General features: G+C 36.1%; 4 protein-coding genes across 4 annotated transcripts in view; 2 read left to right on the top strand and 2 right to left on the bottom strand.

Moving 5' to 3' along the window:
* The window catches only part of LOC145694542 (uncharacterized), a 21,553-nt gene extending 10,875 nt beyond the window's left edge, over window positions 1–10,678 (bottom strand). Inside the window, exon 1 of the mRNA XM_081770858.1 lies at window positions 10,520–10,678. Coding sequence (XP_081626984.1) covers window positions 10,520–10,634 — 115 coding nt within the window. The 5' untranslated portion in view covers window positions 10,635–10,678. The remainder of the gene's footprint in view (window positions 1–10,519) is intronic.
* Window positions 10,679–74,146: 63,468 nt separating this feature from the next.
* LOC145694539 (glycolipid transfer protein-like) lies at window positions 74,147–98,522 on the top strand. Its single transcript, XM_081770854.1, has 5 exons — window positions 74,147–74,488; window positions 78,052–78,107; window positions 82,898–83,016; window positions 85,840–85,990; window positions 90,526–98,522. The coding sequence occupies exons 1-5, from the start codon at window positions 74,341–74,343 to the stop codon at window positions 90,706–90,708; spliced, it is 657 nt and encodes a 218-aa protein (XP_081626980.1). The 5' UTR covers window positions 74,147–74,340; the 3' UTR covers window positions 90,709–98,522.
* Window positions 98,523–101,997: 3,475 nt separating this feature from the next.
* Window positions 101,998–121,542, bottom strand: LOC145694540 (transmembrane protein 17B-like). The gene is made up of 4 exons (XM_081770855.1): window positions 121,273–121,542; window positions 116,274–116,377; window positions 105,184–105,297; window positions 101,998–103,211 (listed from the first exon to the last, which is right to left on the bottom strand). The coding sequence occupies exons 1-4, from the start codon at window positions 121,370–121,372 to the stop codon at window positions 102,921–102,923; spliced, it is 609 nt and encodes a 202-aa protein (XP_081626981.1). The 5' UTR covers window positions 121,373–121,542; the 3' UTR covers window positions 101,998–102,920.
* A 139-nt stretch (window positions 121,543–121,681) lies between these two features.
* Window positions 121,682–143,758, top strand: mRpL16 (mitochondrial ribosomal protein L16). The gene is made up of 6 exons (XM_081770853.1): window positions 121,682–121,847; window positions 126,973–127,035; window positions 133,300–133,457; window positions 135,942–136,073; window positions 141,512–141,622; window positions 143,462–143,758. Exons 1-6 carry the CDS (start codon window positions 121,766–121,768, stop codon window positions 143,675–143,677), a joined length of 762 nt encoding a protein of 253 aa, XP_081626979.1. The 5' UTR covers window positions 121,682–121,765; the 3' UTR covers window positions 143,678–143,758.
* The last annotated feature ends 421 nt before the right edge of the window (window positions 143,759–144,179 follow it).

The following is a 144,179-nucleotide window of genomic DNA, read 5'->3' as shown; positions in this document are numbered from 1 at the left end:
CAAGGGGACTTCTCGGACACCTTGTATACATAAGCTATAATAAATTTATCTTTAAAGCAACCAATCATTACAATTTATACATAGATTATACGAGGTACATGTTAAAAAAGTTTATTGGTTATTGAGAAGAAGAAAACTTTTATTGTTGTTTCTATACAAGTACAGTTGAAAAGATCTTTTGTAAACCTGACCAGCAGACAGTTTCTCGTTTCTAGTAGATTGTAAGTGTCGTTGCCAACTCATATCTTAAAACATTCATACAACTTTGTTTATCATCGTATTGTCTCTGAGCAGTACGGCTTTATAAAGGGTAAATTAACTGAAATAAATTTAAATATTTTTCTTAGTTTTGTTACTCCTGTGGTTTCTAGTAAAAGGCAAGTAGACACTGTCTACTTTGATTTCTCTAAGGTTTTTGATACGATTTCTCATTAAGTTCTTCTAGAAAAACTTTTTTTAAAGATATCCATAATTCTTTAATACTTTGGTTTGCCTCTTATCTCTTTAATGATAAATTTGTGGGTCGGTATATGGGTTGTAAATCACCTATGTATAGCATTTCTTCTGGTGTCCCACAAGGATCTAATTTGGGTCCTTTGTTATTTATTATGTGTGTAAATGACATCGGTAATATTATTTTAATAGCATTTTCCTTTTATATTCTGATGATCTTAAGATTTTTTGTAGTATTCAAAACCATCAGGATCATTTAATACTACAGAAAGATATCAATTCAATCTATGAATGGTCTAAAAATAACTTATTACCTGTGAATATGAATAAAACTAAAATAGTGTTATATTCGAGGAAAACCAATATATCTCTTTATCAGTATGAAATTGATTATAAAATGAATTGGTTTCAATTACTGAAAATCTTGATATTGTTATGGATGATAAATTATTGTTTAATAACCATGTTGACAATATTTTGTCAATCACAGGCACTTACGTTAGGTCTCATTAAACGAGTTGCAAGAGTCTTTAAGATATTTCAAACTGTAAAGTTCTATATTCTGCTTATGCTAGATCCCTCTTAGAGTATGCTGCTTTCACATAGAATAGGAATTTGATCTAGGTCTGTAACCAAATGGTTTAGCTCATCGAATATTAATGAAGAAAATTTTAACTTTTTAAGTGAACCTTGTATAAAAGCACTCTTAAGAATTTTTCTCTCAGCAAACAGACGAATATGCATATGTGTGTGTGCGTCCCGTCTGCGACGGAAGTCTTAGTGGATCCTCTCGTCTCTCCAAATAAGGTGCTAAAATTCAGCACAGGGAGCAAACTTCGTCTCCAAAAATTCCTGCCTATAGGTTGTCAAAGTTATTTTTAGCTCCGCCATTAACAGTTTGCATTGCAAGCCTCTCTGTTGGGTAGAAACGCAGAGAGGCGGGGAGAAAAGCCAAGTCAGTTTGACAATTGTTTCTGGTGCGATAAAAGCTTGTAACCTCGCAGTATGTAAAAAATTATGTGAATTTACAAAAGCACAATCAAAACAAAATAAAATGATATTTAGATACGCTAGCATAATTTAGTGTAACGCAAAATATCGTTAGTGCAACATATTATTCAAAATAACAGAAAATGTAAAGCAACGCAGTCCAAAGCCTTCGGACAATTCGCAAAAGTTAAATCCAAAGGAGTCAAAAAGGAAGATAAGATGGAGAGTAAGGGAATTCATCCCCCAAACCTTAAGGACATCCCTCTGGGACCGCCAAAGATTATCTTTCCTCAGCATCAAAATGAGTGAGAATTGAAAGTGCAAAGTAATAAAAAACACACGATGTAATGAAGTTCAACCGGTAACCCGCGATTTCCGCGTCTTCCGAACTTAGAGTGAAGATATTTGGGCCAAGTGTCAAATTGCATTATCATACCCATTATTTAAATTAAAGTGCCAAAGTGTAATTTATCTTTATTAGTGAAGTTTCAGTGTTATTGATTAAAATCAAGAAAATATAATTACACGTATTCTTTCATCATAATTTATCAAAAATATCATTATGATTTAAATTCGTATGTTAGAGTTTAAGATAATTTATTTTTCTTTCCAGCATAAATAATTAATGCCCATGCAACGTAATAATTTTTGCATTATTAAATTGTATTGGCATTGGAGATACAATTGAAATCAGTCTTTATGTCAGTTTCCCAGAATGTTCTGACCCTGACCCTGAACCGTGTTGTCCAGTGGTTATATGGTCGGCTTTGGTAGAAAGTCCGAACTGCTATTGAAGTCTAAAGGAGACGTCCAAAACATAGAGGATCGAATCCCAAACTATCATGAATGCCTAAGCCCTCCTAGGGAACTGCAGGACACGAACCCAAGACACTCATAGATCTCCCAAAGTATTGAAGCTATTCAAATTTCGTTCTTGGCTTGGCTTCGATTTAAATTTAAATTTAATACTTTAACCAATGATACTATTCTTCTGAAACTCAGTTTAATTTCCCTCGCTGAAAGAAGAAATATAAAAGAGATCAAATTTATTCACAGTTTAATTCATAGTCAGATTGATCTAATTGATCTAATTGATTTATTGTACACTAGAACTTCATCATATAACCCTAGAAATTATCGATTTTTATAATATATCTTTAATTTGGTTGGGACTTCAATATACAAAAGTATTCAAACTGTAAGTTTTCGAGAATTAGTCCTAGAAGCGACAATCCTATTAGCGACAGGAACTGTTATCTGTCTTATGAGCGACCGATTCAATTACATTGAGATGATGGAAGATATGATTTCCTCTCGCAAAAACATGTTTGCCTCTGGCGTTATTAGCGTCTGAACATCCTTGCTATGAAAAATGTACGTGCCAGTGTTAGTGTTCATCAAATATATTTTCCTTCTACTGTAAGTGCAAATAAAACTCGTCTTGTTACATTTGACATAAAACATATCAAATAACTTAACGAGACAAGGATATTTCCATAAAAGAAAGTATATTCCTATGTAATTAATTATTGAAAATGCAATTGTAATATCCGCTTTCTTCAAAAGCTCTGCATTCTGTACTTAATTAAATTCAAATCTACTTACTCACTAAGCAAAGCAATATCGTATTTTATTTTGGAAAACCTTCTGCAACTTTTGAACACGTGAACGCCATGACGAATACGTTGTCAGTCCCATGCCTGGATAAAGTGTGAGGAGCAGTAAGGAAAAATATACATCATATTCTTTAAGAGGCCTCATCACTGCGAAATTAAAATACCGCTAATTTTGCATTAATTATGTGATATCTTCAAACAGATAAAAGATAATCGAAAAGTGGAACAAGACCTCCCTAGACAATATTATTTTGCGTGAGATACCGTTATCATGACTCATTTATCTGTTTTCGATTTCCAGCCATATTGAAAATGGGCATTTATTTTCGCGTTTCTAAATAACTCCAAACGGAAAGCTACTAGGTGACTCGTGATAACAGTACCTCATGCAAAATAACATCGTCTAGGGAGGTCTTGATCCACTTTTCGATCATCGTTTATCTATTTGAAGATATCATATAATTAATGTAAAATTAGCGGTATTTTAATTTCGCAGTGATAGGGACTCTTAATAGTTTGTTATTAATATTTGCATCCAATGCTTATTAAAGAAACTCTTTATATTAAAGAACTATTAAAGAACTAAAGATTGAATGTAAGGGTAAGGTTATATCTGATAATTATGATTAAGTAAGAAGAATTTAAAAAATGGAAGGAAGACTAATGAACTGTATGTTTATATCTTATTAATTGTTAAGGGTGTTTGTTAACAAATTAAGTCCAGATATTGTTTATTGTAAAGATATGTAGGGGTCTAAAGTAAGGGAGAGGATTGAGGCTTTTCCTATAGGCATCTCAATGATTAATTATTTAATTGTTAATTGCTAAGGATGTATGTTTCTTGTAATTGTGAAACGGCCGGAAGAAATGAGACTTCTAGAAACGTAAATTTTTTATAGTACATTTTGTTAAGTTATAAATCATACTAGCGTGAACAAGTTAAAGAAGAGGGAACCTTATCTTCTTCCATTATCTTAGTATGAACGAATCCGTGACTCATAGACCAGTTAACAGATCGAATCGGTCGCTCATAGGACAGTTAACAGGAACAGTTAACAGTTCCTGTCGCACATAAGACTGTCGCAAGTAGGACGACACCAGTTTTCAATACTTAATATTTTTAATAAACAATTTTCTGAAAATTGAAAATTAATATTCAAAAGTATTAGTAATGAATAAGTCTTTTTTTAGGGCAATTCTATCTTTTCATAGTATATTGTGTTTTCATTACCGGAAGATATGTGTTGTTGTTATTTTATTGTTATTCTATAATTGTTATCTTAATTGTGTGTGTTTTTAAAAGTAAATCACTGAAGGTACAATGAATGATACGCTTGAGGCACGGAGCGTCACGGAGCAACAAGCTTGGGGGAAATCAGCGAAAGAGATTAAGGAAGTGTATAGGAATGAAACCACATCGTATGAGATTGTATCTAAGTGGAAACGGCAATTCCGAACTGGATTCATTGCTACTAAGAACGCCTCTGGATTTGGAAGAGCATCTTTCACTGATGATGCCACCTTGACGGAGAAAGTTGAAAGACAAGAGGGTAACCATTGAAAATGTTACTCTCCAATAGGTATGAGATTTGCTTGAAATATCATTCACAACCAGTTGAATCTTTAGAAAGTGTTAGCACGGTGGGTGCCACGACTGATCACAGCTTTCCGGAGGAGAAATCGCAAGGACACTGCAAGAGAAACATTTCATCTCTGTGAGGTGGATGAAGAGGACTTTTTCGGAAGACTAGTGACAAAGGATGAAAGTTGGATCTATATGACCCAGAAACAAAGGGAATGGGCAAACAATAGAAACACCTCTCCTCCACGCCCTAAAAAGGCGCGAGTGCAGAAGTCTCCTGCCAAGGTGATACTTCCCGTTTCTGAAATTGTGAAGGGGTCATCAGGACGGATTACCTATCATAGAGACAAACTATTAGTAGTACTTATTATTCTTATCCCCTGACTAAGTTACTAGAGGAATTGAAGAAGAAACGTCTTGGATTGGTCACAAAAGGGGTGCTGCTATTGCCAAACAATGCACTAGTTCATTCCAGCCATGCATCTATGATGAAAGCAGTTTAATTAGGATATGAAATATTGCCCCACCTCCATACTCACCAAACCTAGCACCAAGTAACTTCTTTCTCTACCCAGAAATGAAAGGTCCACTCAGACCACGCTATTTTGACAGCAGGTGTGACTTCACTTCTGAGGTTGGACTGCAGTTTTCAAGTCAAACTGCAGACTTACAAAACGGGCTTACGGAAAGTGAAGAACCGCATGGTGACTACGTAGAGAAGAAATCATGGTGTCAAGAGTTCTTTAGATTAGATTTGTTCTAGGTGATTGCACGAACTTTTTGATATTCACTCGTATTTTTCGTGATTGATCTACTCCTCTATCTTTTTTTCTTAATTTGAACTGATTAATTGAAAGCTTTTGATTGTATGTTATTTTTCTCAATAACAATTAATGAATAAAAAATTATAAACAATTGTTGTAAAGTTAAATCTGTATGTCAAAACATTACATTTCTTCATTTTTGATGGACAATTTTATGCAAGTACAGTATACCGTATAGTTAAAATTTACATAACATTCGGGTTTTATAAATTATTACTTTATGGTCCTTCTCGCATGTTTTAAGTTTTGTACAATATATTTTTTGACCTGTTTACTCATGTATAATTTTTTTTATGTGACTTTAAGATTTTGGCTATAGTGTTACTTTCATCAATAAATCAATAAACCAATTTTTTTAATTATTATTGTTATTATTAATTCGGGTTTAGGAAATGGGATTCTGAATTATCTCAATCTCACTCTAATGTTGAAGTTTGTACGATAGACTCCAGCTATGGGCAAACTACCACCCATGGACGAGATAGTTCTCCCGAAAGGTTCTATCTAGCCATGACATGACTCCTAATCCAAAATTCAAATCAGGTTATGAGACATTTTAGAAATGCACTCACAATTTCATTTGGACTAAACTTTAATCTAGGGACACACGTGACAAGATTTATGGCTGTCTCGATTCGAAAATGTGCTGTAAAAGTGATGTCTCGACTCGAAAAATATGTATTTTTCTATTGGAAGAGCCGTGTTTCGACTCGAATTTTGTCAGGAAAATCCTGTCTCGACTCGTCTCGTGCGCATCCCTACTTTAATCTTTATACACCGGGCAGGAATTTTAACGAAATCGTAGACTCTCACGTTGGGGTCCCAGTTGACCCCCTAATTATCACAGGATATCACGCCCTATTCGTAGAAGAAGAAACAAAAATTGTTTAAAAATATGAAAAAAGTAGAATTTTCCTAGCAACCCTTACAGTTACTCTACGCTGACAAAATGAACCTAATGTGTAGGCAATACACTTGTTACAATAATATATATATATATATATATATATATATATATATATATATATATATATATATATATATATATATATATATATATATATATATATATATATATATATATATATAATATAGCCATTGCTTTAATACAAAACGAGATAAAAACTCAGAACAAAATTGCTATAAAAACGCCCTGTATATCATTTTCGAAGGGCTGTTGCTGACCTTCACGTTGTCGGCCCTGGTGACTTCCTTCCATCGTAGTACCATGTTATATGCACACCATTTTTTTTTTTCATTATTTTTCGTAGAAAATACAGCAACAAGAATTATGCTTCTCTACTGTAATGGTCTCTCCTTTTCCTCTTCGTATCAAAATCTGAGACTTAATCTCAAGAGACGTTTAATATATGTTTGCTAATTGTCTAGGATAATTAGCTAAACAAAATTAACTTAATCACAATACCCAAGGTTCAGGGAATTTAATATAAATTAGGCTTTTCCAATTAGACCAAATTTTATTCAGGAAACAAAAAAAAAATCTCTAGTTGAATTAAAGGTTCCTTAATTAATAAGATTGAGTTCTCTAATTGTTCAGTTGCCTGTAAAAAAAATAGATTCACCTCTTAGAACTAGAGATCATCCCCTACTTAATGCCTTAAATTCTGCTTGTTTCAGTCCAGAAGCATTCCATCCAAGAATAACTAAAATTTTCTTTAAAAGAGGTTCTGAACATGCGTTCTCGTACAAGACATCATAAACTTCGCAATCTCTAAAGACAGACCCAACATTCAGAGCACTGTCAGGCCTAAAATCCCTAAATTAGGTATTGCCCTTAATCGGACAAACCCTCAGGAAAATAAACTAGCTATTAATCATTAATCAGGAAAAAAGGGAAAATAGGGAAATTTCCTTCACCTAGGAATATAGCACCTTCATTCAAGGCTCGATAATAGGAAACAATCTCAAACCCCACAGCCTGTCAACCCATTACGTGAGGAATCAGCTGTGTAAAATTTTCTAATCCAGCTAGTCAAACACAACTAACTGTTAAAAAAAAAAAAACTTATTCAGCTCCAGTTGCCATAGCAACGGCCTTCCCCAAAATTCAATCAAAACTCATGTAACAGCCCGAAACGGACGTTGCCTCCAAAGAATCTAATAATTCCTACTAAATTTCATGTCCCACAAATTTCCTAGCCAGGGATCGAACACATATCCTTAATCTAAACCCCAAGGACATGCAACCAGAATCCAAATATCCCGATTCGTATTCCTTTAATACAATTCTAAAATTGTGGTCCTACGCCACAGCCATCTTCTGGGCTGTAACCTCGCTACTGACTTTAAAAAATGTTGCGAAAAAAAAAAACCGAGACCTCAGGAGCACGAAGACTACTTCTGAAAGAAAATTCCGTTTCAACTGCTTGAAAGAATGAAAGAATCTGCCATCCCTCTGCTATTACCCTTCTCTCCTATGTGTGATTTTACAACCCCCCCCCTATCCGCAACAACGGAAGAGCTGCCGTTCTGCTTAGCGCTGTTTCAAACTAAACTAGCTAGCTACCAAAAGGAAAACTTCAGCCTAGTTGGAATTAATTTTATCTAAAGCTGTAAACGATAATTTTCAGATTAACATATATATATATATATATATATATATATATATATATATATATATATATATATATATATATATATATATATATATATATATATATATACATTCAACAATATACAAAATGATCAAACAGAAAATATATATGTATATTTATATAAATGATTAATAAGTATTTACCATATTTTACCATGTTTTTACCAGCGCTGGTGCTAACTACTAATTATATATGTATTAATAAAACCAAAGAAAATAATATGAATATTAAAATACTTTATAATATATGTATTTAATAGATATATACAAAAAGTAGCAATGAGCCTGAAAGTGCTCATTGCACGACCAATTCAGTGAAAAGATATTTTGCCTTATATGGAATCGTCCAGAAAATAAACGTAAATTACGTAAAAAAAAAAACTGAGACTCAAAAAATTGGCCATCTTTGCCCCTCCCCTATTCCCTCCATATAAGCAACAAGTACTTTTGCAGGATATTTTCGTATAGTGGACTATTTCATTGATTCACATAAAAATTTTACGACTGTACCCCCAGGGGGAATGGCGCCCTCAAAAAACCTGATACAAAAAAGCATGAACTTTACCCTCCCCCTTTCCGACGTGGTACCCCCACATTCATAAAATGCATGTCGATGGCAAGCTCCATCTTTCAGAAACACATTGATATCAAAATCATCTTCCTAACTTAGTTAGGGACTAAGCTATTGAAGTTTAAAGCCTTGACGCAACAGTTGTAGTGATGGGTAAATTCCCGGGAAGATATTTTCCGGAAATATTCCCTGGGAAAATTCCCGGGAAGATTCCCAAAATGGGAATATTCCGGGAATTTATGTACAAACACAAAGAAAATTGAATTATATTACTATATTATGATTTCAAAGGTAAATTCGTTTCTTATCACCGTATATTATTATTGCTGTTATGTCCAAAGGATTCTTCAAAATGTATATTCGGAACGGCACTATGTTATTTTATTAATATTTTATTATATTTAGAGAATACGCATAAATGCATGTTTACTTACAATATGTTCTATGCAAGTAAATATGTGGAAAAAATGGTATAGTAAGTCCACATACTTTTACACCGCTAAACAGTTTAAATGTATATGTAAGTGGATTTTCTAAACTTGACTCTACTATTGATATTATAAACATATAAAATTTTTATATGTTATAAACAAATTAGGTTGGGTAACTGTCAGAAGATATATGTCTCACCATGTCTCAGAAGACACATTTGCGCATACATATTTATGTTCACAATATTTGCAAGATACTGATCTAATTTTATAACTTATCACGTAACATTGAAACACACGACCTTCCTTCCAATCTATTTCTCGAAATTTCATGCGTTAATTCACATGTAAGAGAAGTCCGAGCACCTTTTCAGAAATTTGAATCAGAGCCAGGAGACAGACTGACGTCTATTACTAACGGTGGTTTGGGGTGTATTGATAGTACTTCATATCTACTTCTACATAATTTCTACATTACTTTAAAAACTGGTTCCTTTTCATCATTTTTAAATTAGTACTTTGCTACTTTTAGTGCAAATGGAAATGGAACTTAAAATATCATTTTATTAGTTATTTAAAGTACTGTCAAAGAATTTTATTTTTTAAATCTCCAAATTATTTAAAACCTAGAAGTAAATAATAATAAATGGAAATGGTTCTTTTAATTTGGAAGATAAAGTAAAAAAAAAAATGGAAATAAATTCCTTGTCGGGATGCCAGGGAAAAACCCAGGAATATTCCCATTTTTTATTTTCCTTCCCACCGGGAATTCGTCGCGAATTCTGTCGAAGAATTTGAAGCTTAAAATATATAAAACGATAATCATGCCTGTTGTTCTATATGGTTGTGAAACATGGTCGCTTACTCTGAGGGAAGAACATAGACTGAAAGTATTTGAGAACAGGATCCTGAGAAGAATATTCGGACCCAAGAGGAACGAGAATGGGGAATGGCGGAAACTTCATAACGAGGAACTACATAGTTTATACGGTTTACCCAACATTGTTAGGGTCGTTAAGTCTAGGAGGCTTAGGTGGGCAGGTCATGTAGCTAGAATGGAAGAAAGTAGAAACGCTTTCAAAGTCTTGACTGGTAGACCCATAAGAAAACGACCATTAGGAAGACCTAGGCGCAGATGGGAGGACAATATTAAGATGGATCTCGCAGAGATAGGAATGCAAAGTAGAAACTGGATGCAATTAGCTAAGGATAGAAGTCAGTGGAGAGCTTTTGTGAACGCGGCACTGAACCTCCGGGTTCCATAGGCCATAGAGTTAGTTAGTTAGTTCCCACCGGGAATATTCCCACTGCCCATCACTAAGTAGTTGCGTTCTTCGGTGTTTAAAGGATAATGCACCAACTTTGCAGAGCTATGCGGTTGCATTATCAAAGAGCAGTTAAGATACTGTGCTATATGCTAAGAGATTACTATACTTACAGCGAGACTTTCTTGCTCGAGAGGATGTTACTCTTTTATCATTGGTCTCCTCCGAAGCAGCTGCTACACAGACCAAGACCAGAAGCAAAACGAGAGATTTTTTCTTCCAAAACATTTTTGTTGGTTTGTTTCCACTTGACAGGTGCTTTTCTTATTTTTATATATATATATATATCCAGTAAAGTATTGTTTGCCTCCAATTAAGATAAACATAAATTGTATTCAGTTGTGTTATCATCAAACAAATTCCAAAGACAATATTCCAGTTGCTAGTAGGTGCCAACGTTTATTCCTGTTTGTGTTTTGATATTCGAGCCAATTACGACAAATTATGACGTTTCTCTAATGAGCTGATGAGATATCCAAAACTGATAATTGGTTACGATATGTATAATCTAGCATCCTGGAACATTTTAAAAGAATAACCAAACAAGATAAAATAAGACGAGCTTTGTATTCTTTTTTGAAATGCATTCAAACGAATCTTTATATCTATAATGAAAAAGAACTAAGAAATGAACTTTTAATGATAACATAAACAACCATTAAAGTAACTCAGATAAAGAAAGCAGAAAAAATATCTAAAATATTAGTAGACTATAATGTTAAACCTGTTTAAGTTATCATATAGAATATTTATACACTTTAAACCCAAAATTCACTTAAAATGTATTGGTACACGTGTCTTGCCGTGCCCATCTCATATTAGATAATATTCAGTAGTAATATAGATATAACACGCATTTTTTGCATGCGAAGCGGAGAGAATGGCGCCTAAGGATCAGCAAATGATAGAGTAAATGGCCTCCAGTGCAATTTAGGTCTGTCCAACTGAAAGTAAATAGCGTTTAGCATTCCTAAGGTGTAGCATTCCGGGGTGTAACTAAACGTCGTTTACAACGCTTGGGAGGTGATTCCTCTCACGAAAATAAGCAAAAAGTTTATGTGACATTTTCTTAAATTCGGCGTCATTTCCGAGTTACAAGTTGTCGCAAATTACGGCAAAACGACGTGTGATGCCTCATTGCGGGCAAAGGAAAGGTGCAACAGCAAGCGGGTCTACACAGTTTAGAGAAAGTAATGCCTGAATAACATAATGGTGTCAGAAGCAAGGCGCGACACAAAGAGTTCCTTTTCTGCATCCATTTTCCGAATGTCAGTCTGTCACATAAGAAAGTCCCCTTTGAGAAATTCCGTCACACACACACACACACACACACACACACACACACACACACACACACACACACACACACACACACACACACACACACACACACACACACACGTATATATATACAGTAAAACCTCTCTAAAGCGGACACTCTTTAGTACGGACACGGACAATCTTTTCTGTCTTTTATAGGTATTATTTACCTCCGTACTACGGACACTTTCTCTAGAAAGAATTTGAAAAGTACTGTAAAAATATATCTTTAGTAATTCATACACGTGTCACCAAGGAAATATTGTGACAATATTTTGCCTCCTCAACTGTCTGCTCAGTAACCCACACGAAGCTTCTCTGTTTAACAACACTCTCATGTTTTTTGCTTGCATTCCACTCCCACCCAAACTGTTTTCGACACAAAAGTGATTGGCAGTTGCCCGAATTTTAGGATGACACATTATTCTACTGTCCCGCTGGAATCTCTAACCAAGCAGAAGAAATGTTCGTTATTTTTTGCCTGCGGGTACGCATATTGTCTCAAAAAAGACACTAATGGAGTGCAATTAACCCACAAATTAAAGCGACATACTGAAAACCTAGTAAGTAGTGATAAATGTAAAGAGCAGAGAACTATAACATCTTATTTGCATGTTGTGCCTCGATGGCGCAAGATAATGCAGATACAATAACATTTTGGTAATATTCGTGAATACATACAAAAATATTTTTTTCTAATTGCACATTACCTTATATACTAATTTACGCAAGAAAATATTGAAACCTCTTTAAGGCGGACACCTCTCTATAGCGGACAATTTTTGATTCCCCACGGCTGTGCGCTTTAGAGAGGTTTCACTGTATATATATATATATATATATATATATATATATATATATATATATATATATATATATATATATATATATATATATTCGATTTCGATTTCGAGGAGTATTCGATACACGAGGGTGGATCAAAAAAGGGAATGAAGCTGAGAAAAAATATATATTAACAAGAGAGGGAAAATACAAACGGGAAAAAAGTGGCATATGTGCCGAATATATTTCCACATAATTACCAAATAAATTCAGCCATTTATCAGAACGGATGACCACTTCCCTAACTCGGCTTGGTGGAAATCACATCCCTGCCTATTCGGGCAGTTCTCAGCAGCTGCTTTCATATTCCAGTCTGAAGCGAACTTTGTTTCAGAGAGATGCTCCTTCAATGCCGGAAAAGGAAAAAAAATGAAATGAAATCTTTGAGCTTTACGTCCCACGGTTATGCCGGTTAGGCTAAAGGAGACGGGGATGATGAGTAATGAATGAAATGGTGGAATGAAGAAAGTTTGAGGAAACGGGAGAACCCCGAGAAAACCCGCGCACACGGTGTTTGTCCACCACAAAGTTAACTTGGCAGGGGCTATGGACCCCAAGCACCAGAGGTGAACGCTCTACCACTGAGCCACCGCGGCCCCACCCGGAAAAAGGAAATAGTCACTGGGAGCAAAATCTGAATAAAGGGTTAATGGAAAAGGTAGGACCTATTCTTGGTAAACTAAATCGATTAAAAAGAAAAAAACAAACATCGAAAACCCGTATCAGTTTTGCTCTATGGGGATCAGTATTGAAACCAGAAGTAGTAGTAACTTTCAACCATTTCCTCTTTTGATAGAGTGTTGCGGGTTGTGATGGTAAATATCTTCCTGAGATCCTGAATCAATTGTCACTATCTATTACCATTATTGTTTTATGGTGATAAATGTCAAAACCGGAATTCGTTAGTTCGAACCACTTCCGGTTTGAATAAAGAGTTAACGAAGATGATGGAACCTATTCTTTGGACAATTAATCGCTTGCAAGAAACCACATCTCGATATCTTTTTGCTCTTTGGCAATCAGCATTGAAATCAGAAGTAATAGTAAATTTGAACCACTTCCGGTTTTTTGATAGTGTTGCAGATAGTTATGGTGTGTTACCTTCAGACGCTGAATCTTTTGCGAAAAAAAACACTTTTCGCTATCTACTACAGTTCGCATTCTATAGTGAAATACGTTGAAATCAGAATTGTGTAATTTAAACCACTGTTGGTTTGAATACAGGGTTAACGGAGGAGAAGGAATATATTCTTAGAACGCTGAATCGATTGCAAGGAACAGCTTCTAGATCAGTACCGCATTTTTCATTACGCCGACTAGGCCAGTACCTAGAGCGCAAAATTTTTGAAGGGCGCAAAATTAAAAAATTGAGTAATATTTTTTTAAGATTATTTCGTGTGAAAAAGTAAAAAAAATCAAGAGCAAATAGAAAACTTTTACATTAGATAGAACTGCTGTGCACTTCGAATCTATGCGAATCTCAGTGGTAGAGCGTTCACATGAGGTCCTGGGTTCAAACCCTGCTCCCGCCAAGTGAACTTTGTGGTGGACAAACATCGTGTGCGTTGGTTTTCTCGGGGTTCTCCCACTTCCTTCATTCCACCATTTCATTCATTTCTCATAATCACCGTCTCCTTTAGCCTAACCGGCATAGCGTGGGACGTAAAACTCAAATATTTCATTTCTTTTCTTTTCTTTCTTTCTTTCTTTTTTTCTTTTCTTTTCTTTTCTTTTCTTTTTTTTTTGAAAACGAAGAGGTTAGCTGAAAACTGTGGAGTATGTAAGTTCTCAGTTACGGCAAGTGAGCTACCAATAATGGCAGAATACTTACGATGATTATATGCATTGGTCGAATTGGAGGTAGTAAATTAAGATGCAAAAAATCATACCAGACGTAAAGATTTAAAATAAGCTCTACCACACAAAGTTTTGTTCAAATGTACACTCGTTCATTTATTCCTCTCACTCTGTATCTCTTTTCCTTCTTCTACTGAACGCTCCTTTAAGTACACTTATTAAAATGTATTTACATTATAATTTTGCTATATTTGAAAACGTAATCTTAGATACCTCAGCAATGTTATCTAGCTGATATAAACATTTTTGCAGATTGTGCGAAGCAATGATAAATTTAAAGAAAGAGCATGTTAATTTTGATAAAACAGGACAACGAAGTGCGAAAACTTGTTTAATTACAGGGAGCCCACGGTTTGCGAAATATTCGGTTTACGAACAAGTTTTTCCCCCCAACAATTTCCCCCTTAGCTTACGAATGATGTATCGCGATACGAACGCACACATACATAAAATTCCACGCGCCTAGTAGTGCTTTTGTGCATCTGACATTATCTGTCAAAGTTCTATATTCAAAAACTCCTTTTTTCCACTTTTTTTAAAGTCCTCATATTGACTTAAATCTAGCCTTACTTATCTATATATTAAAATGCTAGGTTTATATGTTTGTCTCCGAAGAAAAGTTTATATGTTTGTCTCCAATTCTTCCAACAAAGAGATCTCGAAAACCGTAAGTGCTAGAAACGTGCCATTTTCACTCTTGGATTCCAAATTTTGTGCAGATTGTCCAGTTCTAATTGAAGATTTAAGAAAACGTGACCGTTATTTCTTTATTACATTTTTAGGGGCAGGATTGAAGTGTTGAAATTAAAAAAAGATCATATCCTACGAGTTATACATTCCAACGCCACATAGTTGTATACATGGGTTGTATATCTCTCAGGTGTTTGTTTCATGGCCAAATGATAATAAAAATAAAGGATAACCATTTCTTCAGTGTAAGATGAATCTTTATTGTTCGGAGTGTTTTGCCCAATAAACACCATATTTCACTGACATTATAGTTAATTGTCTATGTAATGTATTTGATTGCGTGCAAGAAGAAAGAAAACACTGATCATACATTAATTAGAAGCTCCAACCAGAAGTTGACTTAAATCTTGCAAACGGTGCGAGATATTGAAAAATCATCAAAAAATCTCCCCTTTGTGGTACTCCTTGCCGATTTTTATCAAGACGTCTTTCACTTATGTCTGTAAAGGGACATGTACAGATGTTGTGAGGAATGACAAGGAGATTCATGCTCATATGTGAGTGATGCGCTGTGTAGCTGGCGCAGGTTCAGCTAGTTTGTCTTTTAAAAGGATAATACTAATATCATGTTTCTGTGGCTAGAACGGATTCCTTGTATTTACTTTTTTTTTTTTTTTTAAGATTTAGGAAGAGCGTTATGAACGAATTAAGTTCGTAATCTGTGGGTCCACTGCACTTTCCAAGAAGTATGTCTAAGACATGTCCATACATATACGAACATGCTGATAAATATTTTATTTCTAACTCGATCACTGCATTTACTAATAGAACACTAACGGTTATTCATTCTACTTTTGTACTTACCCTATTGGACGACCTGCTTTTGTATCCCTCCATGGCACATGTAACTAATTTTATATGTAGTGTTTTCCAGTTCTCTCAGAACTCAGTAATGTTTAAGTGCAGTTGGAGATGTAATAATTATTAGAATTGCATAACACATTGTGTTTCGTAAAAGGATTTGAAAGTGTTTGATCCTGTATCATTTCATTTTACGACTATTTGATAATCTTCGGCGTGACTTAATGTCACGAATGTCACGACAACAGCATTGCAATCTGTTGAGAGTCATTTGATCATCTTCAGCAATGTTAAGTGTTTTCCAATACACATATGACACGACATAACTCCTGTATAAGCATGTACAGAAGCATATATAAAACTCATGTATATTCTTCTGTATTTTAAAGTCGTCAACAATTTGATAATAATCAATCATTAATTCTCGATAAATAATTGTTTCAATGAACCTCAGAGTAGAGTCCAAGTAGAAAAATTCTTGTCCATGAGTTTTCACGTCGAGAATGGTCTGAAATAATTAAATACGTTGCGGCCATTGTCATTCAACTTTGTTCTGGAGAACGCTATAAGAAAAATCAAAGACAGCAACCAGGGCCTATTCACCAGGTTATGGCGTATGCTGATGATGTAAATTTAATAGGGGATGATAGGAGAACAATAGAAAGAAATGCAGAGATCTTATTAAACGCTTGCAGGGACATGGGTTTAGAAGTAAATGCAGAGAAAACTAAATACATGGAAGTGCGTCGGGACCGTAATACAGCAAATTATGGATGCGTTAAAATATTAAATACTTTTGATAAAGTGGATATTTTCAAATATCTAGGATCAATATTAACAGAGGAAAATCATATTCACGAAGAAATTAAATGACAACTAAAAGCAGGGAATTCATGTTATTCTTCAGTTCAAAATCTTTTGTTGTCCCGAATTCTGTCGAAGAATTTCAAGCTTAAAATAAATAAAACAATAATTATGTATGTTGTGTTGTATGGTTGCGAAAGATGATCGCTTACTCTAAAGGAAGAACGTAAACTGAAAGTATGACCCTGGCCCAAAATCTCTGAGATGAATATTCGGACCCAAGAGGAAAGGGAATGGGAAATGGAGGAAACTTCATAACGATGAACTAAATAGAATGAACTGAACCGTGTACTAAACATTGTTAGAGCTATCAAGTCTAGGAGACTCAGGTAGACCAGTCATGTAGCCAGTATGTAAGAAAATAGAAATACCTTCAAAGTTCGGGAAATCCAATCGGGAAATAACCATTAGGAAGACCTAGGTGCAGATGAAAGAACAATATTAAGATGGATCTCATAGAAATAGGAATTAAAGTAGAAACTAGATCCAATTGTCTAAGGATAGACGTCAATTGAGAGCTTTCGTGAACGCGGCATTCAACCTCTTGGTCCCCTAGGCTATAAAGGTAATTAGTGTTAATACTGAGGCAAAAACTTAAGCACAGATTAGCAAAGTTAGATAAACTGGGCTTGCTGGGCGTAATATTTTTTTTTACATGTTTTAAAGTGAAATAAAATTGAAAATTAATGTATTATCTATAGCAATAAAAAATGCATGTTTTTTGCGGGATAGCATATTTGGCCCTTGTAGCGATGGAAGATATGAGAAAATCAATTCATTCGTTTAACTGACCTGATTAAAACTTGTAAAGCTCTGAATCTTCGTAAAATAGCAAAATATATTACTTTTGCACATTCTTTTGCAATTTACGCAACACATACAAATATTGTAACAAACAGGGAAAAGAAAAAAACTGTTGTGTTTTAAGTTCCACATAGTCGAAACATAACAACTACTTGAATGTTTGAAGTTTATCGCAGAACTGCAGCAAGCGACTATTTGCATAGTAACTATCGTTTTTACCTGCTAACCAAATAGTCTATGTTTGAACTTCATCAAATACTCTTTTCTTTTTTTCAAAGGAATTACTATAAAATGTAGTATTACACTAGTTCTGATTTCATCCTATTAGATTTTTTCTTACTTTTTCTTTCCTGCTAACATAATAATATAAGGCAACCAGTATGATTTTACATCAAAACGAAGGGTGTTCTCGATTTTTTTTTTTATCATGAATAAAATATTAAAATAAGTTTTACATTTGAAACTACACGTAACTGACATGAACGTAGGGAGGTTCTGCCATTTGAATCAACCAGCATTTGTGTGTTTGTCTGTCCGTCTGTCTGTTTTACTATAACTCTCGTAAAACTTATTCAATTTTAATGATTCTTGGTACGTATCTTCCTCTATATTTCCAAAACATTATTGTTTGGTGTTACAAGGATCTATCATGAATAAGGGAGTAAAAGGGAATTGAATTTTCAAATGTTGCAAATTTTGACATATGGAAAACCAATTATTGGTAAGAATTACGTATGTAAAACTTATTTGCTTCTTGGTAAAACGTAGTGGATACTTTCATGAGGATATCCTAATCATACTTAATGGTTACAATTGCAAACGGCGAAGGATAAGTTGGTAAAAAGGAGTTAGTTCCCTCAAATTTCAAAGTTTCATTATCCAAGTAGTATGATATTAAGAAAATAATTTTCTCTAATAACTTTCACAAAAATGAATTGATTTTGATGCAGTATGGCGTATACTTTTTTTTAGGCTCCCAAATCATCTCAGTGCAAGTCTGTCAAGAATTTAAAGGTGAATTCCGAAGGAAAAGAAAGTGTTCCACGATACTTTTCGTCAATACATATATATTTGATTCTGTAGCAACATAGCACACATTTCCTTTGAGATTTTCAATCATTTCTCTTGAACGCAGTCAAAGTCTGTAAAATATAAGGAATGGATTTACTTAAGTGATCAAAAAACGTGTTCCACGATAACTTCCATAAACAAATATTCATTATTTGCGGATGATTTTTGTGTCTGTATATGAATTTTCTCAAGAACACTCGTAAAAATTATCAAATTTTGATTAAGTTTTTTTTCATGCTTCTTAATTACGCCTCTTTCTTGAAGTTGAAATAATCAACTGGCATCAACTAGGATGGATCACGGGTGTCAATCCCACCAGAGACACCAGGGACGTATCCCCCTTTATAAAACGGTTTTCGTCCCTCCTAATATTTCAAGTATGTTAGGTTAACTATGACCCAGAAGATGCTTAACCATGTAGTAGTTTGCGGCGTCCACAAAACATTGTTAGACAAAATGGATATAAAAAAAGTAACAAAAAATGTAGGAAAAAGGTAGTCAGTTTTTGGTGCTATGAAGTGGAAGTGTAATAAATTATAAAGCAACATATTGTTTTTGTTTAGACAGCAAATTTTGCCTAGTTAAATAATAATTTTCAACTATTTTTAACTATATATTGAGCTTCATTTTCATTGGTTGTAGGCTTGTAGCCTAAAGCCTGATTTCAGTTCTTATTAGTCCTGAGTATTCACTTCACACTACCATTTATCATTATTTGTTTTTGACGTACGTATTTGGTATCATTTAAGTTTAATTAAAATTGTAAAACAAGGTTGAATTTTACTGTTTGAATAAACGAACTGTAAAGTGTTTTTTTTTTAAGAAATAAGTTTTCCAAGAAGATAAACTATCAAAGGTAAAAATAAAACAAAAAATATTCAGCTTAGCTCTTTTCTAAGATTTTGGTGGTCCTAAGAAGGACCTTTGGTTTTGGTGGTGTTTTTTCTATTTTTGAAAGTTCTTCAAGAACTCCATCAGTTCTTCTATTGATTCCCTCCTTGGCTTCCTTTGTGCGGTGTTTTTAATCCCTCCCTGTGCATTTCAATTCCTCTTCTGGTGTTCGTTTATCTGCTCTTCATCTTTTTGAGGCCACTTTTTTGCTCTCGGGACAACCTCTTTTGTTTCTTGTGGTCCGAAACGGGGTTTCCACTCTTCTAGGGCAAATTCCCATTCTTTTAGTTTGACTCTAGTTGCTTGTAGTGTTCTATTACTTCCTTGTTTATTTCACTTTCAGCTTTTTTCAGTATGCTTTGGATGTTTTCTTCGAAATTGATTGGTACTTTGGCGTGTTCTATCAAGTTTAAGTCTGCTTTTGAAGCCTTATTAGGTGTTGGATCCCCTTTTGTGTTCGGGCTCAGAGCGCTGCACAAGATGTATTTTGTATACAAGCTTACGTAGCGTTTTGAAACACTCTTGCCTTTCCCCACTCAGCCTGTGGTTGGTCCGAGAGGTTCCGGGTTGGTTCCCCACAGCTTGTGGGGAGTCTAGTCGCTTGCTGGGTCCTGGAGTGCTGCTCCTATCTTCTTTCAGTGTATGGTCCCGGTTTTCTCCCTCCAGATGGATGTCTTCGAGAGTATCGTTTCACTTTGGTAGATCCATGACGAGTTCGTCTACCATTAAGATGTCTGCTTGTTCTTCTGCCATTTCTGCTGGGTGTATCTTCTGCTTTAGGTTCTTCTGAATTCCACACTATTACGAGCTCGCACTAAGAAGTACGGTTTTGAACGGGCTTGTAGTTAGTACAGAGGTTTGAGTGTGAAGGTTATGTGTTTGTAATGGAAAGTACAGTTGTGTTTTCTCTAGGTGTGTTGACTGCTACAATTTGCGTTGTCCCAGGATAGTAGGGCTCCAACTATTGCGACAAACTTGTCTCTTCAGCCAGGGCTTCTTGCGATGTTAACTCCTCGCAATCTTCCTGTGAAGTGACAGGTTGAAACAGAAACAGAAACAGAAGTTAGAAAAAAGGACGCCCGTCAGGAAAGCATCCTGACAGAGAGTAAGGCATTAACCATCTATCTACATGCCTCTCCTCACATGCAATTAGTACACTAAAGTATCTGTCGGGTGCAAGTGTATGAAGCGGTTTCTATCTTTTACGAAAAGACACTCGCGAGTCTGTGAATGTGTAAGATAGAAAGAAAAGTAAACAAGAAGATAGGAAAGCGAGAGAAAAGATTTATTGATTTGATAGAGGCATAAAAAAACTGGAAACCAGGAAAAAACCCAGTGTCAGTTGTGCTCCAAGCTTAAGTATTTACATCGTAAAACCACAATTGAAGGGTGGGTAAAATCCATGTAATATGTCTGTAATAATAAATTATCTGTTAAATATTTAAGAAACCTCTCTGATTATGTTTAAATATACAAATCTGTGTTGTCTGTATTGGGAGGTGTTTTGTTAGTGGGAATATATGTTATTTTTAACATGCAATCTATCCATCTCGTAATCCATTGTCTGTGCTTGAGTCGTCAAAGGTTTGCAGTTGCAGCTACTTCCTCCCCTGGTTTTTTCCTCCGCTGCTACTACTGCGTGTATGTTGAGGATATACTTCTAGGATGCTCTGACTGTTTGTTGTGTTTGGTACAGCTATTTTCTACTTGATTTTTTGTGCATATGTTATGTTCGTGATATGGCGTCCTATAGTGGCTGTTAGAGCCTTTATTGTTTTCCCCAAAACTTTCTTGGTGGCAATTTGTACTGCTCTCAACATTCTATGGCGATCCTTCTGTGGTGTGGAAATTGTTAAGACGGTAGTAAGCCATATTATTATATGGTTGGTTGCTGCTTCGATTACATCCTTGATGTTTTTTTTTTCGATGTGTTTGGTTGTTGTTGGTTCATCTCTGGGTGGATTTCTTGTTGATTTTTGCTGTGTTGGCTCTGAAAAGGGCCTGAAGAGTTGTTTGATTGGGTATCTGTTTCAAAGGTGATGTTTCTGATTCTCTGTTGATTGATGGCCTTTTGTATGGATGGACATTTGCTGCTTCCAGTTCTGTGGTTACTGGTTTTGCATGTTGCACAAAAGTTTTTGTTTATGGGCTCCCCACAATCTTCTTAATATGTGTTGACCAGTAGCAGTCACGTTGGGCAGCACACTGAAGGCGACAATGCCCGTATTGTTAGCAATTGAAGCACGGCATCGGTCTTGGTTGTAGTTTCGAATTCTCTGCTTTGTAGTGGTTGTCCTGTTTTCAGTCCATAGGATGTTAGGCGGTTCAGATGATCTGTATTCCTCGATAATAATCTTAACATTGGTGCTGGTCCTCTTGCTGTCTGGATGCGAATGATATTGGTGAACTGGATGTATTCTTTTTAAGGGTTGCTTTAATTTCGCAGATATCTATTGAGGTAGGCACACCATTGATTACGCATGTGTAGATCGTGCCACGTCTTCGTTTTCTTCTTTCTTCTGTTTGTGAGGTTTCAATATAGTTTTCTGTCTTCTTTCCTCTTCTGTTACTTCTTTTCACGACCTGGAAGTCATCCTCTTCCTTGTGGCTGCTTAGTGTGTTCTCATCTGGTGGATTTGCTTCGTGACCCTCATAAGAGCCAGACTTCTCACTTGTGTGTGGTTTCTTCACCTGCATGTTTGTGTGGCCCTCATAAGAGAGGAGCATGTTTCTTTTACCTGTGTGCGTTCAGCTTTCTCTGCCTGTGCGGGAACGTTTAGTTTTGGATTCGACGAATGGGCACTTTCTCTGGGTTTGCTTTCATTATGCTTCTCCAGGATTTTAGCCTAAGAGCCGAAGTCTGCGTCATGAAAAATCTATTGAAATATGTCTCTTGAGACTTCTGATTTGAAGTACATTCTGCATGTGGCGTCTTCTACTTGTATTACATGGAACTCTTCTCTGTGTATTCTCAGATTAACGACTTTGTTGAGATAGGCAACAGTGGATCCTGAGAAGGCCTTCTCTATCGTAACTGGGGCAACTTTCTGGAATGAGTCTGCTGGCTGGGTTTCTTCAGTGACTGTGACTACCTCGATGTAGTCGTCTGCATTCTCACTCACTGCCGGTCGTCTTGTTCACGTCTTCTTCCTTGGTCTGCGCATGGCTCTGAAAAGGACCGGTCTTCTAATTTGAGTCTTGCAGGATTAGGTTTCTCTAATTTATATGTAATATGCGACTCTAATGCTGCCCAAAGAGATAGTATTGCGTTCCCGTCAGTCGACTGTCGCTAAAGGCTGTAAAACCTATTTGGCCAGAGCGATAGGGGGCCCAGCCGAAGGAAAAAAATGCCTATTTCTCCAGGAAGCGTAATGACTTGTGACAGAACTGTATTTTGAATAACAGTTTTTCTTTATGCAAAGGAAATAGAATCCTTTGTTTTTCACTGTAATTCCTCATTAACACCGCAAGGTCTTCACGAAATGCCTATCTTCTTGCTTTGTGCTTCTGTTCGTTGAAGATATTCTCTTCTGTCTTCAAATGATGCTCGGTCAACTCAGCTCCTTTCCTGCACATTAGCTTTCTAAATGTGACGTTCCTGAAGCAGAAACAGAAAAAATACAAATAAGGACGCCCCTTGGAAAAGCCCACGCCCTGGATAGTGGGTGAGGCACCAACCAACATTCTACATGCCTCTCCCCCATGCAGTTAGTAAAATAAAGCTGCTATCGGTGGGTGGGTGTCGCGGTTTCTGTCTTTTACTAAAGACATTTACACGCGTATCTGTAAACAAAGTGTAAGATAGAAAGAAAGAAGGGTAAAATAGAAGATAGGAAAGCGCGAGAGAAGAGTTATTTGTGTTTTGATAGAGGGACAAGAAAACCTGGAAACCAGGAAAAAGCAATTAATCGGTCATGCTGCATGCAATAGAATTTACATGGCAAAACCACAGTTGAAGGGTGGCGAAAATCCATGTAAAAGTGTCTGTAATAATAAATTATTAATTTTTCTGTTAAATGAAATTATAAGAACTATCTGAATATGTTATATTGAACTATCTGTGTTGTCTGTATTGGGTAGGTGATTTGTTAATGGGGATTTCTGTTACTTTTTAACATGCAAATGTGTCCATCTCACGGTCCATTGTCTGTGCTTGAGTGGTCATCGGTTTGCAGGCTGCAGCTACTTCCTCCCCTGGTTTTATCCTCCGTTGCTTCTAGTGCGTGTGTGTTGAGGATGTACTTCCGGGCTGGATGGGATATTTCCTTTGTTAGGTACAGCTGTTTTCTCCTTGATCTTTTGAGCATATGTTGGTTTCGTGATGTGAAGCTCTCCTGTAGTAATGGATAGAGCGCTTATTGTTTTCCGAAGACTTTTTTGGTGGCCAGTTGTATTGCACTCAACATTCTATGGTGTTGTTTCTGTTTGGTGGAAATTGTTAATACGGTTGTAAGCCATGTTATGATCTGCTTGGTTGCTGCTTTGACTACTTCTTTGATGGTTTCTTGCTTGGTTGTTGTTGGTCCATGTCTTGCGGGATTTCTTGACTATTTCTGGGTTGGCTCTGAGAAGGGCCAGAAGAGCTATTTGGTTTGGCTTCTGTTTCAAAGGTGATGTTCCTGATTCTCTGTTGGTTAAAGGCCTTTGGTCTGGATGGGCAGTTGCTGCTTCCAGTTCTGTGGTTACTGGATTTGCATGTACCGCAAAAGCTCTTGTTTATGGGCTTCCTACATTCTTCTTTATGTGCATTACCACATCGGAAGCAGACACGTTGAGCTGTGCACTGGAGGCGTCGATGGCTGTACTGGTAGCAGTTCCAGCACGACATTGGTATCGGCTGAAGTTTTGAATTTTCTACTTTGAAGTGATTGTCCTGAGTTTTCAGTCCAAAGGATGTTAGGCGATTCACATCATCGACGTTCTTCGAGAATAATTTCAGTATTGGTGCTGGTCCTCTTGCTGTCTGGATACGAATGATGTTGATGAACTGGATATTTTCTTTTTTGATGGCTGTTTTTATTTCGCTGATATCTATTGAAATAGGCACTTCTTTGATTACGCACGTGAAAGTTGACTCACGTCTTGGTTTTCTTCCTTCTTCTGTTTTTGAGGCTTCAGTATTTACATGCGTTGCGTTATCTCTTCTGTTTCTTCTTTTACGACTTGGAAGTCATCCTCCTCCTTGTGGCTGCTAAGAATGTTCCCATCTTGGTGAGATGCTTCGTGGTCCTCATAAGGGCCAGACTACTTACTTGCGTGTGGTTTCTTCCCCTTGGTGTTTTGGTTTTCCACCTCTGTTTGATTGGCCCTCATAAGAGCCGGAACATGGTTTTTTCACCTGTGTGTGTTCAGGTTCAGGTTTCTATGCCTGTGCGTGAATGTTTAGTTTTGGTTTCGACGAATTGGCATCTTCTCTGGGTGTGGCCTCATTACACTTCTCCAGGATTTTAGCCTTCGAGCCAAAGTCGCGTCATGAAAAATTTTCAGGAATATCTCTCTTGTTTTTTCTGATTTGAAATACACTCTGTATGTGGTGTTTTCCACTTGTATCACATGGAACTTTTCTTTGAGGATTTTCAGACTGATGCCTTGTTGAGATAGGGTACAGTGGATCCTAAGAAGATTTTCTCTATTGTCACTGGATAATTTAAGGGGGCTGCGGTGGCTCAGTGGTAGAGCGTTCACCTCTGGTGCTTGGGGTCCCGGGTTCGATCCCAGCCCCCGTCAAGTGAACCTTGTGGTGGACAAATACCGTGCTCGTGGGTTCTCCCGTTTCCTCCCACTTTCTTCATTCCACCATTTCACTCATCTCTCATCATCACCGTCTCCTTTAGCCTAACCGGCATAACCGTGGGACGTAAAACTCAAAGATTTCATTTCAAATGGTAATTTTAACCCATGTTCGTCTTTCAAGTTTACTTCTAACGCATGAATGTATTTCTTTTCGAAACTTTAACATAATGTAATATGTTAAATAGAAAACATTTTACATATTCAAGTTCATTGTTGTACATACTAAAGTTTACAAAATACCGGACCAAATGTTATTTTAAAGTTCAACGCATACGTTAATAATATTTGGAATATTGTATTCTAGATTATACGGAAATTTTTCATATGTTAACTGAATATTCTTAATTTGATCCATTTCCGTATATTAATTCATTAAAAGCCCTTGTATTTTAGTTTGTGAAACTTAAGATATGTAGGGTGAATATTAGATTAGGGGTAAAAACGTGACCTATTGAGGTTTATTGTACTTTGAACAAATACCGTAAGACGGGGTTACTTTGCACATCAGGGATTACTTTGCACAAAATATGAAAAGAGTTTCATATTCCTCTGTCAGTAAAACCATGAACTGTAAAGAGGAAGTTTCAACTGCCATCGAAGATAGATTATCTAACTGAATTTTGGCTATAATGTTGGCGGCTAACATCAGTTCTAATTACCCTGAGGGTTTGATGTTGTAGAGGTATGGAAAGCAGTCATTGTAAAGGCCGCCAAAATTTAAAAGATATCACGTAAAGAATTTTTGTCAAAGTTAAGTCAGTTTCGTAGAATACTACTTCTGTAATGGGACTTTGATGCAATAATTGAAATTGAAATGTGAAACGTTTTAAAGTCATAAAAAAGTAAAACTGGGAGAAGCCGGTTTCAGCCTCTACTCGGGGTTACTTTGCACTGGTCCAAAATACCCCTTAAATAGGAAATGTTACTACTAGAACCTTTGCATTCTAAATTTAGGAAAATTTCCTATTTACGTAGATGTCGGAATGAATTTCTTGTTGGAAAATAAATTATAAACAGTGGCGGATCCAGAGTTGACATTTTTGTGGGACATATGCTAAACTATTAGAACGTGGTTCCTGTGTCGGTAAGAGAAAATACGTAATTTTCTTTACAAATATTGGTAATTCATACTAAGTAACGATACCGGTACCCTCATTGTAATATCAATATTTGTAGACTGCATGCAGTTTTGTGTAGGAAGTGAATGTATAAATACTGAAGGGAAAACATTATTCAGAAACGTTATGTTCGTATGTTGAACATACTTCTTCGTACGTTGTACAAAATAACCCCACCTATGAGGTTACTTTGCACCAAAGTTTATATTTGAATAACTATGGTCATACTGAATGTTTACTAATGAAATTGCACTAATGTTTTCCTCTTATATCTACTTATATGTTGAAAATACAGTGTTCTAAATCATTACATTTGTAAGTTACACGCGATTTTCCTTAAAATTCCTTAAATCTTGTGCAAAGTAACCCCGTCTTACGGTACATGTTATATTTGTCTTGCTGATATTCCTCGTGAACTTTTACGAGTGTAACAATATGATTTTTGCATTAGCATCTATTCTTTGTATTTTTTAAAAACAAAGTTTTTACGTAAATGTCATTACTGCAGCGTGTCCTCACTAACAAATTGTTACAATACGTAACTGTTTGTTTCACTTTCCAATATCTTATTTTCTTAATAATCGACAAATTCAAGGGAATATACATTGTTCCTCATTAGTCCGATGAGTAAAATATTCCATTTTTAATTCTGTTTATTATATTGTTTTTGAAACCTCAGTCTCTAGTTTAGTATGTCATTACCGCAGAAAGTTGATAATTGAATTATTTAGCAATTTTGAACTGGCAACATTGAAGAAATAACAATTGAAGAACGATTTGACATCCTAGTTGTGTGTGGTGTACGCAACAGTTCACATGCAAGGTTAATAAAGTAGTAAGGTTGGGCCAGTGTTGCCACAGTTTTATCTCTATACTTGCCGCGACCTTATCCTGATAGCCGAGATACGCAGCTTCAATTCAGGCGACTCCGCGCACATTACATAGTTCCTCCCGTTACACAAGTAAAACATTACTTAGGAGATCAATTCAAAGAGCTAATTGAGTTCAAGTATATAAAAATGTCAATACAGAAACAATACTTAAAATAAATGATACTACATTTATTAGTAAAGGGTTATGAAAATGACGTCATGACTCAGAATCGGAAAGAGAGAAGGAAAGAAAGAAGTGAAAAGCCGGCAGCTAAGATGCGAGTCTCTTGCAAGTGTTGCAAGATTATAAACTTGAAAAATCTTATAACAAAAGAAGAGGACCAGTAAAATTACTTAATTGGTCAATGTTAGAAACCTTCCACAATGGATAGGAAATGGCTTAATATTTTTATATGATATATAAATTAAATAGTGTAACTACCCCGTAAGAAACTTCATTGCCTGCTGATAAATGAAACAAAAGAAATAACGGAACTCACATGTAACTTCTGCAATTTTTGTGCAGAGAGTAACACTGCTCTGCCAAATATCGTCTTCGCGCGTGCGTTAGATTGGGTACGTGGGTGTACTGAAACTGAAACCATGAAGAGTGTTAAGCGCGAAGTTGAAAATATGAATGAATCCGAATTATCATCTTCTCAGTATTATCACAAACACGAGGAAGGGAAACCTCTTTAAAGTCAAGCAAAGTAAATTGTCAACAATTTGTACACTCGACTAAGAGAAAAATATGCAGACAAAACTATTGAAGAAATTGTTAATATGATTGTTGCCGGTTCGCTGTGGATTACTCAGTGCCAATGTAGAGTTGCTGTGCTTTTAGAAAAAAAAAAAATCGTATTTTTAATTTATTGTGTGGGAGGGTGGCTGCTCGTATGTTTCTGTTTATGATTGACCTTTTCCAGGTAGATATATGAGAATAACTTCATTTCTTATCCTTTCTTACCTTAATCAATTGAAATGAATAAGCAAAATAGTTTTCATGCTCTCGGGTTTTAATTGTGAGGATTGCAAATACATGACGTGCGAATTTTCAATACATTTATTACTATTGTCGTGTCTTCATGAATTATTAAAACAAATAAACCAAGAAACATATTTTTCGTAAGCGGCAGGAAAAGAACGAGAAACCATCGCTCCGCGCATATCAGCTGAAACTTAGAACAGCGCCAGTTGAAACCCTGGCGATTGAGAGCCAAACCAAAACACACACACACACATACAAAGGCTTCCCTGTGAAAAGGTTCGCGCGCCGACATGTATTAATGCGCTTGTGATGCGGCTCTCAAGTTAACATTGCGTTTAGTATAGAGTGGGCTGAAAAATAGTACCAAATTGAAACAAAAAGGGCTGAATTCATTATACCAGTGTAAAACATGGCCCTATAACACGAAACTAAAAGAGGTGATGTTCTAGAACACTCCCACCCCCCTCTTCCAAGGAAGCAAATCAAGAAAATGTTCTCTTTGAAAATTACTTTTTAAAAACATCCAAAGAGGAAGAACCCGAACAACCTTGGAAGTAGATGAAACATTTCTCGCACGTAGGAAGTATAACAGAGGCCGCAAATTAAGAGAAAACAGTTATCTTCGGTACGTATTGTAACGAAACCAAACGCTCCTCTATTTCAAAGTGACCAATAAACCACAAAAGGTATTATGGCCATATATGAAAAAATATAAAACTAGGAACAAATCAATTATCTCCGAGTTCATGTGTAAACAGTACGTTATAATAAAATATTAAATATATATTATTGCACCTTATTCTCGCTTATTTCAAGACCAAAGAAGGATAGTAAACTGTAAGAAGAATATAAGTTAGGTTAACTGACATTTGTAAAAAATGTAAAACCGGTCCAGGGTCGTAGAACCTTCCATGAAAGACATCAAAAGAAAGAGATGTAGGGAAAGTCTTACTGACACTTTAGAAAATGTGTCATGTATTTCTTAAATGGGGCTGAATTGGGTAGACTAGAATTGTACCAACTTTTTCTCAAAAGGGGCTGAAAATGAAAGCGTGGTACCAACGGGCCGACGAATGACAAAAAGGGCTGAATTTGGTACAATTGTACCATGTGTGGCAACAATGGGTTGGGCTATAGGAGAAACGAGACGGTGATTGGCTGGTGACACTGCAGGAGCAGAGCGAGATAAGCGCACAACCACAGGCAAGGCAACACATTGCATGGCATTTGCAAAAGAATTAATAAATAATAATTTCTATGTATCTTTTCTTAATTGTTGTGGGCTTCATTTTTAACATTATGCATGACATTGTCAAGATTTTTTTTCCTTGGGCAGGCGTTGATTTCTGAATTTTATTACTCCTATTCCTGTATTCCATGCGAATAAACATTCTAGTTCTAACCAATAGCCTGATTACTTTTCATTTACATCTGGATAATTTTCACTTATTTACGTGGTCAGTGTCATATTGTCTTCCCCAATAAACTATGGATCCATCAATAATTCGAAACCCTTCTACTGAACATTCTGTCTCTTGTTCAACATCTGATGATTGAATAGTTATTCTTTCATCTGAAATAAAGATATAGTCAATTTCAGTTTTGCCTTCAATCATTGTTAAGGGTTGTGTCATATCGGGTAGAACACCTTCTAGTAATTTGGATGCCAAAAAAATCTGCATCATCTTCTTGTGCTACAGAAACTTCATTTGAAAGAAGTATTTCTTATACTTTTTTCCCTCATAAATAGGAGCCGCAACGGGTGTTTGAATTCAGTTGGCATCGGATGGTCATAAAAACCACCAAGTCCTCGTCAATGTTTCTTTCAGAAACTATGTTCCGGGTAGGGGCTGGGAACAGATCGTATCCCGAGGACACTGCTGGTATATTCTATTTATTATTACATTATAGACGTATTATTTTGGTCTCCTCCGGGGGACACTCTCTAGAGCTGCGGAGATAGTGTCCCCCCTAAAAACATGTCTGGAAGAAACACTGGTCCTCGTGTTTGTGAGAAAAAGTTTTCCAAACTATCTTGACTTACTTAGTTGCGCTCTCAGAAGATTCTTAATATTTAATCAGGATAATTGGAGATCCAAAGACCAAAGAGCGAATTTTTGTTAGGAAATCTTTCTAAAAGGGCAAGAGATGTAAATTTCCTACTCGCACTCCTTCACAACGAACATAAAGCTCTCGTAAAATTATCTCTTGAACTTGATGTGTGTCGATAGGTATATGGCAGTTCTTTCTTACCATTTCTATATCTGGCATTTAATGTGTCGAATGGATCATTCAGAAAAAAAAATTAAATGAATGAAAGAGTTTAATGTCCCACTATTATATCCTTTAAGGCTAAAAGAGACGATGATTAATCCAAGTGAATGATGATGGAAAGATTTGTGGAATGAGAAAGTGGGAGGAAACAGGAGTACCCCAAGAAAACCCACAGAAATGATGTTGTCCATCACAAACTTACTGGGCAAGGAATCGAACCAGGGACCCCAAGCACCAGAGCTAAGCAGTACTGCTCGCAAATCACGAACGTAATCATCCGCTTTCAAATGTTGGGAACATACAGTGAAAGTTGAAACAACGAAGAGGTCGTTTCTTCGACACTTGAGAATTTTTTTATTTTTATTTTTATTTATTTAGTTTTTGTAAAAGAGGACCTTTTGGGAAGGAACGATTCACTATGTTTGTACCCTTAGGCATGATACACTATGTTTGTACTCTTAGTTTTTCTACTGTAGGCTACGTATGACACCCGGTGACTTCGTAGCTAGGTATTATGTTTATTTTTTGTGTAGTGTATACTCACAACACAATGCAAAATAATACAAAACAAAATAATAATTAAAAAACTTTCACTTTAATTTACCTTAAACACTGTACGTAGCACACACACGCATGTACATAACTTCTCTAAAATATAGTTGCATGCCCGAATTCTTCTGTCCCTTAAAATTGTAGGTTTGGCAACATCGCAGTCGACGTAATGGTAGGGGACAGTGTTGCCAACAGCAGCGGTTTCCCGCTAAATCTGGTGGTTTTACGATCGTGTCTAGTGGTGAAAATTGGCTGGCAGCAGGGCAGCGGGAAATCTAGCTTTTTATTTTAAAAAATGCAACGTATTTCAAAACGTGTTACTTTTTGATAATATGTGTTACTGTTGCATTTTTTGTTATCTAGGTATTGGACGAGTGTATTACAGATGCTTGCGAATTACCTGTGTACTATAGAAGTGGTATGTGGCAATATTGCTCTCGGGACGTGGTATGTGGCAAATCAACGGGACAATCCCGTTTAATCGAGACGTATGTTCATTCACTGGATATGATCGTTCCGACTTAAGCATCCGAGACGGCCTAATTTTGTTCGAATGAGGATTCTGTTCCCGCTACCACTTCCCGTCAATTAATAGTTGTTAGTTGACAGTTCTATGGTCGGTCGTTTCTTTTTCCGGTTTATGCTGACTTGTGCTAATTTTAGTGTTCCTTGACTACAATTGTCATTGTGTGGTGTAACAATGGGACGAACAAGAGCAAGTTATTCTCAAAAATCTAGAAAAGATCGGCTAAATGATCCAAATTTGAAAGACTAGGTGTTGGAAGTTGAGGAAGATCGTACGGTAGCTCGGTGCAAATACTGCAAGTGCAATTTGAAAGCAAAATTTTGTGATCTTATAGCACATAGCAAAACTAAGAAACACGTAAGTGCAGCTGAAGCTTTTAGTTCAAATAGACAAAAGAAAATAGAATTCCCAGTAACCAATGTTTCTTTTGACACTGCTCCAGTCGAGGCAGGGTTGGCTTTATTTACCGCGTGTCATTGTTCAATTAGAAGCATTGACAATCTTAGTGAATTGTGGAAACGCTATTTCCAAGTGAAAGAGGTACACTTACATCGTAGTAAGTGTAGTGCTATGATCAAGAATATTTTATCTCCATACTTTAAGGAGAGCCTTCGGAAAGACATTGGTGACAGTGACTAAAGCATTCTTCTTGATGAATCAACAGATATTGGTGTAGTCAAACAGCTAGGTTTATGTATCATTTACTATTCTGATGCACGTTCTACTGTCGTGTCTACTTACGAGCTACGTACGAGTTACAATCGGCTGATGCTAATTCAATTGTGAAGGTACTAAAAGTAGCTTTGAAAGATTTCGGGCTTGATTTGAAGAAACTACGCGATTTAGGGACTGATAACGCTAATGTCATGGTGGGAGTTAACAATGGTGTGTACCAAATTAAAAAAAAAGAGATCAATCATCTCGTGTTAGTTCGTTGTGTTTGTCATTCTGTGCAAATGAGAATAGCGATGGTTGACGCTATTCTTACTACTCGTGCAGGGTTGAGACAACTCGGGAAGTGCTGCCATGATTTCGATTTTCCTATTTCCATATTACAAAACATTCATACTATGACAGGAGCAACGTACTCCTATGTACACCTTGTCTCAAAAAGGTTGAGCGCATTCTTTACTGGTGTTTTGAGGCAATAATTTTCTAAGTCCAGCTTCGGGTATCTTCGGGAAAAAGTAAGCCAGGTTCGAACCTCCAAGCCAGCCTTTGCAATCGGGAAAAAGTTTGCAGATTTGTTTTTCTTCTTTTAAATATAATAAGACTTGTTACCAAGTGTTTAAAAAAGCAACATTGATTGAAATACTTAATGATACAATATTTCGAAACCTTTTTTTTTTTAATGTCAGCACATGCTTGTTTGTCATTTAGCTCTCCATACGTAATGGAACATTTAAATACGTTAAAGAATCTTTCCATATGTAAAAGAATGCTCAAAGTTAAGAAATAGAACATAATTATCGCCTGAGTACTAAAATAAAAGTCAAAGTAGAACAGAAACAGCGTTTGTAATGGATATGAATGTCATAATTATCTTGAGATCCGTTATACATCGCTAGAAGCATAATTCTAGAAGTCATTGTGCTAGCTCATTGGTAAGCTGTCGGATTTCAAATCATAAGGTTTTGAGTTCGAATCCCGTTTAGGTTAATCCTTCTTTTAAAATTATATTTTCCGCAATGCATGAAAAATTATATAAAATAATTACATTAGAATACATAAGTTGTGTATATATAACATAATTATTGCAGAACATAGTAATTATTATGTTTAAAATATAACATCTGAGATAATTTTCACAGTAGGTCGGTATTATATATGAGGATGTAAATACAACTTAAGAAACTCGTTCAATAGCAATAAATAAATCATGTAGTGTATTTATTTGCAGCTATTTGTCATATAGAGGGTAATTCTCAAGATTCATAATACAGAATGTCATTTATGTTCTTGAAAAGTTATTCGATGCATAAACAGAAGGTATAAACAGAGAATCCAAAGTCGGAACGCTCACAAAAAAATTCATGAACCCCAAAGGTCACGTGAGCAGACTGGAATTGTCCTTATGAAGCATGCCACAGCAGAAAGTCTTTACATAGATTTTCAATTCAATTCCTAATATATGCATTTGCAATGTGGAAGTGGTGATGCCTTCAGTCGCCCTCTCTCGCTCGCTCGCTCGCTCACTCTCTATTTATACAGAATATAAAAGTGGATTTATGTGTGTATTTCAACATAATTCTGATATATCTAGAGCAATTTTAACTATATTTCTTACAGTCTGGAAAAAGAATACGGTCGGGATACATATCAAAAATGCTAGAAACGGGTCGATATTAGTAACGAATCCATAGTTTCGTGGTCGCTTAGGTGAATGGTTCTACTTTCAATTCAAGTCCAACTAAGCTCCCATTAGCACCCAGGGTGGTTACGTAGCGACATAAAGATATCGAAATCATTCGATATTAGAATCGAATCGTAAGTTTTCAGCGCCGCTAACAGTGCAGCATTTTCCATTAGTCCACAATAGTCCACATTTCACATTAGTCCCATTGCCTAGAGGGCAACATATTTGCAGAGTGCAAAGTTTAAAACTTGAATAATATTTTATTTTTTTCCGTATGAAAAAGTTATAAATCAAGAGCAAATATACTATTTCACGAACAATCCTCTTTTACTATTCTAATATGTTTAATAATAGCGTAAGAAATCTAATAGTAATTCAGAACATGTTTCACAGTTGTTATTTTTTGTTACATAGTTGTAGCTGTAGCATGTAGTGAGTGGAATTTAACTGTAATAAATTCACTAATTAACCATATTCGAATTAAGTTTTATTTTTAAGTTCGGGATGAAGGGGCGGAGAAATATGTAGTTATTGGGGGCACCGAGCTTTTCTACATTTTACTTTCAAGATCTCCTTTTTTCTTTTGTCATTTGTTCCTAATAAAAACAGTTCAGTCACTTTTGGATTGTCATAAGATAGTAGGAGTTGGATTTTGGGATGCAGCCTGTGAGATTCTAGAGGAGCTAACTGCTTGAAAAAGTATTTTTGAATCATCTGTAACATATGAAATAAGGATATGTATCATAAAAAATTGAAAGTAACTATGTCTGCGTAATCATCACGGTCAAATTGCAAAGTCAAATAAATTGACGTTTGGTATATAATCAGGCTCCAATCCCAACTGGGAAGTTATCATAAGCGTGTCACTTTCATTATAATACATATCCTTAGGGGGAGTAGAAGTCCGAATTTTTGCGAAAAATTGAGTTGAGTTGAGTTTAGTTTAGCGTCCCTTTCAGCAGCGAGGCTATATGCGACGTGGACCTACTGATTAACGTGGAATCCGAACCACATGAGCGAAAAATTGAGTATCTCACAAGCCGTTCAACTGAGAGCTGAAATTCAGCATATAACTCTTTATTAAAAATAAAGAGAATATGTCCTGGCATTTTTTTAAAATTATCTTTTATGAGCGGGGGGACGGGGGTGCATTTTCTATATATTGGAAATTGGTAGTGGGTTGATTTGTAAAAATAATCGAAAACGATTGATATTAGTTGAGAAACAAATTGAGTAATGCAAATTAAAGTTCTTTTTGAATTTTATACCCACTGCTTTCTATTTATAATTGCTGAAGCTGGTGTTTTAATATATGGAGCGTTCCGAGCATAAGGCAATCAAGCCATAAAGTTAGAGAAAAATGGCCATAAAATTTGTATTCTAAACTTAATTACATGGTCATTTTCAATTAGTACGGCATGCTTAATTATATAGAAAATTAGTTTCTCTCTCTCTCTCTCTCTGTTTTTTTAAGTTGGTCTACTTTTCCTTGATTTGAAACTTTCAAATTTCACCCTATTTTCTACTGAAATGTGTCTGTAAGGCAACAAAGAAATAACTATATATGATAAATTTAAATTCATTTTAATTTGGAAGATGAGAAACACTTTGCCATTATTTATCGTAAAGGTCAGACCCACCAGTATTGTAACAGAGAGGTGCTTGAGCCATTAACGGTAGAAATTCAAGCTCCGATAAGTGATAATTTCACAGTCTTGTTTTATTACAAGTGTAACCTCTTTAGCCAATGGAGAGGAGGACGGGCCATCGGTCAGAGTTGATGTCGATGGGTTTTGGTGGGTCGGAGTTGGTCACAATGGTTCAGAGTGGTTCATAGTTGGTGGTGGGTCAGAGTGGATCACGATGGTTGATGGATCAGAGTGGGCCAATGGGGCATTTGGGTGGTGGGTGATAGTGGGTCATGGTGGGTCGTGGATCAAATTTTCATTGACCCACACCATCTCTGGTTAAAATTGTACTAAAGATAAGAGGCACCGAAGATGCATGTCGGCTATTATGCTCAAATTTTGCTCATGGATAGTACTCCACCAGGAAGCAATAAATCTGAAACGGTTCACGGTATCACCTTCTAGAACTCGAGATGTAGGGGTTTGTCTGATTGGCTAAATTAAGACGTCAATGATTTATCCTTCAACAACCAAGCTTTTTATGATCGTTTCCGTGGGGAAGTCAGAAGAACACGTGCCTAGTAATCGTAATATTGATAGTTTGCGTCCACCCCGGGTATTTGTTTTGTGTTTTTTGATTCACCTACATATAAACAAATCACACATATAGGCATTTTGACATATTTTGGGAGAGTAATTTTGTGGTTCGTTGGCATTTCATCGCGTCTCTGCTGCTGGTAGTAAAGTTTTCAAAATGGAACTTGGGCCACCACGGATCGTCGCTGCGGGGCCACCAATTTCTGGCGAGAGGTCAATAGTTGACCATCTGTAGTCCACCGACGCTTACAGCTTAGAGTAATGAACGATGTCTTTGCCTTGTAGAGTTCATGACTACCGACGTCGGCAGTCAACTAGCTTTTAGTATTCTTTTACTAACCATCTATTGTTCATGTTTGTACACGGTGTTGTCATAATAATAATAATAATAATAATAATAATAATAATAATAATAATAATAATAATAATAATAATAATAATAATAATAATAATAATAATTATTATTATTATTATTATTATTATTATTATTATTATTATTATTATTATTTGTAGTAATAGTAGTATAATTGATGATAGAATAATTATTGTCTATGTATTGTCCAGGTAGGACTACACACAGGATTTTGCTCGTTTTGGTTCGACTTGACTCTAATCCGAGTCGAGTTGGAAGATATTTTTCGCGCCGAGTCCAAGAGTAGACCTCAAAGATGTCTGTTTCGAGTCGAGTCGAGTTTCAAAGAAAAGTCGTTCGTGCCCATCCCTACTAATGAGAGCTTAATCGGAGTTAAGCGAAATTGAAAGTCTCACTATTTATCTAAGCGACCCCGAAAACTATGAATCTAATATCGATCATTTTCTACCAATCTTTTATATGTATCCCCTTCCCATTCACCATAGGTAACCCGACAGCACTCTTTTCGAAACTATAAGAAATGTGGTTAAAATTACTCTAGGCCAGTGGTTCTCAATCTAATTCCTATCACGTTCCCCTTTTATCACACGCTCTTGCCAGCGACGCTTTTATAATTTGTTTTATAATAAGCTTGTGTGGGATTTTTAACATACCTATTTCTATAATAGTAGAATCCATTTTTTTGTTTATAGTGAACAGTGCCATGGAAAATCAGCGCCCGGGGCGAGAGTATAGTACGATGTCACCGTATATATGAGTGACGTCGACAGACTAGCTACGAAGCGCCACCATGGTTGGCACGAAGCTCAATAACATTTTCAAAATAAACCCTACCTTTCCTTAATTTTGAGCACATTTTATTACGTTTTTCCTTCTATTTTACACATGTGCACATGCACTTTCCTAACATGAGTAACACATTTCCTCCGAAATGTGTGGCCCCTTTTTTCGGCGCCCGGCACTGACAGTGGATACAGTAACTGTAATAACTATATTCCCAACGACGAAGGTGCTGGTTCAATATGGATGTTAAACTCCTTCATTGAAGAGGCCATTAACGTATTCGATCTAAGCCCACAACTTCTTGACCAAATAATAGAATGATCATGCGACAAGTCTTTGCAACTGGTTTTTTGTAACGAAGACTTGGAAAAGTTCTGCCTGATGAGGAGAGAAGAATATCCTGGTCTGGGGATTGCTGCTTTAAAAGTAATAATTCCATTTGCTATATCGTATTTGTGCGAAAGTGTGTTTTTTATGGTAAACATTAAAACAAAGATAAGAAATCGCTTACCAGTTGAAAATGGCTTGATAATGTTCGTCATGAAGATTGAACCGGACATTGCTGAACTAGTGAAATTACACCATGCTTAGGTGCCTCATTAGGTTTTAATTTTAATTGTATTTCAATGTGCAGGTTTTGTTGCATGTGTATTTTTCTAGTATTTCTATATACAGTTCTCATTAGTTTTATATCATACCTCTTTGATTTAAATTCATTTTTAAACAACTCTACTAACTAACTAACTCTATGGCCTATGGAACCCGGAGGTTCAATGCCGCGTTCACAAAAGCTCTACACTGACTTCTATCCTTAGCCAATTGGATCCAGTTTCTACTTTGTATTTGTATCTCAGCGAAATCCATCTTAATATTGTCCTCCCATCTGCGCCTAGGTCTTCCTAATGGTCGTTTTCCGATTGGTCTTCCAGTCAAGATTTTGAAAGCGTTTCTACTTTCTTCCATTCTAGCTACATGACCTGCCCACCTAAGCCTTCTAGACTTGACGACCCTAACAATGTTGGGTAAACCGTATAAATTATGTAGTTCCTCGTTATGAAGTTTCCGCCATTCCCCATTCCCGTTCCTTTTGGGTCCGAATATTCGTCTAAGGATCTTGTTCTCAAATACTTTCAGTCTATGTTCTTCCCTCAAAGTAAGCGACCATGTTTCGCAACCATACAGAACAACAGGCATGATTATCGTTTTGTATATTTTAAGCTTCAAATTTCTCGACAGAATTCGCGACGACAAGACTTTGAACCGAATAGTAACACGAATTCTACACCCTTTGAAAATGTTCAGTAGACTTATTTTTTATTGTTCTTTACAGTGTGTATAAAAAACAAAAGTATGCCTATCAGAACAAAATTAAAAATAATATTTAAAAATAATTTCTGGTATTAGATTCTAACTATATTTATCTCTTCCGCCTATCTTCGCGATCCCCTAGGGGCCGCGACTCCTAGGTTGAGAAACCCTGCCCTAGGCTACATGAGTTATGTTGGAACATACATACATACACTTTTATATGTATAAATGCAGATAAGAGAGAGTTGAGAGAGAGCGATTAAGGAATTACCGCTCTCAATCTCTTCACTTTACTTTTGCGATTCGCGAATTTCTTACGTGACAGTTTGGGGCTAGCTAGTTTTTTGTCTTGGACCACGATCCGATTTTCGATATGCTCTACCTAAATGCTGTAATGCGAATATTGAGAAGTTATCTGCGATGAAAGTAGCTGCAAATAAATACATTACATAACTTATTTATTGCTATTACACGATTTTTTTAAATTTGTATTCAATATTCACACATAACACACCGACGTTCTGTCAATACCTCAGATGTTATATTTTAAAGATAAGAATTACTTATGTCGTGAAATGATATGAATATATATATTCAACTGATATATACAACTGATGATATGAATATATATATTCAACTGATATATACAACTAATGAATTGTAATGTAACTATTTTACATAATTTTCATGCATTGAGGAAAGTAGAATATCATAAAAGAATTTCACCTGAACGGGTATCGAACTCACGATTTAAACGCTCGGTGGTGTACCACTGAGCTAACATGACCGCTTTTCGGAAGCTGCTTCTGAAATATAACTGAGCTCATACGTAAATGCTCCTTTCCGTATGGAAATCACAATGACGAAACGAGAGTGTGAATACATAGTCTCGAAATATTGTATCATTAAGTATTTCAATGTTACTTTTTTCTACACTTAATACCATTTCAACATGTCTTATTATATTTAACAGAAGGAAAAACATATCTGTACATCGTTTCCCGATTACTAAGGTTGGCTTTGGAGGTTCGAACCAGCAGCTTTAGTTTACTGTTTTCCGAAGATACCCGAAGTTGGACTTCGAAAGAGTTTGTCTCAAAACAGCTATCATCATATCGCTCAATCTGTTTGGTATATGGTATATGTTTTTATACGTGTAAAGTCAGTATAACAATTCATTCTTTAAACAGCTTTTCGTATGTATTAATATTCCTTTATAAAAACTGTTTTTGATATTATTATTACGGCACACCATTTTCAGATTTCTTTCGCGAGTCGTTGACCAAGTCGTTCCCCACCAGCGTTGCCAGACTCACAGCTCGGAATTATTCCAAAACCTGATCGAACTTATGCTAGATTCGGTCAAATTATGCTAGATCCTCATAATTACTAATTCAGGAGTTTAAAAAAACGAAGTTGAGATACGATAACGTAACTTAAAATACACAGAGAGCAAGAATGCAATACTTCACGCACCAAAATTTTAACTCAGCTAAATTAATGCAGTCGTTGCCAGACTCAATGGCGTATATATCGTATAAATGAATGCAAAGTTTTTGTTTACATATTTTGAAAGAAAATTACTTCGCAGCATAAGGGGAGTTGGGAATCGTCTGCTGGGGGGGGCGGCAGATTTTTGGTCGGTCTCGGAGCTGTCATTTCAGGAATAAATATGATCATGAAGTCAGAAATAAAGATGGTGAAGTTGTCAAAAAGTTGGGGGGAGAATGGCCCCCATAGCGTCGCCCATGCCTCGGAGTTAAAGGATTAGAAAACCCTGGGTGGAGCCACAAAAAATCCCAAAGACGTTTCGAACTTACTTCGGAAAATAAGACTGCCTGTATGGTTTACCGACTGTATGAATCAATGGAAGAGGATACATTTCTGCCGTTCTTTTTCTTCCCACGACCAACTTCTTTCTCATCTCCAGGTTTTACGGCTTTCTGATAAACTTGCTGAAATTGTGCTAGATTTGGGCAGGATGCTAAAAGCAAGATGCTAGATGCTAGAGACATGCAAATTATGCTAGATCTAGCATCATTATGCTAGATCTGGCAACGCTGTTCCCCACAATAGGCGTGTCGTGCAAGTAACCAATCACACGTCAGGTACTAGCTTTTACCTATTGCTTCCTTCTCACAGCTCAGAACATTGGTAACTATGGATAGACGTACAGCAGTAATTACTTTATGGGAGTTGGAAGGTTATTCTGCAACTGCAGCTAGCAGGCGAGTAGGTGTCCCGGCCTCTACAGGAAGGCGATGGCTTCGGAAATATGGTCCTACAGGTCAGACTGATAATTTACGATCTCCTGGTCGTCCGCATGTGTCAACCGAAGCCCAAGATGCGAGATTAGTAAACGAAGCCCGGTTAGACCCACTAAGGACGTCTAGACAGCTAAGGGAAGTTTCTCTCTTTCCTGGTAGAAAGCATACAGCTCTGCGAAGGCTTCGTCATGCTGGGTTACGTGGCCGTGTTGCTGCCGTGAAGGATAAACTCTCAGACGACCACAAAATTTACGGTCTCGCGTTTGCACAGGCGAACGTGGGTCTCAATTGGGAAAACGTAGTTTTCTCAGATGAATCCATATTCACAACATCAAAGGAGGGACGCCGTTTTGTGTATCGTCCGAGAGGCACCCGATATGACCATGGATATGTGGCTGCTTGCAATCGCAGTGGCCATGTATCTATTTTATGTTGGGGTTGGATTTCCAGTCGCGGAGCAGGACAGCTTCATAGAATTGAAGGACATCTGGACAATGCTCAGTACTTAGACATTATCAGTAATATCATGGTGCTATCTGTACGAGTATTTCAGCCTGATGGTGTAATTCAGTTCCAGCAATACCAGTCGCCAATACATACTTCCCGTGTGATTCAGGAATGGTTCGCAGGGCACCCTGAGATTGATTTAATCGACTGGCCGCTCGTGGAGCAGACCTCAATCTCATGGAAAATATGTGGGCAGAAGTGAAGCGTACTCTAAGGGAAAGTTGGCCTGAGGTAGATCCACTAAGAACTCAGGATGACTTGTGGCATCTTGTTTCCGAAGCATGGCTGGAGGTAGGGGAAGGAGATAGATTTGTCACCCATGTAATAGATTCCATGCCCAGAAGAATGGAGCGTGTAATAAATTCAGAAGGGTCTTGGACACAATATTAATGTCCCCGCCTTAACTCCCGAAAACAGCCCTTTTTAGGGATACCTAAACACTTCTGAAAATATTTCTAGAAGTAAACCACTCCTTGTATCCGATTTCTGTGCAATCCTACTAACAAAAGAATGATAATTAGCTGTAGGTTTTGAACTCAAGACCTCTTTATTGGCAAGTCCGTACTCTACCAGTGAGCTAACATGAACACGCAAACCCAACCTGAAGAAACACGACTTTCAATTTCTGGTATTCGATGACAATGATGCTCATATACTTGGCAAATGTTGTATTCAACTTGGGATATTCCGCAACACACACACACATACACATAAACAAAGCGAAAGAGAGAGAGAGAGAGAGAGAGAGAGATGAATATACAAAAGCATATTCAACGTATTCGAATGAGACTCTAAGTAACGACATTCCGTTCTAAAGAGAGTTTGTGTTTCTTCCCGTGACGTTAAGGGGATCGGGAAAAGTTATGTGTCTTGAAGCAGGATACGACTTTGGATACTCTGTTTATACACTTTCTATATCCGTAGGAATATATTGTATTTCACGAATGTAAATGACATGCTGTAATGAGAATAATGAGAAGTTACATCTGTATGACAAATAGATGCAAATAAATACACTACATAACTTATTTATTGCTATTGAACGAGTTTCTTAAGTTGTATTTACATCCTCATATATAATACCGACCTACTGTGAAAACTATCTCAGATGTTATATTTTAAACATAATAATTACTATGTTCTGCAATGATTATGTTATATATACACAACTTATGTATTCTAATGTAATTATTTTATATAATTTTTCATGCATTGCGGAAAATATAATTTTGAAAAAAGGACTAACGTAGACGGGATTCGAACTCTCAACCTTAAGACTTGAAATCCGACAGCTTGCCAATGAGCTAACACAAGGACTTCTAGAACTATGTTTCTAGCGATGTATAACGGATCTCAAGATAATTATGACATTCATATCCATTACAAACGCTGTTTCTGTTCTACTTTGACTTTTATTTTAGTACTCAGGCGATAATTATGTTCTATTTCTTAACTTTGAGCATTCTTTTACATATGGAAAGATTCTTTAACGTATTTAAATGTTCCATTACGTATGGAGAGCTAAATGACAAACAAGCACGTGCTGACATTAAAAAAAAAAAAGGTTTCGAAATATTATATCATTAAGTATTTCAATCAATGTTGCTTTTTTAAACACTTGGTAACAAGTCTTATTATATTTAAAAGAAGAAAAACAAATCTGCAAACTTTTTCCCGATTGCAAAGGCTGGCTTGGAGGTTCGAACCTGGCTTACTTTTTCCCGAAGATACCCGAAGCTGGACTTAGAAAATTATTGCCTCAAAACACCAGTAAAGAATGCGCTCAACCTTTTTGAGACAAGGTGTACAATTTGAAGACGACGAATCGGAGGATGAATTAGCTCCATTAATGAATTAGTGGTAAGTACTTTTGTGCTTTAATTTTTTTAGTGCATAGACTGGAATTAATTAAAATATGTAGCTTTTTCAGGTGTAGCGGGATCTTTAGCTATATTTGTAGATCGCGATATTTTTTGGTGGAATTCTGGCGGTTTTGGTTTTCAATTTAGCGGGATTTTGTGCAAACTCGTTGGCAACACTGGTAGGGGAAGTGAAAAGAAAAAAAAATAACGAGACTTCCCAACACAGCTCACAGTTTGCTCTTTGCTGTTTGAAATACTCAGTTCTCTTTTTATAACTTAATGTAATGATACATTTAGAACATCATAGTACTTGGTAAATGCAGAAAACTTGGTTGTAAGTAAAACACACACGCTTTTCGACCACAATATTCGTTAAAAAAGGGAGGGGGAGGTGTTAAGAAATTCGTTCTCTATTCATGAATTAGGAATGGAACTTCATAGTTGTTTCGATAGCCATACGAGCTAAGTTCTTGCTTTCTGTGCGAATTTAGTACTTTTGAATCTGGTTCGAGTCCCACTCGATGCTCTTACTTTTTTCATTTTGTAATTTTTCATTTATTTTTGCTTTACACTTTTATAGTATTGGTATAACACGGAGCTGATGGACAACTTTCTAATTTATCCAAAAAATAAGAAGGTGTACAGGTGCAAAACCTTTTCTATATATCCCATTGTGATTCATTCTTAGTGCAAATTACTTCTTGCATCGATCCGTAACATTTTCGTAAACCTCAAAATAAATCCGGAGTTCTAGAGTTCAGAAGATCACCATCAGCCTTAATACCTCCTTCATCACTACCAGAACGGAGTTCATATTATTATTATTATTATTATTATTATTATTATTATTATTATTATTATTATTATTATTATTATTATTATTATTTTAAGCCTCCACTTTCCCCTGCCTTGGCCGATTTCTTATGGTGCGTTTACACTTAGTCGATTTGCGTTCGATTCAGTTGAATTGACCTCACTTTCAACTTAATCGACCGTGTAAATGGGACTTCAACTTAATCGCTTGTTGATCGAAGGCGACTAATCGACTGGCAACTGAATTAAAAGACGTTCTATTTTCTGTGGTTGAAAGAATTGAACACATCCATCAATCTGATTTGGCCTAGTTGCTTCGATTTAGTGGCAAATGCAGCGAGTCGATTTAGTCGTGCGACTAAATCGACTAAGTGTAAACGCCCCATTACGGTCTTATTATAGGGCAGTCGCAACTTGCCTCTGCCTTTTTTCTCTCTCATATACTTTTTTATTTCACTTTTTCTCTCTCTGGTATTCGGCTTTCGTCCTCGACAGATTTGAGGTGAGGCTCTGTTTTATAGCATGGTACCTAATTATATAAACCATGCCTTATTTTCATCTTTTTTTAAATTACTATTTATATTTATTACAATTATTATTATTATTATTATTATTATTATTATTTTTACAAAAGTACATACACAGACGATCACAGACATAAAACCTGAAAAGAGACAGAGCTGAAAAGGGACTAAAAATAAAAAATATTAATATAATATATAAAAGCGATATTAAAAATGATAGTTATGATAGTAAAAACACAAAAATTTCCTTCTCGTTTGTTAGGAAATTGGTACTCCAGACTTCCTAGAAGTTTTTCTTCTTGTTTGTTAGGAAATCGGTACTCCAGATTTCCCCCAAAAATTCTCACATTAACTTATCTTTATTGTTTATTTACTTTTTATCTAGACTTGAATTTTGCCTCTTGACAGAACACAAACACTACACATTCTGCACTACAACACTACACTAACACTAAAACACTAAACAGATAAAGTTTTTAGCTCTTTGCTTCCTCAGAGCTAATTTTTTTTATTTGATATCAAATTTATTTAATTTTATTTTTATTTTTAGTGTATCACACAAGATTTATCTTCTTCCTCTTTCTTCTCGTCTTTCTTTCCAAAGGTTTTCCAAAACATGCCTAGCCAGAGTACTAAATTTTTCTAGTTTTTGTTCTTCTTCTATGATCGTTTTTATGCTATCTTGTTTCAGTTCATTTCTTATTTCTTTTATTGTATTGATTGTTATATATCTGTCGCAAGACCAGAAAATATGCTCCGGAGTGTGAAAATCGCCACAAAAACATTTATCATCGTTCCGTAAGTTTAGTCTTTTAAAATGTGTTTTAAATGGTCCATGTCCTGATATATATTCTATCACATCTTTACTTATATTTCCCATCCTTTCTCTTGTTTTTAAATCTGGTATAATATTTCTAGTCCTGGCACCTTTCCTGGAATTTTTCCATTCTTCTTCCCATTTTGTTCGGATGATTCTTTCAATACCTTCATCGAAGCTTGGTATTTCTCCTGTGATTTCTAATATCTTCGTCATTTCTTTATTTTGGATCCAAGTCTTGATACAAGTCTTGATGATTGTCTTCATTATGTTATTTATTCTTATTAAAATAAGTCTCTGTACTCTTGTCAATGTTTCTTTTAGTTTAATATTAATAAAAATTCGGTGTCCCCATATGCCCACGCAGTACTGTAAGATTGCCATTAAAATTGTCATATATAACTTGAAAATCTTCGTGTCCAATCTAAAGTCCTTTGTTGCAACTGTTAGTAATTTGTTGGCTACCTTTTTTGCTTTTTCTGTTATATGTTTATGAAAGTTTAATTTTTTATCGATCCATACTCCAAGATATTTGAATTCATTTACGTGCTCAATTTTTGTATCATTAATTTTTATTATTGGAACCCTCTTTAAAATTTGACCAAAGACCATATTATTATTATTATTATTATTATTATTATTATTATTATTATTATTATTATACGCTTCTTTAGCGCGGGAGACCCGGATCAATTCCCGGCGGGAGCTCATGTGGTTCGGGGCCTACGTTAAGCAGTAGGCTTACTTCTTATATAGTCTCGCTGCTGAAAGGGACCCTAAACTCAAAATCAAATATATTATTATTATTATTATTATTATTATTATTATTATTATTATTATTATTATTATTATTATTATTATTATTATTAGGCCTATTATTATTATAAGTAGGAAATAGAAGAAAAGTTTTAGGGTACTAAATTTGGTGAGACATTTTATTTCCTCCCAGTTTGTTGTTACACCCAGGGTCGTAAGTTGTGGAGGGCATCGGGCAACCCCCTTCCAGAGAAGCTCCTTGCTGTTCGATGGAGGCCCATGTTAAGACAATTTTTTTTTATTCCATATACGATACGAAGATGAAATTATAAATGAATCATCAAACAGATTCACTACATTATATAAACAAAACAGCACACAAAAGGTAAATAAAACAAAAATGAGTCTGGGGACCATTTCAGTAAAAAATGTCTATTAGGTACCCTAGAAATATTATGTATTAGTATGGCTTTGAGATTTGTCAATATTGTCCCCTTAATTAATTTGTCATGTATGAAACGGGCTCAGGTGCGCAACTAATGGAACAGCAGACCTTGCTGTGCGGGAAGGCCCACAGGCTCCGGGGGTCCATAAAGAGTAAGAGAAAGATGGAATGAGGGGTTACACGAATTAGAAAAACATCTTTTCTATGGGACCCTAATACGCGTTTTAATGCTTGTCCCCCACCTCCTCGAAAAAATCTAAGTTACGGCGCTGGTTACACCTATGGACTGTATATTGTTATCTTGGTGTATCAGAACCATTTTAGATAGGTTTTCATTACGATCTCACATTTTTTTTATACTTAAACCAGCTCTCAATAGTATCACATTTGCTAGATTCTATCTCACAAGAATGCCCTCAGTTTCGTGAAGCATTAATCATCATCTTACCCCGAACAATCTCTCATGAGATGAGTTGAGTTGAGTTGATGTTAGTTTAGCGTCTCTTTCAGCAACGAGGCTATATGAGACGTGGACTTACTGATTAACGTGGAATCCGGACCACATGAGCTCCCGCCGTATCTCTCATGAGTATTCTGCGAGTGAGATGATATGTTTTCTCTACGGCTCTCAAATCTGTATTTTTCAGGTTCCAAGCAGTAGTGTTGTCAACGGCTAGAGCAGCTCGGCTCATGGCTCAGTCACCACCGAGCCGAACTGAGAAGTGAGCAGACCCAACAGCTCATCCAACCGTGCCAGCTCGAGCCGATGGTTCATTCCAACTGAGCTGAGAACTCAGCCGAACCGAGCTGATGGCTCACCCCAACCGAGCAGGCTCGAACCGATGGCTCACCTGAGCCTAGCTGAGCCGATCCGAACTAAGCAGGTAGCTCATCTCAACCGACCCGGTTCTAGCCAATGGCTCACCTGAGCCGAGCCGAACCGAGCCAATGGCTTATTCCAATCATCCCGACTCGAGCTGTTGGCTCAGTTGAACCGAGTCGGAGTTCTAGCTGCGCCGGTGGCCCAGGGCTCGAGCCGAACCGGTCGACACCACTATTTCCAACTCGATAAAGTTTTGCATAGCTATCGTAATGAATTAATCGATTTAAGCAGTGTTTAGTAGTTTTCATCGGTTCAGGTGAGTAGGGCCATGCTTTTCATGCCTCTTCTTTGGTTATGACCCAAGTACTCTAAATCATATCCTTAACTTTAACAGTTTTCTGAACGTACACAAAACCAACTGAGAAAGGTGATAAATTTCCTTCTATCGCTTGTTGAAATCGAGGAAAGGAAGATCGCCTAGAGTAGACCAGAGAGGCACACTTAGAAGGCAAGTATATAGTATATTCACCATTTGCCAACATTATTTTAGTATGAGCAGTGATCGGAAAGTTACTTTTCAAAAGTAGCTGCTCTACAGCCACATGATAAAAATTGTAGCTCGCCACAACTATTAGCTAGTTTTTTTAAAAAAAAAAAACAGATTCGCTACTTAAGCTCTTGTCACAAATACAGTTTACTTGGCATCATGCATTATAATATATGTCATGGCATCTACATGCGTAACTGAACTTAGAAGTTTGGTTAAAATATTACATAAAGCTTTATCTGTCAATTTGCATTTCACAGTAAAGTATGCATTTTGGTTGCTCTTTTTAAAGTATATACTTTCACTGCTAGAATGGCATGTAGGTCTATTTTAAGTCATTACTATCCTTTTGACCGATCGTCAGTACGCAATTTATTTTAGAAAATTTTCTTGTAATATTGTTGCAAAATAATTGGAGATAGAAATCAGAAAACACTCATATTTTCCCCCTATCATCATATAAAAAAAATTGCTAAAAAATTGTGAGAACATGTTGGAGTTACAAAATATTTTTGCGTCCTGGAAAAGTTTTATTTGTAGCTTTAGTGCAAAATTCGCTACACAATATAAAAATAGAAGCTCAGCTACAGCTACAAGCCACAGGTTTTGACTTGTAGCACCGCTACATCTAGAGCTGCAAAATTTGTAGCTAGCTATTATACCTTCGCTACAAATAGCGCGCTACTTCCGAACCGACTATGAGTTAAATAAGTAACAACTATCAGCTAGTATAACTTGTGTCATATACTGTATATAAGAAAAAGTTGATGACAAAATAATGCGATACATTTTAAAAGTAACTTAACCAACAGATTGAACTCTGGACAAGATATTTCACGTTTCTGTCAAATTATATTTCTATATCATCATTTTGCTTTTAATGTGCCTATATTAGGCCTATTGAAAATTATCCTATATATATTCAAAAGTTTGGACTACCTTTTAGAAAATTCATTTTCAATAATTCATGAATCTTCACGCTTACGCTGTGAAGCATGAGAGAACATCAGCGTGTCGTTGATGCCAAAATTGATACTAATTAAACCTCGTTTTAACATTATCATTGGTGTTTTCAAAAAATATCATAATTCAATGTATGGCTTACATTCACTATTTTGAACCTGAGACAAAACCGATTTGAAAACAGTAGAGAACATACCTCATCTCCTCTCGTAAAATACTAAGTGAGAATGTTCGGAATAAGGTGATGGCCAAGGTATTGTGTAACTAAGTGCATTCTTGTGCGATGCAATTGACTCAATCAAGCGGTGATATTATTGACAGCTATTAAGACTTTTAAGTGAAAAAAAAATGTGAGATCGTCGTGAAAGCCTATCTAAAATGGTTCTGATACACCAAGACAACAATAAAGTTCATACTGGGAAGAAATAAAATATCTCACCAAATTTAGTACCCCAAAACCTTTTTTTCTATTTCCTACGTATAATAATAATAATAATAATAATAATAATAATAATAATAATAATAATAATAATAATAATAATAATAATAATAATAATAATAATAATAATAATAGATTTTGAGTTAGCGCCCTTTTCAGCGCCCTTAAAGTTTTTAAGTTTTTGGTTAGGCAACACGCACAACACCAATGACAGAAAAGCTACTTGTGGTAGTTTGTAGAGTTATCTGATGGCTATAATACAATTATTTTATTAAAAGAAACTTGTAGCAATGCCAGTAAATAATTTTAGAATGTTTATGAGTCACAGTAAAGCCATATTAGCTCAGTTGTTGGAATTAATGTCCAGATTTTGTTTGGAATGCCACGTTGACGATGATTGTAGGCATAGCTCTTGATATAGCACGATTTTTTAGCAACTCTTCGCTTGTTATGTACACCGACAGCAAATACCATCTAGCGCCAGGCTACACAACTTCGTGGTTGCTTACTATGGGCACGCTCTTCGAGTGTCGTCGCAACGTCCGGCTCCGTCCAGGAGATTCGCGCACCTCCAACTCGCCTCGTTGGCTCCAGAACCTACGCCGACGTTTCTAGAATATTCTCGCTCGAAGTTCGGCGGTGGTATAAATATTCCGTACTTCGGCCAACCAATCCAACAGGCCAGTTTATTGCAGCTTATGTTTTAACGGTTTTAGTTCGCTACTGATTCTGTTAAGACAGAGAGTTTGTGCATTGTACCTAAGTTACAGTCTTCTTAGTGCGATACGATTCAGAGACATTTTGTATACTTTGGTTTCAAGTTCGGAAGCCATGGAAAGCAAGAAAAAGGAAGAAAAAAAGCCTCATAGCAGACCAACGCGGGAAAGTGTGAAACGAGGCTTATTTGGCACTCCAAGTGAAATGAGTGAAGAGCAGTTACCCACGTACGATGACATTATGCGACATTATCATTGGTTTCGAAGTGGTTTCAGTGGTGACGAAAGTGTAACTAAATTACCAGTGACTGACATTTATAAACTAGTTGGACAAAGAGTTGTACATATTTGGCATAAAGCAAGCATTCCTGTGGTTTCAGAAAAGAGAGTTTTTGACATGCTGAAAACATTTTATAATAAGTGTCGTACCAAGGAAAACATATCAGTCGACAAGGACAAGAAGCAACACTTCGTACAGGTTTTGTTGCACACGCGGAAAAGTCTTTTTTTGATATTGCCTCTTGCAAATGTAAGACCGCCGAAGATTGCAACTGTGAGAGGACACGCAATATTCCAAAACGAGAATTCAAGTATCTTTTGGACCAGAGAACATAACGGAAAATGAGCATTGGTAACATTGACGTCCGAACAAGTAAATCTCTGTCAAAGATGTTTTTCCATAAAGTGAGCAGATTTAAGGGGTAGACAACCAAGAAAGACGCTGGAAGTGTTGAAGCAAGTCCATCAACTAGTGGGATTAGGCATAGGCACAGGTCAAAAATACCGGCGTTGTCAGGGGAATCCAGCGAAGCTGTTGAATCGGGAAGCACGTCGGGATCTGACTTCGAGTCGCGACCAAGAAGGAAACGTAGCCGAAACGTAGAAGCGCATCAGTCTTCAAAATACAGCGGAGGCAGCGTTTAGAACTGGAGCTTCAGACAGACACGTTGCTTTGGTCGCTTCTGCCGTAGTTCAGAACACGAGACTCATAACACCAGAGGACAAAAATCTTGTTGTTGACAGATCTAAGGTACGAAGAGGAAAAGATAAACTGGGTGAGAAGACCCAGAAAGAAAAGGCACACTTAGGCTGGGCGATTACAAGTATCTACTTCGACGGAAAAAATGATGTGCCACTCTTGTGCAAGAAAAATTAACGGAAAACTACGAAGGCGAGAGGTTAAAGAAAAGTATATTACAGTTCTATCGGAGCACGGTTCAGAATACTTAGGTCATGCCACACCTAAGTCAGGCACTGGCAAGGATATTGCCGACTCTATATTGGAGATTTTAGAGAAAAACCAGTATGACGTGTCAAGTCTTGAGGCAGTTGGCAGCGATGGTGAAGCCACGAACACAGGATGGGATAACGGCGTGATAAGTCAGATACAAAGATCCCTAGGAAAGGAATTGCAGCATCTCATTTGCCTTCTTCATACCAACGAGTTGCCATTTCGACACCTGGTTACCGAATTGGATGGTGGGACGACCGGACCTTACGATTTTTCCGGCCCCATCGGAAAGAAATTAAAGGATTGTGAACATTCACCCATCATCTCCTTTACACCCATTCCCGTTGAATGGGTGTCTGAAATGAAAAAAAAAAAAAACAAAAAAAAAAAAAAAAACAGATGGTTTAAGCAGCGACCAGAATTATCTCTTTAAGTGTACTACCGATCTAGCAAATAGAAAACCAGGACCATTATCACATTCACGATGGCTTACATTGACCTGTAGGATGCTTCGCCACTACATCAGTACTGATAAACCTAGTTCTACTTTATGTCTACTTTGCCAGTACATTGTTAAAGTATACGCTCCCGTCTGATTTTCAATTAGGGATGGGCAAAACCGGTTTTTATAAAAACCGAAACCCGAAAAACCGACATTTCGGTTTTCTCCAAAACCGGTTCGGTTTTCCCCAAAACCGGTTCGGTTTTCACCGAAACCAGTTTCGGTGAAAACTTTTCGCAAACACATAAAACTATTTTTGGGGAAATGGATTCGGTTTCCGGAGAACAACGAAACACCATTCTGGTCAGAAATAGAACAAATTTTGGAAAAAAACCGGAATCGGTTTTGAAGAAAACCGAAACCGGAGCAGGTGAAAAACCGAACTGGTTTTGGAGAAAAACGATAACCGGTTTCGGTGAAAACCGAACCGGTTTTGAAGAAAACCGAAAAACAGGATTTTGTGCCCACCACTATTTTCAATACGGCGAAATCCTTCGTGCGAAATGGACGCCACGCATCTGTTTAGCATAGTTAAGCTATCACGTTTTCTGCCAGAAAATCTACAACACATAGTTCATTCTGTTCTACAAACAAAGGGATACTACGCTCATCATGAAAACCTGCTGATAGCGATGACAGCACATGAAAATCCGCATAAAAAAGTGCCGCAGCCAGAAGACTCCGAAATCAAGCCGCCCACGTGACTTCATTGTTCCGAAATTAAACTTTACAGCTGAAAATTACTACGATATGATTAATTGTCCTAAATGTCTAACACATCCGCCAATCACACGAAACATAACAGCAGCTTGAAGAAAACATCCGAACTTCAGCTACTCTAACAACAACATCCACTTGCCATAGTCAAGCTGTGGAACGCACAGTGAAGCTGGTGTCCGAGGCAGCGTCGAAAAAGTGCGGCCAGAACACAAGAGATATCTACGTTAGAGCCAAACTGAAGTCAAGAACAAGAATGCCTCGCTTCGAGACCAAGAAGAACTACGTGACCTAAGGTCAAATGTCAACGTATGCTTACTGGGTGTGCGTAACTCGATGTGCAACCACCTCCCGTGGTGAGTTCTGGGTTATTTTGCGTTCAGAGGAAAACAAGCAAAGAGTTGCAGAAAGAAAACCGTGTTATATCAAGGGCTGTGCCTATCATCATCGTTAACGTGGCATTCCAAACAAAGTCTGGACATTAATTCCTACAACTGAGCTAATATGGGTGTACTTTGACTCATAAACATTTTAAAATTATTTACTGGCATTGCTACAAGTTTCTTTTAATAAAACAATTGTATTATAGTCATCAGGTAACTAAAAACGACCACAAGTAGCTTTTCTGTCATTGGTGTTGTGCGTGTTGCCTAACCAAACACTTAAAAAAAAGTCCGTTGGGACAGGGTAAGGAGTTGTCCAAATTAAAAAAAAAAAAACACAGTAAGGTCGGTGCCACTAATGGCACCTTTTCCGCACTAGCCGTCATCGAATTTCCAACGAAGTGCAAAATGCTCCACCCTAATTTAAAAGCGTTTTTATCAGTACGTACTCACTTGCTCCTTTCGTGACGTCATGTGCAAAGCACAAATTTAAAATAGATTTGCGCATTGCATGGGGAGCTCCTGTTTTTTGATATTGATAACTCTAATTAACCCGTTTGAAAATAATCGTTTTACAAGGAAACATATTCTTCTTTTTGAACTTGAGTTCAGGTTTTATATCTTTAGGTGCAGAACTAGGCCACAGTCACCTATATCATTGAGTTTTGTTATAAGTAAATGGGACACATTCACTGATTCAAAGGGCTTTGTCCTATAAATGGTTGATATAATTTTCTTGGGATATAAGGGTTGGCCTAAAAAATCTATGACGTCACGATATGAAAATTCTGAAGGCTCTCTTTTTAATCTTGCTGACACAGTGAGGGCATGTACAGTGAAAGAATGTTACAGATGTGAAAGTCTAATTTATTTATTAATTTGAGATTATGAAAATAACTTTGTGTCTTAAACATTCTGTAATGTACGGTATTTTTTTTATTTTATCCCTCCTTATACAGAACAAATTTCTACGAGTATATTTCTAATCAAGATTTTGTTTTTAATGACCGTTCTTATCCGAAAGAAAACTCGTCTGATATTCTGCATATGAGAACTATTACACATTTCATTCAGATATCACTGAACACACAAATATTGACAATATATTTTATCGACGGTACATAACTTAAATTGTGTAAAACATTGACGCAAAAGCTAAAATACTGAGAACGATATTAACAGTTAGCATAGGCAGTGGTACCCCCCCTTATGTCCATGACGCATCCCCCCACAATTGTCTATCCATAGGTGTTCTTCCATGAAAAAAAACCTTTCCGATTAATTTTTACACCCCCTCAAACATATTTATATATGTTTTAACCCCCCAAATATTTCAATGACGCAGTTTGCGTCATAGCCCCCCCCCCCTTGTGGGCACCCCTGGCATAGGGACTATCGGGGAATATTTAAAGAGTGCGAAGATGGTAGGCCTAAAGGAAACTAACGACAAAAATATTGAAAAATCATGTCATTTGTATTGAGACAGTTGAATATAAAACAATAATGGTGTGTCCTTAAAATCTTTGTTTTATAACTTGCCATTTACTCATACTTTGACTCCAGAAACAGATGGGCAGCATTTCAGTTTTACTCCAACTAACACATTAACTTCGCATTCCAAAGAGTACTCAAAGGAAGTAAAAATATAACCCATGCATGTAACGAATGTGTTTTTCACGGATATACTTAAAAACTAGAAACTTTTTAAAGAAACTTTTATGGATGCTGTTAGCAAGGGCGGCTTTAGGATTTTCATTTTGGGTATTCACACTCCCTCGCTCACGGATACATATACACATTTAATTGAACAGTAGAAAATTACTTTCACAGTAGTGGTTGATGCTATTTGTTAAATAATTATCTACCATTAATATAAATAGTCGAAAATATATTTACTCTTTATTGTATCCTTTAGCGTTTATATATTTTTTCAAAATTTTTTGGGTAGTCCCGTGCCTGCCCAGCCTACCCGCTAAAGCCGCCACCCGCTATTAGAGACTTGCTTTAAGGAGAATTGAACAATGGCTATGCCCAATAGAACAGTGAGTATGATCTGTTCTAATTACTCGATTACTCCAGATAATTTTCTAAGAAAATTTAGGATGCTAGATATAAATCTTTATTTGCATGGTCCCATTTACAATACATCGCTCATTTTATACTAAAACATGTAATAGTAGTAATAGAGCAAAAATAAAATAGTATAGACCTCTAACAACAAAAAGTACTTTAAAATATTATCATAAAATGATTTAACTTACCGTAACTTTGCAGAATGCGAATCAGTAAATTCTTCCAAGGACCAAAATGTCTATGGAAGGTGAAATTCTACTTAATTCAGTAGGAAGCTTCTACATGAGCGACTTTTGCAATTACAAGTGTTACAAGTGTAGGTTTGAGAAGATAGAATAGAATAATATTAGTACGTGTAATGCGGATAGGCACAATAAAATTAAGTGTGGCGGGCAGAAAATGACAGTTTACTTTGGCATTTAGTTTGTGTCTAAGATCTAAATTTAACAAAATATAATATTTTCTTTTGCCAGACGTGTACATTGGTCATAGTAGCACTTGATAGATTATTCGTAGGTGAATGAGCGGCATGCCTGGAAATGAATAGCACTTGAAAAATATGTTGGCCCAAAGTTAAAGTTGTCATGATGAACCAACAATTTGCCGTCATTTACCCAACAGTTTCAACTTCAATCTCCCAATCGTCATTCTACTTCTTTCACAAAGGCTCCGTTGTTAATTAATTTCATCGGCAAATTGACTAAGAATGAACATATTGGCAATTGCGTTGGTTGTCAAATGGTAAGCAAATTGGCCACTTACAACGTTGACAGTTGGCTAGCCTCCCGTTTCTCATTCTTGGCCTAATTGTCTGTGTTGCTAAGGTATGATACTACCTAGGTATATTCAGTGTTTTCATACTGACCTTATTCCTCTATTGCAACTAGAAGTTATAGATCTACTAATTTTGGCTTCAGTGTTAAGTTTCCATGGTTTGGAAGTCTAACCTAGTTTCTCAAAGTAAAACGTGCCTCACTTGTTATTAAAATCTTTATTTCGCATATTTAGTCTACAGTTTATCCTACGCTATTTTTCTTAGCTAGACACTATTCTCAATTTTTTACCCATTGCTAATCACCGAGTTTTTAAGCTACGTAAGTCAAGTATTGAAAACTTGATCCTAAATTATTACTATCATATATAGGAATCACTATTGAAACTGGAAATTGTAGTACCATTTCTTACTACTTCCGGTTTCAGTAGAAGAACAGGCGCTGACATGAAATGTAGTCATAAAATCCTGAATCTATATCAGAAAACCGTTTGTTGCCTTGTTGCCGTGAGAACCTGTTCTCGTTTGCGCTCTATGGGAATCAGTGTTGGAACCGGATAGTAGATTTCTCCCACTTACGGTTGCAATAGAGGAAGTAGAACCTAGATTTCTCCCACTTACGGTTCCAATAGAGGAAGTAGAACCTAGATTTCTCCCACTTACGGTTGCAATAGAGGAAGTAGAACCTAGATTTCTCCCACTTACGGTTGCTATAGAGGAAGTAGAACCTAGATTTCTCCCACTTACGGTTCCAATAGAGGAAGTAGAACCTAGATTTCTCCCACTTACGGTTGCAATAGAGGAAGTAGAACCTAGATTTCTCCTACTTACGGTTGCAATAGAGGAAGTAGAACCTAGATTTCTACCACTTACGGTTGCAACAAAGGAGACAAAGCCTAAACCTAGATTACTACCACTTACGGTTGCAATAGAGGAAGTAGAACCTAGATTTCTCCCACTTACGGTTGCAATAGAGGAAGTAGAACCTAGATTTCTCCTACTTACGGTTGCAATAGAGGAAGTAGAACCTAGATTTCTCCCACTTACGGTTGCAATAGAGGAAGTAGAACCTAGATTTCTCCCACTTACGGTTGCAACAAAGGAGACAGAGCCTAAACCTAGATTACTACCACTTACAGTTCCAATAGAGGACATAGAACCTAGATTTCTACCACTTACGGTTGCAACAAAGGAGACAAAGCCTAGATTTCAACCACTTACGGTTGAAATAGAGAAGATAGAACCTAGAGATCTACCACTTGCGGTTGCAATAGAGAAAATAGAATCTAGATTTCTACCACTTATGGCTGCAACAAAGAAGATAATTCCTAGATTTCTACCACTTACTGTTGCAGTAGAGGAGATAGAACCTAAATTTCTACTACTTACGGTTGCAATTAAATACATAGAACCTATTATCGGGGTACTATAAATTCACATCCAACGGCGCAAATCTGTCTTCAACATTTGACGGGGAGGGTAAGATCGTTCCCATCTTTTTTTTTTTTTTTTTTTTTTTTTTTTTTTTTTTTTTTTAGTGATGTTCAAAATATTTATGAAGTTGAAAAACAATGCTGTGGAGGATCAGGGAAGCAGAGTTGTCTTCAGCATTGGGAGGCAGGCAGATTTGAAACTTATTCTGGGGGGAGTTTTCTTTGTGACAATCGGACACAAATCATCGCATTTCTCCCCCAAAAGCCACATTTCAAATCGGGTTATTGGAGGGACAGTCTACCCAGTTCCAAGATTGAAGGAGACATATCCCCCTCATTCCCCCGGGATTTGCGTCAGTATTCATTTCAAAACACTGCTTTTCACTACCTATTACGTTTTTTCTCTTTCTTTTTACGATGATGATCAGTAATAAAACAGGAAATTGTAGATACGTTTTACCACTTCCGATTTGAATGAAGAAATAAAGATTGAAGTGAAATATTCTTATTCATACCGAAAGAGCCGTTTTTCGTTATCTATTCCTTTTTTAAAAAAAAATACATATAATAAACTTCAATTCTGGTGATTTCATTATTATAAAGTCCATAAGAACCTTACAATGTGTCCAGTGTAGTCATATCTAAACTTGCACAATTAACCCTTTAAAAATGTATATTTTAAGCGTCGTTTTTCAGCTCCCATTATATCCATATTTTTTCTTTAAAAATATATGCATTTTATTTTTATATTGTTACAAGTGAATATTTTCAAGGTAGCCTACTATATTGAACATACGTAATTCGTCTATTACCACCTACATAAAATATTAACAATGGAAGATCATTTATACGTTTTCAATTATGTAAAGCGGAAACTTATTCACTATATTTTTTTAAATTTTTTCCCTGAAAATTGTTATTATACGAATGTTTCACACAATTCAAAGAATTCTGAAAAGTTTTTACTAATAAATGACAATTTTTAAAGAAGGATATTACATATATATTCCGGTATATATATATATATATATATATATATATATATATATATATATATATATATATATATATATATATATATATATATATATATATATATATATATATTTAAAACCGTAAAATATTCATAATGATTTTAGCATTTTAGTAATTTTAAGTCCCAGCTCATATACCAGGTAGAAACTGCAGTAAAGTTTATAGTGAAGTAAGGTTGAGGAGAAGAGCACACACTATAAGTAAGTAAGAAGGTAATAGAATTGGCTTGATTGAAGTGTACCGGTAGTGTCTTACTATGCATATGATGAACATTTGTAAGACACATAAATATGGTTTTACGTTTTATGTATAATTTTCAAGAAAAGTGCAAAGACAGGTGATTAAACCCGGAATATTCCGTAAAAAACAGACTCAGTGTTTTCAGCAACGCAAGAGGAATAGAACAAACACTACTGTTTCATGTAGTATTCCAGTATTTGTCTCGAAGTTAAAAAAATCTATTATATTCGTTAACGAGGCAATATTTTCTTCCTTTACGGACTGTCGACTTTGATGCCAACATTTTCTTTTTATTTCTTGTAAAATTTTGTAGTTTTGGTGTTCATCAGCTGCGCCTAGACTGATTGCCACACTTTTCAACTAGGTTCCTGTCACCATCGCATAACGTGTCCTCACGTTGCAGGTCGAAGTGAACACCTCTAGATACAGAGCTTCATTGTGAATATGTTGGATAAACAACCGTGGACAAACGTAAGGGGTGGTCCTCCAGCTTGGGGATTTGGTGTGAGACTAACAATCTCATCTTATTTAAAAAATGTACTTATTCAGAAACATTCACAGAAGCTTCGGAATGATAACTTGGCACGACCTCAGCGAAATAAAATGGACATGAAATTCGGAATATGGAACATTAGAAGTCTTTATAGGGAAGGCGCGTCAAAACCCGTAACAAAGGAGTTAGATAATTATATGATGGACCTGGTGAGATTTCATAAAATTAGACAAGAAGGAAAGAGGGCGCTGCAGACCGGAAGTTGTACATTCTTCTATGGAGAAGGAAATAAAAATCATCGACTAGGAACAAAGGTTTCCCTTGAATTTGTTAATGTTAGAATTCCTTTTATCACACTTCCTTTTATCCAGCCAAATACGAGGGCTGGAAAGAAATAAGTGACAACACTGTTTTATACTCGCGCAGGGAGTTGAGCTCCTCCGTGGCTAAGCGGTTAGCGTACGCGCCTTTGGCGCGGGAGACCCGGGTTCGATTCCCGGCGGGAGCTCATGTGGTTCGGATTCCACGTTAATCAGTAGGTCCACGTCTCATATAGCCTCGCTGCTGAACGGGACGATAAACTCAAAATCAACTCAACTCGCGCAGGGAGTTTTGTTCGATCTGCAATTGGCAACGCATGTAGAGGCTGGGTGGAGCTATACAACGCGGGTGGCGGCGCTAGTATAGGTGCTGCAGTGATAGTAGTGGAGTGTGTTGAAAGTAGGTTGTCAAATTACACCGCCCTGAAGGGGATGTTTTCCAAGTTAGAACAACGTGCAGGGTAAAGATCGAAGTGATTCGTGGGAATAACGCCAGGGAATGTCACTCTGGACTACGTGAAGCATGCGGTAATGACGCATTGTGGTATCGGACTGCGATACTTTGGGTTGCAACGTTTCGTACAGGACATGATAGGACATTGCTTACCCAAAAATTGTATCCCAGTGGGTACCGCACCACATTACAGGCGTTCAAAAATGGCACAGATACGCCCTCGCACGTGATCATATGGCACATTATAGACGGGAAGGTCACGTGTTCCGGGACAGGATTATCGCGCTTGACAAAACATGGGAGCACTTGACAAAACAATTCAATGAATGCTGCCAATCAATTCAATGAATTTCCCCGACGCAAGAAGCTGCATCAGCATGAAAGTAAGTGTAACCTAGGGAGAATGTGAAGGTAATGTTGATAAGTGGCATACGATGTACGTGGTGTCATATTACGGGATGCAGTCCCTATGAACCAGACCATAAACGCAGTGCACTACGGCAGATTTCTGGAACATCTTTGTCCTGCACTACGCAGGAAACGACCGAACTTTATAAGGAATTCACTTGTTTTGCATCACAACGCCCGTTGTCACAAGGCATTTGCTGTGAGGAACCTGTTTGCACGATCGGGGTAGTTCTAGAGCACCCACCCTACTAACCGGACATGAGTCCATGTGACTTATCTGTTCCCTAAGATGAAAGAACCACTGCAAGTTTGTGAAAACTGTTTGGGAAATTTTATATAATTTTATTTTTCATACATAGGAATACATTTCTAACGTCTAAATTTCAATATTTGTTAATTCATAAGTAAAAAGATACTTTATTTTCTTTAAAACAAAGAGAAAACATTTTAAACCTAAGTGTAATTCATTGATGTTCTAGTTAATAAAAACATTGTAGCAATTTACTGTTTAATTCCTTCTTTCTTCAAGAAGTGTACATTATTAGCTGGAAAAAAACAAAAACCTCCGTGGGTCCATTGGACTCTGTTGGTACTGGAAGGTATAAAATGTTGTCTGTAGTTCCAGGGTTAACGGGCTGGCGCAATATTATTATTCTAAATGTACATGTCCCAAGAGAAGATAAGGATGATGATACAAATAACAGGTTTTACGAAGTAGAACTTTTTTTTTTTTAACTAACAACCGCTATACCACAACACATGTAATTAAGGGATTTCAATGTGAAGATAGGACAAGAGGGTAGTTGGAAACATACTATAAAGAACAAAAGTCTGGCATTAGACTCGTGGACTTTGCAATATCCAAGAACCTTATTGTGAAGAGTGCATAATTCTAACATTGCGACATTCGTTATAGTTGGACATCACCTGATTAAATTGATCATATTTTAATAGATAGATATTTTTTGTACTTTTTTCAATATTGTTGCAAGAGAAGTTTTGGATGAGATTAAACTAACTGCGAATATGGAGAAATCAGTTTTATTGGATACATAAGATGTACGAGATGTGATGGTGAAGGTCTTGGACTCTCCACTGCCAAACATGGTGCCCATTTCAAGATGGCGGTCGGACGAAATTTAAACCCATCTCTGTATTGTTTATTTTTCATCCGTTTTCGATTATCTTTGTTTTAAGCGAAAAGATTTAACAGCTCTACTCTTTTGTTTGCTACAAGTTTTTTACTATCTGCTTTAATTTTATCCAAAATAAAGTAAAACGAGTATAGAACTATATAAAACTACAGTTTGCAGCTAACATTTTGAAAATCTATTAGTACAGGAATAGAAAAATAAGCTTTATAGATTTAAGACAGGGTAAGGAAAACTTATTACTAAATAATGCATATGTTAGTGCAAAATTATCATTATTATCGGTGTTTAGTTACTATATATTATTACTTAGATGTTAAAAATTGTCAAACCTGAAACTAAATGAAAAGTTCAACTTCAGAATAGCATAAAGTCTTCGATGTCATTGTCATCATAATCCACTTCATCAAGGTTTGCAACATTCTTACATTTATCAGTCTCCGAGCATGAACACATTTCAGTACATGGTACATCATTTTGCACACACTTGCAGGATGCTAGACACCGTAACTTGACACAGGAACAGCGTACTGACGAAAGTTGTTCTTGAGGAGCACAAGGGATGTCACACATGACAGATAGGTATACATTTACATTTACCATCCAGCCAAAATCAGAAGTTGGGGGTGAAATATTAGGTTGTGGAATGTGAGCTCCTCTTCATATCATCGGTTGATAATGATCTCTTCTTATAGCCGGGTGAAGGACAACTTGAGTCGGAAGCATATTTAATCCCTGAACTTGCTTTTTGGTAAACAACCACCACCTTAGCTCACTCAAGGTTTTAATGTTTAGTTTTGGCATGTACACTGAACCAGGCCCGTAGCCAGTCCAAAAATTTAGGGGGGGCCCGGTCGAAGTTAGGGGGGGCCCGACCCAATCATATTATACTTCATCACTATATTATAGTTCATTTGCAGGCCTACCGTGAGACTTTTATTGGGGCCAGCCAAAGTTTAGGGGGGGCCCGGCCCCCCCTAGCCCCCCCGTGGATACGGGCCTGCACTGAACATATGTATTCTTCAAATGTAGTGTGTGTTTCATCCTCGATAATATCTGTTTGACCTAATAGGGCAGGAGCTTTGAGAATTTTGGGTAATAGTATACATGAGAACCCCCTGATCTGCGTTTCTTCTGTGTTCTATTACCGCTTGTACATGAAATACCATACATTTTCTACGTAGTGCAATAGTAAGAAGTATCCATGTGCACAAGACGTGCGATATGCGTTAAATTCTTCCCCCCCCCCCCACACACACAGTCATAGATAAAGTACAAGGGCACTACACATGCAGATATAAAGTACAGGTACGTTCTTTTTTTATTTCCGTATCAGTCGATAAGTAAATAAAAGTCGCTTTATTACCCCCTTTGTAAGTTCGTACATAGTCAATGAATAATCCCTAAAAGTATGAGCGTCCTGCTCCTTCGAGAACAGATGCAGCTTCATGTATACTATATCCGAATTTTGTCGCTAGCATTTATGAAACTCTTCCAAAAACCGTTTTCTGATTTATAACTGAAGGAACCAGTAGTGACATATCCAGAAAGAGAATGCATTCCCAGCAAGTAAAGTTCTGCATTAGCATTCATTTTAACCACTACAGACTTAGTTATTCTCTTTGCTATTTCCCAGATACGAGAATAATGTACAGAGAGGCCTAGTGAATTAATAAAATTCACGAGATTAGAGCTACGAGCCAACTGATAAACTAACAGAAACTTGCATTGGAAGTTCACGTGTATGCTTGCTTACTTTCGATTTGGATCTTGAAGCCTGGTACTCAGATAAATAGGCAAATATCATCGTTTGGGACAAACGATTAGCCGAGCATCAACTTCATTCACACTTTTTTTTTTCTGAAGTTATATAGTTTTTTTTCCTGAAGTTATATCATTTCTTCCCACAATACATTTAAAGAAAGCAGTCAATAATTCGGGTGTTTGCTCACTATCAGCTTTCAAATTTCCCTCAAATGTCCGGCGCTTTGCATTCAAAGCTACTTTTCTTAATATTTTGGCTGCGAAAAGAAGCACCTTAAATTGTTCATTAGAAGTATCATCTTCTAATTTAGCAATTGCAATATTTTTAGTTTGTTTTATAAATACACGTTCAGATTCATTTTTACGGCTACGTATGGAAAACTCAACACCAGAAACTTCTTCTTCAATAAAAGTCTTTAATTCCCTTTTTTGATTTGAGCCGTGTCGATGGATCAACTCCATTAGAAAAAACAGACATTAATGTAAGTGTTATGCAACTCAATCATATTTGTAATATTTCCTTAAATAAGGAAATCTTCCAACATGCTGAGAAATTCCGTATCGGACGCTACAATAACTGCTAAACTTCGAGGATGTTGTTCACAGACTTTCTTCCTACGAATCACATTTGTAACATTTTTGGTCCAACAGTGTCGATGATACAAAATGTCGATTGCATGGGCATCGTTTGGGTTAATGCACTCATTAAGCCTTACCTGCCAGACTGCTTCTCTCAAACTAGAACATCTTGTATCATATGAAACATGATGGGGAGGACGTTTTCTGGTTTCTTTTTCATGACCAAAAACACGAATTTTGCATTTTGGGTAAAAACTAAACTAGATAGCAGAAATGTCGTAATGAATAAAAGTATATAACTACTAAAGAATTTTCGTTTAAAACAGATGATCGAAATAGGATGAAAAATAACCGAGATAGAGACAAATAAAAATGTTATTCGTCCGCCATTTTGGAACGGCCGACATATTTGCCAGTCGTGGGTCCGAGATGTCTACCATTGATTTTCTTATCCTTCAATGCATAAGGAAAAAAAATGAGATCACTCACAATACTTAATCACAAAAATGCACACGGACTAAGAATATTGGTACCCACTAATTCAGGGATTTGGGAACCCACTGTTAACTGCCGTAAGGCTGGGTGCTATATGAAGGCGGAGGGGGCAAACATAAATTAATTATTTGCATAACAAGAGAGTGAGAGGGAGAAAAAAATAATAAAAATAAACAATTCTGCTCCCTCAATCTGTATTGGCTACGCCCTTGGACAGTATGCATGAATATTATCAAAATATTCTCTCTTGCTAATTTTCACCTTCCTCCTTTTCTTCACTTCTGTACCTGTGGGTATTTATTTATTCTCCCCCTACCCCTTTGAGGAGTCCCAACACACAATAACACTGTGAAATCTCAAACCAGGCATCTGAAAACAAGACATCTAAGCCTATAAAACATAGCAAAATGTGTCTACTCACCCTCTGCCTTTCAGAAAACTTTCTAATTATTAACTTCCATTTCATAAAAAAAAACACTTTATTGCCTATATATGTTGGCCACAAAAAAAAAAAAAAAAAAAAAAAAGGCAAGAAAAAATAAGTTTTACAACCTTGTGAGATCTCCACTCCACTAAATTTAGAATATGGTTTTATCACTGATTTCCCTTTTTTTTTAAAAAAAATGTTCACAGTTTATTATACACTATGACTATGTGGTAGAGTCCCCCCTAGTAACAAAACAATCACATGAAGGAAGTCTTTCCACCTAAAATTGATCCTGGTCGTTTCCACTATCCTAGAATTCCCTCTCTTCCCATGAGAGAATGAAACAGATGCCTTTTGATATCTGATACTCCTCTGTGATATCCCCGTACTGTTACTTGATGGCTTTAATTTGCATTTTCCATCATTTCATTTGATTTTAACTGCAGTGCTGCAAGGTGAATAAGCACGTACTAACAATTTTCTAAAACAATAACTATGTCCACCGTAGAATGTTATAGTGAGAGTTCTTGAAACGGGTGCTTCATGATGTTCGCACAATCACTGAGAACATCACTTATCGAAAGGACTAGTAATTTCTACTCCATTTGTTAGTCCATTTTGTAAAGTTTACAGAAGATTTCCTTAAAATTAATTATGTAATAGATAGTTCATATATATCAATGCACGTATTTTCAAACGAAAAAATAATAAAACGAAACAAAATAACTGTTAACTATCTCTGCCACTAATTTACATAATTATGTATAATTGGTAAGATATCTGTATGCACTTATTAAGCAATTCAGTTTTCATCACAGAATTGAGCTATTTATTAAAAAGTAAAACACTAGCTCTTACTAAATGTACACTGAAAAGCAAGATCAGTTGGTGATCTCACTAACACCATTCTTGAAGACAAGAAAAACTGAACACAAAAAGCCAACAACCAATTCACTAAACTTTCTCTCTTGAAGCTAAAAACCGAACTGCCTGTCTCGCTTCAAATTCTTTGCACAGAGTTATGTAAAAGAAAAAAGAAAAACTACCACCCACTTGCTCTGCAGGAATTCAGAGGACTTTCTCTCACCCCTAGTTTTTCTTGTGTGGCCTCCTGACCTGTCCACTGTGTGGACCATAAAACAGCCTTCGAAACGGAGTGACTGCCAACTAACGAATTCTGTTCGCTTCAAGCAAGCAGACTATTCTCTGCTTTTGCTATTTCACTCAGATGGTTCATCTTCTAGAAACCGTTTTTGAGATTTTTCTTTCTATTTTTATAAAAAAAAATAAAGTATGAAATTCATTCTCTCGGAAGGTACCGATGAAACATAGAATACTATTAACTCCGAGCGTTTGCAAGAATATGCAGGTATAATGCATACTGATAATATATAATTAAATAATAAAAATTATCAAAAAAATACAATATAAAATAGAGTTAATTTAAATATTAATATGTAAATTGATCCAAGTCAGTCTTGCCGTTTACAAATTCCCCCCCCCTGGTAATTTGAATTTTTGCTGTTGCTCTAATTCAAATTTCCAGCAGAGAAGATTGACCTTCTATTAATTCTTAACAAGATTACACAATACAAATAGTGAAAATATTCAATCAATTAAAGTACATGCCCCATTAACTTGATACCTATCTATATATAAAAATTGATATATGTACAAAATGTGTATAAGATACCATAATATATAATTTAAACTAAGTAACTGTAATAGATACACAGTTTTATATTTTCTACCTGAATTGAAACGTTTACATCTTTTTAAAAAATATAACTACTAATAACTATACAGACAAAAGATGTGACTACATTTTCATCTTTAAATATTTCAGTGTTGATATCTCTAGTACGTTCTTCCTTATTTTTCTTTACCTCACTTTTAAAGCAGTTGTAACATTGGAAACAGTGGTTGTAAACACTTCTGACTGAGGCATTGGTAGTACTGGCAGTACCCAATAGAGGATCCTAACTCTTTATTTAGGAATTCTAACTTTTGCATGAATCGTGTTTGACTCTTTGACAACCATTGAGTGTTCATAATGTTTTATGCATCCTGGATTGATATCTAAAATTGATTTATGCTTTATCAGTAAATTCCTTAATTTATCTCTCTCTATAGAAGATAGGTCTCTGTATCTTTCAACAAATTCATTGATTTCCTGGGTAGTTGCTCGGGTATTGCATTTCGCCCATTCATTTGGCGAGTATACTTGATTGGCCAGCTCCAATGGAGAGGGATACACCCCGTCGTCCAAATTAGTGCTTACCCGGGTTGCCGTACTACTTGCGGTCTTACTATCCTCGGTGTAGGCTACAAATATGGGAGCGGCATGACGTCTTTCCCGCGACGTAACTTCATAATCAAACACCCCTGACACCCCATTATTTACCCATAGTTCTGAGCAATCTTTGTCCCATTCAATGCTTCGGAGAACTAGGTCCCTGTCTTCTACACTCACGTCTCTGAATGAAATTTCTACCTCGTATGGATGCTTTAAATGCAATACACTCTTATCATAATTTGGAGTTACACGACTTTCCGCGAAGAAATTTGAGCCAATCAACAATACACGATTTAGACCATCTACTATTATACCAGCTGTATAAAAAGCTTTTCCGTTAATAAAAATTTCTAACATTGTTTGTCCTAAAATACTGGCTGATTTCCTACCAAAAGCTGACATCACTCAAATTAATCCCATTCTTGGGAATAAGCCTAGTATTCGAGAATCTCAGAAACCCATTTGCCTTTAAAAATATTTCCGTATTTATGTTTACTCTTTCCCATTTCTGAAAAGTAATTTAACCAAATTCAAATTATCACTAAAATGCTGTTTAGAAATAATTTCCATACATTTTATACAATTTCCTGTCTTTTCAATTTCATTCCATGCTAATGTTTTCATGGCGGTCTCATTATCACACTCAGTATTTTCCATACTAAGATTATGCACACACTTAGGATATTTATTCGTCGACTCAGTCAAAAGTAACTCACAAGGTTCCAACGTACCGTCGTCCTTCGTGTGTGCGAGGCGACCTCATTGTGGTGGGGAACGACCACCCCTACCACTAGGTTCCTGCACACGATCTTGAGGCGAATACTGTGGGCTATTACCATCGTAGGCCTCTAACAACTGAACTTGTTCTTCTCCCCTAAAGTCAGTGTTGTTGTTGTTGTTATAATTTCTTGCACATCTCCGCTGTCCTCGCGTACCTCGAGAAGGTGCTTCGTTCCTTGAATAGCTTCCTCTCCCACGCGACCTAGCTTGGTTTTCTGGCTGGTTGGCATGACGACGTGGAGGGCTAGTCCGGTGGCTATGCTCACTTCCTCTCTCATATGGATTGTTATGGTTCCTATTACGCTTGTTAAATTTCCGTGGGCTTCTTGGCTTATGGTCAGGGGAGCTTTCAGAGTGTTCACACTCTACTTGCATCATGTTTACTCCCTTCCTCATGATTCCATAGGAATCTTTATCTCTCATGGTCTCGCCTGATCTAACTTCGTCTCCAAATTCTGGTTGGCCTGTCCTAATTTCTCTAACTTTTGAAAAAGAAGATCCACCCACGCTGGTCTACTATCTTCACCCTGACATTCTTTTCCTGCAACATGATTTCCCTCAGCCTTACCGGTGTCCACCTCCAGTTGCGTGATGCTTCCGCCTGGAGGGGTATCACTTCCAGCGCTCCGAACATCCGCGAGTGTGACATCTACTTCTCCGTCACCTTCTAAGAGGTTTTCGCTTCGTTGTGCAGGCTCTTCTAATGTTAAATCCATTTCGATTTTTCTTGTCTGTGATCGTGTTCTCACCATACGACAATCCTAACAACCGAACAAATTCGTCCTAAAATTTGTATACAAGAAAAATATCTCCCCCCAAAATTCTAAATTTCACATTAAATTATTTTCAAAACATAAATTAACATATATTTCCATGCTCTATTCTTGGAAACTTAACCCGTAATAGGGCGCATGGTTGACAAATCTCCGCAGCAAATACTTTTAGTATTGTATGAGACACAATACGGCACCCCCGCCGCTCTTCCCCACCCTATCTACCCCGCACTATCACTCTACCTGACCCTTAGAGAGAGAACCAGTTTGAGGTTAAGCTCTGGCCAGGTTAGGCGTTTTAGCAAGCAGTGTTGTCTTTTGTACACCGCGCGCCCTATTGTGTGAGTTTTTGTGCGGACATTTGTACGCCGCGCGCCCTACACCGGCACTGTTTTTACAAACTTTTTACGTACTTGTTTTAGTGAAATCGTCTTGTTTTGCGTTTCATGTCGCCGTGTGTTGTGTGTTTGTAATGTATTATAATTTGAATTTGTAAATAGACCTATTACTTTGTAGAATTTTATGGTAAAGATATTTTGGCTACAATGGAAAATGAAGAAAGAAATCGTTTGCTTTCTTTACTTGATAGCGTTAAAAAGAAATCGAAGAAGAAGAAAGAAATGCTGAACCTGGTATAGAGACTTTGCGTAGACATTTGTTTGCAAATAACGAAGATGATAGTAGAAGTAATGAACCTGAGCAAGAAGATGTCATCGAAGGGGAAGGATCTGATCAGTCCGAAGATGAATTGGAACACAGTGGTCACGATACGGAGTCAGAAATGTCTGCTAATGAAGAAACTGCAATAGAAGATGATAGTGATGGAACAGTAAACCGGAATGTGTTAATTGGAAAAGACAAGGAGACTGAATGGAATGCTCACATGACCGATGCTAATTTACGTGGAAGAGTGCGAAGACAAAATATTATTCGAGCGGAAAGAATACGAGTGCGTCTTCCTACACCAAAAGGTGAAGCTTTGGCAACGAAAACTCCATACGAAACTTGGAAGCTACTTTTCCCTGACTCGCTCATTGACGAAATTGTTGAGTACACCAATGTTTGGATACGGACAAATAGAGCAAATTATGCTCTTGAAAGGAATGCTAAAGGGACTAACCGATTAGAAATCCATGCTGTTATGGGTTTGTTATTTCTTGCCGGTGTGCTGCGGTCCTCGCATACACGTATGGAAGATCCATGGGCAAACGATGGACTAGGAATTGAGTACTTTCGTTCCACAATGTCAGTCAAACGTTCCATTTTATATTCATTTCTTGTAATAAAGTCGTTTTCCCAACTTTTAGTTTTTTTAACCTTAAAATGATAAGTTTAAATAAATTTTGTTTAAAAAATTGTCAAATTTGAAAGTTTTTAACATATAAATTGTTTACAAAACAACTTAGGGATGAAAAATTACAGTAAATATGTCTTTAGAGACCAAATGAGTGTATGTGGTACTTTGTACGCCACGCGCCCTATTACATAACTTTTCCTTATGCGCTCTATTAAGGGTTAATGGGGAATACATACTCATACCGTGACAATTACAAGTGAAAATTTTGTGTTATTGTGTGCTGGTGTGGGCTCCGTATTGCATATAAGGCTATTGAAACAGTAGCCTGACACGCTAGGTGCTATGCCAAAGAAAATTGCACACAAGAGTGTAAGCTACAAGAGCCCTTTCACACTGGGCGCCATGTTTTGTTAACTGCCGTAAGGCTGGGTGCTATATGAAGGCGGAGGAGGCAAACATAAATTAATTATTTGCATAACAAGAGAGTGAGAGGGAGAAAAAAATAATAAAAATAAACAATTCTGCTCCCTCAATCTGTATTGGCTACGCCCTTGGACAGTATGCATGAATATTATCAAAATATTCTCTCTTGCTAATTTTCACCTTCCTCCTCTTCTTCACTTCTGTACCTGTGGGTATTTATTTATTCTCCCCCTACCCCTTTGAGGAGTCCCAACACACAATAACACTGTGAAATCTCAAACCAGGCATCTGAAAACAAGACATCTAAGCCTATAAAACATAGCAAAATGTGTCTACTCACCCTCTGCCTTTCAGAAAACTTTCTAATTATTAACTTCCATTTCATAAAAAAAAAAAAAAAAAAAAAAAAAAAAAAAAAAAAAACTTTATTGCCTATATATGTTGGCCACAAAAAAAAAAAAAGGAAAGAAAAAATAAGTTTTACAACCTTGTGAGATCTCCACTCCACTAAATTTAGAATATGGTTTTATCACTGATTTCCTTTTTTTTTAAAAAAAATGTTCACAGTTTATTATACACTATGACTATGTGGTAGAGTCCCCCCTAGTAACAAAACAATCACATGAAGGAAGTCTTTCCACCTAAAATTGATCCTGGTCGTTTCCACTATCCTAGAATTCCCTCTCTTCCCATGAGAGAATGAAACAGATGCCTTTTGATATCTGATACTCCTCTGTGATATCCCCGTACTGTTACTTGATGGCTTTAATTTGCATTGTCCATAATTTCATTTGATTTTAACTGCAGTGCTGCAAGGTGAATAAGCACGTACTAACAATTTTCTAAAACAATAACTATGTCCACCGTAGAATGTTATAGTGAGAGTTCTTGAAACGGGTGCTTCAAGATGTTCGCACAATCACTGAGAACATCACTTATCGAAAGGACTAGTAATTTCTACTCCATTTGTTAGTCCATTTTGTAAAGTTTACAGAAGATTTCCTTAAAATTAATTATGTAATAGATAGTTCATATATATCAATGCACGTATTTTCAAACGAAAAAATAATAAAACGAAACAAAATAACTGTTAACTATCTCTGCCACTAATTTACATAATTATGTATAATTGGTAAGATATCTGTATGCACTTATTAAGCAATTCAGTTTTCATCACAGAATTGAGCTATTTATTAAAAAGTAAAACACTAGCTCTTACTAAATGTATACTGAAAAGCAAGATCAGTTGGTGATCTCACTAACACCATTCTTGAAGACAAGAAAAACTGAACACAAAAAGCCAACAACCAATTCACTAAACTTTCTCTCTTGAAGCTAAAAACCGAACTGCCTGTCTCGCTTCAAATTCTTTGCACAGAGTTATGTAAAAGAAAAAAGAAAAACTACCACCCACTTGCTCTGCAGGAATTCAGAGGACTTTCTCTCACCCCTAGTTTTTCTTGTGTGGCCTCCTGACCTGTCCACTGTGTGGACCATAAAACAGCCTTCGAAACGGAGTGACTGCCAACTAACGAATTCTGTTCGCTTCAAGCAAGCAGACTATTCTCTGCTTTTGCTATTTCACTCAGATGGTTCATCTTCTAGAAACCGTTTTTGAGATTTTTCTTTCTATTTTTATAAAAAAAAAATAAAGTATGAAATTCATTCTCTCGGAAGGTACCGATGAAACATAGAATACTATTAACTCCGAGCGTTTGCAAGAATATGCAGGTATAATGCATACTGATAATATATAATTAAATAATAAAAATTATCAAAAAAATACAATATAAAATAGAGTTAATTTAAATAGAGTAAATTGATCCAAGTCAGTCTTGCCGTTTACACCATCTGGTAGACAGCTTAAACATCTTAAGGTGTTCGTGCACTATACGGTGCAGAGTGATTATGGCAAGCCCTGTGGCCGCCTCCAGTTCCATGAACGTGATGCACCTGTTGTCCTGAATAAACCGCTTCACTCTTGAAATGTTCACTGGTGTTGTCACAGTCATTTTCCTTCCAGAACTGGTTTTCTTCTTTGTTAATGTGCGGTCACTTTTCCAGCCGTTCACTCAGTTGTGTACAGTTTTGTGTGACGATGTGCACTCTCTACACACTGCCATTAATCGCCTTGTGAATTTCCGCCATCTGTACAACTTCTTTCCACAGAAACCACATTGTCCAGTGTTGTCCTTGCTGATCATTTTCCATGTTGTTCGCTCACGTACTGACAGCTATTGGTAAAATTTGCTGTAGTTTCTAGGGATTACCCTTCTCTGTATTGTTCTTTCACCTGAACGCAGACCTAAGAACTTCCTTCCAACTGTAATGACGCGCTCAATGGTGGAGCCTGAAAGAAGAAAAAAAGGGAAATGTAAATCAACATGAAACGCTCCTCGTATTTTACCAAGGATGTTATAAAATAGAGGATTTGCCCATATAACAAAATCATGAAGCCATACGTCATAGCTTCGCCACACCTACTCTGTCCACTCCGCGCCACTAAGATCGCAATGTTACGAGCCAACAATTATGGCGGAAACGAGAGTAGCCAATCAAACGTGTCGGATCAGACGATGCTCGGTTGTTTTTTTGGCTTCATTGAGTTCATATGTTGAAGATACGTATGGGAAGATCCTCTGTTTTCTAACATCCTTGTATTTTATAATATCAACGCATACGTTAATACCACTGGTCTACACACACACACACACACACACACACACACACACAAAAAGTATTACTAAGTCCAAATGTACTTGTCCTGTTAAATTTAAAAATGAAATAAGAATTTCCCCATCAGACACAGTTTTCTTGTGACAGTAATTTGCTTTTTCGCGTGTAAACGTAGATTTGGCAATGATACGTGTTTCAATATCACTTATGGTTTTATGCTAGTAACGCTCCACTTGTAAACATAAAATACACCTTCTGTACATTGTGCGGAAGTACACTGCTTGTTAAAAAAATATTTAATAGAGTCACCTTTCATATGCACTCACTTATTTTATCTGCTGTAAAATGCTTGTAATGATTTTACACTAGTAACCCTACACTTGTAAATCCAAAATAAAGCTGTACTACTTCGTATTTAATTCTGTCGCCTGCAGAAATTTCTTCCCTATAAATGTTTTTTCAATCTTTGACTTATCCAATCTTTGAATAGGGCCTATATATTCCTGACTAAGATAATAATTTTTACTGGTAATTTTGGGATGAATAATCTTCTTTAAAACTTCTTTGTTTATACTCAACAGTTCGTAGAAATTCGTACTCAGAGGCGGATCTAGAAAGTGAAAACTGGGAGGGACAGCCAGAATTTAGATTTTGGTAGGTATGTCATGAGATTACTATAAACTTCCAAAGATACATAAATAGTAGCTTAAATTATTTTTGTCACTAAAAATCTGGGGTCCCTAGGCCCACCGGCCCCGGACAAAATACGCCATTGGATGATCAAAATTCCAGAGCTTTCAGAACATAGCCAAAAATAGCTCTGTTTTACCGTCAGTTCAACGAAATTTCACCCAATCATTCATATCTTGAATAACAATGACCGGATACTGTTCATTAAAAAAAAAAAAAAAAAAAAAAAAAAAGGACATTTAGGCGTACCCCTTCAGATTACCTAAACTGTATTACTAGAGTACCAGAATAAAGAAATTGATGCTAATCAGTTACGTCTATAAAATAACAAATGACCACAGATAAAAATTGTCATAGATAGATGGATATATAGACATATACATATTGGTTATGCTATTAATTCGAAGTAGCACTATTATAGTCACAGTCGAAAATACTTACACAGTCTTTGTCAGTGACTATAACAGTTTGGTTACTTGGTAGATGATAGCAGACGAGTCTGTCTGCCCTCTATTAACACGTTCCAATTCCAATTGAACGTTGTGCGAGCACGGAGTCTAACAGTAGATCTTGTATTGTTATTTTTTTATTGTAGATTCGGCTGCTAACCGGCAAGGTAGTTAAAGAAGCCACGATATGTAACTAAACAAAGTGATAGTCTAACAAATGAAGGGATGGCAGCGATTAGTAAATCTAATGATCTACCTAAGGAAAAAACATTCTTTTCTGAGATACAATCACCATTTCCTGACATAACTACGGATGGCAAAATAGATACGGCTCAGTTTCTGAAAGCTGCCAGCGGTGTTGTTGTTTTGGTTGGTAAGTTTTATTTTATTTTCTTTAACTTCTAGTTCTAGTAAGGTAATATATATTTAAAAGAAAAAAAAATAGCTCTGATTAAGAATAGGGAACAACAATTTTCATATTTTAGGGATAAAAGTAGCTTAACAAATATGTAAAAAATAATTGTGTTTACGTCTTGAAGAAGCTTACTGTAATTTTAATATGACACAACCTACCATTGTATTTTTAAAAAATCCTTTCTTACCTGAACTAACGTGGTGCAAAGTGCCTCAGAGTAAGTCCACGAATATGGAACCTAACCGGAATTAACCTAACCTACCTTAGCATACTGAACCCACTCTGCAGGACAATCGTCCAAGAAGTTTTCTTCATCGAGACAAAATTTGTAGGTGCAGATTTATTGTACGGATCCATATATAAATTCGACTTTTTGAATCATAAACAATCATTTTTCAGCTGTAGACTTGCATCCTTCTATATAGATTCACATTAAGGGGCTACAGTGTAAGTACACGATAATAACTATTGTGCAAACTACTGGTGCTAGGTTGCCACTAAAAAGCAAGAGTGCCATCTAAGTGAGTCAGGGCAGGAGCACAACAGGGATGTCAGAGCGAGAGTGAAGAGTGCGTCCGTAGAGAACAGGCGCGTGAGTGAAGATGGATTTACACGTAAAACAGGATAGCGCAATACACTGTATGTAATATAAAACTACTTACTTTACGTGTTAAATTAGGCTACCGGCATTTGTCCTTTACTAAAGACGTTATGGGTAATATCCAGATATATTTTCATTACTTGGATATTTGTTTTAAAGTAACGTAACACATTACTAATGTAAATTTCACAATCATGTGGATCCTTACTTACCTCTCGGTCATTTCTATAGTAGCGTGTTTCGAGTTAGCACATTGACTTCTGATATTTCACTTCATAGTCACCTTGAATATTGTGGATATAAGATCATACCTTGGATATAAGATCACAACATATTTAGATTCTTGACACACTAGTCTCTTATAACATTTTTACAAACTTGTTCTGTGGATTTTACAAATCAGTGGATCCGTACAGTAAATCTGCGCCAGTGTGTGTTCATCATTCCGAGTACCTCGAATTTTCAGTTACAGCATAGAGTATTTATTGGATAATAGCTTAGGGTAACGAAGTGGTAATATCTTTTCATTGAAGCGTTTGTTTAGTGAGAGAGTTATTTATTATGAGGTATCTAAAATATTGTCACATGGTTAAAACGGATATAATTCTGTGCAGATTAAGGATAGGGTTGAATGTAATTATTACAAATAAGGATTCGAATAAAAGTCATGGTGCAAACTTACAATCGGAATAATGATACATTTTTTTCTTTTTTTCCGGAGTCTACTCTTAGTGTCTTTAAAGGTTTTTTCTTACATGCAGATAGGGAATATGGGGACCATTTATAAAATTATTGTACAAATAGCTACATAGAAATTAAAAATATTTCGACTGATATGGTATGGAGAAATGTAGAATAAACATCAACCAACTTATGCTAGGTTGCCACTAAAAGCACAAATACAACCATGAAATCTTTAAGTTTTACGTCCCACAGTTACGCCGGCTAGGCTAAAGGAGGCAGTGATGATAAGTAATGAAGGAAATAGTGGAATGGGGGAAGTGGGAGGAAACGGGAGAACTCCGAGAAAACCCACGCACACGGGTGGGTTTCATTTATCACAAAGTTCCCTTGGCGCGAGCTGGGATCGAATCCAGGATCCCATGCACCAGAGGTGAACGCTCTACCACTGGGTCACCGCGGCCCTTACGATATAACCAGTTCGCTCCAGTAACGAAGGTGCAATACGTTATTATACGATGTTAGTTGCTATCAATCCCCACATATTCCCCATTTCCTTAGGTTATGACAGGTACTTTAACAAATTAAATATTTTATAGAAACATTTTTGGGGTATTATTTAGTTTATCTCCCAAATCACTTGGTAGTAACTCTTTTTATTTGGTAGTGATCATAGTTCGTTATTTGTAACTGTGATGAGTATAAATACAGTGTAGACATGGCATAAAGAGTACAGTGCATAAAACACGAACCAACTTATGCTAGGAGGCCACTAAAAACACGAATGCTATCTAACCTAGTCAGGACGGAGCGCAGCAGGACGCCCTAGCGGTAGCGTCCTTTAGGGAGCAGGGGCGTAAGGGATGGTGGGTATCCGCATAAACGAGATCTGTTACAATTGTAGTCGGTGGGTTTGGGGAAGATGCTAAATGTCATCTTATTTTTGTTAATAATGAATCATGTATAAATGTATTGTTCTTTTACTAATATTACTAAATACTATGTTGTATGTGTTGTATAAACAATACAATATGATAGTAATACGAGCTAACTTTGCTGTGCTGTTTCTATGTTAATATTGAGTTAGAGACTGGTTGCTTACGTACATACGTTACTTAAGTATTATTCGCCTTTTGTGAATTTACACATTTTACCTGTAAATTTTCCATTACGTTACTCCGGTATTCCCCATTTGCTCCGTTTCTTATGGGAGGAATTGCATTCCTGGGTGCAGGTTCTCGTAAGGAGGGCTTAACCATTCCCAGTATAAATACAGGAATGACTGATCAAAAATTACAATTCTTTGAAGAAAAAAAAATTCTTCTCTTCTTCATGACTGCCTAGGAAATAAATCTTTGCGAGTGCCTACTTGAGAAAGAAAACAACCTAATTATTTCATAATTCTTCCCCGATCAAGATTTTGAACACAAAAATTTTAATTAATGTTTTGAAAAACATTAGCAGTTCCATTTTTATACTCTAAATTACTATACATTTGATAGTTTCCTGAAAGCCAAGTATATTCATTAATCAAACTTGTCATTAATCTATCTAATCAGTCAAACCGGAAGAGTCTTTCCTGAATGAACTTATATATATATATAGTATTGTACTGTGTCTGTATACTTGTAACTCCACTCCTGAAACTTCCAGTTATTTGTTTACATAAAATATATCTTCAAAAAATCAACAGTCAAGAATGTGAAGTGAACTCGAAAAATTATCTCGCCCATCTCTTTCTTAGTATTCTGGTTACGGGCATGGATGAAATTAGCTAGACTAGACTAAATATTTCGTTACTATGAATGGAAAATATTCCTGTTTTGTTATAATTGACACTTTCCAGTAGCAGGGGTGTCTATCGGTCACGAAATCAGAAAATGGTCATGAGAGTCAAGAAAAAGTCACGAAAGTTAGCTTTTGTTTTTTTTTTTTTTTTTTTTTTTTTTTTAAATCTGCACAAATATAAGTATAGACTGGAAAATTTTGTTCTATAAAACGTCGAAATTCAGCACCAAAAATGTGTATGGCTGGCTTTAGACGCTACCAAATCGCAAGCAAAGCATGCTTCTATCGCATGCATGAAAATATGACCTAATTCGCACCCAAATTTTCTCTTTAGAATGTTGTGAAATTTTATTGTTTGGTAAAGAAAAAGTCACGAAATTTCATTTTGGAATTATAGTAGACACCCTAAGAGTAGTTTTCTCTAATACTTTTCTTATTTTCTTTCTTTCAGAACAGTTTGGAAAAGTGTTCTCTCCTGTTAGATATGATATGTCAGGAAACATTGAGGTAAGCGGGAAAATATAATGTTGGTAATGAGCAATTAACAAATGTCACCATGTTAGATAGTACATGCTGTTGCGTTACGAAGTGGTGAGTTCATTTATGAACATACTGAAAGAGTCGTTCAATTGTTGAATTTTAGATCGTACTTTTACATTTCTTAAAATATTACGAAAGATACGAGAATCTTTGATGTAATAAAAAAGATAGTGAAAATAAGTGAGCGGAAAATATTTGGTTGGTTGCACTTGAGTCAGCGTTTTTTTCAGCAGCAAGGCTATACTGTATAAGACGTAGGCGCGTACAGCGTAACGTAAGATTCGAACCAGCGAACCCAAGGGCACTTACAGTAGGCATATAATTTACTTGTCTAGGCACTATGCGACATCAAGATTTTTATCAACAAGTGCGCTACCAGTTTTTGTATAGTGAGATTTTTTCTTTCTTTAATTTTTACTTTTCTTTTAAGAAAGGTATTCAATCAGTCCTTAAGAACAGTGGCGTAACCTTCTTCACTCGCAAAATTTCTTACTTTTTTCTCTCTCTTTGTTTTCGTTTGCAATGCGAGTCGCGAATGGTGGAAGTAAAATCGTATCCCTGTGTGTGAATTGACGGCTCCGTGTGCTTCCGATTTGTTGCTGCTTTATGCAGAAAGCTTTCTACTTTCTACACTAACTCTTTTGTGTCGTAGAAGTAACTTATTAAATGAACCTAAATAGCCTAGTTTTCTAAGTATTAATTGAACTATAGAGCACAGTGCTAATTTGTGTTCCAGCAGTGATGAGCAACTTCTCGTCAATATTTTGGAAGTAAATCTCGAACCACTCTTCTTCGGGATGCTTACTATAGGGTGGAGCAGAGGAAACGCATGTTTTTTAAACCGCTAGTACTCGGTGACGAATAGGGGTATTAATTTTGAGCGACCGTTGAAAGACAGTTCAAACAATGCAGTTTCAGCCGCTATGGAGCGTTGGAACGTAGAGCATCGTGTGTTTGCGGTCGGTTCAACGTATTTTCCGTCGAACGTCGAGGTACAGTCCCAGATCAAAACACTATACTCCGGTGCGTTGCAGCGTTCAAAAGTACTGGATCTGTGATAAATAATAATAATAATAAGATAATCATGTAAGATGCGATGAAGCAAACGACGTGACATACCCAGCGATACAACCTGTCTCGTAGCGGATCGTTTTGGACTAGCAAGAGCTGCCCTTTTCACTCTGTCTACGTTTTCCGGAGTTCGAACAACGGTGGTTTCTTTTTCATTTGTATTTCTAGAATGCACAGTAAAAGCTGTAGGTTATTAGTGAAATAATTTATTTGAAATTATGGATAATGCTGCCAATGTGTTTATCATAATGCAGAAGGGTGTATTATGATTAGGTTCTAGGTATTAGGACGATGTGTGGTCGACCCGTGTTTCTCCATATAATGTTTACTTTTGGGTGTCGCAAGTGTATTGTGCATACTTCGCGCTGATAATGAACAAGTATGCTATGTGTATGGAATTCGATAGTTGAAAATAAAATATTAATGATGATTAAAAGAAATGTTAGATGCTTTCTTATTTTATTTTTTTGGCATGATTTTTAACTTCGAACAACATCATTTAGATTTACTTCGTCATTCCTTTCTGAACACTGCGACATCGAGAAGTACAAAATTACAGGATAACTACCATTTTAACTTCAGATTAACACTGTATACATGTCATAATCATTTCTTAAAAGTCATTTATTAGTTACTAGTGCCATTGATGAGTGAAATAGTACTTGACATTGGCAGTAGCTTGTAGTCGAAAGGGAACGTATAGTGTCTTAAACTTTTGACAGGTACATTCAGACGAACTAACGATAACAGTTCAGAGCAGTTTGTGCTTCTGTAGATAGTAATCTTCTTTAGATAACAATCAATATATTGATAAAATCTAAATACAGAGCGTATTACATAAATAAAATAAGGCTGTGTTGGTATTCTAGTTACAGGCTTATGCTGTTCCCGAATACTACTTACATTTCCGAGCTTTCGACTCTCCCTGGAGTCGTGGTTACGGACCATAAGAAAAGGCGAAAGGAAAATGAAAATAAAAGGAACGGACTTACAAGGGTAGAACAGTGCTAGCGACACCTTGTCAAAACCTAAACACGTCAAATGATGGACACTAGGTTGTAATATGGCGGAACTAATCTATGTATTCCTTTAATTGGAGGAAGGTTGCCAACTCAAGGTATTTTTATTGTTATGCCAATGCTGTACAAATTTTGTAATTACTGCTTTCCATTCATCACATAACCATCCCCTATCTATTTTTTTTTTTTTTCTAATGCGTATTTTCAAAAACGAATTTTTCTATTCCGTTTTTAGCTTTCAGTAAAATTTCTAAAATCTTTCATCGGGTATTGTGTTTCTTTTAAGTGTTTAGATAGACTTGATACCGCATTTATGATTTAGCATCCCTGATAATTCCTTCACATGAAACATGGGGCTTCTTTTAGTAACTTTGCTTATGTACCTTTTATGATAACCGCATTTTATATCCACAACTACCTGATTTATCATTGAGAACTGTGTAATAGCGCTTAAATTAGGTGATGGTCTTTTCTAAGGTTTTGGGGGCTTCAGCGCTGGACGGAAATTGTGCTTGTAAAAATCTCCTTTAGCGCTGTTGTCAGTCTCAGAAAAATAGGCAACCCCACCAATTTCGGTTCATTGATTTCGATTTCAGGTCTATCGAAACGTGGATTCCTTCTAATTTGGTGGTTACACCAATTTAATAACAATAGAAGCTTCAACAAATGATCATTTTGTGGTCTCGCGTAGCGTAGTCGCTGACGCTTTCGTCTTTGGTGCAAGCGATCCTGGGTACGATTCCTGCTGGGGACACTCGGTCGAAAAAGTGTAAAAGCTTCCTCAGGCCAGCCATTCCTAGGTTTTCCTCATTCACACCAGGCAAATGCCGATATGGTACCTAACATACACATCCCAGACCACTTCCTTTCTTCCTTCCTTTTCCTCGGAACATGGCCATAGGTGCCGAAAGCCCAGAAATCTAATTCCTAAATCCCTAAATGATCATTCTCTATCTGCAAATGAAATTAGATCTTTAAGTTTTACGTCCCACGGTTATGCCGGTTAGGCTAAAGGAGACGGTGATGATGAGAGGTGAGTGAAATGGTGGAACGAAGAAACGGGAGAACCCCGAGAAAACTCACGAGCACGATGTTTGTCCACCACAAAGTTCACTTGGCGGGGTCTGGGATCGAACCCGGGACTCCAAGCACCAGAGGTGAACGCTCTACCACTGAGCCACTGCGCCCCCCATTCTCTGTCTGTAAATTAAATTTCGAAGAGGTGGGTCGAATGGTACGTAAAAAGAAATCATTCCAAATATTCGCTTTAGTCATTGCAAAGCGCATTTATAGTGAATATGTTGAGTGGTGGTAGTGGGTTTATGATGGATATTAGTAACGAATTTATTATTGTCTTTCCTTATATCGAGATCTAAACAAGTAAGTTTGTCTTTTTTTTATTATTATTATTATTATTTCTGCTGTGAGTTTCAAATTAACTATGTATCAGTTTTTTCAATACAAAATTAAGTTGTGTTATCTTTGTACAAAAACAGAATGTCATCCATAATCTATAATAGCATACCGTTTCAAATACGTGTTCCTGCTGTATCTTACTTTCAAACGTGTGGAGTACCAAATTAGCTAATAAAGGTGATAATGGGTTTCCCATGGCTAAAGCATTGACCTGGTGATAAATCGAAGTCTGGCGTCAAGTTTGTCGAAACATTTAAAAAAAAACACAACACACAGTAGAAGATTCAAAAAGTTTATTAGATGCTAAAAATGAAGTAGAAAGACTGGTTTTTGAGAGCTTATTTATTCATTTAAGAAATAAATAGATAAATTTAGCAGAGAAATGGGAAGCAGTAATTACAAATTTTGTACAGCACTGACATAACGATAAAAATACCAACATGAGTTGGCAACATTCTACCAATTAAAGGAGTACACAAATCAACGCCGCTATTATCTGTCATTTGACGTGTTACGTTCGGCTTTGACAAAAAGTGTCAGTGCTACTGCTCTACCCTGGTGAGTCAGTTCCGTTCATTTTTCTTTCCCATTTTCTTATGGTCTGTGATCAGACTCCTGAGGAGAGTCGAAAGCTCGAAACTGCAAAGTGGTATTCAGGTATTGCATAAACCTTTGAATAGAATGATAATTAGGACTCTTGAGCGTGTCGTTAGAATGTCTAAGGATGTGTTACTTTGCGTTTGTGTGAATGTTGACTCGTCCTATATATTTCAACCCTTTTTTTTATACTGTGGCCGTCCTCAGAGTTGCAACTTCTGCACAGAGTTGCAGAGTTACAAGTAAGTGCGAGTCTTCTATATATCATCTGTACTTAATTTATATTTTAATTTCCAGCAGCAGTAAACACCAAAGACAAAATGGACTAGCACGTTCGAGGAGAGATTATTATTATATAATTTATATTCAGTATTTTCTTTTAAATTAAAATATGAGTTAAATAAGGAAAATATAAAATTTAAGATATTTTAGAAGATTCGCACTTGCCTGTAAGTATATCTGCAACTCTGAGGACGGCCACAGCATAGTAAGTGGTTCAACTGTATGTAGGACAAGTCCAATATTTACACAACGTGAAAATTCATATTTTATTTATATAGTACAATATACGTAAAATGAAGTCGTTTACCAAATTTTAGTTTCGTTTTACGTATCTAATTTTTTAATTTTTATTTTTATTTATTTATTTTGCAGAAGCTCACAAAAAAATACGAGACTGATCCCGAAAGATTCAAGTACCTGAATGATATGATTCTTTCCGAGAAAGAAGAAGGACCTGCAGTTGCAACAGAAGCATTGATGTGGTTAAATAGGTATTTGATACATATGTATTTATGCTAGAATTATACCTAATGTACACATGTTTTTATAGTTTGTGAGAACGATTTAGTGCAGTTTACGACATTGCAGTTTTTAAAATGTTCTTAATATTTTTACCGAATGTATAATTCTGTTGAAGTTAATAGGTATAACTGAGGGAAGAAATTAAAACCACTTTAACGATTTTCTAGTGCCGAGGCTTCATCAGACATGAACCTACAGTTGAACATCGGATCGGAACAGCTAGACTGCCTCGAAAAATTAACAGAGTTAGAATGAATTCTGGAAAATCTGTAAATTATATGTATACCTATTTTTCAAGTACTTTAAATGTCATGCAATTTCTCTTCTGGAAATTTTCGGGTTGTCCGAAATATGTTGCTGCTTGTATCCTTTTGGGTTAGGAGAAATCAGAAATAATATTAGGAATAGGATTAGGTTGATCCTTTCTACTATTTTTAGTAAATTTATATTTGATTCTACTTTCAGAAAGTATAATGATAAACTGGTGAAGCCTATGAGAAATAGTTAAATATTAATAAATTTAAGGGAGATTAATATTAGAATTTAAGCCTAGCTAGTGGTGTTAGTATAGTAAGTCAAACAGTGTTGGAAAGATATAACTAGCAGGAAGTGTTACGGGGACCCGTCATATACTGTCAGGTTGAACTTATTGTGATGTAGAGTCTGTGTAAACAAGATACAAAGTGCATAGACGAGAGATAAGCTAAGGAGAATTCGTTAGTTAAGATGAAAGATTTTGGGACTGAGCGTCCACGATTATTTGCAAAACGAGATATTGAAGATTAATTAAGATAACCAGAAGAACTGTGTGTTCTATTGCAGATAGATGAATGAAGTAGAATAAAGATGGATCCTTAAACTCATAGACAGATGTCTTGTCGATACAGTCAAGTAGCCTAATATTAGTACGCATTGTTGAGAGGAGACTGGAAGAAAAGTCTCTAAGTGGGAAATAGAGGTTGAGAGGAATTACATTGTTGAGAGGAGACTGGAGACGGCATGCAATTTAAACTTGTACTGCTACCTGCAGTCGCTTCTCAAGTGCATCATAATTTTTGCTTGGTATGCGATGGGTTGGAAGAAGTGCAGAAAATTGTTGAGCGGTAGACGGCGGCAGGGAAACTAAAATGTATTATGTATTTACTTTTTTTTATTAATGTTGTGTACATTAGTATAAGCATATTATTGTAGTTCTCTCTATATTTGTAATTGTACCTCCATTTTCTCGTATGTTTTCTTGTTGCGAAAACCATATACTAGGCGTTTACTGAAGGACAGAAGTTTAAGCATTTTTAATCAAATTATTAGCAAGTGAAGCCACTAACTCTGTTAATTACGCCTGTAAAAGTTTTCCTGTGTGGGTTTCGGTTATATCGGCCACTGTTTCGTAATCCTATAAGAGCGTCAGAGTAAATGAATTTTAAAAGAAAATTTGGGTACCACGGTTTTAAGAGAAGTGCAGTCTAACCTAATTGTTAGTGCGAGGGTTTTTTTACAAAAGTTTAAGCCTGCCTATGAGTAGAGCTGCAGAGAAGGTATGGAATGTATTACTTTTCAACATAGTCCGCTGAAGTCAACACATTTTGCCCATCGATATTCAAGTGCGTTAATGTCGTTGGTAAAAAATAATTTGTGGAAGGCGTGTAAAATTTCATCTACGACATGCATGACGTCATCATCAGTGTTAGAATGAGTGCCTTCCAACTTTTTTTTAGCTTTGTAAAGATGGAAGTCAGCAGGTGCTAAATCAGACAAATAAGGTGGGTGGGGGACCAATCCAGAGCCGCAATCGTAAATTTCTGCCATTGCGATGACTGGCTTGTGGCTAGGAGCATTGTCTTGAAGGAGTACACCTACTGTCAATTTTTCACGGCCTTTCTGCTGAATATTATCACGCAGCTGTCGTAGAAGACGTGAATAGTACTCCCCAGTCACTGTTCACCCCTTTGAAAGAAAGTACCATCACTCATTACTTTTCGAGCTGAGGGCACTGACTTGGCTTTCTTCGGGGGGAGGGGAGGATGAGGGGTGTTTCACTATTAGGAACTTTGTTTGGACTCTGATTGGTAATGATGGACACAGGCCTCATCTACTGGTATGAATCGAATACGAAAGGCATTTGGATTTATCCGCAAGAAATGAAGATTGTTCCTTGAAATGTTGTGTCTGGTGAAGTTTTGATCAGGTGTCAAAAGTGTTGGCACCCATCTCGCGGCAACCTTGGTCATTCCCAGATGCTGGGTGATAATTTAGTCAACGCTTGCAGTAGATAAGTCCACTGTCTCAGCAATTTGTCTGATGGTCATTCACTGATCATTCATAATGATTTCAGGCACTTCGTCAGTGTCCTCCTGAGTTAGTGCTTCCACGGGCCTTCCTGATCGAGTATCATTTTCAATGAAGGTTCTCCCCTTCTTAAATGCGGCTGCTCATTTCTTCATTGTGGCACATGAATGGACACTATCACCTAAAGTAGCAACCAGTCAGCGTGGAGATATCTCCTGCAGCATTAAACCTTTCTTGTGGAGATATTCAATAACGTCTCTTGCCTTCAATTTCTTCATTTAGTCACATCTTACTCACTCTTCTGTTTCTTGACCTGTAACAACTGAATAAAAGTCGATATTAATACCAAATTTGGTATGACATTATAGAAAAGTTCAATAAATACGGCCTAGTTCTAATATTTCTTTGTTATGCTTAGAATTTATGTAACAACTCTTGTAGATTTTGGGAAATAGGGTATTATGATACTAATTGCACTAATGTTTGTATATATATTTCCTTTGCAGGGGGCTCAATTTCCTTTTAGTGTTTTTACAGTGCCTAATACAAGATCATGATGAAGAGAAACATTCTGAAAATCTTGTGCCGTATCTACAAAAAGCCTACGAAGAATCTCTCCAAAGGTATCATGGATGGGTTACTCAAAAACTTTTTGGGGTAAGAAGTATTCACTTTATTTTACATTTAATACATTTTTAATCGTGACCGATTTGATAAAACTCTCAACTCTGACACTTAGGATCAACTAGTACGGTCTCATATTGTGCCATGAGAGTGAGACAGAGAGATGTAAATTAGAAATTGTAATCATTGATTGTGGGCAAAGAACTTAAATGTTGTACTAAGCGTAGTCATATTCAAAATAAACCTGATAGAATAACTTGGGCAATGATGTTGGGATAAAAATTCCATTAATGGAACACGAAACTCATGTGGCATGTAACTTAGGAGTGAACTCCCGATACGGCGACATACATAACCGGTACTTTTGTGCCACCGTATTGACAACGTTGCACGTGTAATAATGAGTGTAGTTTTTTCACATTAGTCTCTATACATATCTCGCTCGCTTTCTATAATTTTCTTGATTTTGAACTTATACGGGATTAGGGTCGTAGGAAATTGACTGGAAATCAACAGTGATGCCACTGCGTAGTGGAGCTCGAACCTTATCGACAGATGGACACTGCGTGGAGCAGGTGAAATTATATTCCTTCAGAGGGATCCGCGATGCCTCAGTGGTAGAGCTTTCACCTCTGGTGCATGGGATCCTTGGTTCGATCCCAGGTCGCGCAAATGATCTTTGTGGTGGACAAACCCCGTGTGCGTGAGTTTTCTCGAGGTTCTCCCGTTTTCTTCCACTTTCTTCATTCCACCATTTCATTCATTTCTTATCATCACCGTCTTCTTTAGCCTAGCCGGCATAACCGTGGGATGTGAAACCAAAGATTTCATTTCGTTTCTATTCTTTCAGGATTATTACTACAGAATTACACTTTTGTTACAAATGTTTCCCATATTTTAAACGAAACAAATGATTCTGCACATTCTCAAGAACAAGCAGCGATCATTCTTGTCAGAATGATAGACGACATATTGTGGAGGTGATGTTTCGATCGACCGAATTTTAATGGTTTGATGAGATACATATAAGGGTCTTTAGGATGTTGTCATATAATAAAAACACAAACATAAGTGCAATGAATGATTTGATTGGTTGAAATTCAAGGACCCTTATATACAATTAGACATGAAAGATTATATCATTCAAATGTTCTCCCCGTCTACGTATGGTATTTTCAATCGTCGGTATAACAATCTCTCGTATGGCAGCGTCGGTATCTGATGTTTTCTTTTAAGGTTGGAACATTTGTTGGTTTGTTGGCGTATATTTTGCTCTTCAAATGGCCTTAAAGAAAGTAGTCCAACGGTGTTAACTCACAAGATCTCGGCGACCAATTCACATCACCATTTCTTGAAATTAGGTGTTCGGGAAATTTAGTGCGTAGTAACGCAATGTTAGAATGTGTGGTATGTCTTGTAGCCCCATTCACATGACAATTAATATCAGAAATATCGACTCCGTGAAGTTGAGGCCACAAATCATCTCTCTCTAACGCTCCGCATTCACTGTAACAGCATCACCATTGTCATTTTCAAAGAAAAAGGGACGGATGATTCGTCTAATTCACAAGCCACACCAAACCGTACAATTTTGTGCGTGAAGTGCTTCTGAGCGAATAATGGGAGAATTTTCCCTGCCCCACATGCGACATTTTGTTTGTTGACATGACCATTTAAAGTGAAATAGACCTCATCACTGAAGATAATTTGATGAGAACCTCGGGATTTGTTGCCGCTGTCTGTTCTAGCATCCAATTTAGAAAATTCTGTAAATGGTCTCATCCCTTCAGTTCTTGTGTTAAGTGAATCTCATAGGCATGCAAATGCAAATGCAAATCTTCGTGCAAAATTCTTCAGAGACTACTTTGAGAGATGTGTAATTCTTGAGAACGTCGAGAAATTGATGTTAATGGATTATTCACGATAGTCTCACGTACACTGACAATATTTCGAGGACAACAGTGAGAACGTGCAGTCTTTGGTCTTCCTGAAGATATTATGAACAGATTCAGTTCACATTTTTTTTTTTTTCACTAGATTGCGAATTACTTGTTCATTAGGACGATTGAAAGCATGGAAAGATTCTTGAATTTTTCTGTTTCTTTCATGAAACATTATTTTTATGATAAGAATACATTGATCTTGTGATAATAGTGGTATCATTATCCTCTACTTAGGGTATATGAAGGATAAGGGGCAAAAAGAAGGAATGTCACAAAACTGGATTTTAGAGAAAACTGCGTTTTAATATTGAAACCGTGTACGAAATGAATAGGGCTAGTCAAATCTTTTGCTCCTTTTTACACGGATATTTCTACATTACGCATGCATGGCATATACAGTCAAATAGAACCAAGACTCACCAACAGATAGGACAAAGCACACACATGGACTTCATATGCAGTTTCACCTGAAAACAAAACCGTGTTCATCACTTACGAGCATTTAAAATCCTAAAGTACATTTTGGATGACCCTTCTTCCGTTCACATCATATCAATGACGTCACAGCATTTTAAGGCGCCTGAGACGAGAAGTATATGAGAATGATGCTGATTAGGAACAGACACATTGGGTGGCTGAGTGGTAGATTGCTTACCTCTGCTTCGATGAATCTTACGTTTGATCACAAGCTGTGTAAACTAGAGTGGAGAACATTACATTTGTGAGTTCCCTAGGAGTTTTGACGTATTCTCTCCTTTTCTTTTTCTCCCCTCACCTCCCCCATTGTCGTGTGTCTTCTTCAGCTACAGTCTGTGTGAAAAGAAAAACTTTTCTTCTGGGGGAGGGGAGACCCCCCCCCCTGGATCTGCCACTGGGTCATGCCATGAAAGTTTGATCCTCATTCCTTCATTTATCTTCCTTTTAGTGAAGATAGATCATGGACGCTCCATTAGAAATTTGCATCAAAGGGGAACAACGAACAGTGATCCGGTTTTTGTGATCGGAAGGTGTATCAGCGTCCACAGTCCATCAAAGATGATGTGCTACTTCATCAATAGTCGCTCGTCTGTCTTAACAGAACCATGTCACGTGCACGTTCAGTGTTATCATCATTTGCGACCGTAGATGGTCGTCCGGCTTCTTCCTCGTGCTCCATTTTGTAATATTTCAATCTATTCGTAGACACTCCGTTGTGGCAAGACACTGTTCCCATATTATGCCAAAAGCCTTTGATGGATTCCGGCTCCTGATACAACTTCCAACCTCAAAAACCGGATCACTGCTCGTTGTTTCGCTTTGGTGCAAATTCTAATGGAGCAGCCATTATCTATCTTCAATAAAAGGAAGATAAATGGAGGAATTACGATTAAACTTTCATAGCATGACCACAACAGCATAATAATAAAATAAACTAGAACATACTGTAGGTCAGTATGAACAATGTAACAAAAGTTATAACTACATTACAGATAATTTTTGACTCACCCTCGTAAATATCATACACAAGAGTTCTGATATGGTCAATCGTAGACTGATAAAATTTGTATAGAACTTTAGTCAGCGCTTTTTCTAACATTAGAGTTTATTGACATTATTATTATCATTATTATTATTATTATTATTATTATTATTATTATTATTATTGCAAAAAGTTGAAAAAATAAGAGATCTAAATGTAGCGTTTGATAGGTCTTTACGTTTTAATGAATATATGCGGAACATATATAACGAAGCGAAGAAAATAATAGGCTGTTTGTTTAATCAGTGGCTTGCCTTATGTCAACCGAATACATATATATTTGTATATCAACTGTTGGAAAGATGAAAATTAAAGCTGCGTCCAATAATTTGGAACCGCTTAACATATTCACTTGTCAACAGAATTGAAATGGTCCAAAATGTTTGATTAGTGTTATGTTTGAAGTTAGGTTTCAATGATTATTCTAATATATCACACTACTGCAGAACTTTTTTTTTCTTTTTTTAACTTACATTAAGGGACAGGAGACAATTGGTTGATTCGAATTTTACAGAAATGATACTTGATAAACCGCTGTTATGCGGACTAATTTTTTAAAAAGTTTTTGAATTATATGTTCCAGTATATGCTGTTAGGGCTGGAATACTGTTTCAACCAAATGACAGGAAACATATTTTAATCACAACGATAATAGTGTAGGAATTGACGCTGACTATATTGTCAAACCGTTTTTATATTCATGCAGTTTATATTTAGTTTGCGTAATATTTTTGGATCAAAAGATCCAATATATTTCAATCAAAAATTTTCTTGTAGGTCTTATATCTCGAAAACTACGTATAGTGTGACCAAACCCAAACTATCACTTACCTCAGTATCATGTGCTTATTCCGTAAAAAATATGAAAATTCTATTTAGAGGCCGTTCAAAAATTTTGTGGCCGCTGATCCGAAAACTAATTCTTGGTGAAGATCGCAATTTTTTGATTTTTTTTTCATTTCAAAATTCTTGTTTATTGTTTAAGTTTAAATCTATTGTTATCATTTTATATAATAATATTGAATTATACAATTAGGGGTGTAAGTTTGCTTTCAACTGTTCTCAGTATCTTAGTAAAGTTTATTATTATTTTATTTTTTGTATAGTTTCTATGCAGGATGTGCCCTGGTCGGCAGACTTGGTACTACAACCTGGCATTTAGTCAGAAGAACAAAGAAGACATTGTGGTTGAACATATGAGGACGTTTGTATCAGGCTTAGAAAGTAATGTTCATTTCCTCGTACAATTTTATACAACTCATAACCTTGACTCAGACGCAGTTGTATGAATCTCAATCTTCCGGCAATAAGAGAGAAATCAACTGAACTAAATTCATCAGAAAGTGCTATACTTTTCGACTTCGTAATATACTTTTTGTGGACGGGATAGGGACAATATTTGCTTGTAGTGCCTTGACCTAAGAATCAAACCAAAGATAAAAGATTACTATGTTATACATGATATTTATAAAAATTATCTTCCATGTTTTGCTTTGTAGCAGAGATGGGGATAATCAGTACAAACTAACGTAATGGTGCTGCTTCAGGTTGTGCAAAATTTTTGTTTTGTAACTGGAATTAAATATATATATATAAATAAATGTATGTATATGCGGCGTATCGAATTGAGAGATATTCTTAAATTGTTGTCATACAATAAAAGCTATCGTTTCTAAATTGTTGTATCTTAAAATGATGACAAATAGTTGTTGTATCTTAAAATGATGACAAATAGAGAAAAATAGCGCGGGCGTTAATTATATATATATGATTGTTTTTAAATCAAATAATATATTTTGTGATAGACATAGTGGGTAATTCAAGGTGATGTACTTTGCGAGTTGGAGTAGATAATCCCTTAAAATCAGCATGTTGTGTTGTTACTCCTCATTGTGACTTGGATTTTTTTCCTTTTCCCTCCTCAATCACACCGACCTGGCGATTCGAGGCTGGTCTTATTAAGAAACAGAAGAAGTTAAGTTCAATTGCTAAAGTATTTTGAATGTGGACGTTGCCCTCAGAACACCAATGGTCGTCTGAGCACCAGCACCACCCTCAGAACACCAATGTTACCTATATAAGTAAGAGAGTGGCGGAGTACGAGCGTACTCAGACATTTTTTTTTTTTCTGCTGAAATTTAATTTCAGAGAATACAGCGTATAAACCTCAAACACCAGGAGCCGTCTGCAATTTCGTAATTAGAGGTTTGAATTTCTGTACCAGAAATTTGTAAATAAATTTTGTTGCGGGAAATGTTCTATTGAGTAAACAGTACAACAAAATGAAAGAAAACGGGTAATCCATAACATTGCTTACAAACCTTTAGAAATATCACGTCAGTCCAATATTATTTTTAACCATTGTTGTGTGATTCCAGATGTTTTGCATCAGTCGATTCTGATCGTGTTATTTGACGTGCATTTTTCAGTAGGCTATACGAGACTTAACCGTACTGGCTATCAGTTAGGTGAAGGTATTGACATCCTACGTTTCGAATGCAGGCATTGCATTCATGAATGTGGCTTGTAATTGACTGAGGAAAATGCTGGCTTCTGATTGGCTTGTTGAATGTCTGTTTTTTGTTCCTGAAAAGAGCCGACCAGATAGGGTTGAGTTGAAACCAACCGAAACCTCCATTCATAGCTCTGTCCCTAAGTAGTCACCATATACAGTGAAACCTGTCTTTAGCGGAATCGAGCGGGACTCGCAGAAATTTCCGTTAAAGTCAGGTTTCCGCTTAATGGAGGTAGACGTTGTCTTTTTTTTTTTTTTCTTTCTTTCTTTCTTTAAATACATGCTTATAACGGACATACTGAGAAAATATTGTAAGTACGTTTTACGTACCTTTTTCAATTACAATGCTTCTTTCTTCTACGAATTAATACACAAAAAGTTTAAAATTAATACAAAATATGCTATGCACATGCTTTCTTTATTTTTTCAGTTGTCAAGCAGAGTTTTCTGTATACATTGCTGTTTGGCTGTTCTACTTTCCGTACACACTTTAGCCTGAGAAACTACACTTAGTAAATCAGAGTCCTTTTTCCGTAAGGCAAATTGTTGCAGTTTCTTTAAACTTCTGAGATCATCTTGATACGTCTTTATTCTACACTCTTTTTATTCCTCTATATTCTACACACCGTATTCCTCTTCTTCTTCCACCTCGTCTTCTCCTTCCGACTATCCGTTTGATTCTTGATTAAGGTGAGGGGATTACGGACAAATTGTGGGGGTGAATATGAGTAGTGCTTGGGAAAGGTCAACAATGCCCAGAAAAAAATAACAAAAGAACGAAGAATTTATCCCAGACATGTAATGTATATATTTACCCTCTCACAGAATGTCTAAACATTTTCTAAACGCTGTAGTCCGGAACTCAGAATTTTCCGTTAAAGGTTTATTTTGTTTTCCGTTGTCCGCATAACACAGTTTCCGTTTAATGAAGGGCCTTTTACACGTTTTTTACTCCAAAATTCATGGGACCGTGAAATATTTCCGTTTAAGACAGTTTTCCGTTTAATAAAGGGTCCGTTGAAGGCAGGTTTTACTGTATATATATATTGCCCACATCTCCGGTCTCTTCATTACAATATCTGAAGATGAATGCAATGTCTGCATTCGAAACGTCGGATGTCAATACCTTCACCTGGCTGATAGCCCGAGTACACTTACTAAAATCACGTCACCAGAAAAAATTTAATTCTTCCGTAGACCTAGTTTTAAAATGGAATCTGAACCACGTGCACAGAGGTACGCGCGAGCAACTAGCCCAACAAGGAGGGGCGTGAGAAACATATTTGGGTCAAATAGTGTAATTATTCCGTTATATTTCACTTCTTATGTTCTGGAAGCATCTTCAAAGGAAATTTGCCCTTGAAGATAGATTGAATTGTAATTACATGCTTTGCTTGTTTATCTTCCTCCATGTATTTAATGGCTGCAGTTGTTCAATATTCACTGCAAAATTCTTAACAGTTTTTTAAGATAGTATTATAAAAACTTATTTTCAGGCCTTTATACAAAAATTATGTATGAGAAATGTATCGAGTCACTTTTTATAATAGTGTGAATTTCTAGAACAGTTCGGAAACTAGTGTCACGAGGTGGCTCCTTCATGTGAGGAATCTAATAATAGTTACAGGAGTTAAAGAACACGGGTAGAACGATGAACGATAAAGCAGTTCTCAGCTCCTCGAACGAATAAATCAACCACAGATTGTACTACATGCGCCTGAGTGTTGTCATTTAAAATGGTGGAAGAATCTGAAAAAGTCTCGCCGCTTCTTTCGCAACGCTGTTCGTAGGTTATGTTTCAAAAATCGACAGTAATTTTGCGTATTGACGGCCTGTCCTTGGGATACGGCATGCGTTAAGGTAACGTATACGAGAATCACTATATAACTTTAACTTTCGTGGGATTCTGGCAAATCTTTATAATGTTCATGATAACTCGTGATGACGCCCCACACTCGGTTATACTTTCAATTTTAGCTCCTGTGGCCTGACCCGTGATTATAATATGAAAGAAATTCCCTTCTTCGCGCTGAAAATGCTCCAAGTAGATTTCAGGGTCAACGTAGCCATTTCTGCATTTCTGTCTAATGTAGTATTCATGGTGATACAGTTTTTCTCATACCCTCAGGTGTTCCTTCAGAATGTGAATTACAGTCATACAGCTAACCCATGAATTCTCTGGATTCAATCCATCTCCAGTAACGCGCCACTCAGATACAACGGTGAGGTATATTTGCCAAATTTTCGTGGTCCTTATTGAGGGGTTTTCCCTAACGTTATCATGGCTGTGTAACACAACACATATTCTGCGCATCCTTCATGTGAGGACCTTGATGACACGTCTGCTTTATGGCTGCAACCGCTACTCTCGTCACAGTGCATGCTTAGCTTGGAAGGGAAAGCCAAATTACTGTGAGGTAGGTTAAATATCGAATTAATGTGTGGTGTAAACGAGCAGTGGTTCGTTTCAAAAGGTATACAATGTGTTGCCACTATTAAATGTTCCAATCCTCGTAAATTACCCGTAATGCAGGATGGGAAAAAATCTTGACATGTAAACCTAAAATGTGTTTCAACCTGAAATGATTAAGCCAGTTAAATGCACACCTATTTTTTTATTGGGATTTTTGAGCTCATAAAATTAGTTGATGGTTGTTCTTAAAAGATTCTGTGATTTCCTTCAAATATAATGCAGCGGACGGTGCGGATATAGATCTTGCATTTAAAACTAAAATGAATGGCCAAGACTTAATGTAATATTCCTCAAAGTCTGATTACAGTAGTGACTGTAATGTTGGAAATAATACAACCAACAATGTTAATAGCATCATTAGGATACACTACTAAAATGCTATATTTAATGTTATCACACGTAATATTACAAAAAGTCTTGACCAGTCTCAACTTTAACGCTTCTAATGATAGCCGCGAATAAGTAACCAAACTTTTTATACGTTAACAAGTAACTTTTTACTTACTTTCTAATTTCAATGATCTTCGTGGGGGAGGGGGAGATAAAATAGCGGGCAAAAATTATTTTCCGCCTTACAGTTCATAATAATGTATACATTTGAGGGAAATCAACATAGAGACAAGTGGTATTAGCTACTACTGTATTTCAATAAATTGTTTTAGATTTCAAAATACTATTTATTGAAATTGCTCAAGCGTAACTTCAGCACTATGAGATAAGTGAGGCGGCAGTAGAAAGTCATTCGTAGGAAATTCTAATATTTTTCAGTAAATATTCTTAGAACAACTGTTTTTTATGCTGAAACGTTTTCCAATAATTCATTAGTCTTTAATTACGACTTGTTCAATTTGTCCGTTGGGAAATTGGGTTTTTGTAAGTAGATTTAAGTACACATTGAGTCAGAAATATGGCTACGCGCTTGGTGTGCTAAGTGCCACTTGATATACCCAGCTACGAAATAACATTCAAAGTCAAGTGTTTAAATAACAGCACTACCATCTAACTGTTTGGTTTTTATCCTTACATAAGAAGCGTCGACTTCTAAAGTCTGCTATTGCAATAGAGAGTGGTGTACATTTTTCTTGCAGTGCTTATGGTACTGTAGATTTCTTTTTTTAAGCATCCTTATATCCTGTATATGTAGGTTGTTAGATCTGGAAATCTGGTAGGCCACATCCTTGCGTTCACTGTTTAGCAAAACGCTACTACGACAAGGTAAAAGATACTGCCGTTAAAAAATTTAGTCTTCTGTTTCCTTATATGTGACATTGCCTTTGAGATGCCACTGTTATGTTCTTGTTAAGTGACAGCACACTATACGATTAAACGTAGTCATAATTCTGATTTACTTGTAAATAATGCATATAAATTTAAAATAGGGAGTGTTACTGATCATGAGTTTGGGTGATCGTATGTTTCGATATATGATGATATACTGCATACGTAGATATAATAAGTAGTTCCCTTATTTCAAAATGTTAGTGAAGTTGTTGAGTAGAATAACCTGTAACACTTTGAATTTTGTTAACTAGTTATTGAAACAACAATAGGTGATTTAAAAAATGACAAATAATAATATTTTAGAGTAGAATAAAATTTTTAACAATGGCAGAAATATTATCAATGCTGATATTAGGTGCTCGTTAAAAGAATGTAGAAGTTGCCTTGACGATTCAAACCAGTTTGAAATAAATATTTTAGTTAATATTTTTACAACTCAAATTTTACATATGGCACACACATATAAGCGAATAACATCGTTATCGAATGATTTATTTACTCCTTAACCATAAACTTCAGAAATTTTATGTATAATTTTGATATCAATGCTGTACGTGTTTGTTCTGTTGTGAAATAGTATCACATTCACGTAAGGGATTATTAAGATAGTGATTTTTACAAATTTAATAGTGCTGGGTATTTCTGTCTATACATATAGTGCATATATATATAGCTAGGGATATAGTATACGTAAGACCGTCTGAGTTCCAGAAGAAGCTGGACGCTCATACTTTTAGGGATTATTCATTGAGTATCTACGAACTTAGAAAGGGGGTAACAAACCCACTTTCATTTACTTATCCACTGATACGAAAATAAAAAAGAACGTACCTATTTGCCCTTGTACTTTATATCCTATAGCGCATTACATTATATGCAACAAGGATTTTGGTCTGCATCATGATATAAATTTTAAAATATTTAACATTTTTCGAATCGAAATCAACAAAATTTATTCTAGAAAGTAAAAATAGAATGTTAAGCACATATAATGAAGACAACGCAGTGATTTAATTTGGTAACGTATAAATGTATAATATGAAGTATCCTCGCGCACGGAAGACAGGGGGTTCTCATGTATACTATTACCATAGCTAGAAATGTAATATAATTTTTTCAACGGAAGTTACACAACAAAGTAGTGTATCGTTGTTTGCAAGTTTTATATATAGTTTATTATATGATTATCCTAATTAAGTGTAAGAAAACTGAAAGGCTGGCTGTATCACATTCCACTTACTTCAGTTAGTGTTCTCACATTTTTAAGTTTGTAGGAAAAGAAGTTAGTGCAAGGCTAATTTTTAGTATCACTAGTGTGTCGCTCAGCTTTAAAAAAATCATGACATATTGAACCGTAATTCAGTTATTTTCTACTACTGGTTCTTTTCATGCATGAATATATAAAAAATTTGCTTGCTCTAGATGACAGATAGTGTTTAAAATTTAACTTACATAGTTCGGATACATACAAGGTGTCTCAAAAGTCCCCTGATATATGGTAACTCTGTTATTATCAGATTTACAACAAAATGTAAGAGGGGAAACTGTCTCCAAATATGATGTTTTCAATCTAAAGTGATTTATTATTATTATTGGACGAGCCGTTTGGGCTGTACACTATTTATGCGCCCAATGTTAAATGAAAATGCAACGTTGCCATCTACCGGGAGGTAGATAAATTTTGTAAGAGTATGATGAAAGGAGACATGTTTGAAATGGGGGCTGGCCATTGACACGTTAGCGTAAAAGATAGTAAACTTATGTTGTGGGTCCTGGTAAATGGTAACGTTGCATTTTCATTTAACATTGGGCACATAAAGAGTGTATAGCCCAAACGGCTCGTCCGATTAAAAAAAAAAAAAAATCTTTTACTCGAGATTGAAAATATAATATTTGGAAATGATTTCCTCTCTTACACTTTGTTGTAACTCTGATAATAACAGTTACCATATGTCAGGGGACTTTTGAGAAACCCTGTGAGTTCATTTGTATATGTATTTCACGTTTACTTAAGATTCTTCAGAACTTTAGATCAGAGAGAATATGAATTTCTGCCGTTCTTGTAGTTACCTCAACATTTAACGCTTCGCATCGTTTCATTTTTGTTTGTTTGTTTGTATTTGCAGTAGCTTATTACAATCTTTTTAATCGTTCTCCGTCGATAGCATCTTAACAGCTACCCACAAAAGTGCAAACACACACACACACACTTACTCCTACAAGTTTTTTCCTCAAAAGTTTGAGTTTTTGTGAGTTTGTTCCTAGAGGAAGACAATTCTCTGTAAGTCGTTGAAATCTTGGCTCAAATTGAGCCGATACACTTTTACCGGTAACTCCACATAAAAAGTGCATTATGTTTCTGTAATCTTGTGTTTTCTTCTTCTTCCTCTGGTCATTTTCTGCTGTTTCGTTTGTCTCTTTCGTACTATCTTTGAATGTGGAAGGTTCTCACTGTTTCTGAGAGTTACATTTTCGGGGAGTTTTCCTACACTGTATTGTTTCGTAATTCATTCAAGAAACTGTGTGCCTACCTATATTAGAAGATAAAACCACGAAGCCAATAGCCTTACATTAAGTTCTCTTGCAGACTTTAAAGGAAATGTGTATGTGTGTGTCAGAAGGCGTTTTAAGCTTTTCACAAAGACAATAAGTTTTGTTAAATTTAATTTCTGTTGAAGTTAAACGTATTATTACAGGAGATGCTTGTTTTTATTACTGTTCAACATTGTTTTTACTATACTGTATAAAATTGTTATATACGATTTACTGTCTGTTTTTCATTGTAATTTTTAAAAGAATAATTATACATAGTGCAATAAACTTCTCTTTCACAATTTCTAGTGATTGAAATTTCTATAATACTGCTTTATCCATTTCAAATCCACTCAATCGTTTATTGCCTACATTTTGGGTAAGATATTGTTGGTATGAAATTTATATCTGAAGTAAAAGTTTCTTGGATTCCTTTTTCGAAACTTTTTTTTATAACCAAAATAAGTGAAATCTTGAAATTTGAAAAGAATGCGTTACACGTTATCCATCTTTCGGTGGGTTGAAATAACACTGTTTAAAACAAAATATTTTTTAAACCTATCTTGTATTTAATTTGTTTGTTCATTAAAGCTTAGTGTTTCTTTTCAGCAACAAGGTTATATAAGACGAGTCCAAACCACCCTAATACGTTTAAGTTTCTCTTACTGTGAGTCGAATCTGGGGCCTCGTGCACTAAAGGTGTGCGAGCTAGCCACGAGACCAAAGAGGGAAGACATATCTTGTATTTGTTTCCGTAGTTTACTAATGGTTATGTCTGCATACTGATGTTTTTTCTACATGTAAACATTATATAATTCACATATAGTAGGCAACATTTGAACTTTACAACACTACTTCAGGATATATATATATATGTACAGATAGTGATCAGAAAAATGGAAACACCTGAACGAAATTGCAACTTACCAGATTAATATGGTGTCGGGCCACCTTTCGCCTTCAGAACAGCCTTGATGCGACGTGGGATAGAGGCATAGAGGTCGTGAATGGTGGCAAATGGAATTTTACACCATTCCTCGTGCAGGGCATCGGCCAGTTCTGTGAGAGAGGATGGAGGTGAAAATCGTCGCCAGAGTTGTGTTTCCAAGACGGACCACAGATGTTCAATTATGTTGAGATCTGGGAATTGGCGGGCCAGGGGAGGTGGTGAACTTCATCCCGATGTTCCTCAAACCATGCTGCAACAACACCAGCTGTGTGAATGGGTGCATTATCATCCTGGAAGATGGCGTCATTGTCCGGGAACAACATCCGGACCATAGGATGCAACTGGTCTCCTAAAATTGCGACATAATTATTGACAGTGATTTGTCCGCTAAGTGTGACCACAGGACCCAATGAAAACCATGATATTGCGGCCCACAGCATCACCAAGCCGCCGCCATGTTTCACAGTTGGGCGGAGACACTGCAGATCAGAAGCTTCTTTGGGCGTTCTCCACACACAAACACGGCCCGTTGTTGGGAATAGGGTGAAGGATGACTCATCCGACCATATCACACGTTTCCAGTCCTCAACGGTCCAAGTTGCATGGTCGCGGCACCATTTGCGGCGTGCGAAAGCGTTATGGTCCCTGATGAGCGGTTTGGCCCGTGCAACGCGATCCCGTAAGTTCATGTCATGTAATTCGCGGCGGACTGTGATTGTCGAAACAGGATGGGGGAGGTGCTGATTGAGTTCCTCCGTCACTTGCTCCGCAGTGGCACGACGGTTCTGCGTGACAATGCGCTTTAATACCCGGCGTGACCTGTCACTCGTGGTTTTCCCGTGTGTTGTGTAGGCCGTCATCACCTTCGACACTGTCCCACGCGACACAGTAGCCACTGCCGTCACACTCACTCCACATAACCGCGCACCAACAATTTGCCCTCTTTGAAAATCTGAGAGGTCTCCCATTTTACACTACCTCCGTCTGCTGCAGCCACTGGACACTGCTGTTCCACTGCGCCTGACGTAGTATGGAGACCGACCTAACACACCACCAGCGGTCCGGCGTTGCGGGCACCACGACACCACTGCCAACCCATACATCTGACGTGTTGCCAACTACAGGTGTTTCCATTTTTCTGATCACCATCTGTATGTATGTATGTATGTACTTGGTCAGTTATCATTCTCGGCTTGTACCAAGAGATCTCATATTTGAACGCGGCGGACATCCTGGTTGTGATTTTAATCAGTCTTTCCAGGTGAATCTTGGAATGGTTTACGTAAATTCTGGAAATAAATCTGATGCCTGGTCTGTCGCGTTCTTCAGAAACTGACCTTTCGCATTTTCGGAAAGATGTTTTCTGATGCATTGTTATATTAAGATTTTTTTCTTCCATTTGATGTAAAAAAAATCGTCTCTTAAAGTGTGCGATAGTATTATCCAGGAATTATATGCAAATTACCGTTTCCTCGTACAAACTTCTCCAATGGAAAGATCTTCGTATTTTCAAAAACTTATTTCACTGAAAAAAAAAAAAAAAGGCAAATGGAAGTTAGCTGTAAATGTACGAATAGGGACACTATCATGAATACTAGGGTTGGCAAAAACCATCATTTTTATTGAAAAAAAAAAGCGTTTCTTTTGTTTAAACCAGGTTTTTTTTTGGTTTAAATAATTTGCTCTATAATGGACAGAAAAAAGTTTGTTTCGTCTTGGTGTTATTATGCAACAACCTGGTTATGCTGGAAGGAGTCACATAAGCTTAAAACGGAATCCAAACCGCTTCTTGGCTTACATCCAAGAGAAGTTGTCCTCCATTTGAATTCGAAGCTGGGACTAATTGGCCACAAATGCGATATGTCTGCCGACTCACTCACGAAGGACTCCTGATAAAATTAAGTTGTACTGATCTTTACATACTTGTTAATATAATTCTCAAGAGTTATTTCAGAAGGACAAAAAGATAAACAGTTGCACAAGTGAAAACATAGAGAATTACATATGGACAATTTCAAAATATTGCAGAGTACAGAAGAACTAATTTAGTTCAAGTTTGTTCATTCGACTTTTATTAGTCCGAGTTAAAGATATACAACTTAATTTGCATATCAGTAAGAAAAATGAATACAGATACGGATTATTTGAGTCCACTTTGGCTCTGACCCATTTATACATAAATAGATACCAAAGATAATTTTGATTTCAATAAATGTCTCTCGTGGGGTTTGTACGACCCCCTCCCCCTTCCAAAGTACGACATTTCGTTGTATTTTATCAATAGTAAACATTATTAAAACGAAACAATACTTAGAATTTTTCTTTGATTGCAATTGCATAAGAATAATAACAAACTGTTAAAAAAAAAAAAAAAAAAAATCACAGAAGAAATATTCATAAACTTATATTACAAAAAGTTGCTTTCATCTGTTAGATATTGGTAAGGTACCCCTTCAAATTTTCTTCTTGAAACCTGTACACCACATATTTCACCTTCTTGATGTGCGCAGGAAAATTACATGATTATATACAAGTATACACTACACAAGCCTACAGTAGGTACAAAACTTAAATGTTTTGATCTTACGTAGTTGAAAAAAAAAAAAAAAAAAAAAAAAAAAAAAAAATAGTAGTTTTGTTCATGTTTTTGAAAGCCGTTATGTAACTTTCAATACTTTTGTTTAGCTAAAGAAATTACAGTACAATAAATGGATAAACCAATTTAATGTACAGCTAGTGTTAGCTTAAACAAATAAGGGAAGGAAAAAGTCTACGCAAAATGTACTTTTTGCTTTAACACTGAAAGATATGGAGTAATTAAAGCAACATTTGTTTTGAAAGCAAATTCATTGCATTTTGGAAAATTTAATTTTATCTTTCTATAAAACATTTTATATCTGAATGAGTCAGATTGACAAATCCACACGAAGCGTTAGCAAACTGTCAAAAAGTGCAGCATTTAAATTCTGCTGAAAATGTTCTTATGGGCACTTCCGATTCAAATCCCGGTTCGTTCTCCGGTCTTGGCTTATTTAGCAGGCATTTTCTTCTTGTTTTCAACATGTTTCAGGCTCATGAAAACCACGACAATGACCTGATTCGGTATTTAAAGAAAGAAAGAAAGAAAGAAAAAAAAAAAAAAGCTTTAAAAATCCACAGAATTGCGCGATTTGAACCTATCCTATTATCTGGACCTATTATTATTATTATTTGTGTGCATGATGAAATTGCATCAGTTTTCTTTTATATTTTCCGTAATATTACAGTATTCTATGATAATAATAAATAAATAAATAAATACATGAAAACCCTACATGGCCACACAATGTTCGTCTCGCGACCGAAAGCTTCGATACTCATCATTGCCATCCTTTCTCACTCAAATCAACTGAACACCGTGATTTCGCATATGACCAGGATTAGTATCTTCGTAAGTGAAAACTTATCTTCATGTTGCGGAATGTAAGAACGGCGACTTCTGAATCTTATAGGCAATTAGCTCGCATAGAAAGCGACTTACCTAAGTCACGCATCACGACTTAATCATATTAGCTTGTACATTTACTTGAATTCTCTATTTACTGTATGCGCAATATTTAATGCATACATACGCCTTTCTACTCTGCCGCAATTCCGCTCCTTAGCAGGACATACTTAGAGTGCAATAACACAAGTAACTGGAATCATCGTTACATTTTCTTCGGACAGAATGAACAAGTTTGATATCTGAAAAATTTTCGCACTGGATTATTCAGTCATTCTTCCCGTTATGATATGCTGAAGACTCCTCTCCTTGACTTTGAGCGTCGCCACTGTCCAGTGTTTCGAACTGCAGAAGATGGAATTGGGTGGCCTGATGTCGCGAGGCATGCCTCAATGCTACAAATCCAGAGACGAGTTGTGTAATCAATAGCAACAACATCACCAACTGAACAGCTCGTTCCAACGGCATTGGAAGCATCGCCTCATTCAAAAACAGGAACATTTGAAGTGGAAATTGGAGCAGGAAGGACAACATCCAAAACCCAGCCAGCTCTGGTATCTGAAAACAGTAAAAGTAATAGACTAGACCATATATATATTACACTAATGAATTGCGTAGTGAATACAAATTTTAAATAATAGTAATAATATATTACACTACTATGTTTGTGCTTACGTGCTGAACACAAAGAAGTTACACTGAAATTCGATAACTGCCAGTATTCTAAAAATACTGCTTTTACCCCACCCGTTCAGAGTAACGTCATGAAGAAGGCACATTATTGAATATCACACATATTTTTATATTGAAAATATAGAGAACAACAACGAAACCCAAAGATTACCATATTAAAAAAAAAAAAAAAAAAAAAAAAAAAAAAAAAAAAAAAAAAAAACACGCATCGACTTTGACGAATTAAGACAATTTCCTAATTAAATTAATAATCATCTCTTCCAGTGCCTTTACTTTTGAGCGACAATAGGAAAGAAGCAAGTGCAATGATCATGAAAAAATCGAATTCGAGATTTCAACGAATTTACCATTTCATGACCCCTACACGTCCATATATCTACGTATTTTATGCATTAAAATTTCACTAACAACCCTATACTGTGGATTGTGATATATATATATATATATAACGCAACTTCCGGACTTGAGAAGTGTTGTATTTTGGATAGTTATATATGCTACATATAGTTAACAGAAAATTACTCCAGTACAATTCTTTATAGAAAGAAAGTAAATATTACATTTAAATTAAATACAATTTTAATGTTCTGTAACGAAATAATTCGTTCTACAGAATTTTAATTCAACTAAATAAAGTAATTACTCAGTGACATAAAACTGGCGTGCCGACGCGATAAATTTAGAAATGCGCTCTGGAAGCCATGGCGGAAATCTGAAGGAATTGGATTATCGATAGTAGGAGTTTTGAATGTCAACCCTTGTAAGTCATTTCTCTGAGTAAAACCCACGTGGGAGAAAACGGGAGAACCCCGAGATTATTCATGAACACGATACTGTCCACCGCAAACTCACTTGGACTGGGATTGAACCAGACATCCCTAGCATTGGAGGTGAGCACTTTACCACTGAGCACCTCCGCCCCCTACTAACATAGGTAAAGGTAACAAATTGAACAAGTAAAGGTATAAGGAAGAATACCTAAAAGTTGCAGTAAGACTCAAATTTTTGAATAATAAATTATTTCTACCATTATAAATTTCACAAATTACACCATAACTAGTTCTTAATTTAGTGACTATTTAGTTTAATATGGGAAACTACAAAGACCCTGATAAATCATACATTTCGATTTCATAGACAAAAAGAAAATGAAGTGAAGATAAAACTGTGTAAAGGATTATACGTGTAAATTAACATTCTGATTTTGTTATACAGTTTAGAATTTACCTCCTTCATTACTTTCTCCTAACTATTAAAAGAGTAAGAAGAAAATGGGAGCCTTGAACCCCCAAAGAAGCAATTGCATACAAAAAAATTAGGACACTGGAAAAAAACTTAGGTATTACCTTTCACTACTGAAGTACTATTTTCTTGTTTAAAAAATAAAATGTTGTATAGACTAGTAATAATGTTTTTGCATTTGGTAATAGTGGAAGTAATATCTACTTCCTCCACCACGCTATGACCGGGAGAAAGTACTCTTCCCTCAACTGTCCGGGAGCAAAGGTCGATTTTTATCAACCTATAGTACTAATGATTCATTAAGTAGTTCTTGAGTTTCTATTTATTTTTATTTATTTTGTTTGTCTTCCGGTCAGACACAGGGACAAAAAGCAAAATACAAAGGAACCAAATTCCCTAATTAAACTACTTTCTCATCTGTTTTTCTCATACAGACGCTTTACATCTTTTAATCCTAATCTCTTGTAAAATCATTTTCCTCGCTTGCTTGTTCACGAAATGGTAAAGTATTAGAGTACAAAATAATAAACAGATGTTCTTAAGAAACTGATAAATAAACACTGACATCTAATAGTTGATACGAAATAACACTCACCTTTTCTGTTAGGTTGCCTAAATATCCCAAATATAAGCGAATGCACTCTATCCCAATCACTGCAATGAGCACAATGACGACAATGAACCGATATACACTAGACAGACATTCATACTGAAAGAGAAGAAAAGAAATAGGTTGTTTCATATCATACGAGTAAAGCACTTGGAAAGTTAAGTGTATATTTCATGTGTAAAAGTACTTCATTATAATATGTTAAGGTCTTCACGTAGTTTAAGCAAATTATGTATTATAACAGCCAAAATATTTTTAACGTATCTTGCGTTTATTTATCCTTGATTTCTTGTATTTTACTCATTCACGTCTGCGAGAATTCTCGGAAAAATAGCCTTTCTGAAGATTGAGTACGAAATTACGTGTTAGTTCATTTATTAACCTCCTCTCGTGTATTCCTGTAGAGATAACTTCTCTACAAATTCTTAAATACTTCATACACAATTATAAAAGTGTATTTTCAGGCCGATTTATTTTTATTCACGCCATTATGAACTAAAGTAACCAATCCCTGTTATGTATCTGTTTTTACAATTATGGAAAATTGCTGAAAAATTTTGACGATGGTATGATATTTTTTATTATGCTTTCTTTAAAAAAATATAACATAACTAAATAAGGTTTGCGGTGTTTTTTACAGTAATTATGTGATATCTTCAAATAGGTAAAAGATAATCGAAACGTGGAACAAGAGCGTGCTAGACAATATTATTTTGAATGAGGTGCCGTTATCAGGAATCGTAGTAGTTTTCCGTTTGCACCCATTTAGAAATGCGAAAATAAATGCCAGTTTTTTAACTGGCTGGAAATCGAAAGCAGATAAGCGCAACCGTATCTCATGTAAAACAATATTATCTAGGGCATGTCGATTATCTTTTATCTATTTGAAGATATCACATAATTACTGTAAAATTAGCAGTATTTTAATTTCGCCATGATGGGGCTTCTTAATAAGTAGGATTCATACGTTGAATGAAGACACCTTATGAAGTATTACCTTATTGCCCCTACTGAAAGGAATCAAGAATAAATAAAAGACGCAAGCTACGTAAAAACACTACTTTATGATATTTTAACATATTTGTTATGAATCAATCTTAAACAGTACGTCACCTTCTGCCTAATCTGCTATATGTACGAATCCATGTAGTCAAAGATTATTTTGTTCTTTTTGTCCAGGAACTGTCTTAATATTTAGTTCAAACTTTTCGATTAATTGTCTGTAATTTTTCTGATAATCTGATATTTCTGTAAGTTGCTGAAAAGGTATTCAAATTAGCTTAACTGTTCTCAAACAACACATATGAAGTGTCTGTGCGCTTGTGTAGAACTATACACGCGAAAAACTGAACTCTTTAATTTAGCATCTCACAGTTATGCCATCTAGGCTAAAGAAGACGGATAATTAATTGGATTATGATCATGAAATAACTGGTGGAATGGGAATGTGGGAGAACCGCGACAAAACATACGAATTCAATGTTGTCCACCATACATTTACATTGCCCGAGATTGAACCAGAGACCTCTAACACCAGAGATGAGCGCTCTAGAACTGAGTCCTCTGTTCTCCTCCTCTCTAACTTTACAACGGATTCCATACAATATCGTAAAAACACGTTTCAAAATCTTACAGGTAAGTTCAGAAGGGTTCAACTATTCTTTTATTCTATATTTCAGAACAACTTATTACGGGGCTCGGAAAATTCCTGAGATCATGTCGGTGTTTCGTCTAGCTTTTATTGACGATGGTATTTCCGATTTTTACTTGCCAGTAATTCTGAATTTTATGTACGTTTGGATTCCTTAAAAGCAAACTATAAAAAAAATATCGTTATAAATCTCAAAGTTTCCAATTTACCTGGAACCTTAAATATATATGATATTTAATTCCGTTGCATTAAAAGCAAAGGTTTCACAACAGTGAACATAGCATTGAAATGTGAACCAGGATATTTGATACTTTCACATGGTCAAAGAGGAAGAAGCTTGAGAAATTTGGAGAAAACGAGATCGAAACATTGATGTAGCAGACCTACCTTTGTACCAAGTGGATTAAAAATAAGTAATATCCTGCATCCAGAAATAAAATTTCTTCCTATTATTACATTTCAACCTTCTTGGATGCCTTTCTAAGTAAGTTCTCTCCTGCTATAATTATTACCCTTAATTATTCATGCACGTGTAGGACACGTGTATACATCACAACACAGATCTGTCAGAAGCTTAAAAGTTGTACAGTACTACAGATTTCCACGTATGTTCTATTCTTGAAAATTGAATTTTAAACCATTACATGGCATAGAAGGAACTATTTACACAAGTATACCAAAGTTTGAACAACTATGTTCTTCCAACACAATAGTGCATAATGAGTCTTAATTATATAAAAACATTTCTCAAACAATCCACAATTAGCATACTGAAAAGAACATAAAACGATTTTTTCCTCTGTGAGTTTTTTTGTTATTATTATTCTTTATTAATTTTGGAAATAAAAAAATGGAAAACTCTAAAATACTCTTTCGCAAAATCACTGCAAAATGACAGTCATTCTGCTTTTTGCACGAGTTTATGCTGCGATAAGAAAAGCCATTTGTGCTCCGACATCCAATAACTAGAGGCACGAGCTTTTCGCAATGCGCGATACAACGAAATCTGTCAGAATTAAGTAATTTTCAGTTTCTTGACGTTTTATGGTATTCAATGTGTATTTTTATTGGTTTCCGTTGCGCGATAAAACGTGAAATTGACAGTTTTGCGCGAAATTTCTAACAATACGCGAAATAACGTCAAATTTCAAAAATACGTTTTCATTAATTTAAAAACACCAATTTTCCGCTGACGGAACGGTAGAACGTGGCATGAACGTTTTGGGTGATTCGGACACGGCTATAGAGAACATGTTGCGCGTTAGCTATCATCATCGCAAACTTTCCTACTCACAGTAAGGTTAGTTACTGATTTTCGTTCAGTTTGGTTTAAAAAGATATAATTTTCTATAAGTGAAATTTACAATATCAAGTGAAATATTCAGTGTATTTTGTTTTTAGGTAATTAATGGTTTATTTCTGTAGTGATCTATGAATAAAAGGAACAGTTGTAAAACTGCCAGGGAATATTTTTTTCACAAGGGCTGCAAAATGCGAAACTTTATTTGGAAAATGAGACAAAACGCGAAATATGAAAAACGAAACGCAAAATTTTCAAATTCTTAGTGCGAAAACCTCGTGCTCCTACCAATAACGCTTTGAGCTGAATAAAGATACAGAGTTAAAGTTATTTATGTGCAGTGGAGATAATTTTTACTTTAACAAAAGAGAAATTAAAATATTGTTATACTTGTAATTTTTTGAACGTACTGAATTTTCCCATATCATCCCACTTATGATCCAGATTGCCGTTATCATGGTTAAATAGCGGACTTTTTGTTCGGATGAGAGGGGACTAAAACACGATTATGTACTCGTGTACCAAAGATGAAGTACATTATTCTATCACTCTGATTTCTGTTTCTTCTAAGGGCCTGGATAGACCTGAAGTAAGGAGCTCTTTCATCTCGAATCACTCACATGCTTTTTCACATTAGTTGATTTCTTTTCGTCATGCCTATGTACAACTTCGAGCACGAATAGAAAATTTCGTAAGTGCCTGCAGTTCTAACGAGTAATACTTAGTTACATTTCTTTTCCAATTTTACCATATTAAATTTAGCTTAATTATTTAATGCTACATTTTGTACTTGTACTTCAAGCTTCGATTTTTTTTTTTTTTTAAAGGGAGAAGTAAAATAATAATTTTTGACTTCAATTATCCGTCGAATATAAATATTTATTTTGCGAAATACTGAATCTTGGCATTTTGTGTATTGTAATCAAATGTCCCGTAAAATACACTATTTTTTAAGAGTTTTGTTAGTTGACCATGTGTATATTAGTGAATATGGAAAGCTACCCTAATTTCCGTCATTCTGCCTATTCTTTTCCGTAACTAATGCTCAACCTTTTATTCAACTATTATATGAGAACTCAGATTTGCTTCATCTGATCATATTCTGCAAAATGATCAAAAGAATTTCTGCTTGTTATGTAAAAAACAAATTAAGATATAAATAACCCTAAGAGGGTGGATATTGATAGCTAATAAAGTATGCAGTTTAAATGTAATGTTCCATTCTAATCCAAATAGACGTCTACGAAGAAAATGAAATGAAATGAAATCTTTAAGTTTAACGTTCCACGGTTATGCCGATTACGTTAAAGGAGACGATGATGAGAGATGAGTTAAATGATGGAATGAAGAAAGTGGGAGGAAACGGGGGAATCCCGAGAAAACCCACGAGCACAGTGTTTGTCCACCACAAAGTCCACACGGCGCGAGCTGGGATCGAACCAGGGACCCCAAGCACCGGAGGTGAACGCTCTACCACTGAGCCACCGCGCGCCCCCCGTCTACGAAGATTATAAATATGAAATGAACATGTAAATGACGTTTGTTACATGAAGCTTCTATACAATTGAATAAGGAATGGATATTTCCGTGTTTGATTATTGATAACTAAGTTGTTATTCTCCACTGCATAATTTTACTTATACAGGTTGACCGCGTGACTATGTTACAAAATTTAAGGGATGATTCCTGACACGGAAACAAGAAAAAAAGTTCAAATAAACTTTTGTCCAACGTACATAATTTCGGAGCTACAAGGTGCCGAAAGCGTGGGAAACTGACATTCAAAGCTCTATAGCTCGACTATGGTGAATGATAGAGCTAATGCGGCATGGTCACGTCAAAGACACCGAAGCTGCTGTATTCAAAAATGCTTAGGTCGAGATCGTGCAATTCGTGCACAAGGGATTCCCCAAAGGAGCGTAGGGATTCCCGGATAATCTGTCAAGAAAGATGGGTCGAAAAGGATACGGATGAATAGCTGTCCCAACTGCTAGCAATAATGCGTCTGTACTAAGTCGATATCTCGCACAAGCACAAAATGGCGAACAGTTTTATACGTGCCATGTGTGGTTGCATAACGCGCACTAAATAAGAATGGGAAACATGAAAGGAAAATGTGAATAATTTAGTACAAATGTTAAATACATGATATTACGCTGTCCTATCATTGAACATACGCATTTAATAAAAGGCAATAGTCATGAAACGTTCTAAAATGTTGTAAAAGGATCACACTATTAGTCTTTCTTTCATGTATTGTTGTCATTGAAAACAAATAAACAAAACTGAGCGAAACAACCATAATGCAAAAGAGGTTGTTTCCTAAAAACAAAAGTCACAAGAATGGGAATAATGTCTTCAATCAACATTTTACAGCAGGATTGAATGCAGCCAAGAACATCATCAATTACCTGTAAACGAGACAAATCTCCCAATTATCCTACAATAGGTGATGGACATGGTGTCCCTCTACTTCAACACAGGCGTTACAGCGTCGCAGTAAGATCTGACGCATCCGCTGTAACAACCCAGGATCTGTTCTTATAGTATCACAGACAGCGAGTATTCGTGCTAAGTTCTTCTGCGTTGTCTATAGACGTTTCATAGACAAGTGTTTTGACATAACCCCACAAGAAAAAATTAAGTGGATGTAAATCTGGGGAACGTGCATGCCAATTACAAGGACCGCCTCTTCCAATCCATCTGTCACGAAACGTTTGATTCAAATACTCTCGAGCACTAGCTGAAAAGTGGGCTGGGGCGCCATCATGTTGAAACCACATCCGTTGACGAACACCGAGAGGGACATCCTCTAATAACTCTGGAAGTATGTCTCGCAGGAATCTCGTATACACTGGTGCAGTTAATCGTGGTGGTAGTAAATATGGACCTATTATCTGATCACTGATAATATCCGCCCACATATTTATGGCGAATCGGTCTTGGTGGCCCCTTTCCACAATTGCATAAGGATTTTCGTCTGCCCATACATGACTATTGTGACTATTAAATATCTCGTCTTTCGTAAAACAAGCTTCGTCGGTGAAAAGCAGGTAGGAAGCAAACTGTGGATCAATTACAGAGCGTTGGAGAAACCACTCTCAAAACCGAACGCGAGGTTGAAAGTCAGTTGGACGTAAGGCCTGAACCCTCTGCGGGTGATAGAGGTGTAACTGTTGCTCGTGTACTACTTTCCAAACAGTATCTTGTGCTACTCCCCTTTCACGTGCTACTTTCCGGGTACTTACTGTTGGGTCTTGGGTGAAACGGTCAAGCACTTGTTCTTCAAAGTTCGGAGTACTTGTGGTTCTTCGTCTTCCTTGGTCGTAGTATTGAGGTTGTAAATTCCCCGTGTCTCGTAAGCGTTGAAAAAGTCTGGCTGGATGTCTTCTTTCTGGATACTTCAGTCGATCTAACCTATTAGCTTGTCGACTGTTGCCATTTGCTTGACCGTATACAAATATCATGTGCGCAAGTTCTGCTATCGAATACTCCATTTGATCTCACATTCGAACAAGCAAAGCACAAACTGCACTAAGGAACTCGTACGCTACGAACAAAACCACATGAAGAATGACCTTCCACCTTCCACAACAACTTCTAGTAGGGTTGTCTTATACTTTCCTTACCTTCGATTGTTTTCTACGACAGAAGGAAGAACAAATGCTTGTGATCAAACCTGCAAACTGTGGTGTACTTCAGGTGATAGCACCGTCTGTGAAAACAAAATATCTTCTAAACGATAACAATACGACATGTTAAGCATTCTAGACAAAATCTCGGAATTAGTCCTGCAAAACATCGGAAGCAGCGACTAAAACAAACGTCCTGATAAATTGTTTTTCCTTGTTCTTTTTCAATGTTCGGGTAACGCACATTACGGCTAATGATAAGAAACGGATATTTTACTGTTGTTCTCTGGCAGTGGTCAAATTAACATGGGATGGCGGAAAAATCCCCCTCTCGTAAAAAGTATCCTCGGCTCGTATCATCAAATGAAATAAAGTTTCTGCCTGGAAGAAAGCACCCATATCTCCCGGTTTTTCCCCTTAGTTTTACTTGCTTTCAATGACAAAACTACATGAAAGAAAACAATGATAGTGTGATGTTTGTACAACATTGTAGTACGTTTCATGATTATTCCCTTTATTAAACGCGTCTATACGTACAATGAACAGGACAGTGTACTATCATGTATTTACCATTTGTACTAAATTATTCACATTTTCCTTTCATATTTTCCCCACTCTTATTTAGTGCGCGTTATGCAACCACACATGGCACGTATAAAACTGTTCGCCATTTTGTGCTTGTGCGAGATATCGACTTAGTACAGACGCATTATTGCTAGCAGTTGGGACAGCTATTCATCCGTATCCTTTTCGACCCATCTTTCTTGACAGATTATCCGGGAATCCCTACGCTCCTTTGGGGAATCCCTTGTGCACGAATTGCACGATCTCGACCTAAGCATTTTTGAATACAGCAGCTTCGGTGTCTTTGACGTGACCATGCCGCATTAGCTCTATCATTCACCATAGTCGAGCTATAGAGCTTTGAATGTCAGTTTCCCACGCTTTCGGCACCTTGTAGCTCCGAAATTATGTACGTTGGACAAAAGTTTATTTGAACTTTTTTTCTTGTTTCCGTGTCAGGAATCATCCCTTAAATTTTGTAACATAGTCACGCGGTCACCCTGTATATTATACATAATGGATCATTTACGGAATTTGAAGAATAAAATAGACACAGAAAGGATTGTGAAACGGTTTTTATTTTGTTACCCAAATATTAAGTATCCAGATGTCGTTGTTGGTTGATGCTGTAAAACAACTCTTACTTCATACAATATATTCTCTCATGTCAATACCTTCTCCTTATTTGCAATTTTGTTTTGATTCTTTGCCCTACTACCATGCAGCTCGAAAAATCTTTAAGCTTTACGTTCTACTCTTATGCCGTGTAAGTTAAAGAAGACGGTGATGATGAGAAATGAATGAAGAAAGTAGGAGAACCCAGAAAACCTACGCACACGGTGTTTTATCTACCACAAAGCTCACTTGCCACGAGCTGGGATAGAAAAAGGGATCCCCGCTCCAGAGGTGTAACACTGAGGCTTCGTGCTCACGCCCAGTGCAGCTGAAGATTCTTGTGGATGTGAGAAAGCGTTAGTTTAGAATAGAAGTATGTTGTTGCGCTGTTACAGTGTGACAAAGTTAAACTAATTGTCTACATTTTATACAGTTCTACTGTTGATTCGTATTATACACCACAGCATACAACTCCTTTCAAACTCCACTATATGTAATTGGAACGAGTAATATATTATCTCATTCAACCAGTAGCCCCAACAAAGCATAAGCGCACCTAGGACACAGACACATTTAACTAACAACAAAACGGTAAAGTAACTACGTCATCCTTAAATTTGAATCGTGATTTTCAACACTATCCCAGATTTCACGGAAAAATTTATTTCGAATTTTGATCCAATGTTGCACAGTTTTCCCGAAATATCAGACTAAAGAGGTAATGGGATCCATTTTTATATATATATATATTTTTTTCCTGGTCTATTATGAAATTCTCATGCAACTTTCTTCCATTTTTTCAGGGTGTAGAAGTCAAATCAGTTTCTTCTCTCTCAATCAAATAGTAAATGCAGATGTTGGTGCGAATTTCGGTTTCCTCAGAGACGATGTTGAAAATTCATAGAAAAAAGTTCTTCCAAACATTCAGCTCTATTAAATTTGAATGCACAAAATAATTACATGCCGTTTCCTTCATATACACTGAGATAGAAGAACATGTTGTAGCGGTAAATCTATCGGTGTAGCGGTGAATTTTATATTTTTGTGGATGGAGTTAAGTTCCAATAGAAGACACAATCCCAAAATGTTCTAATAATTATAAATAATTAAGCACATTCTCAACACAAATAAAATATCTTACATATGTTTAAACTTATCTCTGCTCAAAATTTTAAATGCATAAGTTATTGTAGGTATGTTTACGATACCTAATTATTTACAACAAAAACATTTTATTACTGGAATTTAACTCTACTCATAAAAGTATAAAATTCATGTTGGAAGAGGGAACAGAAAGAGGCCGAAATATTCTTAAGCTTCAGGTATGCCGCTACAACTTTTTTTTTTTTTTTTTTTTTTGGGAGAGAGAGACAGGCAGACAACATGTACTTACTTTGTGCACAAAGATTCCGCGCATTCAAATCTAATAAAGGCGAAAATTTAGTTACATCTTTCTGCGAGCTTTCTGCACCATCTCAAAGGAAGCTAAACTTCAGCAACATCTATATTTACTCTTGGACTTTAGGTAGGAAAAATATAGTTGACTTCTATACTCTAAAAAAAAGGAAGAAGGCTATTTGGGAATTTCACAATACACAAGAGAAAAAAATAAATAAAAAATAATATAAAAGCACCTCTTTACTTCTTTGACTTGGAATTTAGGAAAAACTGATACACTGGATCAAACTTTGACATCAAGTTTTACGTGAAATCCGGGACGAGTTTTCAAAACTCACTATCAAAACATACGAATAAGTTAAACACTTCAGGAATTTACGAAACTTTCTGTTTGTGCTCGAAGTTTCCTACATAGACATGACGAAAAGAAATATTTCAACTAATGTAAAAAAGCATGCGAGGGATTTAAGGTAGAAGAGCACCTCGTTTCATAGGGTTAAGGTGCTTCATCTTCACGAACACAGGATTGTGTTTGAGTCATTTTTCATAATTATATCTATATCTATCTATCTATATATATATATCTATATCTATATCTATATCTATATATATATATATAATACTCAACCTTGATAAAGGCAGTCATAAATGAAATGATAAAGGGAAATCCAGTAAGTTCAAAAAATTACAAGTATAACAATATTTATATTTTTTCTTTTGTTAAAGTGTATAACAAATGTCAAAAATTATCTCCATTTCACATAAATAACTTTCATTCAGCTCAAAGTGTTGGATCTCGGAGCACAAACAGACTTTCTTATCGAAGTATAGTCTCCTGAAGAAAGCAGAATGACTGGCAGTTTGTAAAATGATTTTGCAAAAGAGTATTTTAGAGTTTTTCAAGTTTTAATTTCCAAAAATAACAAAGGATAATAATAAAAGGTCATAGAGAAAAAGATCCCTTCAGTATGCTACATGTACATTGATAGAAACATGTTTTTATGTGATTAAAATTCACTACGTGTCGTGTTGAAAGAACATGGTTATTGTTCAAACTTACTTTTATTAGTGCTATACTTGTGTAAATGGTTTTCCCGCGTTATACATAGTTTAAAATTCAGTTTTCAAGAATAGAACATACGTGAAGAAGTGTCAGACTCTACACGTTTTAAGTTTCTAGCAGATCTGTGTTATCCTATAGCGCTCATCAGCAAGTAGATCTAATATACTTGTTGTGTGTAACATATGGCTTCAATCAATATTGACGCAGCACTTTAAGAATGAATTTGGGAATTCTATCATGAAAAAGTCAAATAAAGTATTCTTCACGAATGGTATGAAAATGTTTGGCAAGATACTTTGGAGATAAATTGTGTAAAGTAGCAAGCTGCTTCAAATTTTGTCAGTGTTACCTACGTTAAATGTTTTTCGTGAAAGAGGGTTTAGTTTAATGAAGTTAAGAACGATTTACGGTCATCAATTGGGTCGGACAGCCTTAATAATTAAATGTTTAATAACATGAACTGTCCATTAATTATAAAATAATTTTGATCCATCTAGAACGTCGGCGAGTGGTATTTCAGTGCTCAAACAACAAAATATACCGTATACATGGACATAAAACACACAGTTTTGCTTTGTAAAACTTCACATACCGCCTTCAATTGCTGCTACCTTTGAGGAATAGTCTGTGTAGTAAGTTAAGCTTGAATGTTTCGTACCAGTAATTATACTTGGAAGTTAAAATATTAGGTTTATGTATCAAACTGGATTTGTATTACTGTGGTACTTGGTTTTTGTGAACTGGCACCTAAATCAGAAGAACATTTTTAGAGCTCTGAGTTACTAACTGTAAATTTATCTCAAAAAAATTGAAACTGTTTAATAATTACAAAATGTCATATAAAGAACTTACTTTCAAATGAAGCATTATAACCACAGAGACTAGCCAAAATGGAAAGAAGTAAACATTGAAGTATAACGCCATCTGCAAGGGTAGGCTGGACACAACTTCACTCCCTAGGAATGTAAGAAATTTATATTGTAATGAGTAATTACTTAAAAAATTAATAACTTTATTGAATAATGATAATTATAAATTACAATAATTACGAACGATGTCAAATATTGGACAGCAGCACAAATTTCTACAAATTTATCTTGCGGAGAAAGTTCAGATCCCATGATCAATGTACGTTGGCATTCACATTGATAGTGAGTGAGTTCAATTCTGGGTTAAACCGGACGTACCTTGGCTATTTATTTTGGTAGATCTTTTCAAAGATTCTTACGTAATTTAATGTGAGGAATCGATTGGTGGAGACCCCGATTTTTGGAGGTGACCGCATCAAGATCAAATCGAAGGTCAAAATCGTTTAAGGCTCTTAATTAAGATTCCAAGCTAGCTCATAGATTCCACGTTAACTATGTTTCAAGCAACGATTTAGTGACAGAGATCCGGAAGACATTATTCAAACACAATTAAAGAGGTTAACTTTACAAAGCTCCAGTTGGTATCCTTACCTAGAAAGAACAATGGCACTACTTTCAACCATGAGAATGAACAGTCGTATTTGCATATGCTGACACAAAAAAATCTTCCTTTATGCACCTACCTACCTTTGGTAACGTGCCTGCTACCTATGGATGCATTTTGCACAATTACATCGAATATTCTTTATCTATAAAGATACAACAACGCCATCTGTCGCAGAACACTTCTAAAATAGCCTTACTTTTCGTGTCTGCGTAAGGATACCAACTGAAGCGTAATTAAATTAACACACAAGACGATGAAGTTGACTATTCAGTTATTTTGAATAGTATAACAATTTATAAGTCTGAATTAGGATTTACGGATGAAACAATTTGCAAAGATATTTGGCTTGGTGTGACGTGATTCCTAGAGACGATAGACACATAAGAAATGATCTAAAACAAATTTTGTGTTCAGATCCTAGTTCATTGCACCTCAAAATACACTGCGAAAGGCCAGGATGCGCACACAATAGTCCACCGAAACCAATAGTGCAGGTGCGCTTGTTGACCTTTGAACTGACCTTGATGTGGTCACCTCCAGAGATCGGGGCAATGCATCAACCGATTCCTCGCATCAAATTACGTAAGAATCTTTAAAAAAAATCGAATAAAACTAATCCACGTTACCTTTATTACAATTTATTATATCCTTCATAACCTCGCTGTCGAACGAGGATATAAAACACAAACACACTTGGTGCTACTGTGTCACGAAACAAATCACATTCTGCAAGCATACCTAATACGACTGGAAGATCTCTAGTAGAACGCAAGTTTTTAAAGCATTAAGTGACAATTTTTGCAAAGTTTTTTTTAAACCATGGGCGCAAATTAAAAATCAGGCTCCAAAATAAAATTGAAAAATGCAGTAGTAAAATAAATTGAGAGTAATACTTAAAGAAAGAGTAAGAGAATATCACGATTATCCGCGTAATTGGGTGGGAATGCACCACGGATAGCGAAAATCGTGGATAACCTGAAAAAAAGATTAGAAGTTCGTAATTAATCCTCCAGAGGTCGCCCGTGGACTCTCACTCCACAGTGAACAATGAATATAATTTACTACCACGCACATCACTCTTCCCAATTCCCGTTTTTCATACCTTACAACAATCGGCTTTTGCCTACCAGAGTAGAGATACACTTCGAAACTTGCACTATTGGTGCTAATATTTATTTTTACAACGCAATTTATTTTTATGTTTTAGACCATAACTCTAATTAACTAACTAACTCTATGGCCTATGGAACCCGGGCGTTCAATGCCGCGTTCACAAAAGCTCTCCACTGACTTCTATCCTTAGTCAATTGGGTTCAGTTTCTACTTTGTATTCCTATCTCTGCGAGATCCATCTTAATATTGTCTTCCCATCTGCGCCTAGGTGTTCCTAATGGTCGTTTTCCGATTGGTCTTCCAGTCAAGACTTTGAAAGCGTCTCTACTTTCTTCCATTCTAGCTACATGACCTGCCCATCTAAGCCTCCTAGACTTGACAACCCTAACAATGTTAGGTAAACCGTATAAATTATGTAGTTCCTCGTTATGAAGTTTCCGCCAATCCCCATTCCCGTTCCTCTTGGGTCCGAATATTCGTCTCAGGATCTTGTAATCAAATACTTTCAGTCTATGTTCTTCCCTCAGAGTAAGGACCATCTTTCGCAACCATACAGAACAACAGGCATGATTATCGTTTTATATATTTTAAGCTTCAAATTCCTCGACAGAATTCGCGACGACAAGAGATTTTGAACTGAATAGTAACACGAATTCCCTGCTTTTAGTCGACATTTAATTTCTTCGTGAATATGGCTTTCGTCTGTTAATATTGATCCTAAATATTTGAAAGTATCCACTTTATCAAAAGTATTATTTAATATGTTAATGCATCCATAATTTGCCGTATTACGGTTCCGACGCACTTCCATGTATTTAGTTTCCTCTGCATTTACTTCTAAACCCATGTCCCTACAAGCGTTTAATAAGATCTCTGCATTTCTTTCTATTGTTCTCCTATCATTCCTTATTAAATTTACATCATCAGCATATGCCATAACCTGGTGAATACCGTTCAACTCTAGGCCCTGGTTGCTATCTTTGATTTTTCTTATGGCGTATTCCAGCACAAAGTTAAATAATAATGGCGACAACGCATCTCCTTGTTTCAGACCATTTTTGACATGAAAGCACGTGACAAACATTTTCCTACCCTTCTTTACTTTGGGATTCATTTAAATATATCTTAATTAATCTAAGTAGCTTTCTCGGTATTCCAAGTTCCGTAAGAACGTTGTATAATGTTTCTCTCCTAACCGAGTCGTACGCCTTTCTAAAACCAATAAATAGTTGATGTACCGGGGTATTGTATTCCCACTTTTTTTCGAGTATTTGGCGAATAGTAAATATTTGGTCGATAGTTGATCGATTTCGTCTAAATCCGCACTGATAATCTCCAATAATTTCATCTGCGTATGGGGTCAATCTTGTTAATAGAATATTTGAAAGGATTTTATAAGATGTTGACAGAAGAGAAATGCCTCGATAATTATTACAGTCAATGTTTTAGACCATACAGTATTTATTTGCATGCGCAGCGCCAGTATAAAACGAGTACTTATGGAATGTAATTGAGGGCCACTGCAGTAGGGCTATTATTCTTTTTGCGGATAATCGGGGCTTTACTGTACTTAAGAAGGTATTTATGTAAACACCGAACATATAAAATGAAGTAGTAACGTAGAATAACTTTAAATATGCATCACGAAACTGTATGTCAGCAATGTACACACATAGTATACGTAGGCTCACGAGTCACTTATAGCAAGAAGTGTGAGTAGGGTGACATAGTTTGCGATTACGAAAAACAGAAAATGGATTATATAAAGTTATACAAATAAAGTGATGATAAGGAACTCATAGTTCGGAAAAAAGAAGCTCGAAGGAGCAAATATGACGTAGGTTCTGACTTCTGTAGTACATAGTACTGTAAAAGATTTTTTACCTGGGAGCCGTGGTGACTCAGTGGTAGATTGCTCACTTATTGTGCGTGGATCCCTGATTTGATATCAGCTTGCATCAGATGAACTTTAAGGTGTACAAGCACCGTGAGCAGGATTTTCCCGAGGGTTCTCCGTTTTCTTCATTGCACTCTTCCATCTATAATCATTACCGTCCCTCTTATCTTAGAAACATAATCGTGGGATGTTAAAAAATATTTATAGAGTGATTGTTATTAGTACCCACCACCCAAACACGATTCCAGGTGTATTAAGAAGCAAATTTCCTCCAGCAAACATACCTAGTAAGTGAAAGATAGGAACTGATATTCTCTTTATAGAATTTATTGTCATTTTATGTATGCACCTATATTGTAATTTGTACACACATGATGGAGAAAAATGAATAAAATAAGAACTCCTAATATATTTACAGACTATTTTCATAAACGTGATTTGATCATTATCTTGATGTAGGTCCAGTTAATGGGACCAGAGATTTATAAAATTTACAGAAGAAATATCTAATGATACTTCAGTTGGAATAACTAAAATATATGCACATCTCACATCTGACATCTTTAATATATATGTATTTAAAATAAAATGAATTGTTGGTATGTTTTAAAATACGTAAGGAAGCCATAGTGAAATAAATTCGTATGCCAATGTAACGATAAAGCTTCCAACACGTAAGGCATGTAGTAACATAAGGAACACAGTGCATTTCCATTTGAATCCCTTACGAGCAACTCACCGTCGCTGAGGCGCCTACTCCCTACGGCCACTCCCTGGCTTATTTTTGGCACTGTTACTTTCATGAGTAATTGATTAGTAATGGGGAGCCAACACTAACAAAGACAGAAAATAACGTGCCCTGTGGGACTCTAACCCGCCTTCACTCGCTAACTCTCGCTCGGCAATGCTGTCTGAATTAAATGTTAATAACCTAATCTAACCGAATGTGAATAGAATATCGCAAAAATTCGGTTAAAAACCTGACCCTCCAAAGCTAAACAATTGCCCTTTAATGGTATATGTTTTTAAGTTACCGTATATGTTTTTAATCCATAGCAGTTCTCATAAAGTAAATCTACACTCATGAATACAATCCTATACGGAAAAATATTTAAAGTTACGAAGTGTAAATTTCCTGCAAAAAGAAGTCAACCATGTAAGAAATCCATGTTGGTCCCAGATCTGTAACATTATTTTATTGTAGCTGTCAGTGCAAAACTATATATGCTATCGTTTCACTTAACTTCATTTGTACTTAATACTAATGGAAAGTTGCAAATAGCTAGGATTTAAAGTTATTTCCAATGGTGTCTTCCAACTTAATCTGGACAGAAGAAACATCTAGGTTTAAATATATAATCTTACCAACTTTATAGAACCCAGATTCGGCGTATGTTGTATGATACAACCCAGGAAATATTCTTTCTGAAACACTTGTAACTGTTCGTCTCCAAATTTCCCCCATATTTTAGAAACTAAAAAATCCGCTCTGCGTACAATTTGAACTTCGATATTGTTTATGTTTTTATTTACATTGATTACTTAATTTATTGCTGTTCAGAGGACTTCGATATTTCTATCCTAATAGTTTTTGCAGTAAAATTAATAAATGCAATTCTATTAATATTATTAAAGTTTCTACAGAAATAAAAGTGGAAATATAAATAAAATGTAATTGCTTTATTTTTCGAGAAAAACAAGAATTTAAATAAAATATTTATTTGCATAAGTACATCCGAAGAGAAAGAGAAAAAGACAATTTACAGTATAGAGTAAAATGTGAAAATAATTGATCATATAGTTGGGTGCTACTGCTATTTTCAGGAAAGGAGAGTTTACGAATGGCGAGAATTTGATTATGGTATTTGCAAATATGCTTTTACGAGGTCATGTTCTGAATCTAGTGACTTCCTGTCGTTTATTAGAGTGTTCAGTTTCAGGTAATCGTATATTTAGCTTAATTTGTTAAGTGATATAACTGTGCTGCGAATTACAGTGTCCAGGTCAAGAATACCACACTGGCACTACTTCGGCAGAAGGATTTACCGATTACTATTAAGAAGGATATAGTATACATGAAGCTGCATCAGTTCCCGAAGGAGCAGGACGTTCATACTTTTAAGGATTATTCATTGAGTATGTACGAACTTACAAAGGGGGTAACAAAGCGACTTTTATTTACTTGTCGACTGATACGAAAATAAAAAAGAACGTACCTGTACTTCATATCTGCATATGTAGTGCCCTTGTAGGTAATAGTATTCATATTCATATTCATATCGTCTTTATTGCAGAAACTTCAGAGGACATCTAAAGCATTACAATCGTCAGATCTTAAAGTTACAGATTAAAATGCATATACAATATTTACAAAAGGAAAAAATTGGATACATAATATTTACAAATATGGATACAGAAAAGAAAGAAAGAAAAAATATATAAAGATATAACTGTAATACATATCAATTGTAATTCCAATACAAAGAATAACGATCACAACACAATGCAATAGATAACTACTCGTACTATACATGTCTATTTATTTCTCTCATAGTTCTTCAATTTTTCACTTTAATTGCTTTGTAATTTCGTAAAACTCTTCTATATCATATATTGGATTATCTAATAAGAGTGATTTGAGTTTACTTTTAATATATAATCTTACCCCCTGAGAACCCCCTGTCTTCCGTGCGCGAGGATACTTCATATTATATATTTATACGTTACCAAATTAAATCACTGCGTTGTCTTCATTATATATGCTTAACATTCTATTTTTACTTTCTAGAATAAATTTTGTTGATTTCGATTCGAAAAATGTTAAATATTTTTAAATTTATATCATGATGCAGACCAAAATCCTTGTTGCATATAATGTAATGCGCTATAGCATATAAAGTACAAGGGCAAATAGGTACGTTCTTTTTTATTTTCGTATCAGTGGATAAGTAAATGAAAGTGGGTTTGTTACCCCCTTTCTGAGTTCGTAGATACTCAATGAATAATCCCTAAAAGTATGAGCGTCCAGCTTCTTCTGGAACTCAGACGGTCTTACGTATACTATATCCCCCTGGTATTTTATCTATGACTATGTGTGTGTGTTGGGGGGGATTTAACGCATATCGCATGTCTTGTGCATATAGATACTTCTTACTATTGCACTACGTAGAAAATTTATGGTATTTTATGTAGAAGTGGTAATAGAACACAGAAGAAACGCAGATCAGGGGGTTCTCATGTATACTATTACCTCTAATTTTATAAATCTTGGTTGCCTAGATTAGGTTAGGTTAAGTGTCATCTAAATTTTTATTTTTGTAGACGATTGCAATATAATCCAGATCAATTGCCACAAATGGTGGCCCCCGAATACCAAATTTACAGAGAAAAGAATAGAATCAAACGAAATGTCAGCATAGAAGTAAGAAAACGAATAAAATTCGCCAGCGTGTGGTTTTTAATTCGAAAAAGAAAATCTAGAAAAATTGAGTTGGCATATTGATGCGACATCAGGTAAACAGGCAGTCCTGCAGGTTTACTTCTGGCATACCACTCAAAATACATGTTGAAAAATATAAGGGTTATGTTTAGCAGATAGGGTCCAGAAGCAGGTAAAATTTACAGCACAAATGGATGATGCAAGTACTTAGACCTAATGTAACGTAACCAAACCTAATTTAACCTAACCTAAGTTAATTTAAACTGACCTAATATTAGTAGAAATAAGCGAAATTCTATTGTTTTGGAAAATTATGCTGGACCGCTTAATTTAAAATAAAGTAACTTGAACTGAACAAAATTAACTTAGCCTAATCTAATCTGAACAGAAATGGCCGAAATTGTAACGTTTTTAAGAAAAAATGCTGGAGTCTTTCTGCTGAAAAATTAGAATTCTTTTACGATTTGCGTATAAATACGGCTTTCGGATTAAATGCAGTACAAAAACACAAACCAACCTCTGCTAGGTGGCCACTGAAAGCACCAGTATGCTATTTAACAGAGAAAGGCAGGGCGAAGCTGGTGGGTCGGTGCTAGCGAAGGGATTAGGCGCGTCAGCGATGGTCGGTATGTGCGTAAGCTAGGATAGTGATTAGAACTGGAATTTGGCAATGATACAAGTTTCAGTAGGACTTGTGGTTTCATGCTAAACTCTGTTTGGCGTAAGCTATAAACTGCGCTAAACAAAGCCACGTGAAACTAAATCTCGCTAATTTGCTGTTGGCCTACCGACGCTTGTACTCCTCTGCAAAATAGTTCATATGATTTGATTATTACTTTTACTATGAAGCTCCATATAAAACTGCTACATTATTATGAATGACAAAAATTATAATACGGATTAGCTAATAAAACTGCAATCGAGTGTAGTTAAAGAAACAATAGAAATGGCGCCGATTCAACTGTAGAGGCGTGTTCTGCTTTCAAGCCTCTAAGATGGCTGGCATGAATCCCGGTTCCGCGAGTGTTGTGGTGAAACACCAACAAGGTTTACTCACGAAGCAACAATCGTTTAGCAGCGAATTTTTTTTTTTTTTTTTTTTTTTTATCTTTCGAGTTTTTTCTTTCTTTGCTGCTGCTATGAGTTCTGGACAACACGAAACAGTATTGTTAAAATGCACGTGTATAATTTGCCCCGTGGGGAGTGTGAGTGATACATCACTAGCCAATCGTATTTGTGACGAGCGGAAGGATACAAATATTTTGTTTATCGGAGTTTAGAGCTTACGCTGAGCAGGGAATAGTAACGTTTCACTTGTAAACCTAAAATACATTTTCTGTCCACTATGCAGAAATACACCGATGGGTGAAAATCTAATGAAGTCATCTTTCATATGCACTCTCTTATTTTGTTATTCGTAGAACACTTGTATGATTTTATACTAGTAACTATACTCTTCTAAATCTAGAATACAAATATCTTATCGCCTGCAGAAATTTGTTCCTTATAAATATGTATGTCTTTTCACACAAAATATTGAATTTTACGTGTAAATCTTCCAAAATAATATGTGCCGAAAACTACACCAGCACCGAGGAAAATAAAGGTTTATTGTGGATTTAAGGTGGTTTTTGTGCAGATCAAATTTAAAGACACTTCTGGAAATAATTGTTAAAAAATTATCATTCACTGATTTCCTTCATATTGTCCTGCAATAGATTTACGCTGGGTGACGTGACATTACGTCACTTAGCATAGATGAAATAATAAAGGGAGCACCAGAGATATTTGGTACAATTCTTTTACGATTTGCGTATAAATGTAGCATCCGGATATATGGCATAAATACTTCAGAAAGCACAAAGCAACCTATGCTAACTGGCCACTAAAAACCACGAATGCTACGTAACCAATTCAGAGCAGAGCGAAGCACATGCACTTACGCGATGCGTCCCAAGGGAGCAGGCGCGTCAGTGATTGTGAGTATACGTTTAAAAAGGGTAGTGAAAATACGTTGGCTTTCGTAGTGATGTGAGTTCGAATAGCATTTATATTGGTTTCACACTAGCAACGCTACGTTTGTTAAAATAAAAACAGGTTCTGTACACTGTGTAGAAATACTTCTCCTTTGGAAAATAGTATGTAATACAGCCAACTTTAGTATGCACTCACTTATTTTAACGGTCGTACAATGATTTTACATTAATAACCGTACACTTGCAAACCTAAAATATAGCTGTATTAGTTGGTATTGAATTTTCTCACTTGCAGAAGTTCGTTCCTTATAAGCACGTCTTTCCATGCAGAGTGTTGAATTTTACCTGTAAATTTTGTAAAACATGGTGTGCCTAAACTTGAACACACTTTTTTTTTTTTTTTTTAAATAACAAAGAGATTAAATACGATGTTAAAATTTCACATCTGCTTGCTATTTGATATTGCATTTGCCCAGAAGTTTGCAGCAGTTTCAGCGAATGAAATATAAGAGGAGGAATAAATTGATTACAAAGAGGAATAGATCATGAAACCCATGGTAAAATAGTTTCATTATAATGAATGAGTGAAATGACATTTGTTAGTTTAACATCTCACAGCTATGCTCTTTAGGCTAAAAGAGATAGATGATTAATGAAAGTGAATGAATTTGAATTAATTTTTTTTTTGTGCTCTCCCACCAGGAATCAAACCTGGGACCACGCTTACCAACGACATACGGTTGCTTGGGTAATATAAAATGAACTATTAATGTTTACGAATATTTTATTATACATAAAATATCTATAAGAAGATGGCAGAATATAATATGTACATTTGTACAGGCAGACAAATTTGAACCTTATGAATGAAATGCAGGATACTTGCATTTCACTGATGAAGATTAAATGAGTTTTAATTGAAAGCGATTATCAGCCTTTTCCAGCATATATATTTCAGTGTGTGACCAACCACCGGAGGGAAAAGTAGAAAGGGGCCACCAAAAAGTGACTTTAGCATATTTTAGCATTTTCGTATTCATTTCGTTTATAGGTTGCTTGCTTGTACAAATGTAACTGCATTTCGTGTATTGTCATCCTCGTGTAGAATATGATATACAAAGTTTATTTTCACTTAGATATCCAATTTCTTAATCTTCATCGTAGATGTTTGAGAGACCTGCTTGTCAGTTTCTTCATTAAGACATTTCAAAGGAATTTTACGTTGCTTGAAGAATCACACTATTGGTGACGGTGCAACAATGTAGAACATTCATTCTGAATTGACTTTATTTATTTTTTTTTTTTTTTCCTTTTATAAGAACACACTGAAGGGCTTATGATGTAATGATCCTAGTTTCCTTTCGGATCTTCATTTAACTCTTTCATTTTTTTTTTTTTTTTTTTTTTTTACCTTAATTTAAATAATTGCTCAGGAAACGAAAGTTATATTTTTGTGCAGCTGCATTTCTTTTGGTTCGTCTAGTGCACTAACATTTCACTGTGCTGAGATTGTTATAGCGGTAGGCTAAGGAGTGAGTAGAAATGAATAAATTATTGCTGTACATATTCATTTTCTCTATTAATAATATCAGCGAATGGTAATAGATTTGATGTAGTTGTTAAAAGTCAGAATTTTCTTTTTATTTACAGGAAATGTGATAAGAGTATCTGCAGCAGGCCTAAAAAATTTCTCCGTTCCTCCAAAGTTCGAAAGTAAGTTTGTAAGTTTGTTTTTTCAGTCAGTAGCATTTGATAGTAAGAGCTTGTTACATTAAGATATATTGTATATGTATAGTAGAATTATGAGTATGGTTAATGCAATGTTACTGTTACGTATGTTAGAAACAGTTTTTCATGTAAGCCTTAATTGTCTTTGTATAGTGAATAGAGAGCATTTTATATGTTAAGATTATAGACAGATTTTTTTTTTCTTTCGTTTTACAGCATCAGAAACATTTATTACTAACAAAACTGTATGTTCCTCGCCCGGGAAGAATAATGTGTATGCAAAGTCCTTGGAAGTAAATAATTACGAGAAATATATCGGGTGTTCCAAAAATAGCGCCCACAGACTATAGAGCACTATTCTATAAGTCAAAATAAAGCGAAAAATATATATAAATGAATACCTTTCCGGTTCTCGTCTGGAGACGTGAATTGCACTATGTGGCGACGTCGCAGATAAACAAGCATACAGTGCATCTTCCAGTACTTAACTAGTTATATCGATTCTTTCCAAATGCAGTTAAAGTCGATAAAGCTTGACACTAGCCCACTTATTAATGTAACAGTCGATGTAACTGCTTGATGGATTGGACAGGAATGCCTATGGTTTCATCTTAAATCTGCGACATAGTGCCACATAGTGAAAATTCTAATTACCTATACCTGCTGAAGGAGGCTCCAGAGGGTATGCCATTATATAAGGTTTTCGCTTTATTTTGACCTGAAGAATAGCTCTCCGTTGTCCGTGGGTGCCATTTTTAGAACACACAGTACAAAGGCGAGAAATGCTGGTTCACGAGCCTGTAACCAACAACACAGTAGAGTGATGTGGGTTGCGCACCTCGCAGGTGCTATGGTTCACTGTACTTATACTTGACTCCCAATCTCCTCCCCCTTCGAGTCGAAAATCGAAGGGAAGAAACGATTCATAGGCTATAATATTTGGTGAAGATCTCTGTGTGCAAAATTTGGTAGTTCTAGGTGGCTATGTTGTATTTGAAAATCTGATGACACACACACACGCACACTCTTACGCATTACCCGTAGTATAGAAGAAATGCCATAGAACTATAACGATATTTGAATAATCTGTCCCGAAGAAGCATTTTCGAAAATATTTTAGAAAGGAAATAGTCTAGCAATTTCAGATGTGTCATCGACGAAATTATACTTTGTGTCTAAAATATTTATAAAATCGTATTTTATATTTGAATTTCTTGGTGTGGCTTCACAAATTGATGTAGCTTTAAAAAATGTAATTCCATGTGAAATCAACTAAACCCAAAATCTCATGGTATCAGATTTCGATGAAACTTGATGTGCATGTAGGCCCCTATGAGAGATGACCATGCACCAAATTGTAGCCCTGTACCCTCTGTAGCTTCAGAGTACAGGGTGGTACAGGGTGGACAAATTTAATGTTTTTTGTAAAACCTTGTTAGCTTCAATTGGTCATATCATATCTCCCGTAAATATTGAGCTAGAGAGAAAAATAATATACCATTTTGAAGAGAAAAATAGGCTACAAGATATGTCAGGAACATTTATTTGAAAATCAATATCATTTTTCGAGAAATTCCGGGAAAACTTTGGATCAGTGATATCTCAGAAACTGCCCATTCGATTTCCTTGAAATTGGATACCAAGGTAGCCCCATATGTCCGACATAAATGTGCCAAATTTCAAGTTGGACCAAGAATGGGCCTGGAGTCTACAATGATTTTCGTGTGACCATGCCGGGAGAGACACCTGGGCTGCCAATATGTCAGCTTGCCAATTTGTCAATACTGGTGAAGTAAGGTGTAAGAACTAGCTATTACTGACCTGCTGGAAGTGATCAATTGTGAGTGGTACCTGTTTTGAAGCAGTCGACTGGCTTCTTCCATCTTGTGGTTGCTGAGCGTGTATGTACGGCCAGTTGCAGTTATGGGATCAACAAGAGAGATGATGTCACAAGGAGGCAGTGAAAGCACATCAAGTATATCTTTATATACAAAGGAAGGTGCTGGTCCAGGAGGTCTCAGAAAACACAACTTTGCTGTTTCATGTGTCTCGACGACTTGCAGAAGCCACTATAGGTGCAAGTAACAAAGCCCCTGATTCTATCAATAGTAATGTCAGCTTGTGAGCCACCTGCCGCAATTACTAACTCTACCTTAAAGTCTGGTTTAGAAGGATATTCTATAATTTATGTTTCAAGTTTGTCATTGTCATTGTGGAACCGCCCGACCAATCTCGATCAAAATTTTCAACACGTGAAGTTCGAACCTGGGATGACTTTAACAGAAGAACTTAGGGGAGGGGGAGATACTTTAAAATGATAAAAAAAAGACCGATATTAGTATTGAATTCATAGCTTTCGAGGTTGCTAAGATGAAGTGACACTTCTGATGCTGTGTAAAACAAAATTCAGCCCCGTAACTTGGGGGAGGGGGAAATACATGAAAATGATCGAAAATGACCGATATTAGTGTCAACTTAATATCTTTCGGGGTCTATGAGATGAATAGTGACACTTCTGATGCCTTTGAATCCAAATTCAGGCTCCATTGGCCTTTATGAAATGAAATCTTTGAGTTTTACGTCCCACGGTTATGTCGGCTAGGCTAAAGGAGACGGTGATGATGAGAAATGAATAAAATGGTGGAATGAAGAAAGTATGAGGAAACGGGAAAACCCCGAGAAAACGCACACACACGATGTTTATCCACCACGAAGTTCACTTGGCGCGAGCTGGGATCGAACCAGAGACCGCGTGCGCCAGAGGTGAACGCTTTACCACTGAGGCATCGCTGCCCCCATTGTCTTTTATGTCCAAAATGAAACGTATTCTGCCCATGCGAAGAATGGGTCTTTTGCTAATGTCCATAAAGGAATGGAGGTAATTCACTAAGATGCCCGTATCTAGAAATTCATTAGGTTTAAAAAAATGAAATTTGGTGTCTACAGGAGAGTGGCTCACTAAGGAGGCCATACCAGCTGTACGCATATTGTGTGAGACTTCAAGTTCAGACAAATTTTATGTGAAAAACACAGAAGGTATAACAAAAATATTGCCAATAATAACACATAGGATATTTGCTAGTTAATATGTAACATGCTAAATATAACATAATAATATTTTTTAAAAAAATATTTGAACAAGATAAATTACTAATATCTTATCATCTAACTGTACAAATTTGTACCATGTTTAGATTATTTTTATTTCATCTCAGTTTTACTAACTTTCCCCTTTTGCAACAGGGCACTAGATTTATTGCTCTTATACATTTTTTTGCTGATGTATGTCTTTTAAATATATATTCGAGTACTAAGAAAAAGAAAAGCTGATTACTTGTTTTATTTTTAAGTTTAACATCACACGTATATATAGCTAGACTAAGGGAGATGTTAATGATAATGGGAAAGAAGTGATGGAATGGAGAACGTGGAAGAAAACAGGATAAACATCCGTGTTTGTCCACTTCAAGACCCACTTGGTGCGAGCTGTTATCAAACCAGGAGCCTCACGTACCGGAGATACACACTCTTATCACTGAGCTGCTGCGGCACAACCTAGCTGTTGTAGTAAGATTGAATTCTGGTGTCTTACTTGCCTATCCGATGCTTTACCACGGTTCTACAGTGTATTTTCTGCGTATATCAACGTGATTGAGATGGATTTACTTTGCAAAGGCAGTCTACAGTTCTACAGAATTTAATCAAGAGCTGCTGTATGTAAGTGAGTATTATATGAGTAACAAATGTAGAAAGCTGGCTATGTGGTTGGTAGCTACGAGGAGGTGTCAAAAAAGTTCGTGCAATCACCTAGAAGAAATCAACTCTGAAGAACTCTGACATCATGATGGTATTAGTTCTTCTCTATGTAGTCACTGTGCCTAGCAACACATTTTGCCAGTGGTTCATCACATTCTGTAAGCTCACATTTTTGCAGTTTGGCGTTGAAACCACAGTTCATCCTCAGAAAGACCGTCATCCCTACTGTCAAAATCGCGTCCTCTCAGGGGATGTTTCATTTTTGGGAAGGGGAAGAAGTCATTTGGTACTAGGTCCAGTGAGTATGGGGGTGGGGCAATATTTCATATCCTAATTCCACTGCCTTCTTTATGAATGAATGAACGGAATGAACTGGTACATTGTCTGTCAACAGGAGCACCCCTTTTGTGACCAATCCACAACGTTTCGTTTTTAGTTTCTTTCGTAACTTACTATGGGATGGGAATAATAGGTACTAGTAATAGTTTGCTCTTGTGGTAGGTAATCTATCATAATGACTCAGAAAACGAAAAGCATCACCTTGACGGCAGACTTCTGCACTCGTACCGTTTTATGGGTGGGGAGGAGGAGTGTTTCAATTGCTTGCTCATTTCCTTTGTTTCTGGGTCATAAAGATAAACCTAGTTTTCATGCATTATCCGTAGTCCGCCGAAGAAGTCCTCTTCATCCGCCTCACAACGATGCAACATTTCTCTTGCAGCATCCTAGGAAAGGGTGAGCAGTCGTGACACCCACCGTCGCTTTCTGACACTTTCTGAAGATTCAGCTCGTTGGAAATCATATTCCATGCAGACTCATAACTCATACCTATTGCACACATAATACTTTGAATGATTATCCTCCTGTCTTCCATTATGATCTTCGTCAAGGCAGCATCATCAGTGAAAGATGGTCTTCCAGATCTAGAAGCGTCCGTGGTGGTCATGTGTCCAGTTAGGAAATGCCGTTTCCACTTGAATACCATGTCATTAGATGTGCTTTCATTCTCATGAAGTTTCGGAACAGCGTTCTCTGGAAGAAAGGAAAAGATAAGATCTAGTTATATATCAAAAAATGGCCCAAAAAAGTAGAAAAATCTCATCCATACTGGAACAGACATATATAAAGATTAAGAGTGATTATCTAAGAAATGTCAATACTTGGAGATTACAGGGAAACAAGAGAAAGATCAAAGAATAGTTGGCAAAATGAAATATGAAAGAACGTGAAAAGAAGAAGAATAAGGTGGGAATAGTCTAGGGTTAGAAATAGGAATGAAAGAAATCGTAGGAGAGGCCTGGCAGAATGTTGGAATCGGGAATTAATGTTAATATTGGTTAATAGACTCTACAATGATTTATGTATAAGTGCAGTAACCTCCTGACTTGCAGTAAACTCTTCAGTGTAACTTTGTAAGAAATTGCAACATCTATATATGTATATATACATATTATTTAGACAATTTTATTTTATAAATGCTACATTAAGCAGCATTATTTACTCGGATGAATACAGGCTATATGTAAAGGTTCAGAGACACAAATAGACTAATTGTCGCTCGGTGCAAGAACTCGCCTTAGCGCCCCCCCCCCCCCCCCCTGACCAAGCAAACCAAAGCGCTCCTTGACTACATGTGATATTGGCATTACACAGTATTTCCCCTATTCCATTTGTTCAAGTGTTAAAGCTTGATTCCAAAATTGTAGTACATGATTTAACTTTAAGTACAAAATAAAATACCAAACTAATTAGTATTTGATTGCCAAATTATCTGAGAGTATCATACTTGACATATTGTTATAGTCTTATCATAATAACTGCAAATCACAATGTTTTTGGAATTATATCGGGATGTGCATATGTGTAGAATGATCAACAGTATGTTGCTTTAAAATAGAATATTTAATTATGACAAATAGTCAAGCTATTGTCTCGAGTATTATACTCGGACATTTTACATATCTCTTAAATCGATGTAAGTTAAATGAAAACACAAAAAGCTGGAACTAAAATTTAACTTTGCGGGCTCTTTTGACTGCAGAGATTTTTACAATGTCCTCAAAAGATAATTTTGAAGCTAACTTATGCTCTATGGATATGATCTTAAGGTTGGTGAGTTGTTGTTCTGTGCTGAGTTTCTGAGGTAATTTTTTATGATCGTTTGTTTGCTAAAACTCCTTTCCTTGCCTTATAGTGAAAATAAATATTTGCCCAGTTTTGCACCCCTCTAATCCGGCGCCCAGGGCACAAAAGACCTGTTTGCCTCCCCCTCCCCTTACTTACGTCACTGTAAAGGTTCTTTTATATGTATATTACGTATGTCGGTGCATATGTAGAGGATGTCGAAGATGCAACAGCTGCAAAAAAAGGTGAGACCCATTATTAGTTTAATTTTCAAAATTTATTACGTAACAGTGAATTGATGTGGGTTACTGTACATGATCTGAGTTGTAGTTCTAAATATTCATTGAATTTATTTATTTATTTTTTCAGATGTGGAATTTCCGGAGAAACCCAAGCTCAGGTTTATGGAAAAGGTACCTCCATTACCACCAGCAATTCGTCCCCCAAAGATGATGAAATGCTTGCATCTGATGCGAGGGCCAGAATTAATTCATAATACATTGATTCATGGCCAGTACGGGATTGTTGTAAGTGATCGAGCTTTTATTTTGCTTCATAGATATTATATTTTTCTCTCTATTCGTGTTGCTTTCTAAGCCACAGTCAACGGAAACATTTATGTCTCACTTTTTTAAAAGAATTTTTTAAAGTGATGGAGATATTGGCGAACGGTTTCTGGAGCGGAATACTTATTGTTAACATCGGGGTTGGCTGGTTTAAACCAGGAAATAGAAAAAGCTTTAAATCGTGTGAACTGCATGGTGACGTTTCCACTTACCAAACTATCTGCATTAGTTTTATCTCCTTTTCACCTTTTAATCAAGGCGTCCCATGTTCAATCCTCGGTCGAACCACAACCCTTCTTTCAAGTGTTAACCAAGTAGCGGTTCGGATGTCTCTTTAAGGATCTTCACTACAGCGAAATTAAACTACCGCTAATTTTTTAGTTTTTCTGTAATATCTTCAAAACAAATAAAAATATTCGAAAAGCAGAAGCGTAGTAAACTAGACAATACGATTTCGCATGTGGTACCGGTATCACAACTCATCTATCTGCTTTCGATTTGCAACTATAGATAGATTTAGCAGTTTTAGCGGGTTCTGTAAATAGGGGCATACTAAAAGCAGATAGGTGAATTGTGGTGCAAAATCGTATTGTCTAGTTAACTACGTTTTTGTTTTTCGAATATTTTTATTTGTTTTGAAGATATTACAGAAAAACTCTAAAGTTAGCTGTAGTTTAATTTCTCTGTAGTGAAGACCCTTAAGCGAGTCTTCTTCTTGATAGCCTCGGTATTACATAAAGATGTTAAGCCTAAAATACAAAACGAAACCAAATTGTATATTTCTGCGTGCTTGAATACTTGTTGTTTTATAAAGGAGCCAAGGTTGTTTAAATATATTGATAAAAATTGGCAAAATTTCTCGACTGTCTACATAGCTTCTAACATTAGCTTGGATTGGACTTTCAGTTTTAATTTTATTGAATGGTATTTACATACTAAATTTGTAATTTAGTACCTCAGTTTTAGCTGATTATGATACGTTGACCGTAAAATTTTATATGCAAAGCAAATACTGGATTTTTCCGTTATTGCTTTGCATTTAAAGCAATAGCAGGATTTTCCCGGTGGCTAAGGCGGGAGTTTCCTGATTTAAGAAATTTACTAACCGGACCACCCAACTTTATAATGAAACGGGGAAGTCCTGATTTTTTTTTTTTTTTTTTCGAATAAGCGAATATACTATTAGTGTTGGAGTGAAGTGGGTGGAATTTCCATTCTACTGTCTGCTGTTCCAAGTTCAAAAGGAGAACAATTTCTCTCGGATGCAAGTCGAGAAGTGGTTTGGATTTCGCTTTAAGATTATGTGACCCCTTTTAGCATAACCCCGTTGTTGCATAATAACACTAAGACGAAACAAACTTATTTTTGTCCAAATATAAATACTCACACTAAATTATATATATATATATATATATATATATATATATATATATAAACTGGTTTAAACCAAAAGAACTGGGTTTAAGCCAAAAAGCCGGTTTTTGTTTTCAAAAAGCTGTGGTTTTTGCCAACCCTGGTTAACAGCGATTTTTAAAAGAGCTATTTTTCCGACAAACCAAGAGAAAAGTTTCAGGTAGTTGAAAAAAATCCAACACACTCTTTCAGTTATCCAATCTCTGGATTGATGCCATCTTCGCTAATCAATATACTTAGAGCACTGCAATTTTCGGTGGAAGAGTTCCGAATGCGTGAAGTGATTTATTTAAGTTATATTTTAAACGGTAGATCGCGTCCTGGGTAGCCCCGCAGTTTATCAGTTTCATTGTGTATTTGTTGTAATTTTAAATCTTAATTTTTCTGATTGGCAATTCTCTTGACGTACATCTTCTGTATAAATTAAAATTTCTTTCTTTTTTCTTTTTTCATTTTTTAAAAAATCAAGGTACAATTTGTTCTTGTCAGGTAAGTTAGATTAGAAATGTAAAATACTGTCCGTCCTTGTGCAGCCTAACAAAGCAAATCGTTATGGTATAATACTGGCGATTGAGCTGCCGGGCGAAGAATAGTTAACTTTCTCTCTTTATAAATAAAAAACCTTCAGTTCGAATCCTTTGCTAGCTGTTCTGACTAATTTTCCTATGTTGCCCTCAGTCTTACTAGGCAGATGCACGAATAATTTCTTCAGTTATGTTGGTCCAAGCTGACTTTCATTAAAAAAAAAAAAAAATCATTTTTCATTGCCAATGATTTTCTTTATTTAGAACTTAATAAATAAATAGATAAGTTAAGGACTTAAAGCACCCGATAGTAGTACATCTTTCGTGTCCTGAGTCATAGCGTTGGTGTTTCATGATAAAAATCGTCAGTTGTTTAATTGTGGACCGAAGTGAGTTTGGTATTCGAATTGTGCGCATGATTTATGTAACTCAAAAGTACTAATCAAAAGTAACTCAAAGTAAAGCGAATTTGGAGTGATATGATAATAGTAAAAATTAATCTTTTCAGTCTCTTACGGGAGGACGTTTGAGGCATGGTCATTTTGAAATGATTCGTCTTACTATGGGTAGAAGAATGGACACATCCAGAATGTTCGCTGTGTGGCGAGTGGATCCTCCGTGGCAGCCTGTAACAAAGAAGGTAACGGCAGGGGCGGATCCAGAGGGGGGCGATCGGGGCGATCGCCCCCCCCACAAGAGGAAACTTTCTTATTTTATATATAAATAAACCCATCCATAACAAGTTTGGAGCTCTTAAAAGTAGCAGTATTTCCGCCGACCGCCCCCCCCCCAGAAGTCCGTCCTGGATCCGCCCCTGGGTAACGGATTATTTTGTGCATGACTAGGGTATGTGTGTAGAAAATTATTCGAGGGTCTCCATTTAGGTGGTAAATGAGCTTTCGAGTAGCTGTATAGTAACTATGTTTGCTTTTGTATAGTACTTGTTACGTTAATGGCAAAAAGCATGTTAAGATGACAGTACATAAAAGATTAATAAATGTTGTTACTCACAGAACTTGCCCTGTGAATGTCATAATGATACTAGATTCCGATAGTATAAGATTATCAGACATTACTGTATATAATATTTTGTCATTCATGTTCTGCAAATCTTCTAATCTATCTCATTTTTTCTTCGTGTGACACTCACAAGGGAACATCTTATATTGATAGTAGCATTGCCCAATCAAACCATGCGGAATCGATAGAGCAGTGGAGAAAAGTGAGAAATCCAAAGTTTTACGGGCCAACACCCAGAAACACAGGAGATAAGGAAAGAAGGATTTTAAACTATGTGAAGATAGCAATGCAAAAGATACACTGACACAGAAAACTTCAAAATGATTAAAGTAATCAAAATGACATTTACACAACAGTACAGTAAGCAAACATTGTACCCACAGACATGCTCAATAACATCACATGTAATGCAGTGTTGCCAACTGAGCACAAAGTGAAGTTTTGTTAAATGGCATGGAACACAAAATATAATACCTAGAAAAACTAATTATGAGTAGAACCACACCTGTGAAGTCGTGATGTACAGTGTTGCCAACGTTTGCGAATAGGCCTATATGAATTCCTATATGAATCTCGGATGTAGAAGAGTACATACAGTAACGATTCGAACTAGTTAAAACCAAACCACTGTCCTTCGGCCGTTATTTTTGTACTTCAGTGACTATATTCTTGTTTGTGGTCTCATATTTTGGTTTTAACTAGTTAGAATCGTGTACTGTATGTACTCCTCTATATCCGAGATTCATATAGGCCTATACTCAAACGTTGGTAACACTGTGCATCACGACTTCACATGTATGGTTCTACTCATAATTAGATTTTTTTAGATGTTATACTTTGTGTTCCATGCCATTTAACAAAACTTCACTTTCTGCTCAGTTGGCAACACTGAATTATATATGATGTTATTGAGCATGTCTGTGGATACAAAGTTCGCTTACTATACTGTTGTGTAAATGTCATTTTGATTACTTTAATCATTTTGAAGTTCTTTCTGTGTCAGTGTATCTTTTGCATTGCTATCTTCACATGATTTTAGATCTTTCTTTCCTCTGTATATCCTGTGTTTCTGTGTGTTGACCCGTAAAACTTTGGATTTCCCACTTTTCTTCATTCCTCTATCTATTACACATGGTTGGATTGGATAATGCTACTATCAGTATAAGACGTTCCCTTGTCAGTTACACAAATTTTGGTACATATCCTGGAACGTTAAAGTAGAAAAGATAATCCTAGGTTTAAATTTGATACTTGTTTAAGTTTTCGTTGCGAGGTGAGGATAGTGCGTTGGGGCTTTTGCAGTTGAGAAGTTTCTTCCTGATTATATGTTTAAAAAAAAAAAAAAAAAAAGTTAACCATGAAGTTTGCATCTGCTAGACTAAAGAACAAAAAGAAAGGGCGTAGTAATAAATGAAAATGAGTATTCATGTACCTATTAGAGCATGTTAATTTGTTTTATTCTTATTTATACTTAAAAAGATTATTCTTAAACAAGTTAACTAAAAATTAGTTTCCCTTTTACAGAAAAGATTCACCATTCACTAATTTCAGCAATTCTTTATTATAATTACCCACTATATTTAACTAACGTTTAACAGATTCGTTCCATGTATTTTTGTTTAATTCTTGCTCCAAATGCTGTAATTTTCCGAAAATATTACTGAACTTAAATCCCACCGTTGATCAATAACTCGGGAACCAAAGGTTTTTGTAGAAAATTATTTTACATGCATATTAGGCAAGTTAAGAACTATTTCCATGCAAGTTTGATAAAATCGGGTGATTTCTATATCTCCATCTGTATTTTGAAGATCATGCGCGATATTTTGTCTTTGTGATTATTTTTCGTTAAGAAAAATTAAATGAAGGACTAAAATATTCATATTATGGTGTATAAATTGTTGACATTTGTTTATTTAATGATTGCAGTCCTATCCTAATAAACTTGTCTCAAGTTTAAATAACGTTAAGTGAGACTACAACTGGGGATGTTCGTTCGAGGGTTCCTGATTCGCCTTTAAAATTATGGGCATACGATACTAGCTTGCTCGTTTCTACAGTACAGGGTGTGTATAATGATTCCATGTGAGCGGTGGGATTGAAGAAAGACGTTCAAGACACTGACACTGACGGCATATAGGACGGAGAATGATTTTCTTTGACGCAGAGGGAAGTGGCGACGAAATTCAGTACGCGGAGAAATCTACTTGTCGATTGTTTATTTAAAGAAAATAATTGAGCCATTTTTAATACTATAGTTGAACTTGGCAATACCAACATTGGCTTTTGTTGCATCTCGTCTGTTGTGTCAAATATTCATAGGCGCAAATTAATTGCTCATAAGGCAAGTGATAGTATACTATGGTTAGTATGACGTCCACAAATCTGTAAAACTTGTATATAACGTATCTGAAACTCGTATCTGTAATAAGAATGTGATCGAGTGGTCAAATACTTAATCATTACTCACGTAGTAAAGTTTCTGTCAGTCAGTCTTTCTTCCAATATTTCGAGTGTTATACTCGGCCACACATCGTAAGAGACACACAATGGCTTAAGTTCTTTTCCTTAACACTATTTTCATCTTCTTTTTTTTATGAAAGAGAGAGAAGGTTTGTGTGTGTGTCTCTCTCTCTCTCTCAATAGTGGTAATTTTATCGGTACCTTTCCCACCGCCTAGCTTTCCCAATATGTTATAGATTGCTCTTATTATTTTACTATATAACAAAATGAAATGAAATCTTTCAGTTTAACGTCCCACGATTATGCCCTTTAGGCTAAAGGGAGATGGATGATTAAAGCGACTGAATGATGATGAAATAATTGATGAAATGAGGAAGTGGGAGGAAACGGAAGAACCCCGAGAAAACCCACGAACACAGAGTTGTACTCCACAAACTTACTTGACTGGGGATCGAATCAGGAACCCCAAGCACCAGAGGTAAGCGCTCTACCACTGAGCCACAGGGCTCCCTCTTATGTAACAAAAGTAGTGCAGTAAATCAGGGTTACATACATATATTGTTATACAGGGTGGTAGGTAACTCCACCCACAATGTGGGGGGCGCGGTGGCTCAGTGGTAGAGCGTTCACCTCTGGTGCTTGGGGTCCCGGGTTCTATCCCAGCCCCCGCCAAGTGAACTTTGTGGTGGACAAACACCGTGCTCGTGGGTTTTCTCGGGGTTCTCCCGTTTCCTCCCACTTTCTTCATTCCACCATTTCACTCATCTCTCATCATCACCGTCTCCTTTAGCCTAGCCGGCATAACCGTGAGACGTAAAACTTAATGATTTCATTTCATTTTCCACCCACAATGTTTGGGAGGTGATTCCTTATATGAAATGAAAGAAAAAACGTATCCTTTCAGAGTTATGAACCGCGAAAATTCGAAAATTCACGTTTCGAAACGTTCTGCCTTAGAAACTACAGGACCGATCCCAAACGGTTTAAGGAATTACAAAGGAACTAGTATGCGAGCTATCTAAATATCCATGTTTTACCATCCTCCGTTATCAGCAAAACGAACGCATTATTAGTACTTAAAGGAGTATCCTTATACCTCGATTTTCTTTCTACAGTTCGTTTCGCCGCTAACAGAGGATGGTAAAACATGGGTATTTAGATAGTTCGCATACTAGTTCCTGTGTAATTCCTTAAACCGCTTGTTATAGGTCCTATAGTTTCTAAGGCAGGGCGTTTCAAAACATGATTTTTCGAATTTTCGGCGGTTCATAACTCTGAAATGAGACGTTTTTCAACCCATGTTTATTAGAACTTTTTTCTTTCATTTCATATAAGGAATCACCTTCCAAAGTTTGTCGGTGAAGTTACCTACCACCCTGTATAGTAGTCACACTCGGCATATTGTAGGAAAAATTGACAGAGAAACATTATTTGGTGAGTAATTTGAGATATTACAATGTTCATCATATGCTTGATAAGTATTTAACCATTCCCAACCTTCTATGCTTGATACCAATATTACATATCTCGGTTACGACAATACTCGTTTATAACGATACTAATTTTTTAGGCCCCTTTGGTTGTTATAACCGAATTCAACTGTTATTTTAAAAAGTGGCTGTGCGGACCTACCTTGGGTATTACGTCTTTTAAGAGTTTCACTTGTTCTGTAATCTGTTGGAAGTACCCCTGAAAAAACATGTTCATCACAAAATAGCAAACGGAAAATTAAATTGTTATTCTCTGCTTCTTAGAATTAGTTTTAGAGTAACCATTCGCACAACACGGAATACGAATCTATTCTTTGTCCCGAAACCTAGATTTACAATACTATAAAGGTCTCTCATGTACAGGCAGGGGCGTACGCAGGGGGTGGGTCCTGGGGTCTGACCCCCCCCCCCGAAATTCCGACTTTTTTGTAAATGTAGTCTACTTTTAGGAGCTATTTTAGAAATTTTCATATCATGTAGCCTCAAATTGTATTTGGACCCCCCGAAACTCTTTAGACCCCTCCCGAAATAAATTCCTGTGTACGTCCCTGTGTACAGTCTTGCTGAATTCAACCGACTCCCACCTGTCTTAGATATCTGTAGCCCTGTAAGAATTTTCCGTTCCGGATGTGCAAAATTAAGTTGTAAATAGTGGTAGGTAAATATTTGTTAAGCTGTAACTACTGTTAATTAAATATTTGTCAATGTTTCTGTATATATTGATGTTTTTTTGCTGTTATTGTTGTTCCATGTTTTAGTGTAAAATGACCAACATGCTGTATCTGGAAGTATAAAATAAATAAAGTAAATAAATAAATTACAATTTAAAGTATTCCTAGCGTCGATTGAGTCTACATCCCTTACCAAGAATACCGAATTAATTGTCTCTTTGTTTTATTTTATTTATTTATTTATTTATTTATTTATTTATTTATTTATTTATTTATTTGTTTGTTTATTAAATTACCAAAATTCAGATGCAATGGTAGATCACCGGCGGCACTGACAATAAGATATTGAAATGTGCTTATTAATTTCGTTTTAATGTGATTTCACGTGAAATATCTCATCATTATTTAAAATTGATTTTTTTTTTCTCTTGTAGGGTCAAGCAGTGAGAAAGGGAGGCGGCAAAGGACCAATTGATCATTACGTAACTCCTATTAAAGCAGACAGAGTTATCGTAGAAATGGGTGGATATTGCGAATTTGCAGAGGTGAGTGTAAGCAGTAATTGGTTGTCCAAAAGAATATCTGATAGCAAAATCTGAAATTTCTGTTTCTTTCCCTGATTGTGACTCTGAATCTCTCATTACGTACATAAAATTACTTTTATTCTTTTATTCGTTCTTTCTTTCCTTTTCTAAAGATTATCATCTGGAAGTCTCTTGCCGGAAATTAACGTGTTTTCGCCTACTACAGTCTTTCAGTAACCTATTTAGTTTGACGGTGGAGTTATCCGCGTTAATAGTACTCATGAGTATTGGCTGGAGTTGCTAGAATATTGTTTCAAACAAATGCTTTGTCACTTTCAGGAAAAAAAAAAATATTTACAACAAATTATAACGTGGGAAAAGTACAGAAAGTATCAATGGGTGAAATTGATATAATTTTACATCAAATAAATGGTTTTCACTTACAGGAAAATGAACGAGAAACAAAATGGAAGATGTATAAAAACCGTTTATAGGTAGTTCGCATTTTTATGGTACAGTACTGTCCGAAACGCCTTGTACACGGAGATCACCACAACTTTTGCAGCACCAAAATGTCTCTTTTCTTTCCGGTCTGTCTTCTTCGTCTTCCCAATACATATTTTGCAGCCTGGTAGAATATATTTTTTTTTATTTATTTATTTATTTATTAATATAGCGGTGTCGTTATTATAGTCTGAAGAAGGAACGTACAGGGAATGTATTTGCTAAATCGAGCATATATTTGGTCAGACTTGAATCAGGAGCGAGCTCGGAATCACCTAACACATTAGTTCATCCGCAAAATTTTCTATTTTTTCTGCATCCGTTGTTATTCACCAACATATCCCAATGATTTCTAATAATATGCAGAGTTCCCACGCGTCCCAGAAAACCTGGAAATAAAAGTGTGTCGTGGAAACGCCCTGCAAAAGTCATGGAAGGCAGAAAAATGGTGAAAATTCTGGAAATGTCCTGGAAATTATTTTTGAACTGGAAATGTCCTGAAATTTATGTTGTACAACAGTTGTTAGAAGTATATATATATATTTGAATGAAATATTTGAACCTAATTAAACTGAATTATTTGATCAACATATTTTCCTCTGAAATAAATAATGTAACAGCATTTCATTCAGCATAGCTCTGCAAATTTTATATATATATATATATATAAAATTTGCAGAGCTATGCTGAATGAAATGCTGTTACATTATTTATTTCAGAGGAAAATATGTTGATCAAATAATTCAATGTTTAATTAGGTTCAAATATTTCATTACAGGGAAATAAGTTATCATTGATATGAAAGAGAAATAGTTGATATTTTGCGTGCACTAATTGAATTTGCATATTCAAAATTATGTATCAATAACGACATGTAAAAAATGTTTTAAGTGCCACGATAATCCTATAAATGATAGTTAACTATTTCTTTTTCTTATTTGTATTAATCTAAATCTTGTTTTCAGTTGCCCATTGGGGTGAAGCGTGGCCTTTTCTTACGATACATTTATATATTTTTCTTGCTTTATATATGTGCTTCAGAGCATAATATTCTAATGTATAAACCAAAATGTCCTATATTTTTTCAATGTCCTGCTGGGAGGTCTGCGTATGGTACAGTTCCTTGGCCGAATCTAAACAAAATTTGGTGGGCGAATAGCCCATTATCTGAGGAATAAAGATCGCTGTATTTGGTGTTTGAGTTCGGCCAGGAAAAGAGTTGGCTTGCTAAAATTGGCTGTGTACCACTGCTTTGCATGCCGGGAGCTTCTGAGTTCATTTCACCTATATATATATATATATATATATTTCCACTCTTTGAAACAATTTAATTACAAATTAATGTGCTGTTTGCAGGTGAAGCCGATTCTGAGGGAGGTTGCACAGAAGTTGCCATTCAGAGCGAAAGTTGTAAGTCAAGAGTTAATGGAACAGGAAGCTGCTGAGCAAGAACGTTTGGAGAAAGAGAATATCAACCCATTTACAATGGAATATATTATAAGGAACAATTTTTACGGCTGTGATAAATATATTTCACCATATGATAAAAAGTGGTTTGGAAAATATGTATAAATGAAAGTGAATAGACGTAATGAAAAGTGTAGTTATGGAGATGAATGGTGTAAATAAAACCATATATTTAATAAAAATAAATTGTTATATTTCTTACATGATTAAAATAGGTCCACCAGTTATCCTTCAAGACGAGCTGGTCTTAGTTAATAATCGCACTGGTAATGTTTGAAAAGTGTGTAAAGGTGGAATGAAATGGTGTATGTTGGCCACTCTGTGGCTTGAAAACTGGTCAACTAATAATAATAGCATGTAGCTGTAAATAAGTTAACAGGTTCTATTGTAACCTCTGTTGTTGTTCAAATACATATGCCGTGACCCTATACAATTATCTCAAAGTACTTTTGAGTATTTGATAACAACCAGCGACAATAACTAAGATTATTATTGCTTTGTGAATAGGACTGCGGAGGTCGGGAGAGAAACTCCTGTTAAAAAACTATGAAACAATCTTAGTAGCAAGTCTAGGCAAAACGTGCAGCTCCAAACTTATGCTGACTCC

Source organism: Thermobia domestica, chromosome 9 (assembly GCF_964235325.1).
Source record: "Thermobia domestica chromosome 9, izTheDome1.hap1.1, whole genome shotgun sequence".
NCBI lineage: Eukaryota > Metazoa > Arthropoda > Insecta > Zygentoma > Lepismatidae > Thermobia > Thermobia domestica.
Note: the sequence above shows the minus strand (reverse complement) of the source record. Positions and strands in the feature narration are given on the sequence as shown.

Bases quoted from the DNA above. Each gene is read 5' to 3' on its own strand.
- mRpL16 (XM_081770853.1), top strand. From the start codon at position 121,766: ATGGTATTTGCAAATATGCTTTTACGAGGTCATGTTCTGAATCTAGTG. The intron at 127,036-133,299 runs GTAAGTTTGTAA...TTATTTTTTCAG, and splicing joins CGTTCCTCCAAAGTTCGAAA to ATGTGGAATTTCCGGAGAAA. The intron at 136,074-141,511 runs GTAACGGCAGGG...TTTCTCTTGTAG, and splicing joins GGCAGCCTGTAACAAAGAAG to GGTCAAGCAGTGAGAAAGGG.
- LOC145694539 (XM_081770854.1), top strand. From the start codon at position 74,341: ATGGCAGCGATTAGTAAATCTAATGATCTACCTAAGGAAAAAACATTC. The intron at 74,489-78,051 runs GTAAGTTTTATT...TCTTTCTTTCAG, and splicing joins CGGTGTTGTTGTTTTGGTTG to AACAGTTTGGAAAAGTGTTC. The intron at 85,991-90,525 runs GTAAGAAGTATT...TTTTTTGTATAG, and splicing joins TTACTCAAAAACTTTTTGGG to TTTCTATGCAGGATGTGCCC.
- LOC145694540 (XM_081770855.1), bottom strand. From the start codon at position 121,372: ATGGGGGAAATTTGGAGACGAACAGTTACAAGTGTTTCAGAAAGAATA. The intron at 116,378-121,272 runs GTAAGATTATAT...TTACATTCCTAG, and splicing joins ATCTGGGTTCTATAAAGTTG to GGAGTGAAGTTGTGTCCAGC. The intron at 105,298-116,273 runs GTAAGTTCTTTA...CTTCTCTTTCAG, and splicing joins TTATAATGCTTCATTTGAAA to TATGAATGTCTGTCTAGTGT.